The 114,532-nt window shown below is 42.8% G+C and overlaps 10 protein-coding genes across 12 annotated transcripts; 5 read left to right on the top strand and 5 right to left on the bottom strand.

Moving 5' to 3' along the window:
* Window positions 1-6,914: 6,914 nt before the first annotated feature.
* On the bottom strand, window positions 6,915-18,384 carry LOC310986635 (glycine receptor subunit beta-like; the record flags this gene model as incomplete). Its single annotated transcript, XM_083972635.1, has 10 exons — window positions 6,915-7,208; window positions 8,340-8,498; window positions 8,616-8,764; window positions 9,797-9,949; window positions 12,091-12,228; window positions 14,216-14,298; window positions 14,669-14,895; window positions 15,377-15,444; window positions 15,579-15,685; window positions 18,269-18,384. 10 exons carry the CDS (start codon window positions 18,382-18,384, stop codon window positions 6,915-6,917), a joined length of 1,494 nt encoding a protein of 497 aa, XP_083828761.1.
* Window positions 18,385-31,963: 13,579 nt separating this feature from the next.
* On the top strand, window positions 31,964-34,227 carry LOC310987653 (snaclec coagulation factor IX/factor X-binding protein subunit A-like). 3 transcript variants are annotated; one of them, XM_083974004.1, is made up of 8 exons: window positions 31,964-32,008; window positions 32,129-32,214; window positions 32,547-32,606; window positions 32,912-32,965; window positions 33,075-33,166; window positions 33,281-33,406; window positions 33,590-33,689; window positions 33,820-34,227. In XM_083974004.1, exons 2-8 carry the CDS (start codon window positions 32,151-32,153, stop codon window positions 33,894-33,896), a joined length of 573 nt encoding a protein of 190 aa, XP_083830130.1. In that variant the 5' UTR covers window positions 31,964-32,008; window positions 32,129-32,150; the 3' UTR covers window positions 33,897-34,227. The 3 variants fall into 3 exon arrangements, with proteins under 3 accessions (XP_083830130.1, XP_083830129.1, XP_083830128.1); XM_083974003.1 differs by having other exon boundaries at window positions 31,983-32,012; XM_083974002.1 differs by lacking the exon at window positions 31,964-32,008 and having other exon boundaries at window positions 32,052-32,214.
* A 281-nt stretch (window positions 34,228-34,508) lies between these two features.
* On the bottom strand, window positions 34,509-36,824 carry ddt (D-dopachrome tautomerase). The gene is made up of 3 exons (XM_083974035.1): window positions 36,624-36,824; window positions 35,586-35,761; window positions 34,509-34,964 (listed from the first exon to the last, which is right to left on the bottom strand). Exons 1-3 carry the CDS (start codon window positions 36,729-36,731, stop codon window positions 34,892-34,894), a joined length of 357 nt encoding a protein of 118 aa, XP_083830161.1. The 5' UTR covers window positions 36,732-36,824; the 3' UTR covers window positions 34,509-34,891.
* Window positions 36,825-38,081: 1,257 nt separating this feature from the next.
* Window positions 38,082-41,139, bottom strand: chchd10 (coiled-coil-helix-coiled-coil-helix domain containing 10). The gene is made up of 4 exons (XM_083991218.1): window positions 40,941-41,139; window positions 39,696-39,921; window positions 39,330-39,474; window positions 38,082-38,276 (listed from the first exon to the last, which is right to left on the bottom strand). Exons 1-4 carry the CDS (start codon window positions 40,976-40,978, stop codon window positions 38,257-38,259), a joined length of 429 nt encoding a protein of 142 aa, XP_083847344.1. The 5' UTR covers window positions 40,979-41,139; the 3' UTR covers window positions 38,082-38,256.
* Window positions 41,140-41,427: 288 nt separating this feature from the next.
* LOC310989524 (uncharacterized protein) lies at window positions 41,428-47,544 on the top strand. The gene is made up of 3 exons (XM_083976615.1): window positions 41,428-42,248; window positions 43,913-44,043; window positions 45,659-47,544. The coding sequence occupies exons 1-3, from the start codon at window positions 41,960-41,962 to the stop codon at window positions 46,640-46,642; spliced, it is 1,404 nt and encodes a 467-aa protein (XP_083832741.1). The 5' UTR covers window positions 41,428-41,959; the 3' UTR covers window positions 46,643-47,544.
* Window positions 47,545-54,022: 6,478 nt separating this feature from the next.
* LOC310989506 (uncharacterized protein) lies at window positions 54,023-57,255 on the top strand. Its single transcript, XM_083976594.1, has 4 exons — window positions 54,023-54,351; window positions 54,720-54,808; window positions 55,335-55,434; window positions 55,915-57,255. The coding sequence occupies exons 1-4, from the start codon at window positions 54,108-54,110 to the stop codon at window positions 57,123-57,125; spliced, it is 1,644 nt and encodes a 547-aa protein (XP_083832720.1). The 5' UTR covers window positions 54,023-54,107; the 3' UTR covers window positions 57,126-57,255.
* Window positions 57,256-57,506: 251 nt separating this feature from the next.
* LOC310989514 (uncharacterized protein) lies at window positions 57,507-66,576 on the top strand. Its single transcript, XM_083976603.1, has 4 exons — window positions 57,507-58,734; window positions 62,035-62,111; window positions 63,060-63,174; window positions 63,762-66,576. The coding sequence occupies exons 1-4, from the start codon at window positions 58,458-58,460 to the stop codon at window positions 64,808-64,810; spliced, it is 1,518 nt and encodes a 505-aa protein (XP_083832729.1). The 5' UTR covers window positions 57,507-58,457; the 3' UTR covers window positions 64,811-66,576.
* A 1,081-nt stretch (window positions 66,577-67,657) lies between these two features.
* On the top strand, window positions 67,658-84,018 carry LOC310989498 (uncharacterized protein). Its single transcript, XM_083976580.1, has 8 exons — window positions 67,658-68,183; window positions 71,385-71,488; window positions 71,913-72,030; window positions 74,474-74,610; window positions 77,993-78,071; window positions 78,648-78,763; window positions 81,893-82,319; window positions 82,781-84,018. The coding sequence occupies exons 1-8, from the start codon at window positions 67,889-67,891 to the stop codon at window positions 83,452-83,454; spliced, it is 1,950 nt and encodes a 649-aa protein (XP_083832706.1). The 5' UTR covers window positions 67,658-67,888; the 3' UTR covers window positions 83,455-84,018.
* A 2,951-nt stretch (window positions 84,019-86,969) lies between these two features.
* On the bottom strand, window positions 86,970-92,739 carry tmem132a (transmembrane protein 132A; the record flags this gene model as incomplete). Its single annotated transcript, XM_083976376.1, has 13 exons — window positions 86,970-87,896; window positions 88,199-88,390; window positions 88,479-88,698; window positions 88,935-89,137; window positions 89,306-89,449; window positions 89,600-89,795; window positions 89,962-90,114; window positions 90,211-90,468; window positions 90,562-90,669; window positions 90,931-91,136; window positions 91,228-91,440; window positions 91,537-91,763; window positions 92,709-92,739. 13 exons carry the CDS (start codon window positions 92,737-92,739, stop codon window positions 86,970-86,972), a joined length of 3,078 nt encoding a protein of 1,025 aa, XP_083832502.1.
* A 9,020-nt stretch (window positions 92,740-101,759) lies between these two features.
* cd5 (CD5 molecule) lies at window positions 101,760-104,846 on the bottom strand. Its single transcript, XM_083973409.1, has 5 exons — window positions 104,726-104,846; window positions 104,114-104,239; window positions 103,055-103,105; window positions 102,844-102,906; window positions 101,760-101,962 (listed from the first exon to the last, which is right to left on the bottom strand). The coding sequence occupies exons 1-5, from the start codon at window positions 104,805-104,807 to the stop codon at window positions 101,892-101,894; spliced, it is 393 nt and encodes a 130-aa protein (XP_083829535.1). The 5' UTR covers window positions 104,808-104,846; the 3' UTR covers window positions 101,760-101,891.
* Window positions 104,847-114,532: the final 9,686 nt, after the last annotated feature.

Raw genomic sequence — 114,532 nt, forward strand, 5'->3', positions numbered from 1 at the left:
AACTGCATGTCCTTCCATTTTTGCAGCTTACATATTCATTCATGTTTTAATTAATTGTCCAGTGTTATTATGATTTATTTTAGATGATTCTGTTCTTTTTTGGGCATGGGGACATGGATTATTATATATAATTTAAAGAAATAAAAAAACATAAAGAAGAAAAAAGCACAAATCACCTGTCTCTCCTGTGCACAGAGGCGGTTACACCCAACCTGAGGGAAAGACATTCAGTTAAACATCTGCTAAAATAGGAAACCCATTGGATCCCCACTCAGGAACCATATACTGGTAAAACACTGAGTAATAGGTTGATCCTTAATTTAATGTTCAGTTCACACTGAAAAAGAAGCAATAATATAATGTTAAGTAACATGAAAGAATGAAATATGGATCATGTGGAAAGACAACATCACTGGTTTTTTACCAAGTTTGAGGATTTACAAAACACTCCTACTGCTGTATGACATTTTGAAATCAGTCCTTATGGCTGGCACATGGAAGCATCTAAATTCACAAAGAAACTCTACACTCACAGTATTTAAGATCACTCATGAAAAACACGCAGAGCAGAGGAATATAAGCTTATGCTATAGAGATTTAAATAATCCACAATTTCTTTTAATTTTTGATTGATTATGCTGTTTTAGGAAAAATAAATAAATTGTATTATACAAATGCCAGGAAGATTTTTCAATCAGGCAGTAAAACCTTGAGGAAAGTAGCCTAAAAGATGAAAAAAGCAAACCACAAAAAACACATTTTGTGTTGTCAAGATGATGTGACATCAGCATCAGACCTGGTTCCACGTGTCAGTCCATGCAGCTGAAATCCTGTTCTCCTGGATTTTTTGGTTCTCTGGTTTTAATATTTTTATATTTTTATTACCTTTTTGTTCACATTTGTTTTCTACTTACAATTTAATTTATCTGTGTTTGAGTCCTGTTCATTCATGTGACACAGAGTAGGCTATGATGCTGATGATAACATCAAAATTAGCACAAGCAAATTAAATTGGTGAGGTAATGAATGTATTGTTCAGCATTGCAATTCAATTTTCTAGTGACAATAGGAAATTGCCATCCAATGAGTGGCCCCAGACTTTGAGCCTTCAATAGCCATGCATGGGACCATGGGCTAGCAAATCAAACAAAGCAATAAAAACAATAGCCAGAGCTCTATGGCACATCAGAGGTTCAGCATATCAAATGGTTTTCAGTATTACATTTATCCATTTCATATAGGGTAGCTAGTCCAATCACAATGAGACCAGCACAGTGAGTTTATTGTCATAATAGCCTACATTCAAGCCGAGCTCCACTACTTCCTGAACTTAAACAGGCTCCTACTACTGAGGTCAGAGTCAGACACACCTGGATTAATCAGTTTGTCCAATAATGTAAGAAAGGAAGTAAAGGAGCCTGTTTAAGTTCAGGAAGTAGTGGAGCTCTAGCCTGACAAACCAGACTATATCATTAAAATGTGTATGTATCATACATAGGCTACATACATACATACACATACATACATGTACATGTAGGCCTATGTATACCTACGGAGCAAATATAGCCTATTTGCTGCCGCTAGGGTGCGTCTAGATTTCTAGGCTAGTGGAGCTCGGCATAAAGCCTATTGCGAGACCTCCCCCTCTGCCAGATGTAAACAAACCCAGCCGAGTAGATTCATTTAGCTATGAAAAAGTAGCCTATTTGGTTGTTGCCACGTGTCTGTCAAACAAAGAAAATCCAACTTACAGTCTGTCAGTATTCAGTAGGCTACAGTATGTCCTCGAGGAGATGAACCATGCTGGTAAGGGAGTGGTTGACGTAGTTGTGGTTGTGTTTGATGCCGACTCACACTGTGGTCAACTTTCCAAGCTGCTGCCGCGCCAGCTGAGGAGCGGAGCCCAGCACACAACAGGTAGGCTGAAGCTAGTCCAACAATTCAATCGTTTGCAGCCTGCAACATTGCAAACGTTCACAGTGAGCCAGGTATAAGATTGCAGAGGCACTGAAAATCGGTTAAAAACAGTAAAAGGGACCGGAGAGCAGCCTGAAATGTCTCTGGTAGCTGTTAGCTTGCACTGATCCTGGTAAAACAGGTGATCATCGACCGCGAATACCCGGAAGATGCTCCGCCCACAATTTAGCAAAATAAGATAGGCCTACCTTGCTGTCACAAAATGTCAAAATTAGTGTCCACATCCACTTAAACTACACAGCTGCTGAAGCCTGCCAGGAGGTGTCACTGATTCGCTATCCTCAGAAGAAAAACATGATTGGTCAATTTAAGTAGAAGTAAGTGATATATTTGTGTTAATATAAGTCTTAAATAGTTATATCTTCCGACAGCAATCACTTACATAGAGTGTTTGGTCTGAAACACGGGTCTGTCAGTCACTCTGCTCTGCTCTGAGTCGAGGAGAAAACATTTATCGTATCCTACAGTTTTTATCCAATGAGGAGAGAGAACGGCATGCAGGGCTGTGTGTGCAGCCAAGGGACGCCGTGAATGTGGCGACGTAGGGACGAGGACTGTTATGGTGCGTTCAAGGAAACTCGTATTTTTCCGACCGTGAAGTGGTACCAGTTCGATCTGGTACGAGTTCACCGGTCGGAAGTTACGAGTGGCCGTTATAGTGACTTTCACCGGTAAAACAGGTCGGAAAAACACGAGTGGGTTGCCTGGAACGCTACAAAGTCGTAAGTTGTGACTTGAAGCTGTAATTTACGATTTCAAAAGCCTGCCTGGAACGCAGCATTAGCCAAAACGACCGGACCACTTACTTCTGCTTTAACCCTCACTTTTTCAGTATTTTTTCTTGGGGCTTTCACTGAATAGGCCTACTGTACCTTGAAGGCCGTGGGGGGTTGTTATAAATTTGGAGCAACATGCATGTAAATATTTTTCATGTAATGTAGGCTATCCACACATCAATAATGAACAATGAATCAATCAATGAACATAGCAGGCAAGATATAAAACATTTTTATATTTATTCCTGTCTGTATCCAATAGGTGGAGCCAGAGATCACTCATCTTATCAAACATAGAGCAATAAGACTGACCCATAAAATACATACATTTTCATCAGGTATGATGAACCTGTAAAGTTGAATGAGTAAAAGCACCTTTAGGCTCTCCTAACAGTTTCCATAGGGTCTTTGGGCCCTCAGGCTCAGTTCTGGTCTTTATGTGGTCACAAAGTAAAACATCACACATCTGTTCCAGAGGAAAAGAAACTTTTATTATACTTTCCTGAAAATAATTCATATCAAGTTTGACAACAGTTTTTCATAGCATAGTAGTATATTTCCAGCAAGGGAGTAGCATGGGCTGCCAAGCTTAGCTGCTGCTCAAAGCACTTTAATGTAACAGCTCTTCAGGAATAAATGCTGCAAATTTCTAATAAAGCCAAAGCATTGTATTTACTGGCTGAGCTGCCTAAGACCTTTAACACTTTATGGTAAGATGGTGAGAGGTGTGGATGAGCCTGGGAGAGATCACCTACAACAGCATTGGATAAGTTAGTCCAAAAACAGAGATAAATTATATCATAGTGATTTATGAACCTGGTGCAGATCAGTACGTCAAACTAACATCTCATCTACTTCAGTCTTTAGACTTTTCAGTGTGGCTCCAGACGCAGCTGTCCAGTGTCAGATCAGAACAAAAGCTCTGGGTTCCTGCTCAGACCTGGTATTGATCAGCGTCTTCAGTGATCCCAATCACAAGTGTTCAGCTCTAAGTAGGTCTGTTCATCACAAGTGTCTCTATTGATCACCACTGAATGTGCTCAAACCGATCTGATCTCAAATACCCACTTAATATTCCTCCGTAACATTCACACCTTTATTTAGAACTGAATACTTGTGATTGGATCACCCAAGACATACAGTATGCCGATATCTAAGCGCATCCAGGAGAACCAGGACTTCAAGAGCTTGTGTCCAGACAAACTGAGGGATCAGATTAGACGGACCTTGGTCAGGGAGCTTAAGAGGTTTTCTGCAGATATGGAGAGACTGCTGGAAGGAGAAGCATCTCAGCGTCTCTCCATCAATCAGATCTTTATGTTCAAGAGATGAGACAGAGATACTGAGCGTAAAAAACATATGCTGTTGGAGACAGAGAGCATTTTGAAATTCTGAGAAACCCTAACCCCTAATAGGAGGAGCCAATCCAGTTAGTTACCAGGTTTTGTGTGGCACCTTGAGACCTAAGTCCAGAAGCAAACAAGACAACATTGGATAGTCTTGAGGACCAGTCTCTGACTGTCAGATCCAGGTTCAGAGCAGTTGAATCATCAGTCTACACTAGGTACTCCATCATGACAAAGTGAAAAGTAACAAAATATACCCATCCCATGTGTGAACACACTCAAAACACCAAGTGTGAGTACAGAGGTCAGAGGTCATGTGGACAATGCAGTAGGTGGATATGGAGTCTCAGTAACAGACTGCACTGCAAATCAATCTGGTTGGCAGATTATCTGAGCCTCACACTCCAACAGAAGAACCTCCACAGCTACAACAACAGCATGGTGCTTTACCTGCCAATTGTCTTAACTAAGACTAATATAACTCATTGAACACGCAAGTTGGTTCAAATTCATCAGCAGTTCCTGACCCTGCTAAAAGACTGAAGACACGTTATAGCTAACATGTTTCTGACAACAGGCATTAAGTGGAAAAATGTCACTGTGACATCCTAAAAAAGTAAAAAGAAAATATTAAAATACAGTTTTATGCAGGAGTGTGTGGTATAACGGTGAAGCTGACTGATCATATTGCCGTGTCACTGAGTTGGCGTTTCTGGCTAAAACAGATTCTGTTGGAGGTGTTGCTGCATTGCTGCTAACTCAGCTCATTGTCCCTCGATTTAAAGATCTTTTGTTTCAAACAGACTGGGTGTAAACCTGGTACATGGCTGAACTGTATGTGAAAGCTGACCAGGCACTTAGGGCTCCAGCCTCTTGTTGGGCAGTAACAAGAGGCTGTTTGGGAACTGCAAGGAAAAGGAGGAGCACTTCCAATACATACAATACAATGAGCCTAGCCCCTAATTCATGTGTCGTTATTACTAAAGGAGGTAGAGGAATGACAAAACACAAGACACAACAAGAAGAGAGAGCAGGAAAGAGAGAAGTCATTGGCAACTGCTAAAGAAACTGGCAGATCTGAATAGTATGTAAACAACAGAGTCACCAGTAACAGGAAGTAAGACAATACGCTGACAGCAGCACAGCAATTAAATCCATGTTATAACTATACATTATAACTAATATAGCTGACATCACATCTCAGTCCTTGTCTTTAATTTGTGTTTGGTGATTTTTTTCAGATGACTCAGTTATAAAACCAGTTATAAAATCAGGAAGTGATCTGAGGTGGTGAAAATGTCATAATAATCTCAATAATAAGACCAAGTAATTTCAACATGATGACTATATTAGTACTACAGTATATTATATCTGGTTCATCTCATACATGAGAAATGTCTGAAGATTTAGAAGCTCTATCTGTGGTGGCTGGTCAATAGAGGGCGCTAGACTTCTGAATGGTGCTGATGCACACACACCTAGGGTTTTCCATCAGTTTCTGATACTCATAATAGCTGGGTTGTGCTGTTGTGAATTCAGCGGTGAATTCACACCTGGCTTGTTTGGAGGAATTGTTCCAAAACAGGGATAATTGTACCCCAAAGATAGGTTCATTTGGGCATATGTGAACACAGCAATCACACACGGCCGTGGGCTGAGATTGCTTCGAAGGGGTGATCTCGGCTCGCTTCCAATCGAACTCTGGAGCGGTTCGTTTGCAGTGAGAACGTAATCAACTCAGCAACACGTGAATCCGGGTTGAAAAGGGTCGGGTAGGGTCGGGTTTTAATTTTCAGGCCTGTGTTGAGAGCTCTATTCCATGGTTTCTGTTTTTCCTGGGTAAGGACCTCCTCCTTCCAGGTACAGTAAGATTTCTGACCAATGAGAGAAGTTGGTTTGCACATGGCATTTGTTTACAACTTTGGACCGCTTGGGACCTTATGAACACAAACCACCCAAAAGAAAAATGCACCAATTGTATATTTTAGCCGCTGAATCGGAACAAGGCAAACGAGCCACATGTCAATACACCCTAAAATATAAAAAAATCTCGTAAACTGCTGCTGACTCAGACAGGTAACTCCTCTTCTCTCTGGCAGCAGTATGTTCAGGCACAGGAGCAAGACACAGAGAGGAGAGGAGGAAGGATCTGATACTGAACCATGTTCTTCGTTTCTAAACTTCACTTGGTATTTTCACATCAGGGATATGATTTAATTTATTTTCTCCAGTGAGATAGTATTATTATTGAGTGAAACATGTGGAAATACACTCAGAATTAGCCATGCACTATATTGTGCGCTGCATCGTTAATTCTGGTCTAGCCTAATCTGTGAAAATTAAAAAAGGAAAGTTAACTGTCTCCTGCTTCATCCCTCTCACTCTATACAAATAAATGCATTCTATCATATTACAGAGGAGCATTACCATATTTAATTTAAATAATAATAAATAGAGAAAGACTAGAGCCTTAGACATGGTGCAACTCCACCTCGTTTTTTGGTGTAGCCCTCTTAGAGAAAAATGCACCAGCTGCCACTGAGCTCTACATCTATAACATAAAGTGTTATCAGCAATCTTACTCTCAATGAAAAGCATTTATTTCATATTTACAGCTGAGGGGTACCATTATTAAGGTTTAGTTAATGTCATGTATCAGACAGAAACACATGCAGTGTCTAATTAATGCATAGAAGGGCATCAGCTACAGTGACCATCCGCAGCTCTGCACACATGAAATGTTGATTGATTTTGTGGAAAGTTCAGCATGAATTCATATAATGTTGTCTGCTAGTTCGGTGTGGTTATATATCTCTCACAGATAAACAGACCAGTAAACCACATTGAAGAAGAGGAAGGAGAAAGGGAAGAGGGCTCTTGCATAGAGGTCAACGCGTTTGGCAGCAGCAGGTATGACAGGTTTGGGTGGTGGGGGTTTCTTGTTGGCTTTGTTTTGGGACTTGTGGGCCCCTGACACCTCCACTGGTTTACCATAGCAGTCAAAGTTGGACAGTTCAAAGTCTCGAGGTAAAGACCCCACGATGCTGAAGTCATTGGATCGAAGGTCTGACTTGGACGTGCAAACCTTCTTACACCGAGTTTCCACCACCTGCTGAAAGGGAGAAGTGAGCACTGTATAAGATAAAAGTCCAGGGGAGCATTAACTATTAAGTAATGATTAATAATGACTGAAACCCTGTTGATGACAACATACATAAAAAACACAAGCAATCAGACTGTAACAAGTCCTGTTGGAGACTGAACCAGACCCTGTTAGAGACTGGGCACATTGTGTTAAAGGCAGAGTAGTAGATCCTGGAAAAACAGAGCAGGCGACCTTTTTTTTTTACACAATTCAAAAGTCAAAGTGTCTTCCTTCAGACTTCTCTCCAAAGCCATGCCTTCAGAGCACAGGAACGCACAATGCTTGTTCTTTTCTACCATATGGTTGCTGAAACTGTCTCGTTGAATTTAGAAAACTAGCATAAGCTCTGGTTCGGGCGTCATCTTTTCCGTATCTTAAATCGTTGAAGACTCTGAGCACGTGTGTGATTAGTGCACCAAGAGGGGTATGCGCAGAGAGGAGAGGGAGGGGCCGATGGCAGTTTGATAGACGCATCACGATCCCATAGCGTTTAAAATGATTGGATGGCGTTTTTACAGGACTGTCCATTCCACAGGTGACTGACATTTTTCATTTTTGTGAAAAAGTATTTAATAAATTGGTTTCAATCAGGGTGTGAAGAGGATTTTAAGTAATACAGTAAAAAATGCTCCAGAAAAAGATCTCCGACCTCCCCTACCTTTAACTATTATTATTATTCTTATCACTTGTGCCATGATACATTTATTCACATCAGCATTCATGAGGTGCTTTGCAGTGACCATTTATGGCTGAAAGTGTTTATTGTGATTTATTAAGGGAGCATTGCCTGCATGTCAAGTACGAGTCTTACACGCTGTTTTATTAATGAGGCCACGTATAGATCCAAGAGGTCCTGTTTAAAACTAGTCCTGGTAGAGACTAGACCAGGTCCAGTTAGACTTTGGGCCTGTTGTCATTAGACCAGGTCCTGTTATTGTCTTATTCCTGTTAAATCAAAATCAAATAGAAACCCCCAGATTTATGTAAATAAGCTTAGTGTTTTACATAACCTGTGATTTACTGTGATATTAATAATCTTGGTTGAGGTTGATGCTGATCATAAATAATGAAAGTTGTGCAGTGGAGTGTAGCTACCTGCAGAGTGTTGACATGGATGGGTGTCCCCCCAGTCCCATTCACTGTGTTGTTAGTTTTATCTGCGGGTTTCTTTCCTTCCTTTTCTCTCAGAGCTTTCTCCTTGCTTGCCATTTTGGATTTCTCCTCCGCAATCAGTTTTGGGCTGTTTAGCATCACCTACACAGAGAGACAGAGATGTATATCACATTAAACAGTTAGATAGTCATAAATGCTCCACAAAATATATTTTAGAAAATCATATCCGTGTTCAGTTGTGTGTTTGGAAGAACTGACCTGCACCACAGCGTATTCCACTAGGGATGAAAATCCAAACAACAGACAGGCGATGAGCCAGATGTCGATTGCCTTCACGTAGGAAACCTTTGGTAGCTCTGAGGCCAGAAGCATACTCTCACTGGACAGAGAGAGCACTGACAAAATACCTAGAAACACACACATGTGAACATGTTCATGTGGCCAATGAGAATGTTTGTAAGTGCTTATACACAAAAGGTTTATTATTGACTTTGGGTTTTTTCTTTGAGATATGTTTTGTACTTCAATGGTGCCAGCAGGAGGCAGTGTGGTGCTTTGTTTGTCCATTCACCCTCTTTGCGTGCAGACCTTTATTGTTTCCTCATTCTGTACAGTGGAGCACCTGTTCTTCAGCTGGTTTTAGGGCCAAGTTCAGAGATACAAGTCCAGGGTTTTTGGCTCCGGGTTATTATTCTTTGAGGTAGAAAATTTCATCTTGGAGACTGGCCAGAATTCATTCTGTCTTTATCTATTATAACCTTTGCACCCATTGTCAATAAAAAGACGACTTGCTGGGTTGTCTGCTTCTATCGCCAGTGTCTCAGTCTACAACTAGAGGATCCTTATGGGATGTGGCTCAGGAGAGAGTCTTTTAGGAACATGCTCTGTTTCTGAACATTGTGAGTGCATTAATCATGGCTGACCGAGTGAGAAACAACTTCTCACTTGTCGCATACAAGCTACAGATAAATACTATTTACTACTCTTTATGAAGTAGAGAGTGCAGGACACAGGACGATTAAAGAGTTTGTAGTGTGTGAGTCTGTCACCTCTCAGTTGTACTATGCACTCTTTACGACTTGCTGACTTGCATTCTCCCTGAATGCAAGTCAGCAAGTTGTGCAGAGTTAAATGCACAGCAATCAGATGCTTTTAAAGTCATATTATCTGAATTTAACTTTACTGAAACAGGAAGTAACTCTTGATTGGCAATGATTTTATTTTCATGAGATTTTCACAATTTAGTGACAGCACATAGTGGATACAGATGCAACATGCAATGCATCTTTGTATTACTCCTAGCCTGATAATGATCCTGAGCATTTGGAGCCATACAGTGGCAGAGGGGATCTACATTATTTCTGTAATTATTTGAAAACTGTTGATTGAATATGAACTGATTCAAATACAGCATGTTGAATATGAATCTGTGCACTCACCCAGTGGCACCCTCGCAGCTGAAGCATCGGGGTTTATCCAGAACGATAACCAGGACAAAACCACAATCAGCAGAGTTGGAGCATAGACTCCCATCATATAGAAACCGACCTGACGACGCAGTGTGAAGATCACTTCAACACAGGTGTAGTATCCTGGAAACACACACAGGGAGAAATCAACACTCACGCCATGGATAAATTTAAGCCATATGAGGCTACAGATGATTCAGTTTAATGACAGCCCAGATATAACACAATCTGGAAGAGTAAACACACAGTTAAATAATTGGTACCAGTCAGGCCATTACAATTCAGTTATCAATGTACAAAACATTTAATTAGTGTGACTGTTACATTACATTTACATTTACTCATCTGTCAGATGCTTTTATTGAAAGTGACTTGCAGTGAGTGACTTCACCAAAGCGTCAGTGCAGTAGGAGACCTTGGTGTGCAGTAAGTGCTTCATCTATTTGATAAGTGAAGGAGATAGGGTGAAGGAGAACAGTGAAGGTTCATAGCAAGAGCCCTTTAGACGTGTTGACGTGTCCGAGGTGTAGGAGAGATGTTCCCTGAAAAGAAGAGTCCGCAGCCGATTCTCGAAGAAAGCGAAGGACATCCGATAGGCTTTGGTTGCTTGTTTAACCATCAGGGAACCACAAACTCAAATAGACTGTCTTGTGTGCAGGGATGGCATCAGCAGTGAACATTCCTTGGGGGAGGGATGATTTGCATTCAAGGCCATCGGTAGATAATGTAGGTCATTAGGCAGCGGTATGATGGCCAGAGTCCAGACCATCTGCAAGTGTTTCACTGCATGTGAAACACAGTGGGCTCTTCTGCCAGAGGCCTGGGAGCAGTATAGCTGCTCCTTATACTTCACTCTTCTGGACAGTGATCTCAGATGTTGTTCCTGAAACCAGCTGGATCCACATTTTCAGTTTGGGGATCCAGGCCTGTGTTTTTCAGTTGCCACACAGAGCACTATTGCCTTCACCCTCCTTCTTTCAGCCCTTGATATCTCTCAAGCAAGCTTCTTGTCCTTCCTCTTCCTGATATCGAGACTACAACTCCTCTTCTTCTGTTTGTCCAACACCATTATTTCCGGTTTGTTAGGTCATGTCATTGTAGACTTTCTGCAGCCCTGCAGTGAGTCTGAGGGCGGACTGAGGAAGGTTATATACTGTATCCTGACCAGAAGGGACAGAAAAGGGCACTATGTAGATGGGAGATACGCCTTGAGATCAGTTTGATCACTGCCATTGTCCTATTTTCTCTCAGCAGCTCTGAGATCTGTCAGCCACCCATGGATGAGGCAGGCTAGAGGAAGCCAGTTTGATGGATATGGGACACAGAGTGGACATGAGCTCTAGTGTAGAGCAAAGATACTCTGGTATTATTTAATTCTGATGAGTAAACAGTGCTCGTAGAAGGTAGAGCTGGGGTACTGTAAGTACTGAGGAGAAGTGGGAGGGAGATGAGGTGGTGGTGAAATGAAACCAGAGATAGTGGGATGGAGGACAGGTCAGGCAGGCAAACAGTGAAGGAAATGAAACAGTATTGGCACAGAGGTGTGAGTGTGGGAATGAGGTCAAGTAGCTACTTTACCAGCTTTATGAGTTTCAGGGCTGGCGACATGTTTCAAGTCAAATGAGTCATCTTCATATCACCTAGGATGAGTAGTGGACAGCTGTGGTCAGGTATAGGAGACAAACATGTGTCTAGCTTGTCCACAGGATCATCTAGTTGTCCTGGTGGATGGTTGATGACAACTGCGGAGACTTTCACCGCAGGGATCATCGATTGGTTTGGAGGCAACAGTTGAGTGAATGCTTATTTGTTGATACCAGTCCCACCCCCTCAGCCGAACAGGCTGGAGGATGGAGAGAACAGCTGAGGCAGCAGTATTTTCAGTTTTCACGGTGTTAACCTCGCCTCATCATTCTTGTAAAGCTAATAGAGTCTGTCCTGTGAATGAGCCAAATGCTACAGTAAGCTATCAGAGGATGGAGACTGACTTCATACTGTATCTGCCATCCTCTGACCCAGCACCAATCAAGACAGAGGGATTACAAAACACACTGATGAGCTGCATGTCTTTGAATTAATTAAACAAATGTCATTTTTAAAGCTGCACCATATTCACATTCATTAAGAGGTGACAGGTGCAGCTTTAATACTACATTTTAATATCAGTCACATAACGGATCACATACTGCTAAGTAAGTCGTAGCAGTTTAAAAATCAGTATTATTGATGCTTTGTTGTAATTGCATATTGAGTAGCCTACTAACCTGTTCCTTGGTAGTACTTTGTGCAGTTTCCATATTTAATGTCCTCCTGTTTGATGTCAAACTGAGGCAGAGCGATCTCGTCCATCTGAACTGGGTCAGACTGCCACATAAATACCAGATCACTGGTGGTGTAGCCAACTACAATATAAAGAAGACCATTCATGTTTACAGATTGTCAGCATTGTATACTCATGTGGTTTCTGTTGTGTGTTTGTGTATTTTTTTGGGGTTTGTTTGTTTGTTTGACTAAACAGCAACAGCAGGCCAGCTCTATAATCACAAATGTCACTGACTGACTGAGTGATGATGTTTCCGCCACTGGTCAGCAGTGTGCTGGGTAATTTCCCAGCTGCTCAGGAACTGCAGGGAAGAGGTGGAGCGATTCCATTCATTGACGGATTTGGGAGACATAGGCTCAAAAAAAAAATTAAAAAAAAATCCAAGTAATATTTCAATGTCATGTGAGGGCAGCACCATTTTTAGTTTCTGCACGTCTGACGGTCTCCTTTTTCTCTCTGAAGTGGTCGGGGAGATGGGGTGGGGGCGGGGGGTGTCCACAGGGTAATCTATATAATAGCTCACTTGTGTTTCTGTACAGTAGCCTCCTAATGCAATCAGTAAAATAGCCACATCATGAAAACCATGAAAGACAAACTATAATTTATTCATAGTGTGAATAGGGACGTATAATTTCACACATGAGTTCTGTGGGTGTGAAATGATTAACAATAGTCTGCACAGCACCACATGAAACTTGTTTATATAGCCATCTAGAGAGCAATTCTATTTTCTTTCTATTTTTATTACTTTATTTTTGTTTTTATACTATATAATTTTGTTCTAATTGATTATTTTGTATCAAGAAAATCAAGAATTATGGCCAACTCTACATGTCAGACAGCGAGTTTAAAGACATAAAGACTGGCCTCTGATAAAAAAAAAAAATGTTGTTATATTCTGGAGTAGAAGTAAATAAAGACTGAACTGTTGTGGTTCCCAGACAGAGGGTGTGACCTGTGTGAGAGAGTAAATAAGAAATATTTTCTGTTTCTGTGTGCCCTTTTCAGCGTGTGAAGCAAGTGCCTTTTGGGCTTAGTGGCCTGGGTTCAAGTCCGACCTGAGGCTCTTTGGCTGCGTGCTGCTCTGTGCCCTTTAAAGCAGATATCAGTGGAATGTTTTTGTTAATATAAGTCCTAAATAGTCCTATTTTCCGTCAGCAATCACTTACATGAAGTATTTCAGCCTAAACACGAGTCTCTCCGTCACTCTGCTCTGCTGTAACCCGAGGAGAAAATTTTCCTTGTGGGATACAAGTGTTATCCAATGAGGAGAGAGAACGGCATGAAGGGCTGTTTGTGCAGCCAAGGGATGCGCGTGAATGTGGTGACGTAGCACGAGGACCAATTGATGCCTGACAAGGGCGGGGGCTGCTAACTCATGGTGCGTTCAAAGAAACTCGTACTTTGTGTTTTTCCTTCCTGTGAAGTCATACCAGTTCGATCTGGTACGAGTTCACGGGTCGGAAGTTACGAGTGGCCGTTATAGGGAACTTTCACAGACAACAGGATGGTAAAAACACGAGCTACGGGTTACCTGGAACGCTACCAAGTCGTAGTTGTGACTTGAAGCTGTAACTTACGGTTTCAAAAGCCTGCCTTGAACGCAGCATTAGCCGAAACGGCCGTGAAGCTGATATCTGCTTTAAATTGCTCCCAAAGGACAAACAGATTTTATTGAATGGAATTGGATTATATTGAGGCTCTGCTACTCAAACACATATTCTATGACTTACAGTAAGAAGAATAGTCCTTACCAAGGTGAGGACTAATGGGGATCCATAATAAAACTAAAAACTAAGCCTCCAGGGGATTCTCAATCAAAACAATGACAAAAGAAAGACAGTGTTTAGTTACTGTCCATCATAAATTAACATGGAACAGGTAGTTGCTGTCCTCACTAACACCTGACTAGTTGGATTCCTTCAGTGTCAGTGGTTCCTTAGGTGGTGTGTGTGTGTGTGTGTGTGTGTGTGTGTGTGTGTGTGTGTGTGTGTGTGTGTGTGTGTGTGTGTGTGTGTGTGTGTGTGTGTGTGTGTGTGTGTGTGTGTGTGTGTGTGTGTACTCACAGCTCTCCAGTTGCATCTTACACAGCTGTGTGTCCATTGGGAAGAGTGTAAGATCCAATGGACAAGACAGTGTCACCGACAGCCTAAAAACATGTAAGCACCCACCCACCCACCCGCACGCAAAGGTCAGTCACTATGATTACAATCATCTCTCTCTGCACTAGAACTGTCAAGGGATACATCAAAATCAGATTTTGTGAAAAGCATTGTTGCTATTCTTAAAGCATTTGTTTTATTTTACATATACAGTATGTATTTGTATTCTATAAATCTGAGCTAATCTTACAAGCAGTGTTAGCTGATATTCTTACAATGCCAACAACAACTAATTGGGGCAGGTAAAATGTTGATCTTGTGGCTGAGGCCACCGGTAAGAAGTTTATAGCGGCAGATGAAACAGCAATGTCACAAACACAACAGTTTTACTATAGGAGCAGGTCATGGGTGGTGTACCTCATGCTGATCAAGACGTCTCCATTCCTGAAGATGAAGAGCAGGATGTTGTCCTGCGTGACATCGTGGAAGTTTGCATTTTTCTCATTTGCAAAGAAAAGGTCTGGTTTCCACAAACACTGGAACATATTGGGGTCAACAGTCAATGCGTCGCTCTTGAAGTCAGTAGGAAGTCGTAGACGAGGGTCGTTCCACCTCTGACGCAGAAATATATTCACTCTGTAGTCCTGTGTAGACAGACTTTCTGTTAATCATTCTCATATGGTTGCTGCTAATATTTCTAATTTTGGTGCTAATATCACCTATAAGCTAGTGCTAATATTATGTTAAAGACCAATATAGTATCCATGTATAGATGCCCATGTGTAGTGTGATTATAAGCAGGCCTAGGTAGTACATCAATACTGTGAAAGAATCAAGTCCTCAGTGAACAGATAAATGCAGACTGTCTGTATTCATGAACTGAGCCTTAAAAACTGGCCACCAGGACTTCTGTAACTTTGTGATGTCACCATCCTAAATCCCACCATCCAAATTGTGGGATAGGTTTTTTCCCGATTGATTCACCAACCTGTTGTTTCTACATTGACATGGTTTTTGGTTCTTACGACCAAACTACCAATATATTTTAGAGATCATCTCTTCAAATTGAATGTATTTCAATTTTAATTAACATTACCAAGCTATATTTTGTGGTGTGTCTCTCACCATTGTGGTCTCCTGGATGGACCCAAAGCTGTTAATGAAGATGTTCACCCTGGACTCAACAGGGATACCTGAAAAAGACACACACATTAACAATACCCTGTTCCGGGCCACAACCACTCTGTCACTCGGGTCCTGTTTGGCTGTCATGGCTTTCCAAAAAGAAAATGTTGTCACCACCTGTCTCCATGGTTTGTTGTATTACCTTGAAAGTTTGGCCTTATTCTTGGGTCATAGCTGACCATCAGACGGTTCAGGATGTTGGAGGTGGAGTTAGCTGGAACCTGAGCCAAATCCTCTGGAGACAACTGGCTGTTGAATTTGACATTAATGGACACAGATGAAAATAATGAACAGATTTTTTCTTCGTTTTTTCAGTGTAAAAAAATACAAATTTACATACAAACATTGTAACAGGTATCCAACCACCAGACCTATGCCACTGAATCAGTGCTGGTCATTTCAGAGGATCAAACATTAATGGGTCACATTCTCTGTCTCCACCTCTTTATGTAAAGCTGCTAAATTACAAAGAACTTAACAGCAGACCATTGAAGAGAGTTTGTTCTCTGTTCCAACACAATCTTTCTGATCAAATGGCAAAACGAAAGAGGAGCACCATCCATCCACCTGAAAAGGCTGAGCATCCTGGCCAACATACTGTAGTGCACAAGGACATCATGTTGCTAACCCTTGACTAATGCAGCTGGGGGACATTATTTTACAGATGATCTGAAGGTGTTGCATAAAAGCCTTTACACATCCTAATATGATCTGCTTTCACTTTGTCCCCAAAGTGTAGCCTGATAGAGGTGTGGAGGATGTGAAGCGCGGCATTCAAAGCGAGAGGCTGTGAGACATCAGTCTTTGTCCTGATTTGACATCTTCATTTTATCCTGACCTGTCACTTCTCTCTCTCTGTCTCTAAGGACAGAGGGCTTGTGTGCTGTACAGCACTGTGATGTAACAGAGACACTTTCTGGTGTGTGTTTCCATTAATCATAGGCGCAAGTGTATTTTGTGGGCTGACCATTGAGGATAGAGCGTCACATTAAAGAGGCCTGTTTGTGGTTCAGATATTAGCTAAATTTTGTGAAATGTTATTTTCTGGCAACACAACACAGCCAAAAACACAATAATGTGCTCATTGTTCTAGAAAATTCAGCTTTTTGAAACATTTAAAACATGTCATGACGTCAATGAGTTCATGAGCTCATTCTGGATATCACTGATTTTAGATTAAACAATCTTGTAATCAGATCTACAAGAGTTTTTTCCCTGAAATAATTTTGTGTTCTTTCATAACGGCTAGCATTTTCTCTGATCTGGTAAAGGTGGACCTGTGTTGTGACGTATTATAGACAGCGGCTCTCTCAGTGTCAGCTGCTGAGGCTAACTCACGCATGTTACACACATGTTCACATCTATGTGTATGTGCAGTGAACTGACTTGTGTGATGAGTATTGTATTGAACTTGCTGCACTCCTGAACTCCTGTGGTCAACATGTAATACATCCATCATGTTGGATGAAGGCAATCCAGACGTCCTTAATTATACTTTATTGGTTCGTTTTAATAGGATTGACAGCACAGCTCCTGAAGTCGAATGCAAAACATCACAGACTTAATAATTGATAAAAAACATGTGCAGCATAATAACTACATCCACATTCGCAGCTTCAGCCAGGCAGAGCAGCTGCAGCTGTGCTTCCAGCCAGTGGCTGTTTTTTGGTCAGAGCCTGGCCTTTTTTAGTCATGTGCCATAGATGTGTTATGGACAGGGTCACATCTCTCCTCTCTGCTGCATTTGCACAGCAGTGTTGAGAGAGGCGCCTCTATGTAGTAGGTTACAGACGATTAATTACCCTGTGAGAAATGTAATAAGTAATGTAACTGACAACCCGATGTGCTGACAACAAGTGGCAGCAGGTGCCTGCAGCAAGTTGTTTTCTTTCATGTCTACCAGATATGGAGCTCCCATCCAATACTGGAGAAGGTGTATTTTGGATGCAGAGTCGGGGTGAAGCTACAGGCTACAAGATGGAAATAGAAGTCACCAGACCCCCTACAGTTAAACTACAAGGAACATAGTGGAGTGGATGATGCCATCCTTTAATGCTCCACTGCGCCCCTTCTTACTTAACACCATCCATTCCCCCATTCTTCAAGACGTGCTCAAAGGGATGGAGGTGGATCCATGATTCTCATCCTGGATGGTGGATTACCTGACAAGACAACTTCAGTATGTCAGGCTGGGTAACTGTGTCTCAGGAACAGTTATGCTCCTGTTCACTATATGTGTATGTTGGACTTTAAACACATCCAGAAGTACTTGGATGTCACAGCTATTGAGACATGTAAAAGAGGAATACAAGGATCTAACAATAGCCTGCAGCGACTGTAGCAACAAGAACTACTGAAGATCAAGGAGGTGGTCATTGACTTTTGAACATTATTGAGGTGGTGCACACTTATTAATACCCAAATGTGAACCTGGACATGTGTGCTAATGAACACAGATGCCATGTCACACGAAGCAGCAGAAACCATTGAAGTAAATGAAGAAAATAAATGAAAAACAGAGCAAAAAGCATCAGTGGGTAAAGGTTCAATTTAACATGAGAAGAAACCTGGAAGCAGATAATGGAACAGAAGAAAGACATTTGTTGGGCATTTATAAATGATGTGGTAAATATGGGGAGTTATTTGCTGCTTTTTCTTTTTTTTTTCTTCCTGGGGTTGATGTCTGAAGCTGATGTAACTTCAGTGTCATTATTGTGCACAACGAACCAGGTAATTCCTGGATAATGTGGCAATGTGGTGTAACAGAGTAAGGACAAACAATGAGGCTTCTGCAGAAAGCAATGAGAGGAGGAGAGAGAGATGTTTACTCACGATGGACAGACAACTTTCTTCCCTTTCTTGGTGGATTTTCCCTCTTTGCTTGTGGTCGTTTGACAACAACACAGCAGCAACAGCAGCAAGATCACTGGCCTCAGTCCAGCAGCCATGATGTCTGGAACGGAGACAAACACTTAGCTCGACACAAAGGTCTATAATAACCTGAATAAAGTTAGAAACTTTGAAATCAACCAAGCATTAGCATCCTCCAGTGTTGGCTTTTTGTAGCAGGAGTGATTTTGACTGCCCTGGAGAGCTTACGTAACTACATAATTATGCCCATCTAGTCAGAGCCAACCAACTGATGAGTTTAATGACTGAACCTCTTCCAGTTGAACCAGTCTGTCTGTCTGATGATAGTCTGGTACACGAAAGTCGAATTAATGAATAATATATACGGGTTGTTCCTGATTTACAGTGACTTCTCTGTCCCTTCATTTTTACTTACTCATATTTTCTCCATAATGAGTCACATATTCATAACAAATGGCTTAAATTATATGTCTGGGTCTGTATCATTTAAACATAGATATTATTAGAGACATCATATAATGATCATTAAAAAATACTATTATGCATCTTACATTGATATATTATGAGGGGATAATTATGATGTCCTCAGTGCTAAGTAATAAACTGCCACAACGTTGTTTATATTCACAGAGGGTCAACAATGACTGTAAATAATAGTAATTATTTTAGGTCCACTGATGACGACACAGAAGCCTCGATCCACTTCATCAGGACAGTCCTGTTCTGCCCTACAGTCATACTGCCATCTACACATGCTACCGTATTATTATACACACCTATCCACACTCACACAATAGTCTTCACCTGTTACTTCATTATCTACACCTGTCCACCATCATCTACCTGACTCATTTGCCGACTGCATCCTTTCTTGTTGTTGCCAGCCAAAGGCATTCAGATACTGTTGCCAAATTTAGCTTAGCTATGATATTTCCTAGACCTAACAGCAGAACAGGCTATCATTGTCGTGATATTAGGGTAAAATATTTTTGCCATCCTTATTCAGACACAGATGGCCTGAACCATGTGACACACTGTAGAGCAGAGATATATCCCAAGGCTGGATTTTTTTTGTTGTTGTCATTACCTCTGTAACATTTCATGTCATCTAAACTTGGTATAAAGATTTCTACTTTCTAAAAGGAACCCAAAAGTTGTGGCTTCACTGCCACAATTTACACCGTTGATTTGATTTAGTGTGTGTGCAGCTCTACAGTCACAGAAGGAGGAGCACCTTTAGTACTCCAGCCTGCACCTGTCTCTGTCTCCTCCTGGCAGTGTCTTAACATTTGTATGACAGTAAATAAACAATATGACTACATGGTCCATATTGTATATTCTAAGCAATCCTGTGAATTACACAGTGCTACAGTAGGATTTACAGAACACCTGCCCACTCTGTCTCTGTGTAGCCTATTAGCACAGTTAGCCTCCAGGGGCTTAATTTTGCATATGCAGAATCATAGTGAGAGAAACTACAGGGGAAAAGGAGATGGAAAGTAGCAGAGGGGGGTAAAGTGTGTGGGGTGGGGGGGCGGGGGGGTACTGCGGCGTTGGACTACACTGTCGAGAATGAGATACAATGACACAGCTCGCTGAAGCTCACACACACACACGCACTCTCTCTCACACACACACACACACACACACACACTCGCACGCAGAAATCACTCTCCATCTGACAGCAGGACAACTGTAACAACTGCTGATATATTACACACACGCACACACACATACACATGCACACCGTACAAGCACACACACGTACAAAGCAGGTCTTTAATCACACACATGCAGGCAAGGACAGGACAGCAGCAGAACCTCAGGCTTATAACATTGTCCTCTAGTTTGCAATAACATGATCTCAGACTCTCTGTTCTCCTCTCTCTCCTTCATTTGCACACACACACACACACACACACACACACACACACACACATACACACACACACACACATGCTCTATGCAATGACTGCAACTGCTGAAAACAGTAGGAGGCAGAGACATTGCATATTTCATTCAGTCTTACCTACCTCTGGTGGGTTGGGATATCAGTTCAGCTGCATTACAGGGATTCAGTGGTTAGTCACTAAGATGCTGTTCTGGCTACAGCCGGACTGTATGTCCTCTCTCTCTCTCTCTCTCTCTCTCTCTCTCTCTCTCTCTCTCTCTCTCTCTCTCTCTCTCTCTCTCTCTCTCTCTCTCTCTCTCTGCTGTACGTTGCCGTGCCGTGCTGTCCTGTGTGTGTGTTCCTTTATCTGCACTCCTCTTGCGTCCTATTCTGAGCTCCTCTCTGCCTGGGGGGAAGTAGCACAGTAATGTCATTGACTCACTGCCTCCTAACACAAGTAATGAAATTTCTACTTTATTTTAACAGGTTAGTAAAAGGTGCAATAGCACAAAGGAATCGCCCTGCTTCCCAAAACCAAAGATGGAGAGCAATCTTAGAGAAATTAAAGGAGGAGTGATGCTAGAGAAATGCTGATATTTTAACTCAGCAACAGTGCTTCCTCAGAAACTCCATCTACATAATATAGCTATCATCAAACTGTTGTCATAAGAACAGTCACCCAAAACAAAGAGTGAAAACAGCAGAGATGGACTGTGCAAGCTAATTGTGTTTTCTCACATTATATAATGAAAAAGCAAGGCAAGTTTATTTGTAGAGTCCGTTTTCTTTACAAAGCATAGCATCTCAACAACATCCTCTGCCCATAGACCCTCGCATCATCTGAGGAAAAACTCTTAACCGGGGGTGAAAAAACAGGATAAACCGAGAAGGAATCCCTCACCCAGTAGAAATGTCAGTGTATGAAGTTTTGCCTACTTGTACTGTTCTACATGTGCTACTGCAAATGTATACTGACATTTTTTGTGAGCTCACTCTTCATTAGCCGATGCTGCTGAACTCTGTTAATGCTGAGCATGTGGATTGTCACGTTGATAAACGATGTCCAGTTGAGTTGTGACTCAACTCAAACGACCCTATTCTCACTTGATTTATTACCTCAATAAATGTTTTCTCAATAAGTTTGTGGTCTTAGTTCAAAGTCTTCTTCAAAACAAAACAATTTTTCAAATTTTGGGAAAGGGAATATCCACTGATTTGAACTGCACATCTTCATACATTGTGACAGTAACACAGACAGCATGAACAGCATTTAGCAGCATTGAAGTCAACATCGGTATATACTTGCAGTATAGCATAAGTAGGAGAATTAAACTAGCCAATACCCCGTAAACTGGCTTTTTTCATCACACAACGTGAAAAATTACAACTACACTTGGACCAGAGAGGTGGTCGATTGTTTAAAATTACAGCCACAGAATAGAGGGCTCTAGCTAAATTACGTAACAAGGAAGATGATGTCAGCGCATAGCTTTAAAAAGCAAATAATAGCAAAAAATGTGTGAATAAATCCTCAGTGTTTTTACAGAACTACTAAACAAAACACATGAGGTCATTGCTGCGACTTACGAGAGGGAAAAAACCACAGGCAGTGGTTTTACAAATGTCGATATGGCACTAATTATGACCTTGCCTGGGAACAATGACAGCACGGAGCATACTTTTTCAAAGCTGGGACTAGTTAAAAATAGACTGAGCTGCACTATGGGCCAAAACAGACTGAATCACCTGTCTCTGATGTCCATTCAAAGTGACATATGCACAGCATGGGTTTGATCATCTGTCCCATTAAGGACTTTTCTGTCCTCTGTAGAGGAGAAAATTGTGTATCTAATATTGTGCTACTGTTGCATTACTGTTGTTTGTATTCTCTGCTGTTGTTATGACTTTGGCTTTAATCAGGTGTTGCACAGTGCTTCAGTTCATGTCTCATTGTTGAAACAGAATGCAGGATATGAGGCCAAACCTAGGTAGTGCAGCACATTTAGTCAATGGCAGGTTATTTTTTGAGTAAGGGTGTTGCACTAAATCCCATAAAAGATTTCTTTAGTGAAGGAAAATGGTGAGATTTTACAGAATAAAATGTTTCTGTTTGATTGGCGACTACTGATTTGTTACCTCTAAAACTTGAATTGATATTTCATAGTTTTTGGGAAGCTGGTAACAATTGTGTGGTTTGGATGGGATCACACAATGTTGCACAGATGGTCGGAGCTTTTAAAACTGGTGTGTGACCTGACATGTCGCTGATCTTGTGGACATCTAACACCTAAAACCATAGAGCACATTTACTGACTGCAAGTCAAATTTGTAATGTAAATGTAAGTCATCATCATTAAGCATGTCTACTGGATTCCCCCACTCTGCTTGGGATTTGTTCATCCATCCATCCACTATGCTGCTCATCCTTGCAGGTTCATGGGGGGACTGGAACCAATCTCAGCTGTAGGGGAGATGGGATGGGGGAGGGATATAGCCTGGTCACCAGTGTATGGGCTGTGGCACTTCGTCTTCATTTATCCCCCAAAACTCACCACTTTGCAGTTCAGATATACTCAGAGGTACCTTTTTTGTGTCTCACTTTGGTCACTAAGAATATAGATTTGACGTTCCTCAGTTTTTATTGTTAAAACAAAAAAAAAGAGAACATGAGAACAGAATAAATGGTTTAATTTGTGTATCTGTAAATTCATCTTTACTTCTTGAAAATTGAAAAATTAAGAAAGGTAGTAAGGTGAAAGCAAAGGCAAAGGCAAAAAAAAAAGAAAAGAAAATGGCCCATAGGTTAGAATGACCACTCTGTGTACTCTGTAAAGTTTGCTTCTTTGCAAAAAATAATAAAAAATATTACAATTAATCAGAAGTTTGTGAGGCATGAATTAAAAGACGAATTAATTAATACATGTAAACAACACATTCTGAGGTCCTTTCCAGATAGTGTTATCTAAAGCGACCAGCAGAGGTCCTCACTGTTCCCACGTTGTTGTTCCCTTCATATTCTGCTATGTGATGAAGCTAAAGCAAAAGAAACCATCACACTCAGCTTTTATAGAGTGGCCGTTCTATCCTGTTTTCACAGTATTTCATTATTCACTGTTCCTTGTTTAAAACAAAATAAAAAAACAAAAAAGCAAAGCACTGGAACATGTAGCATGCAAAATATCCGCATTTTTAACATTTTAACTCACATTTCAACAGCAGAGGACTAAAACTAAATCAGCATCAGGTGACAAATGAGCCCTGCATTATAGACGTTCTTGTTCGATATCATTAAAGCCATTAAAGACACACACTGAACACCACAAACACCAGAGCATTGAAACCTTCGACGCTCAGTAAAAACTCTCTCCATTGTTTGATCTCTTGACATTTACCAATGCAACAATGCTGTGTGTCACTACAGTGCAGTAATATCTTCGTCCTCCTGTGGAGTGTTGACCAGTGCCACCTCCTCCGAGCCTCCTAGGTTGTCGACACTGCTCTCTCCCTCCACAGCACTGCGGGGCAGCCCGCTCATTTCCTTCCCTTCCTCATCCTCCTCTTCCTCTGGTTTGTTCAGCGCCCTCTCCCTCAGGTCCTCACCCTCCATACTGGAGTAGTCGTCTGATGTATCGCTGTCCCCCTCCTGATCCTCCTTTTCTTTGGTCCTCGTTGCACTGCCTCCACTACTGCCTCCATCTCCCCCATCATCACTCCCCTGTCCTTCTTCCTCGTCCTCTCTCATCTGTGCCTCTTCATCATCTTCCTCCCCACCTCGCTTCCCCCCTTGCCAGAGTCGGAGCCCCATGCGGTCCTCCAGGTTCCCGACAGCGGTGGTCAGTCTCACTCTCCCACTACGCAGGACCGTGAGGGCAGTGATGTCCTGCCCGGAGGACTTTTGCCATATGGCGTGGACGCATCCCATAAGGAGCATGACTATTATTAACACAAGTAGACCCATGAGAATATAGAACTTGCTTTCAGATTTATAGGGAGCCTTAGTGGATTGTGGTGAGGTCCGTGTTGATGAGGGAGGTTTGGTTGCTTGGGTGGTTGTTGTGGTAAGTGGCTTTGCTGTGGACGCTGGGGATGATGATGATGGTGGTGATGATGGTGGTGGTGATGGTGATGGTGGTGATGGTGGTGATGGTGATGATGTTGATGTTGATGGTGTTGATGTATTGTCGGTTGAGATCTGATCCGCAGATAAAGAGTTTGGATCTTCTATAGTTTTTGTATCGTTTTCTGGAGCAGTGGTAGTGACGTTTGGCCCCGTGGTTTGAGAAGCTGCAGAAATCAAGGGACTTAATAAAGTCAGAAGTAGGATGGCCTTGGTCATCATGGTGACTGTAAAAAGACAAAAAAACAAAAACACACTTAGTAAAATGGCTTTATGCTAAAGTGACATTTATTATTATGTTATTGCATGGACTTTCTGAGAGGTTAGAAACCAACAGTTAGTGAGTCACGCTCATTCTCACAAGTTGCAAAATAATTTAAAAAGTTTCCAGTGACAGTGGAGGTGGTTTCAGAGACCATACTATAGCTAGTTACTATGAGGTGTCTTAGTTTTGAATGAGTTTGTGATCCAAATCAATAAAGAAGTATCTAGATACCCTGCAGTTTAAACAAGCAGGATATACCCAACTTTACTGGTAGCTACTGTATGATGCTTGAAGAATAACAGTGTTGTAGCCTAATAAAAGCTCCTATTTTGAATGACTTATTTTAATGACTGCATGTCTGCAGCGCTGTCAGTGCCAAACTTGTTTTGTTCTCTCACATGCATTCTGCACAGAAAGGTGAAAACACACGCTAACAGCTTGTCGACAAATAAGATGTAAGGAAAATATGACATCATTTTGGTTACATAGCTGATAATGAGGGCAAGCCCACGAACACCACAAAGGTAAAAGTTGTTTTAATCCCACACGGGTGGGAAGCTTCTGCTGTGTTTAGGTAGCTATAGCAACAAAGATGTATCTTTCCAGAAGTAAGAGACAAGCATTAGTATTAGTATTAGCACTAGCCTAGGGCGTTAGTATTACCCTCACTAATAATAGTGGCCTGACGCACTTTTTGGAAAAACAGTCATTTTTATTTTTATTTCAGTTTACTGAATTATTTTTTCACTGCTAGTTTTAGTTCTAGTCTTAGTTACTATAATAATCTTGGCCCTGAGTGCATTTTTTGTTTTTGTATGGTACAATAATTCAGTGTTTATTGGCTTCTTTTCACATCCTCCACTGCCTTGTATGGGCAGTTGTCATCAATTACTACATTACATTTCAGCATGTTTTAGGCTTTTGCCATGATATCATTTCCTATGGGTTTGAAGATATTGTAATGATACCAAAATTATAACTTTGATAGTTATAATTATCGTGATAGACGTAAGTGACAACACTGGCCGCAGTAGTAGTGTGATAAATGCTGGGGCGGCACAGTGGTGCAGTGGTTAGCACTGCCTCACAGCAAGAAGGGTTCCCCCACTGGGATGATCCTCCCACTGGTCTCCTGAATACCGGGTCTGATTCCCGGGCTTGAGAGCCTTTCTGTGTGGAGAATATGAAAAGCCATAAATAGCTTGGCCTCTGTTTTTGGGGACCTCTCCCAATTTGAGCCTGGAGCACGGGAGAGAGACAGAGACTCATCTACATGACCAAGCTGATGCTTATACTCACAAAGTAGCTCATAGGTCCAGCACAGTGGTAGTGACAGGTAATTAGATGCAAAATTAGGAAATACCCTAGTGTGCAGGATGAGTCATCAAATATTTGAAATTCTTTTACAGGCAGAGAAAATACATTGTTTGGCTTTTAAGGCCAAGATGTAGGTGGCACCTCTTTTTAAATGAGTCATTGTGTCCGTTGAACAGTTCACTACTGTAGTTACAGCAGACAGGCACCTAACATGCACTATGTTCCTTTACTTTTGGGGCTTTTTGGGACAGAAGACTAGAGTCCATCAACACATTGGAGGTGGAGAACCTGTTATAGTTATTCATTTGTGCAGTTATGACAAATCTGAGATTAATCAAACTCTGTGGTCTGGAGCTCGGCTGGTAATCCACAGTTACAGTTGCTCAGTTTATGACTCTGTCCACATGATGCCTGCTATAAAACACTGTCACCAAGCAGGAGTCTGTAACCCAGTGTTATTCTCTGACTGGAGGAGTTTTCAGTAGGACCCCAATGCACGCATGGCGGGAACAAAAAGAGGGCACACAGTGCTCTGAGTCAGGATGTGGTTGTGTCTGTGCACCTCATATATGTCTGTGTAACATAACAGGAAATGAAGTTTTGCAGTTTCGTGCAGCTCTGCATTGAAAAGCAACTGTCAGTAAGCAGGTGGGTGTCTCACACGGGCATCGCTGCGTTGTAACCGTGATGTTCAAATTGACACCTCTTTCTTTCTCCTTGAATAAACCACAGGGGCAAAGGCCTTGTACCCATTGTACTGTGAACCACCATAATGTGTCCAAACCTCACGTAGAGTCACAGAGAACAAAAGTCAGTGCAAAAAATTCAGTGCAGATTCTTGCATATACCACAAGACTGCATTTTACGTAATGGTGTTAAACATAGCTATATGGTGCACCCATGGAAAAACAAGTGGGCGAGTGTGAACTTTTTAATAACTTGACTAAAGGACTATAGGACAGCCTCAATAACACAACAGCAGCCTTTCAGTCTGATCTCAGGGGAACTTTAAGAAAGGTTGTCTGCCTATAAGTCTTAGAATATGAACCATTTACATTAAATTGTGTCATAATTCCTATGTGAAGTCTTCAGGTATGGATAAAAAGTCTTGAACTTTGACCTTTCATTAATAAAATCTATTCAGGACCTGTGTCAAATGTGAAAGGATCCTATTAGAAGTTTCCAAGATATCACATTCAACACACTGCAATTTAAGAAAACACAAACAAATTTGTAAAATCTCATATAATCAATTTTGCAACATGTGCTAAACATACACACAGCACAGCATTGTTTCCAGTTCTCTTAAGTTGCAATGCGCTGAGCTTTCAGAGCCAATTTGCTGTTGAACTTTGATGACTAAAATGTAATCAGGTCATCCTTCAATCCAGGTGAATGTTGCACCAAATCTGAGGAAGAGTTGGTTCAGTGCTCTGCATTTGACAGAATGAGATGGACGGCCAGAGCTGAAGAGGGTTGGATATATTGAGTGTCTGTGGTGATACGTTAAGTCATAAATTACGATGTGAAAAACGATGTAAAAGAAATACTTTCCTCTGCTGATTTGGATGATTGATATGAAAATCAATCCAGCCTGGTTCAGTCTCATTAGCTCATGGTGCTGTTTTTGTATGCGCGCACAGTCCAATTTCAGCTGAATATTATTTCAATTGAGTATAGAATATATTTAAAAAGAAAAACCTACAGACAAGGTCTTTGTCTCTTTTTCATCTGATTTGATACAATAATACAAAAGTTCAATTTATATCAATTTCTATTGAACAGGGTTCAGTCAGTTACAAACTATAAGAGGCTGTTCAAAAAAAGGAAAAGTAGGTACTTGTGAATGAGGGGAGGGCTGACAGCACAGGGAGGGTTAAAAAAAACTGACCAACAGGATGTTTCACTAGTAATCAGTCTGTTGGAGAGAAAACACAAAGATGTGGATGGATTCAGCCGAAGGCGAAAGAAGGTAGTCAAAGTGGAAACGGTAACATCATCAGCAAAGAAGCAACCAGGCATACTTCCTTCTGTGTGAGACCATAAACCAATGTAAAGGCAAACCCAAAGTTTGTACCTACCTGCTGAGGTGGTCATCCAGAGGTGAGATGGACTCAATAAAAAATAAAGAGTGTGAGAGTGAAGGAGATGAAGCTGTGAATGAGGGTGTGAGGAGAAAGGGTTTGAAACGAGAGGAGGAGAGGACGTGGGCGGGAGCAGTCAGAATAAGATCGAGATTGAATGTGTGAAGGTTTCAGTGGCTTCACAGAACCAGGTCACACGATCATAGACCTCCATCCGACTGCCTGTGACTTCACAAAACAAATCCACTGCTACAATATTACCTGCAGCTTGTTTAGTTAATTTCTTTTACTTGGGTCATCTGGCCCATGTGCCTCTCCCACAGATTCAAATGTGTTTCCATTTCTGAGGCACAACTCATGCACAATGGCACAAGCAACTACAGCCTGGACTGCAACAGCGTGGTGCACTCCCACGGCATCGAAAAATAAGGTCTCCATAATGCCAGACGCCCTCGCAATCGCACAACGGGCCTTTGCGTGGTGGCATGATTCGCACGGAAACTGCACCTCTCACTGGCTCCCTGTAATGATGATGTGATGAGTGCAACAGGTTCACATGGACAGGGATATCCACCATCCGACTTGAATGCTTCAGGTGTGTCTTTGGACGTACAGAGCGCTGTTTCTAAGGACTCATCATAACAGGAGTCAAATGTGTCCAACAGCTGACACACTGATGGTCTCACACCACTTGTATCTGATCAGATTTTGTGTTAAAGTAACACTGAGCATGTGCACTTGGGGGTCTGATCCATACTTGTCAGCCAGATGTTCAGAGGGAGAGCCTGATGACTTCATGTGCAGCTCTGTGGACGACAGACTGTGGAGCGTGTGATGCTAAAACAGGAACACTTGAAGTTCCAGACCACGACCCCAGCTGTGGTCAAACGGAGGGTGGAGGGTACGAGTCAGATGGGCTACGAGAGTCTCGAGAGGCGGAAGTCTGGTTGCAAGTGACCATGGCAACAAAGTGCAGCTCTCAGACAGGAAAGCTGCAGTTTAGCAGACAGTGATAAGATTGTTGGCAGCGCTGTATAAAACGAAATCTCTGACTAAAAAAGTGTGACAGCACAGATACGTGCCGTTAACGTCCTGTGATGTTAAAACAAAACTGTCAGGCCTAAGTTTCCCCAGGAGGTGGGGCAGTCTGCCATGTGGGAGTGAATTCTGTTTGTCCTATATGTAGTCATCTATTTTGAATATGTATAGACAGGCTGAGCATGTTTATATTTTCACTTACGTCTTGCTAATGTGGCGAGAGCAGCACAGCACAGCTTAGGTTTCTCTGTTTCTTTTTGTATCAAACATAAAAGGACATAGTGAGAACGAAGAAAGACAGATCAATATTTGGTGACATTTCCATGCAGCTCGAGAACCTGCCACCATCTTTTTTAAAAGATAATAAGGTCTCCATAATGCCAGACGCCCTCTCAATCGCACAACGGGCCTTTGCGTGGTGGCATGATTCGCACGGAAACTGCACCTGGCACGGTGGCACAGTGGTTAGCACTGTTGCCTCACAGCAAGAAGGTCCTGGGTTCGAATCCCCCGGCCGCCCAGGTCCTTTCTGTGTGGAGTTTGCATGTTCTCCCCGTGTCTGCGTGGGTTTCCTCCGGGTGCTCTGGTTTCCCCCACCACTAAAAACATGTCAGCTAGGTTGATCCTCCAGTCAGCGCCCCTGACCAAGGCACTGGCTCATAATCTGGAGTTGGTCCCCGGGCGCTGCACCGCGGCTGCCCACTGCTCCTCAGGGATGGGTTAAATGCAGAGAAAGAAAGAATTTCACTGTACTAGCTGTATATGTGACAAATAAAGTACCTTTAATTAATCATTTTTCATGGATGCTCATCTGTTCTGGTTAAGCAGCTTACTTACGCTTAAGTGTTGATGAAAGGACTCGGTACGTCTCTGTTACTTATTCCTGATGGTGAGAACTTTAAACGATTTCTAGCAATGCAATAAACAACTTCCTATATTAGTGTTTCATCCAAATTCATGTGGATCATGTGAGAACAGAGACACATCCTCTTTCTCTCACCGCCACTTGACAGTCACTGTAAGTGCCCGTTTCAGGAGTTTAAATTGAGGGTGTATGTTAATCCCAGTCTTAGAAAGACCACCTGCCAAATTAATCATTACACTCTCCATCCAGTTACATAAAACTCCTACAAATTCAAAGTAATCTATTGTGCAATAAGTCCATTTTGAGGTAAAAGTACAGTAGCCTAATGTAAAAACTGATATTGATAATAAAAAAACTGATACTATTACTATTACTATTATTATCATTATAATTGATTATGTATAAGACTATGAGATGATTACACAGATGTACTGTATCCAAATCATAATTTATTTCCATTGTTCCTTCCATTGTTTCTGATCATACTCAGACGATCCCCCCTCAGATTATGAATTTATCATCATTATTTGATTTTCTTACTCTGCTCCAATATGTCTCCTATTATTCTATGTTCATAACTCCATCATTATCTTTGGTATTTCCCCGTTTTTGAAACATGCTTTTCACTTAACACAATTATGTGTCCATGTTCTTAAAATCAAGGCAGGGAAGAAGTGTTTAGAAAGCGGCATTACCAGGAAAATCAGTGCCCACAAGTACTTTCTCTTTGACTGGTTGTTGTACGTGAATTTTGTCCTCGTTTTCTATCCATGCATGACTTCACGGATACAGTAAATGGCAAACTGGGCATAATAACTGAGACTTTCCAGAAGGAAGTCTCAGTTATTATTTTTCCAAAGTTTACCTCACAACAGTTTCCTTGACTGAATCAGACTCATTAAAGTCAGAGTGTTTTATGGCCACTTATGTGGGATGGGTTAGATGGTATATACTGATATACGAGTGTTCCCCTGACCTGCATTGAAATGACCACTGTATTACTTGGAAGTGCAAATCATAATTTAATTAGTCATGTGACAAATGTCAATGTCATTCAACAAATATACAACTCCACCCGCCTGTTAGTTCACAGAAGAGAATTTATCTTCACGTTTGCAGTTATAATGAGCATTTCATTTGCCATGTGGAGGTTAGCCTTTACATTTTTATTACTCTGGGGCCTCATTTAGAAATAAGGAAGAAACAAGGTCACCATCACAAGAGAGAAAAACAGTCATAACAAATAAAACTACTACTACTACTAATAAAACCGGTAGCCTATCATTTGAAAGGGTTCTCATCACAACTGTGGTCTCCCACAAACAATCAGATCTTCACCCTCCACAGACAAATTTAAAACTAAAAACACACTCTTCTCTTTGGTTTTTAATTCAGTGTCATGCTTCTCTCTCTCTCTCTCTCTCTCTCTCTCTCTCTCTCTCTCTCTCTCTCTCTCTCTCTCTCTCTCTCTCTCTCTCCTTGTGTTTGTCTTGTTTTGTCTGAATTTGAATATTGTATGTAAAGCACTTTGGTCAACATCTGTTGTTTTTAAATGTGCTCTACAAATAAAGCTGACTTGACTTGACGTGGTCTCTGTCTAAATGCTCCTTCATATTAGTGTTTCAAGGTGCACTCATTCTGTCATCAATTTTGTTTTTATGGATCACATCACCTCTTTCACACCATATTTTGTTTACATAAGCTTCTTGTTGTCAGAGTGGGTGCCAGACCAAACTTTTCTTTTCTAAAGCTGCATCTCCTCTTGATCAGATGCTTTGTGTTGATTTGTGGCCTCCTTGACTAGTTTCGGTCAACTCCCATAAGTCCACATCGATTCCAGTTAAGGAGGCAGTTTGAACTTTTGTTTGCCCTCAATGAAAGATTTCCTGGGACATTCCACCACTGAGCAAATGTTTTATTGACATGAGTCAGTCATCATAGTGGGAAGTGAAGCAGGAAAAATCATCTGTCTTACTGCAACACAACACACCACTGACACGGGAGGCAAAGTCCACATGTTTTATTGTGTGCTTGAGCCGAGTGTGTGTATAAAAAGCGCAGAGCAACACTCATCCTGCACACACCTTGACCAGCTCCTCACACTTACTTGACTGCTGCTTCCCTGTGAGTAAGTGTTATTTGTGTGTTACTATTTGTCTGGATCTGTTACATTGCATTAATGATCTCTGTGTATTGTCACAACTTGTTAACACTTATGTTTTGTGAAACTCTTCCTCCCTCTAGTTGTTCATCACTGTTGTTCATCATGAAGACTTTACTGATGCTCTCCGTTTTTCTCTGTGCGGCTCTGTTTGTTCAGGCTGCATCAGGTAAGACAGAGCACTGATACATCATCTCTTTAATCCAAATTAATCTGCCGTGATCTTCAGGGCTGAGGATCAAACTTATATCTCTAGAATCCTAAAATGTCTTGTCATTAGATACCTTTAGAAGTGGACTCATTGATATCATTAGCGTGAGGGATCAATCGATTCATCAGACTATGGCTCTAATATTGCTGTCTTGTGTTCTTTTTGTCAAAACAGATTTGATCAAACTAGTTTAAAAAAAGTATCAACAGTAGAGTAACATGTTTTTGAATGATATCCACTGTAGAAATGTGGCTGATCTGCATGAATCCACTTTGCTGTTTTGTCTTCAGTTGTTCCAGCTGAAGCTGCTGCTGCTGTGCAACAGGAAAACAACGCTGCACCTGAACCAGGTAATGGGCACATTTTTATTGGAAATCTTTCTTTCCATCTGGACTCAGACCACAGATCACTGCAGAGTGTGTCATTTATGTGTCTCTTCTTTCATAAAACAAGTTCTTTGTATCACTGTTGAAGTGTCCCAGCACAGACAATAGTACAGTAACTACTGCTGCTTCATTAGGCCTAAGCCGTGAAAAATGTATAATGGGCTATTAAAAATGTGCTGTTGATCCGTCTATCAGCTATGTGCATCTACATTGAGTGATGTCTGACAGGACCCATTAACCTCACAGGCCTTGTGTTGCTTGTTTTACAGAGGTGGATCCTGACACTGCTGTTGCTGCTGGTGAAGCAGCTCCTCCTCGTCAAGGTGAAAACAACACACAACCGTCACAGTACCACACGAAGCCGCTGTGAAACATTGGCAGCCATTTTGTTATTTGTTGTCATGGTTTGTTCACCCTCATCATCATTTTCAGCTCGTTTCCAATTCTGCCTCACTGGTTGGGAGAGTTTTGCTGGCAGCTGCTACTACTTAGGAAACATTTATGAGAGCTGGACAAACGCTGAGGTAATAAAACATTTCATTCATAAAAGAGAAGAGCGGGAAGGGTTGCAGCTCTTTCTTAGCTTCATTTATGTGCAGTATGAAAAAGTAAATCCATCTCTCCTGTCCATCCTGCAGCAATACTGTGCTGCATACGGTGGTAATCTGGCCTCAGTCCACGACATATGGCAGTATAACTTTCTCCAGCGCCTGGTGAGGAATGGTGGCCATGCATTTGCCTGGATTGGAGGTTACCACTTTGAGGTGTGTACAAATATTTGAAATGCTTTGTAGCCTGTGAACTGATTTCAGTGGCTATAATTTGCTGTTAGGTATTACTCATTTTTATTTAGTTTATAGTTTTTAGGGTTTCTTGTGAAACTGGTGCAGGCTGTGTTTAGTCATGAATGTTGAAATGTCACACAACTCAAAGTGACTTTCCCCCAGGATGGGTGGAGATGGGTTGACGGCTCACGGTTTGACTACAACAACTGGGAGCTGACGAGCCCCACTGACATTTACAAGTGCCTGCAGCTCAACACTCAGGGTGAGAACAGAAAACACGTGCAGAAAGACAAACACACAACAAAGCACAGAGACCTGTTTCTACCATAACATTAAGCTGATGTTATTTTATCGATTCGACACTGATGATGATGATGATTTTGTCTTTACAGAATCCAAGGGTTGGTCCAACCATGGCTGCACCACGCCGTTTCCATTTGTGTGTCAGGTCAAACGGTCAAGCTGTTAAGTCGTCTGTGTCACTGCTGCTGCCCACTGAAGATAATCCTGAACCTACTGATTGTTCATTAAAGCACTGTACGTCACTTTTAAGTGTTATATATATGTTGTATATGCGGAATAAAAATGTCTGTTAATTTAATTAATGAGTTACTGTTCTTCTTTCTGGAGTTTAATGGGGTTTGAGATCAAAATCATAATTCATTCACGGGGATGTAAAGTATCAGTGACATTAGTGGAACTGGACCTGGCTCTCATTGGACTCTTTTAAGATGGGGGTCTACAGAGACTGACTCACTGTTGGAGCCAGATTCTAGGGGTCATTGGAGGAACTGCAGGTTTTTGGCTTCATATTTCAACCTCTGAGGGTCATGCTCGGTTTAGACATGTTCAGACCTGATATTAACATCAGTCTCTGGTGATCTGATCACATATGGTCTTCACTTTCTACAGATTTAAGCGGTGGGTCTTCCTCAAACTGAGTGAAAAAATATGTGGTCTTTCTTTCTCCTAATGACGGCAAAGTAAAAGTCACTGTGCATTTGTTAGAAACCTGTCACCCATGGCAGCTTCAGACTTGTTTTTGTACCTGGAGACTACATTAACCACACAGACACAGAGCCCAGTTCATCTCAACCATATGTTTACTGAAAACATATTAAAAAAAATAGCTCTTCACTATCACGTTAGGATTAGGTCACATGACATGTCAAAATCAACACTCTGTGGAAAAGACACAAGAAAATGAAACTGAAGAAATCATTTCAACTTATTTTCTGAAACTAGTTGGATGTTTTATTCCATGTGGTTTTGGTCTGATCTTCAACAGTCTGTGATGCAAGTGATTTCAGGAAAGATAACCGTAAGAGAGAGAGAGGTCTTTGAATCATCCGAGATAGAAGCTGTTAGTGTGATTAATACTGATTTAGTGCTACTACTGATCAGACAGAGGCTAAACAGGAGTGTTCCTCTGAGACTGAGCTGCATCTGAGACGACACCATCCTTCACAAGAAGCTCATCACAGTCCCCTTCTTCCCCACCTGGTGCGGCTGCAGCGCATGGAACTGAATCACAATCCTGTCGATCAGAAAACATTGTCAGTCTCTGCACTTAACAACCTCCCGCTGTAACCTGTTGTACAGACCCCCACCCAAACCCCAGCCCCCCTTTTCTACGTGTGTGATCATGTTTTTTGTTTTTGTTTTTTCAGTGTCTGGTGGGTTGATGTTTTTGGTGGTGTACATGGTGTGATATGTGACAGACTGTGAGAAACTATTTCCCTGTGCGACAATAAAGGTATCTATATCAATCACTCAAATATGACAAAGACGCACAACAGCACAGTTAAAGACTCGTCACTTCCTGTCTCGGACAGCAGGAAATATACATCTTCATCAATTTTTGACTACACATGCACTGCAAAAAATGACAACACAGCAGAGGAGGTTTCATGGGACACTAAAAACATTATGAACCTGGCTTCAGTGCTGATCACTAATTTTTGAATATCAAGCAGCAGGTTCACCACTTTCGCCACTGGTGGAAAAACTAACAAAAAATTGACCTACTTGCACACAGCAGTCTAGTTTTTCCTAAAGAACCGTGCTGTTTGTACTGATTTGGAAATGTTTGCTGAATGTGGAGTGAATGAAGAGCAGACGGTGGTTTCATTGTTTCAGTAGGATGTGTGCAGCTCACCTGTCTTCAGCCAGACCGAGTTCTTTGGTCAGGAACTCAAAGATCTTGGCGCTGTGCTCCTTGTTCTTCTCGGCAGTGTCGGTCACACCGATGGCAGACACCGACAGCATCACACATGGAGAGCAGGAGCCTCCAATCAGCATCGGCAGCCCCGGGGTCACCACCAAATTCATCCTCTGGGAGATAAAAAAAAGTCAGGTATAAGTGTGTATTTGGTTAATTTACAGGGCATTGTTACTGGTTGGTGAGAGCCCATTTAAGTTCCTGCAAATCCCACTTAAAACACATTGGACACCACTTTTCTACACAGTGCATGAGCCCTGTGGTCTGAAATCACATTAAAACCTGGAAATAAGATTCTTCACGTATAATTTTCTTAAGTTTTGATTGTTCATTTGGTTTATTTCAGTGTTTGATATTTTTTAATAAATTATTTAAACACAAAACAGTAAGCCACCCTATTGGAGTAAGACAGCAGAGGCCACGCCCACCCCACGAAACGCCCTAACCTCCCAGCCAATGACAAACGGGGCAGCCCCTGAGGGGGGCGTCCTGTCCAGTGAGGTGCTGCAGGATGAAGCTGGAGTTTATTACGGGCATTAATCAGTGCAGTCATTGTGAGCTGGTCAACAGGTCAAAAGCATATTAGTCTGACATAACAATGTCCCTCTCACACACAGTTATTAACATTGATAGCGATCTGCTGATCAGCAGAAACGGCAGCAGCCTCTATTCACATGACAGAAGTTGGTTTGTTTCAATTCAGTAAATGCAAAGTTATACTTTACTGCATCCTCCTGATTAATCAATAATAAATTATCACTTAGGTAGCACATGCTTCAAGCTACAGTTTTATTTATTAATCTATGCACTTCACTTTATTTTCCCATTCAGATTGTTCGTGTAATAGTAACAGTGTGGTCGGCTGTACACAGTTATTAAACAGGCAGAGGCTGTCTGTAATATTAGACAGTGTGTGAGCTGAGCAGCCACAGGCCCACGGTGACAGAGAGGGACAGAGGTGAAAAAGTAACTCACGTCCTCCGGTTTCCCGAGAGCGGCCGCGGTGCTGCTGCACAGCTTCTTCAGGAAGTCCTCCGAGAAGGAGCTGGACGGCAGGTTGGTCTGCAGGGCGATGAAAGGCATGTCAGCGGCTGCAGTCTGCTCGACGGACAGTGAGAAGAAGGACCAGAAGAGGGACCGAGGAGCACACACACAGACCCGACAGACTTCTTCCGGTTTACGCTTTCAAAGTAAGAGACAGAGACCACCAGAGACAGTTGACAACGGAGACGGTTCAATTATCTCCACACTCAGAACTCAGTCTGTGCTGCAAATCACGATATAAAAAAGAAAAAATAGATGAACAGCAAAGTAATTGTAATAACCTACTTAAAAAAAGATAATAGCCTAGCTGACAAGTTATTTTACTGTCTACGAGAGGAAGTAGCCAACTTTTCTACGATGCTGTACTGTAACTAGGCTTCATGAAACACAGTTTCTGTGATACAGTACAGAAGGAGTTACTGTGATTCTCCATACGTGAAGGTGGTTTCACTAGATTTTAATTACAGGAAGTGCTTTTATTTTGAAACACCACAGAAAACTTTACATACCGTAGACTAGGCTACCATTCTGAACCATGGATGTATTATCTTCTGAACCAACTCCACTGTTTTGGTTAAACCATGAACATTTTTAAGCTGTTTGGCTAAGGTTTTAGATCTCATATCCTCTTTTTGCTGAAATTTTAACACAATTTAACTCGCTGAAACACAGGCTGTAGAAGTTAAACACAGTTAGGTAGTGTGAGTCCATCCCATAGACACAGCAGTTCAAAACCGTTCAGACCAAATTGCATATGACCAAACAAAAGCAGTGCTCAGGATAGTTTGTAAGAAACAATAGAGGAGTGATCAAAAATACTTTGATTACTTAGCCTACATTGCTAAAACTGTCATTTCATTGAGTTGTGAACATTTTTTAGAAAATTTCTGGAGCAACGTGCTCTAGCACATTATTTTCCATTTTTTCTACTTAGTGTATAATGAATGAACTGTATTTGTCTGGTTTGTGTATGGTCTGAAGGCGATTTGATTTTGAGATCGACTGTTTTGAGATGTGTGTGTTTGCTTTTGCAAGAGGAGTCAGAGCTTTGGCATAAATAGCTTGACTATTGAGTCTTGAGAAAGCATATAAGGTTTCAACATATGGGTTTTTAGCAGCTGTGAAAAACTGTATGCAGCAAAAAGTTTTATTTCAGTTCTAATTTAAATGTGAGTCTCTCCAAACTCCTGGGCTTGGAGAGCGCAATCTACAACAGTGACACCAATAGAGAGGAGAAATGTTGTATCATGTCCCTCTGAAATGTGTCTTATGAATTAGTAATAAACAAGTAGTTTAATATAACCACCTTTAGCAACTTGTTTAAATTTAAGTAATTTACGTGTAAGAATGTGACTTGACAGAAAAAAACCCACACATACTGACAGAATGTGCAAATAGATAGCAGCTATTTATTAAATGTATGTCACAGTCGATTATCAAACACATCTTACACAGCAACCATCAGTCATACAGAACCAACACGCTTTGTTATGTAGTATCTACAACATGTCTACAGTCCGTTTCATGACTGACATCAATAGGCCAGGACAGCAGCATGCGTCCTTCACACCAGTGACGTCACACCTACAGAAACATAGAAAAAAAGAGGTTGACATGAGTAACATTAAAATCATGTGGTAAAAAAATTGAGTGTTTTATATGAAGAATTTCACAACTATTTTTTAAATGATTTAATCCTTTACATAAAACAAATAAATGTGGATGGACAGAAAACATTTGTTTCTCATTAGTCAAGCTCGCACTTAGTTTTTAATCTTTTAAAATAATTGAGTGAAATGACATTTTAATTTCGATGTTTTCTGCAGCTCAGTCTGCAGCTCTTCCAAGCTCAGTGTGAGCATGTGATACAGCCAACGGTGAAACATCCTGTGACCTTTAGAGCTGAGGGAATGATGCGGCTTCAGCAGCAGAGCCTTATAGATAGATTTAAAATCAAGACTCGGCCTTGGTGGGACACATGCACTGACCTTCAGGGACAGACACAACACTTAGGATGTGTTGTGTCTGTGTGTGGTGGCTGCCGACATGTTGATTTTCACTTTGGCACCAATGTTAATTAGGGCTGTGATTACTTACTGATTAAAATTGATTATCAAAATAGTTAGCAACTAATTTAATAATCAATTAGGTGGGTCTACGTTATCAAACAGAGAAATGCAGTGGCTGTGATGGGATTAAAGCAGCATAAAGCTTGAAGCCGACCGTTCTGTAATGGTCGCTGCTGTTTTATTTTGTGTCATTGCATGTATGTATGTATTCATGGCTTTGTTTTTTTAACCCTGTAAAGCCCTTTGTGAGTTTCTCTCCGTGAGAAGTGCTGTACAAATAAATGTTACTTACTTAGATACAGGGTTTTCCCTCAGGGCCGGCCAAATAGATTAATTAAAGCATTAAAGCATTTCCATGTATGAGTCTATTAAGCTGTTACGTTAGAAAGAGAAAGAAGGACGGTGAGCGTGGAGGAGCTGTGGTTAGTCCCATCACCACCTTTTAAGCTTCAAGTTTCTTTGGGGGTTTATTGAATAATTGCCTATACTCCAGTACTGGAGTCAATAAAAATGCTGGTTACATGTTGCCATCCGTATTGTGCCGTTTCATGATCCACCACAGACTCACCGTGGGAGTACTTGCACTGTTTGAGTGCCTCGTTGAAGCCCTCACATAGAGTCAGGTCAGACTGGTTGGTGGCACAGTCCAGGAACTGTTTGACCTCGAAGTGACAGGGGCCTGTCTGGGCGCCGGGCGCAGGCCGGGGGGGCTCCTGCAGACAGACGAGCAGGGGGAAGGAAACACATCACACGTCTGAGTCAGAATCTCACATTCACACAGCTGGGATTATTTCAGTGACTGAGGCCAGTGGCTTCTGATTGGCCACAACTTTAGCCACAACAGTGTTGGTGTTAACTTTAACCAACAAGCACGTTTGTGTTCATATCAGGGATGTTATCCTGATTCTCTGTTCAACCACACACCACTTCGTACCTGCTTTGCTGGCTCCGGACTGCTGCTGCTGCTGCTGCTGCTGCCGCCACCGAAGGCTCCTGTGAGGGCGCTGCCGACAACGTGGCCTACAGCCGAGCCGACCGCCACCCCCGCGGCTGTTGTAGCCATCTGCGCCATGAGGCCTGGCCCCTGGGACTGAACTGGAGCTGGGGCCAAGGAGGCCGGAGGTGGATGAGAAGGGACGGGCGCATGGGATGGGGCTGGGCTACAAATAGAACAAAAAGAATTAAATTACAGTGTATAAAAGAGGCTTAGAGAGACATTAAGTAATCTACCGTATCAGTCACAACAACCTTGAGAGTACTGCCACCTTCAGCCACGTAAGTCATTCAATATATCTCCATTAAACTCACTCAGTTCCTGAGGAAACACGTTTTGTTTTGCTCCTCTCACCACGAGGAGTTTGGTTCATTTGCAGCCATGAAGCCCAAACAACCCACTGCAATTTTTCAGAAAAAGCATACACACACACAAAACACAACAAAAGTATTTCCAGTGGACACTAGAAAGTGGTGAAGATGACGGGGATGTGTTGTTCAATGCCCACTTTTGACTTTGAGGATAAAAACATTGAATAACAAGTGAGTCCCTTTAGATTCATCCCCCCCTTTTTTTTTTAGATAGTAACCCAGGTCACTGCGATTAGGATTACACCTTCATGGAGGCCCTCTTCAAACCCAAGTCTGTGTCTGCTGGAAACCCTTGTTGTACTGTAAGGCTGACTTTGCGGCATGTTTGTGTGTTTGTGTATTTGCATTTCCATTTCAAGTTGAGCTCTCCGGGCCTCCATACAAAGTGGAGCCATGACTGTCGTCTGATGTAAGATGTACTTGACAGGGTTCAAGCCTCTGGCAGCCGTCACAGCTCCCTCTCTGACTGTGGATCTGCCTTGACTCATCAGCTTTCCTGACCTTGTGGAGCCCTCACATGACGTCACAGGGGCTCCACGACCTGTGACGCAGCAGGAGGTTTAGGGCAGCACGCGCCTAGAGCTAACAATCAAGTTATTTATCTTACTTATATAAAAACTGACAGTCAGTGACGTCTCCGTGAGGACTTAGGCTACTTCTCACTCAGTTTAAAAACAGTACACACGAGACTCCGTGATTGTCCCCACGAGACTCCCTGATTATCCCCACGAGACCCCCTGTATGTCCCACCACCAGTCCAGCCGGAGTCCTCTGACACCGGTCAGTTAGGGGGACACACACATGTGTTTATTACCTGGCAGGAGCTGAGCGACTGCGGCTTCCTCTCGCCATGTCTCACACCAAAGGGGTTTACGCTCGTGAAATCACCGGTCCAGGAGGCTCACGCGTTATTTCCACACCGTGCAGCTGAGCTGTCCTCACACACACCGCTCCTCTTCAGCAGCTCAGGCAACACGCAACTGACCTTGTGCAGACAGAGTCCGTCGGCAAAGTGCTCAAGTATCGCGAGACTTCTTCATCACGGCAGCCGACATCCAGGAGGAAGTTGCATTATGTTTTGGTGTCATTCAACAGGTCTACTTTTCATCTTCTTATTATTCCTGTCTGTCTAAATGACATTTTGACATTAGAATGTTTATAAGAAAAGTGACTCTTAATAAGGATGTGGATAATGTAATAAAATCGCTGTGGGTAAAGCCTAAAGCTAGATTTCTTCAATTTACTAGAAACTCTGTTTTATGTTGAACTCGTTTAATTTTTTATATAATTACATTGTACTTTTTTGTCTACTCCTTTAAATGTCATACTTTTTAGTACTACATCACAAAATATAGAGAGCTCTTTCATGTAGGAAAAAATCAAATATTTTGAGATTATTTAGGAAATTCCGGTTTTGAGTCCATTAAAAGGTGTGGAGGATCTTCTCCAGCTCTCTCTCACAGTTCAGGTGTGAATGTGGAGCCGGGTGGATGGATCATGGACCGTCTCCTCCTCGTACTGTCTCTGACTCCCACGTGTTGCAGCTCCAGGCCTCCTCCTCCTCCCGGACACAGGTGGCGCCATCATCTTCCACTCTCCGTCGTCTCCTTGTAGCAAAACACGATCACACTTCCGTTCAGTCCTCACGTCAACAAAGACCCCGCTGCTTTCATGTTCAAGTTTTCTCCGTGAATTTTTTTTTTTTTAACACCAGGCAGCACTGCCTCGCTGGTCTCCCTGTCGGTGAGGTGCTCCGGCGGACACTGCCCGATCCCCCCGCCCGGAGGCCGAGTACCGCTGCTGCAGCTGCTCCCCGCCCTCCCGCCTGTGACCATGTCGGCCGCCGTGGACTTTCACTCTCAGATCGCCTCCATCATGGAGGTGCTGGCCAACGCGGCCGTGGCGGAGATCTGCAAAGTTGTGGACGACGGATACACGGTGGTTCATCTGGAAATGTCGCGAAACCAGAAGGAGAACGAGTTCCTGCGGAGGAAGATCAAACTCCTGGAGCTGCAGGTCGCTCGCTACCGAGCCGAGCGGGTGAAGGGGGCCGAGGGCTCCTTCAGCAGCCGCTTCGCCGGGGTCCGGCTCCTCAACCGGCAGCACAGGGACTCGGTGGCCGGTACGTCACGACACCTGTAACGATATAGTAAAATATATATGTGTCCAGAAATAGTTTTACGGTGTGTTCATGTTCATGGGCATCAGAGCGAACTCCTGTTGGATTGTAGCGTTGTCAGGCAACATTGTAAATGGAACACTACCGTTGCCGGGTAACAGTGTGTGTTTACGTTCTGAATCTGTCAGTTTTGTGGATTGCCAGTTGACAATAAACTAGTAAGCAAGTTGTGCTTTAACCGTAGGACAGGATGAAACAGTTGGGTCTGTATCAAGTAGAGACACAACTTGAGCTTTAAAGCAGTTTGATAGTTGTTGGGTTTAATTAAATGCATATATACTATTATAAAGCTTATCTTAAAAGAGTTTATGAACAAAATTTAGGCTGCATAGAGTTATCTGTTTTAGTTTGCTGTCATACTAGGCTATTTTGAGTCTAATAAAAGAGCTGCGACATTTCTCTTTAAACATACTCAAATCACATGGTGGGGATTACTTGTCTCAGGAATATGTTTCATAATTCTCCAAATAACGGTAGCCTACTCAACCTTTGTGGGCAGTTTTCTCTGTAGAAATAATCCAAACCTGACTAATCTAAACCAAAAATGTAATTCTACACATCATTTTTGTTTTTAGTTTCACACAGTGTGACACCAAAGCACAGAGACTGTCAGTGAGCCAGTGGAGGGAAGTCATCAACTTCCATATTACATTTAGTGTATTGTGACTATCTGCAGCACATGTTTTTTGTGAATTTTCAGTAGGCTATATTTGTGTTTGTATGGACACATACAAACATAAATCTACACATCAAAGCCTGTATAACGTCATTAAAATTATTAGAATAGACGTAGACCAAGTTTGATGCATTAAGTTTACCCCCCAAATATGGAAAAACTCGAACCTGTTATAGACCAGACTCTGTGACTTTGTTATTATCTATTGTATTGTATTGTATTGTATTGTTTTTTATTCAAATGAGAGGTGAAAGTGACCCTTCTTCCCCACTTTACTCCTTGAGATTTGTCCAGATATCACATTTCGCCCCTTCTGAGTTTACGAAGTTCAGTGTCTTTGGCTCCACTCTGTCTTGCAGGTGGCTGTTACTTTACCCAACCTTGACTCCCCCTGCAGGCGGCTGCACACGCAAACACTGTAGTTTCTCATGCTAGCCGCTAGCGCACACACTCACCCCTCTCTTGTCACTCAGTTCAGTGCTTTTCCTTTCTTTTTTTTTGCCCAACAGCTTCCTTGCACTCTCAGGGCCACATTGTGTTATTAAACTTGTTTCTAAACATTTTAGACATCACAAACGTCACTGCATTTAGCTGAGTCTTTGATCTCTCACATGAAGGTCCAGGCGATGGGAGGTTTGATTGCCTCAATTCACATGTATCCAGACTCATATTTGCTATTATGAGAGCATGAAACTTAGAGTCCCCCAATTTAGACTAATTTACTAATCTACTGTCTGCTTTTCCAGAGATCTGCTGTCCCATGGTGTTTTGTTCTTCCACTCACTGCCATCAACCATGAACACCTCCTTAGACACACAGAGCGCAAATGTGTCACGTCTCATGTAGGATCATTGTGTCACTGTTCACCTGTCAATATAAGTGTGCAGCCGCCGGCCTCACTTGTCTAATTGTTCTCCTTATGATCTTCCAGGCCCCTCGCTGCAGGGCAGGACCAGGTTTCTGAACCGAGGTCCAGCTTCTCAGCACCTTGTCCAGAAGAGCCAGCCGATCGTCCTGGACCAGGATCCTGATCAGGAGGTTGTCACCACCACCAAAACTGAGGTAGGTATTCAACAGTGGGCAAACACAAGAGAACCATGTTCTTCATATAGGCCTGTGAGTCACCTCAAACATCCAGAGAGGGGGTACATTCAGCACACAGTCCTGTGTGAAGAGGGTTCAATCATAGGACACACCAGAAAACATTTTTTGGCCTTTTTATCTGGGATCGATTCACAGTGGAGTCCAAGCAAAGGAGTCCACAGTATCATATTTCAGCTCTTCCTTACTGATCCTGGGGCTCGTAAGACAAAGCAGGGTTTGAATCTATCAAGCTAACAACAGGTTTACCTCTCATTACTGAAGAAATCACCATGGCAACTGATGCTGGACTCCGACCCTGCTCTGGTACAGGTTAATAATTCAGAGGAGCAGATCAAAGCCTGTGTCCACAGCTCAAATATTTAATCTGAGCATTTCAGAGCAAAGCAGGAAAGAGCCAGAACAAAGAGGTACACAGACACCAGATGTGATGTGTTAATGGAGACTTTAAACAGCAGTAGCTGAAGTGATGGCTGTATACATGCTAATGTGTTGGGATATTGGAAATCAAAGTCTGACTGGGTAATTTATAGTTCAGGCAATCAAGGTTGCTCTGAGCATTGCTACAGTATGTTTCTAGAGATATTTGCTTTGAAGACAATTTATTTCAGAGGAGGAGTTTGTCTGAAGCCGCCTGTACCTTCAGCACCATGGACAGCATCACGGTTTCATTGATAGACAGCGCAGTGATTGTCAGTCATACACTTTAGCTGAGCGTGTCAAGTTTCAAGTTCAAGTTTGCTTTATTTGTCACATATAATTACAAATAATTACAGTGAAATTCTTATGTACCTTCTGGTCATTGCATAAAAATAAAAGTACAAGAATATAGAAGAGGTAGGAGTAGATTTAAAATATAATACAATAAACTAAGTGCAAATAAATAAAGGGGAAAATCAGTATTAATGGCAGCCAGTGTAATAAATAAATTATTATCGCTGCAGTGACAGCTAATAAAAAATGTAACTGTGTATATGTATACAGATGTATGTATTGAGTATAGATGATTGTTAAAAACTAAAGTGCAGTAGTGCATAGAGGTGTATGTGTGTGTTGTTATGAGTGCAACAGTCTGATGGCCTGAGGGAAGAAGCTCCCCTTAGGCCAGTGTTTTTCAACCTTGGGGTCGCCTGAACTGTCTAGTAATTGATTAAAAAAATTACTGATAATTTTTTTTTTAAACGTATTATTATTATTATTCTTTTAAAAATTATTACTGAGAACACCACACACACACACAATCTTAAACAACTGTATTCTATACTTTCACTGTATCGAATATAAATCAAGTTCAAATAAAATGAAGCATATAAAAAATATCTGAGCCTGCACATCTTGATTGACGGGTCGCCAGAAATTTGTGATGTCATAATGGGGTCAAGAGCCAAAAAAGGTTGGGAACCACCACGGCCTTAGGCCATCGTCTCCTTGTTTGTTCACAGATTCTGCCTGAAATTGTCTAAAACAACTACTCACTTATCAGAACTGTTGCTGATTGATTTTTTTCCCTTTCAGCTATAATTATTTACTGTTAAGGAATATTTACCCCTTGTTTTGAATCACGTTTTCCTCTCAGTCAGCAGAGCCTGAGGAGGAGGGGGAGCTGCTGATCGTCAAGGTGGAGGGAGCAGTGGGGACTGACCACGAGGCGATGCTAGACGCCTGCGTCAGCAACGGGGGAGACGTCAGCGCCGCCGCTTCGCTCCTCGCCGCCCCGAGGGACGACAGCGACGGCCAACCGGCCAGACACGCCAGCGAAACGGAGGTCAGTGGATCTGACGTCGTCACCTTTGTTGTCGGCAGGACAGCTGAAACCCACGGCTCCAGGCAGAAAGGAGCAGGGGACGGTCAGCCTCTGAACTCAGGCGCCGACGCACTGACACGCAAGGACGCCGTGCGGACTTCCCGCGATGATATAACGGATGTCAGGAGTGGGACAGCTCCACGTGCCTCCAAGTCCTCCCCGGAGGTGATAGTCATCGACGGCGGGGGGTCGTCAGACAAGGAGGTAGAGGAGTGTGATTGGTCGCATGCAGATCAGAGCCACAGAGAAGCAGGCAGAGGCAGACACGAACAAACCACATTACCCATGAGTCAGTGCAGCCTGGAAGTAGCAGGATACGGGTCGGCACAGGCAGCATCTGCTCCTCCGGGAACATCTGGCTGCGGAGCGACCCCCGGCGTCAACTCCTCCAGTGATTCCTCCGCCGTCGTGGCCCTGCAGCGTCCCGCGCCCCCCTCCAACCACAACCACCACAGACCCGCCTCCAGGAGCCTCCACCGTGCCTTCTACCACGCCGTCACCATGGAGCGTCCGTACGGCTGCACCAGCTGCACCAAGCGCTTCTTCCTGGAGTCGGACCTGCAGAAACACATGGCCAGGCACACCAGGGAGAAGCCCTACACCTGCCAGCTGTGCGGCAAGAGCTTCGTGTGCCAGAGCCAGCTGGACATCCACCACAACGTCCACACTGGAGAGAGGCCCTTCAGCTGCTCCGTCTGCAACCGACGCTTCTCCCACCCCAGCAACCTCAAGAGACACCAGAAGATCCAGCACTGAGACCCCAGATCGAAACACTGCCGCACCGAAGTAGAGGCCTCGGGGCTCCAGACTGGCTCTCACTGCAACCAACTTTCCCATTCGATCACACCAGCACTTGATTTGGTCACCCCCTTTTTAAAATACAACCCCGACTAAATGTATGAATGCTGCGCATCTGCTACTTGGTTTATTGGGAGATTTAAAAAATACTAGTGTGATATGATATTGAAGGAGAAGGCCCAGTTTCACCCCTGGCGGCAGGTTTTGTGCTTAAACTGTAGGAGTTAAAGCTTAAATTGCATCAACATGTGTAGAGTTGTCTGCCATGAACAGGCCAAACTGGGAACACAGTCTACACACACAACATAACACTGCCTCTGTATCCAAAAACATTGGGAGTGAGTGACCTCAGTGTCTCTGTCTGCACCTGATCAAAGTTCAGGGATCAGACCAACTGAGCCAGTGAAGGAAAAACACAGTCCACGCCAAACGCAGTATACACGCCAAGCACAAAACAGCCTCACGAATAATGATTGAGCACTGTGTAACGTTAACTTAAAGCAGAAGTAAGCGGAATGTTTGTGTTAATATAAGTCTTAAATAGTTATATCTTCTGACAGAAATCACTTACATAGAGCGTTTGGTCTGAAACACGGGTCTGTCAGTCACTCTGCTCTGCTGTAAGCTGAGGAGAAAACTTTCCTTGTATCCTACAACCTTTATCCAATGAGGAGAGAGAACGGCATAAAGGGGCGGTCCTCTCTGTGTGTGCAGCCAAGGGGGCAGTTGCATAGACTGAGGACGATGCACGTGCATGTGGTGACGTAGGGGCGAGGGCGGGGGCTGCTCCAACTCCATCTCCAACCGCTGACAGGAAGTTAGCCAAAACGACCGGATCGCTTACTTCTGCTTTAAACAAAAATAGTGGTCTGCTCTGTGAGACTCCTCAGAGGAAAACACAGGAATCAAAGTCAAGAATGTAAACAGCGCCTCTGGAGTCGGACTGGTCTGCTGCTCAGGTCTGCATCATAATCATCATCATCATCCACACACGGCTGAGTCCAGTGTGGGAATATCAGGCTCCTCCAGTAACAATGAAAACCATTATACTGAGCATTACAGACTGTAAATGTATGCAGAGAACGGCTGATGCTGTAGGAATGGTTTTAAACTTTTGAGTGTTGATATTCTCAACAGTTTGTGCTGTGGAGCTTTAACAAGCTGCATCAGGGCGATTGAGATACGATCTGTATGAAGAAAAGAAAAGACCATGAAATACTGTGAACAAGCTTATTGAGTTTTCCCAGTACAACACTTTACACACTGAATGTCAGGAATCAACCAGCCGTCCCAGCTGCACTGCCTCTGCACTGTTGGACATGATAACCTCAGAGACTGAACTGACACTGTGTGTCGTCATTTACTGCAGGTATGATGTCCATCAGTGCTGCAGTGTCCATGTAAATTCAGGTCCTTTTCTTTGTTTTAAAGCAGGAACATTTCTCTGTTTTTACTGTCGGAGTTAAAAACACGAGCGTGAGATCACAGGAAATGGTAAAATGACACAGTTTATCATTTTTTGTTGTTAAAATGGGGATGAAGAAAGGTAGTCGGGTACTGCAGAAGGTAAATATTTCACAATAAAAGCCCAAAGGATAGGATGGTCGTTCTCTACAGTGGATTATTATGCAAGCACAGATAGAAAGATAAAGATCTGTTTGTTTCTTTTAATTAAAACATGAAAAAATTTGAATTTATTAAAAATTAATGGTCCTAAGTGACCAGCAGAGGTCCTCACTGTCCCAACATTGTTGCTCGCTTTATATTCTGCCATATGACCAGGCTGATGTTCACTGTTCATCGGTGCTGTTGGTTGTTGATCATAGCTGACATTATGACCTTTAATCTGAATTTCACTGGTTCTCAGTCAGACATCACACAGTGGAAAAAACAATCTGCCACAGCACGGATCATTGATTAAGCTATTGGTTAATTTAAAAAAGTAAAACAATCAGAATTAGACTGTTTGACAAATGAGGCAAGTTTCAACAGACACCAGACCTGAGAGAAAAACACCCACCAGAAACTGTGACCAGTTCTTCTCATGTCAGAGAAATAAACATGTAATAAAAGATCTGTCTGCCTGTGCTTATATAGAGTTGAAATTCAAACCTCTGGGATTTTATTTTGAAATATTATGCTTTACTTCCATGTTATCAGACTCCCTCTCCTTTGGCTTTAATACAACAAGGAGGAAAAAATGAGTATTAGTTTACTAGCACTAGACTTGATCGGATCTTTAGTTCTGACAATAAAACCTATTGTTTATGATTTTACCCTTTGTATGCCATTTTTCTTTTGAGAGATTTTATGTGTTTTTGAAATAAAACAAACTGCCTACACGTCAGCTCAACTGAGCTTCCTCTGAGGTCACTGTGACGCCTCTGTCTGAGTGAAGCTGTGTCTGTGTTTCAGACACCTGAGTAACAAGAAGCCATCACCTTAACAAAAAACTGAGGTCAGCAGTGGTTTGTGATCCTTGTTTTGCTTCTTTTTTCTTTTTTTTCATCTCATACCACATTTACATGCACACTGACGTTTCACTGTTTTTCCTAAAATGACAATATTCTGATTTGACACAGGTCATGTAAACATGGAAGAGGATTGGGGCCGCATGTGGAAATCCTCATCCTTATGTAAAGAACACTGTCTTTGTATTCTTAATTTTTACATCTTGTCATGAAGACATGTATTATTGTTAGAGTTTTGACAGCAGTTTGCCTCCGGCCTGATCAGGGTCACTCTGAGCAGATTATACAAAGCAGGTGGACAGTGAACAACAGTTTGGGCTGAGGCAGGGTCAGCTTATCCGTCCGTCATGTGCACATGGACACGATATCTCAGGAACATCTCGGGGGAACTGATGAGAATTTTGCTGCTCAAAGGTCAAAGGTTATTGTGACAATTAAACACAAGTTGGATAAAATGATGAAGAGACATTTAACATCCAAAAGCCAACTTCACTGTGACATCATTTTCTTCAAAAATCAAAAGTAATTATAATTCCTTCAACTTGGCTGATTGTATTTAGAGTTACACTTTGTGTAAAGAGGAATATTAGTGTAGTTGTTTATTGTCATGAGCTGTGTAAGCAGCTCAGTGGAAATTTTGTTTTACTGAGCGATAAGAGCAAAACCCAAAATGTTCGCTGCATGTGAACTTTGAACAAGTCATAAAATTACTACAATAAAAAAAAATAAAAAAATTATTACAGTCCTCAGATAAAATCCAACAGGAGAACATGAGTATAAGTGAATCCCAGCTCAGACCAGTGCAGTGTGCTGGTTTGGTTCAAAGCGATTATTTCACTGGGAAAACATCTAGTTAATACAAATTTGAAAGGGTCTTAATGCTCATATCTGCATGTTTTCACTTCTCCTCAGAGTTCCCCTTTCTCCTCTGCTCATGTGAAGCACAGGACCAAGTACAGTGTTTCAGTGTTGTGCAGTAGCCTGCTTTAAAGACCTGGCTGAAGTTTCCCTCTTGTTAGAGCATCACATGACCTCAGACCTCCTCCTGTCCCTCGTCCCCTCAGAGACGTCACCTTATCTTAAAGACTTACTGCATGTCCAACCATGTCACCAGAGCTACGAGCTCTCCAAAGAACAGAGATCAACTCATACCTTTGTACTCGGACACTTGGAACAGTGGAGTGTGAATATGCCAATAAATCATATTTTTCAAGAGTTGGTTTGTTTTTATTCATTGACTCTGAAATGTTAGTTATAATGTGTCAGTGTCTCTCAGGTTCTTTGTGTCAGCTAAACACCTCCCTCCTTTTTCCAGGGCCAGGGATGTCCGAAAAACACAAGCCCGAGCAAGGAGGAAAAGATGGATGAAGTGCAAGGTATCCATCTGTTTTTATGTCACACCCTCCTGGAATTGTCCCAGACTTCACTAACCATTATGCACTGGCTCTTCAGAAAGTGCATTTGACACAGTGAGACTCACTCACTGTGCTGGCAATAAAGCTGGAGCCATCATTATCATCATCTGATCAGTTTCCATGTGCTTTGACGATAGCTTTGGTGTTTAAAGAAAAAACCACAAAACAGTTTTCAGCCTCTAAAATAGTTTAATGGTCTTTGTCAAAGCAGCTGAACCTTTGATCTGAAGACTGAGGAAAAGGGCCGTTCACGTTCAGTCATTAATTTTCTGAGAAAAGTGAACTTTTTTTTTAAGTATATTTTTGGGGCTTTTATGCCTTTAATGGATAGGACAGTTCAGAGAGTGACAGGAAATGGGAGGCAGAGAGAGGGGGAATGACACGCAGGATAGGGCCGCTCGACTCGATCCGGGGCCGCCTGCAGTGAGGACTGTAGCCTCTACACATGGGGCGGGTGCTCTACCAACTGAGCTAAACACCGCCCCTAAAAGTAAACTCTTTTAATGTAGAAATGACTATGATGGTTTTATTTTACAGGTCTTTTATTGAGTCTGTTTTAACTTTTTGCCTAATCTCTTTTTATTTTGGGCTTCCTGCACAAAATAAGAACCGCATGTTAAAAATTGTAAACGAAGCCAGCAAAATAACTGGCGTCCGGCAGCCCACACTCACAAAAATTTATGAGTGAGTTCATCAGAAGGCTAGGGTAGTCTTCTCTGGTCCTGATCATCCTCTACATCAGGACGGAGATACAGGGTTCCCAGGGCCAGAACAAACAGGCACAAATGCTCCTTCATCCCAAATGCAACCTGTGCAATCAATTCACACTGCCCTTAAATCCACACATAAATACGCGAACCCAAGTTTGTAGCTTCTATGGTTTTACGGTTGTTGTTTTTTTGTGTTATCTCCCTAAGGATTGGTGTTACATGTATTGTTCTTGTGGTTTTTGCTACCTCTGCAAAACAAGTTTCCGTCTGTGGGATAATTGAATTGAACTGAACTGAACTGAACTGAACTGAACTGAACTGAACCGAACCCCTTCAGGAGAAAAGGGTTTTGATTCTGTTCGGGACAACATATATTTTAAGGTCACTATGGCTATTTATCTAATTGTGTCTCTTTGCTGTTGTGATGCCTCATTAGGTGATGCCCCAGAGAAATGTCGACCCTCCCAGACCCTGCTGCACTGGCAGGAGAGCAGTGAGTCTGAGGACATGGAGCAGCCATCTTGTTCCACATACACACCAGACTCTGTCGCATCAACAACAACAACGACAACGAGGACAAACCCTGCCTCTGGCTTGCCCCCAGTTCCCAGAATGCCTCAGTGTGACATGGACCAGGCGAGCTGTGTGTCTGAACATGACATTGTTGTGATAAACTCTCTAACGTGTGCAGCGGAGGACGGCTGTGGGGCCTCCTCCTCCGGAGCAGATGGAGGTGACAGAGCTCTGAGCGGCGCCAGGAGGTCCCAGTATCAGCCGTTACTGTGTATTCAAATCAGCAAGCCCCCCAGTGAAGGGATGCATGGGGGAAACCACGTCTCTGCCTTTAACAGCCCCCCTGTTTCCATGGGAACAGTGGACATCCAGCATCAGCAAACCCAACACCTGTGGTCTGGAGTCGGGCAAATGGACTTCCACGAGTCTGGTCCAGGACAGGCCCAGCAGAAGCAACCCTGCCTCCCCTACGCCTGCACCTTCTGCTCGCGCCGCTACGCCCATCAGTGCCAGTTGCGCATCCACGAGCGCGTCCACACTGGGGAGAAGCCGTACCAGTGTACGCAGTGCGGGAAGAGCTTCGGCCAGTTCTGTAGCCTCAAGCGCCACCAGATGGTCCACACGGGGGAAAGGCCGTTCCCCTGCCCCCACTGCGGTAAGCAGTTCTCCACCTCCACCAACCTGAAGGTGCACCAGAGCGTCCACACCGGAGAGAAGAGGTTCCACTGCTCCAAATGTGGCAAGAACTTCTCCTTCCTCAGCAACTTGATCCGACACCAGGCTCTGCACTCTGCCAGCTGATGCCTTAACATTATTGGTAATAATTGTGATGACACCTTCACGTCTGACTAATGACAGCCCTCCTCTGCTGTTCGTCCAACACCAATATGTATGGTTGGTTAGCCATCACTAGTTTGTCATTACTGAATGTGAAAGTCCTCCAGGATCTTAGCTCACTCATTCTCAGCCACCTTTGGAGGTGTATCCCATGTTACCTGTGGGCCTTCAGCCCAAACCTGGCACAGATGTTTCTGTATCTGCTGTGCTGGAGGTACATGCCGTACAGAGGTTTGTCATCCCATGATGGTTATTCCTCTTTGATACCATCCAACCACGCTTATCAAGACTGAATGCCATTTCAATATTGTTGCTATAGAAGCTGCTGGTGTGGATCTGTGATGCAACATATTGCTTGCTCCTGGCATACAGCATGACATCGCCCATTTGGTTCATTTGGTTGATCTGGCTGAGGGGATTCAGGCCTGTGCAGAACAGTGGTGGGGGGACAGAGCATCACCTTGGTATATGATATATTTATGATGGTGACTTGCTCAACTGGCTTGAAATTGGCCTCAAGAACCACTTTCCACTGTTTTTTCTTAGTGTCCTGTTGATGTTGTACATTTCTAAGCGTTCAGTTGTTGGAGGGAAATGCTCTCTTCTGAGGATTCCTCAGGTTCAGGACCGTCCAGCCTTTGGTTAATCATTCAGGCTGCATCACATAGGCTACCTCTTTTTGGGGACAACATACCATGAACAACCTTGCGACAGGATGTAACCAAGACAACACTACAAGGACCCACGTCTGCTTCTGACATGTTTACAGCATTGTGTTCACCCCCTGTGGAGTTGTTCTCTTTATTTCAAAGTGGACATCATGTTTAGAAACATCCCAACATCCAGTGCTGTCACTGGATTTCTCCTTTGGATGTACTTTATAAAACAAGCAGATGAGGAGACAAGAAGAAGCTTAAAAATATCATATCAAGTCTTCTACTCATAAAATAAAGTGAAACTACACTAAAAAGAAACTAGATGTGATAAATGAATGTTCCTCTGGTTATTTAATATTAAATGTTTATATTTGACTCTTCTCCTGTGTTTGAAGCTTGATCCATTAGAAAATCATCTCAGAGTGTTACATCTCCCCTTTTGATCGGCTAACAAGAATTTATAAAAGTGATGAATAATAATGAGTTTTAAACGTTTTTATAAATGTAGGCGATAGATAGATAGATAGATAGATAGATAGATAGATAGATAGATAGATAGATAGATAGATAGATAGATAGATAGATAGATAGAGACTAGAGAATGTTCGGCTGTGTACTCGGGTATTTACGGTACATGAAGGAACAAGCGCAGAGGTCCCGGATGTAAACAGAAACACTTTTCACGGCCAGTGATAGTCACCGTCACCGTGTCCTCTTAAACTCGAGACCGTGTCCGTCCAGCAGGCTGCCGGAGGACAGACAGCAGACGGCGGGTTTGTGGTGGAGCCGGGGCCGTGGAGGTGAAACAGCCGAGCGGGCTCATGGACAGCTGTGTGGACCTACACACGCAGCTGGCCTCCATCATGGAGGTGCTGGCTAACGCAGCGGTGGCCGAGATCTGTCAGCTGGTGGACGACGGCTTCGCCTCCCTGCGGCTGGAGGTCTCCCGGAGCCAGAGGGAGAACCTGGCCCTGAAGAGCCGCCTGCGGCTGATGGAGGTCCGGGCGGGGGAGCCGAGCCGCAGGGGGGCCGTGCCGTCGCTGGTGGTCACCTGCCCCAGGAGAGGTTAGACCAGGTCCAGTCAACAGATGTTTTAACAGCTTAGTGCTGCAGACTTTGCTGCTCAGAGAGCACTGTGTTGATGCTGCAGGGATTAGTCATTTAATTGTTCAATTAGTTGATCCACAAACAAGTTAAAACAATCTTATATCCCATCAAAGCTTTCATCAGCAGCAGCTCTACCTGTGATGGAGACAGAGAAGGAGCTATCACTTATTCTTGCAGTAATCAATGAAATGTAGGCCGACAGTAATTTATGTTATAAAGTTATTTAAGCTACACTGTCTGTCTGCCAGTGAGTTAAGTCTGGAGCTCACACAGTTTGTGATGTGTGAACATGTTATGATAAACAGTTGTAATTTCCTCTTGAACAGAATTGCATTTTGAAGAAGATGCAGCTGTTGGTACAAACAGGAAAGTCAAGTCCACCACCCTGGAGAATCATGACTCTCCGCAGCCACAGGTCAGTGCTACATGCTGTCTGTCAGCTGGTCTCCCTTCATCTCTCCTTCTGTCCATCCCCATGACGCCTCAGTGTACAAGGACCTGGATTTAAGGGCCTTATGGGCACTCTAGAGATACAAACAGTCTACACAGATGCCCGATGGGTCTACAACACGCAGATACTGACTACAAATAGATTGAAAATGAATACAAAGAGCCAGTTAGGCTACTATTGCTGCACATCTGTCCCATATTTGTGGACCCATCTCAGTATTGCTTAAAAACTACACTTAAAATAGTAACAACAATGAGATGTAAGATTACTACACAGAGATGCAGAATGACTACAAAGAGACATAAAACCACCTCTAAGAGATAAAGTTGACAGAAGAGATCCTAAACTATAGAGGTGAGAGATTAGTATGTTAAAGGTTTGTGAAAATTGCATTTACAAGGCATAGATGTTGTCTACACAACTGAATAAATAAATACAATTGTGGTGCAGCAGCAGTGAAGACTTTACCTTTATGATTTCTGTCTGTCAGACGGTGGAAGCGATGCAGCAGCCGGTGGATCCAGAGGTGTCTGAGATAAAGAGGGAAGAGCTGGAAGAGCAGGACCCTCAGTCGACTGCCAGCAGCAACAGTATGTGTAAAAGTCTTACAACAGAAATGTGCCGGTAATGCCACAGTCAGTGTGGCTGTATTAGTAATAGTTGGTGCATTATCTGCAGTAGATTATGTACATGATACACTGCGCTAGTAGTGTGTGCTAATATAATAATTATGTAGGAATACAGTAGTTGAAAGGTTGAAAAAATGTCATGTCAAAGGAAAATTTTCCTTTTACATGAAGATAAACTGCTGAAAATATTGCACATGAAGAACACAGTGGTTGTTTCAGTGGCTGTTTTGCAGAAAACATTACATGTTTGTTTGTTTTTTTCATTTTGGCTGTGCTAGTCCCACAGCAAAAAAACTAAATCATACCTTTAAGTCCAGGTTGTGGTCTGGAGGTGGCAGTATGAATAGTAGCTGACCGTTTTGATGCAGGGACATAATTATTCTTAATGGGAGGAGGAATAAAATATTTGTATACATTTTATTCTCTCTTTTCATTCTTTAGTTGGACCTCAGTCTCCTCCCCACTCTCCTGCTGCTCAGAGCATCGACCTTCTGAGTGTTGGAGCAGAAATCTCTGGAGACAGTGTGTCGTGTCGCTTTGGCAGACTCGAACCTCCACAGCAGGAAGAGAAAGAGGGAGCGAGGGAGACCAGGGCGTCATGTCAGCATCCTCCAGCAGAGCAGAGCCACAGAGCTGCACCGCGCGGCCCCAGCAGGGGTTTGACTGGAGGAGACGAGCATGTTGTTGATCTCAGAGACTCTGTGTCTGCTGAGTCGAGCAGAAGCACAGTTACAGTCACTGTGGAAGAGGCTCCACTTGTGAAGTCTCTGGACACTGGAGTGAGGGGTTTGTGTAGCGCTGCAGCAGATTGGAGGGGAGAGGCGGTCAAACTGGAGACTGAATCTTCCTGGTGTGAAGCTTTTAGGACACGCAACGCTGTCACTAGAACTGAGTGTGTGAGTGACAGCAGAGGAATTAATAGTAACACAAACACAAAGAACGAGGTAGCGGAGCTGGACACCAACAGCTTGGACTCGTCCTACTTCGACGACCTGTTTTCGTCTCCAGAGGTGGCCCGGTCTCTGACGGCTCCTCAGAAACACTCCACGGACGCCGCAGGAGCAACAGGCATGGATGAGTCACTGTCATCCTCCTCCTCCTCCTCTTTTCCTTTCCTGAGCAGCAGAAGCAGCTTTGGGAACTCTTCCACATCAGGCTGTTTTAGCGGCTCCTCCGTCAGCAGTGCTACCTCTGATTCCAGGTGCAGGATCATCACCGGCAGCACTGAACAAGTGTTCAGCTGCCAGCAGTGTGGTGGCCTCTTCCACGCCGCCAGAGACCTGGTGGTGCACCAGCGCTCCCACACCGGGGAGATGATCTACCACTGCCACCTCTGTAAGAAAGCCTTCGTCCACCCACACCAGCTCAGAACCCACCAGCGGGTGCACACGGGGGAGAAGCCGTTCAGCTGCGCTCAGTGCGGGAAACGCTTCTCCCAGTCCAGCCACATCAAGAGACACATGAGCGTCCACACGGGGGAGAAGCGCTACAGTTGCAGCCTATGTGGCAAACGATTCTCTCAGGCCTGCAGCCTCAAGGTGCACCAGGCCGTCCACACCGGAGAGAGACCCTACAGCTGCACCAAGTGCGGCAAGAGCTTCTCTGTGCTGGGAAACCTGGTCCGCCACCAGAGCGTTCACATGGGCAAGTGAAGGCACTCACAGCCAGATGGGACTGAAGCAGCTGGCCACACACCGCGCTGTGTTTAAAGTTTAGACATGTGCCTATGAATCCATTAGGGCTCATTATAAAGTCTGTCAGACTGTTTTTAACATACTGAATGTTGTCCTGTGTTGGTGTTATTTATACATGATTACAATAAAACATCAAAGCACAGGACCCAGAGGCATGTTTGTCATTTTTACTTTTGTCACAGTGACTGAATCCACATCCACTGCATCATTATAAAAGAATGAGGAACACATATTTTGATATTAGCACATAATATTTCAAACAGAATAAAACATGTATGTGTATGTGTATGTGTATGTAGTCTATATGTATTAGAGGTAGACAGATTAATTGGTTTGGCTGATTGATTGGCACAGGCAGGACATTTTATAAACTATCAGCAGGAGAATCAGCCCCTCCACCAGTCACACAGTCAGGCTATATCATCTTATTGCACCATACCACACTTAAATTAAGGGTAACACTATACAATAGGATAATAATATAATTTATACTTAAACAGGGGTTGACATGAAAACTTTGCTGTATTGTGTAAGTGGAGTTCTTTTTTTACAGCTGTGTTGTGTTGATTTCAATGGGAGATGACAGGGGAGAAAAATAGGTTACTGTTAATGTAAAATGTGTTCATCACTCTTGTGCAGACTGATCGGGGCAATGAACACCCACTGTACTTTTTTTTTTTTTGCATGGTATTGGCCGAATAATCCTCTGTTGGCTTTTTCCTTAGGTCATCACATCATCCACTGTTGGACTACCTCTAATATGTGTACACACCTGCCTTTGTGGGTTCTCTGACTTCCTCCCACATGTCAGTGGTCTATTTTCAAAATAAAATAAAATGTATTCCATAGAGTAATGTAGGCTATTGGAGACAAAAGTACAATACACCTGTCTTTAAGTAGAGTAAGAGAGTACAGACAGGTTAGGCTACTGAAAGACTGTGACTAAGTAGAGTACTCAAGTAAAGGTATCCCGTTACTGTTCCCCTCTGCTGAATGATGGCATTTCAGGGGAAAGCAAAGGTTTTGACTCAGCTGACTGAAGTGATGCTGAACAACAAACTGACGTCATCAAGGGGCGACTGTGGCACCTCATAGATCCACAACATTGTTGAGCAGCAGCAGCAGCACAGAGGAGAAGGCAGTCCAGTCCAGGGGACGGACAGAGGGAGGCGGACCCCGGGCTTGGTGCATGTCTCCAGTCACAGACAGCTGCGTGGATCTGCTGACACCCGAGCACCGCCGCGCAGCAGCAGCAGCAGCAGCAGCAGCAGCAGCCAGGCAGCCCGGGCGATGATGGCGGACTGTGTCGGCTTCCAGGCGCAGATCGCCTCGATCATAGAGATCCTGGCCAATTCCGCCGTGGCGGAGATCTGCAAGCTGGTGGACGATGGCTACGCGGCGCTGCGCTCCCAGATGGAGCAGGAGCGGGAGAAGAGCGAGAAGGAGAACGACGTCCTGCGGCAGAAGCTGCGAGACATGGACGTGAAGATGAGGAGCTACGAGAGGAAGATGAGGAGACGCAGTCAGCGGGAGGAGATCACCGCCGCGCACTTCAGGCCACCCGAAGGTAAAGAGGGGGAAGCTGCAGCTGCAGGCAGCTGGCCTGCTGCTGACAACCAGCCCTCCGAACAGCAGACATGAGCCCGAGGGAGGCGGGACACACACACACACACACACACACACACACACACACACACACACACACACACACACACACACACACACACACACACACACACACACACACACACACACACACACACACACACACACACACACACACGAGTCATACAACCCATTCTGACGGATAGTTAATTACGCAGGTGTAAGAAGCTGGAGCATGAGTTGCCACAACCCAGCAACCCGGAGGTTGTAATGGCCCAGTAGCCTAATGTATTAGTGTAGTGTGATGTATTACCCATTAATGAAAATGAATAGGCCTAATCTTTTATAAGTTATTATAACTGTAACATCTCAACCAGAAAAGGATATTTTCTCAGTGACATGTGGTCAGCTACAGCAGGGTGACATGGAGTAGCAGCTATAATCTACTGATTTAATTTTATTATCCTCTGAGTTATAAACTTGAAATGCCATCAGATAAGAACACACATTACAATAAAACACACTGCCATAAAGACAACAAACACTACAAAAACACAACACAGTAAGAACATGATACAGTATGAAAAACACAATACACTGGAGAGAGTGTTTTATTGTGCAGAATCTACAGTACACGCCTATATTTCCAGGCTATATCATGATAAAATACAGTATATTGCAATATTTTTGGAAATATTTAATATGAGTCATTTTTGAAATATCTTCCATATAAAATCATAAATGACAAAACGCGTGACTATTTCATCCTTTGATGCCTAAGGAGGGACAGTAATTCTTTGTGTGAGAGATTTTTCTTTGGTGATGAATGGCTCCCAGCAAAACTAGACAAGAACACATTTGTTGATAGTCCTACTGATATGATCGCAGCCACATTATATGTAGCCGACACTTTTACTGGCCTATATAAGTTTATTTTTTTTATATTAATAAAGCACAGACCTATAAGAATATATAACTTATATTTTATCAATTGCATAGAGACAAACTTTGGAGACCTCGTGTTTGATTATAATTAAATGATGTTGATAATTTAATAGGTAAAAGGCAGTAGTGTGTGTATGTATGTGTGTGTGTCTTGCTCTGAGTGAGGGTAAACATTGAGACAAACTGTATGTAGACAGAGCTGCAGTGACACAGCTGCCATGCACACACAAGGCAGACAGTGTGTGTGAGGGGGCAGTCACGAGAGAGAGCGAACAAGAGGGTCCAAATGCTAAAGGGAATTTCATTCTGAAAGTGAAATCTTACAACATTAATTTGACAAATTATACCTAATGTTGGTGATATTGTCATTAACTGACCGCTCCTAGTTGTGGTGTTGTTTGTTCAGGTTTGAAGGTGAATACATGACCCCATGGTGCTGGTTTCTTATACTGTTATAACAATGGATGTCTGGTAGGTGAAGCCAATGTGGAAGTGCTTTAAAGGTTCAATACCAACGAGGGCCACAAGGGGCTGGCTCTAAGAAAACATCAGGTTCCAGTACACATTCATTTAAAAAAAAGCCAACTTTTCCAGTTTTTTATATATAACTAAATACAATGTTATTTGCTTAATTTTTGCCTCTTGTTCTGTTGATCCCTGTGAAAATTGTTCTCCAATTAATTAGCTTGCCAAAAGGTGCTGTCACTGAACTGGGGAACAGCTGCAGTGTTTGCTATGCTAGCTGTACCTGCTGGTCCCACTTGACTGGTAACCACAGATGTGGTTATGCTAATAAAGAGATCGATTTCACCAAAATTAGTGATGATACGTTCCAATTTCTAAATGACTCCACTTTGTCCCACAAATGCTAAAGACTCTTTAAGCATCAGATTTGAAACCTTTATCTATGCAAAAAAAAAAGGAAAAAAAAGGCATTTGACAAATTTCTACAGTACTCGACCATCTATCTCAGATGTATTTGAAAAAGTTTGAAATATTGAAAAATAGACCGGTACAAGGTGTATGCTAGGGGCTAGAAAGGCAAAGGATGCACAGCAGCGTCAAAGCAACTAGATGGTTTCTTTGCTGAGGCCACTGTTCCCAGAATTGGGACCACTCTCAGATATTGGAGAGATAATCTCCTCTGTTTTCCAGCACTGGCACAAAAGGCACACAAACAACAGCGCTGAGAGTGAGCGTCTGTTCAGCTCTTGGATGAGAAGAGAAACAGACTGAGATGCCACAAGGCAGAGGAGAATAACTTTGTAAAGAAAAACATGAATCCTCCTAAGAAGTAGGCTTAATTATTCTTTTATCATTTATCCGTAATTGTGTTTGGAAGAAAATGCACACTGTATTTAAAGGTTTTTCCTAAGACGCTAATATTGTTTTCTGTAGAGGCCAGTGTTTAGACCAATGTTCCAGCCTCCTGTTAGTTTGTGCTTAATGGTAAATTCTGTTTACATACATTTAATTGCATTTTCATATTTACAAAAACTGTCTTTTGGGCAATGTATAGCAAAAAAAATCTACTTATTGAGTAAGTAGTTGTATATGAGGATAAAAAGGTCCCTAAAAGTGTTCCTGAATTTGTATGATTGAATTTGCGATTACTCTGGTACTGTGATAGTATTCAGGGCTCAAAGACATTTCATTGTCGTTTGGACTCAGATGCTGCAGATCACTTTCTCCCTGACACAAAGAAAAGACAGAAACTCTACTAAACATACTCTATAAACACTAAGGCATGTGTCATGTGTTGCACTTATTTCACTTCCACAGCAACAGGGAACACTGATGATGTTGCATAACGCTGCGGCCTCAAGTAACATTATGTAAAAGCTTTATTGATGTGGGTATGAATTAATTTTTAAATCTGTTTAACCTACATTTGGATCCTCTGTAGTGTTTCCTTGAGGTCTGTCTGGAGAATATAGGATGAATCAACTGGTACTGAAAGAGACTTTACACCTTGTTTAAACCAGTCTTCTTCTTCTCAGTGTTTCCTATAATACCGTTATATATATAGTAAATAATAACAGTTTGTACTGAACTGTCACAGCACTTCTTGATGCATTCACTTTCACACATATTTAAATATCTCTATATATCTAGCTCTCCAAAGAATGTATATCCCTCAGACCCCTGATTACTCACAACGATGCTCTGATTGGCCTCTCAGTGATTCTGTCATTCCCTGTTACTTTGTAGTCTGATCATGTTTTCTTACTGAGTAGATTAGTAATGTATCTCAGGAGATAGGTTGTGCACGCTGAATGATAACAATTCATACTCAGGATCTTGTGTTGTTTTCCAGGACCTGATGACCATCAGCCTGCGGTGCCACTTCTTCCTGCCACATCTGAAGACAAGACTCTCCAGTACATTTCAAAGGTAAAGATGAATCAGCAGAGTGTTTTCAAGTGTAGCTTGTTTAGTCCCAACAGCTCTTACTCGCCCAGCAGGGACTCAGCTGCAGACGCTGATGGCTGATGGTGAGTGCAGATAGTTCAACCTTGGCACACATGGATTGCTGAACGGTATTAAACAACCTGCCTCAGATTATGTTTTACATTAGTTTTTATTTCATATTGGCTTTTTCGTTTTCAGTTTAGTTTTATTCCATTTTTAAATTAGGTTTTTGTTTTTTTCAACACTGAAAATATGTATTTTCATATTCAAGACTTTCATATTTCACATGACTGGATAAGGGTGTAAGACAGACATGCAGGAAGAGGGGATTCTAGCCCTCATGTTATGTTCCGGTCGAATTTGACCGTTTTAAACATTTTATCTCTGAAAAATGTAGTTAATGTGATCAGACTGACCCAAGATTCCATGACTTTGTCTACAAAGAGGATTTCAACAGACAAAATGAATTATATTTATTTGCATACAACTTTCTGCTTTTTATTCAACTTTTGTACACTCTTCAGAAATGACCAGCCATTAGAAATGAATGGGGGAACTACAATGTAGTGTAAAAAACTGCAAGTAGGCCTACATCCTCATTTGTCAGATGCCATTAGCTCAGATGAATGAGGCATACAGGCCATAAATAACAGATAGAAATTAAAAACCTGTAATGTTCACAAGAACTGAAGTTGATTAAGAAAACGAATGACACAAATGATGATAATATATGTATTGTTACAGTTTTATGATGAGTCTTAATAGAACGGTCATTCTTGACCAGGAACACAAAATTGTTTAACATGAAATGAATACAACATGAGGGCTAGCTTCATTTAAGCTCCTTTTTATTTCAATGAATGAAGATGTTAATGTGTAAATGATGAATGCAGATATGTCATGTTCCAGCTGCTTCTCACTGTTTCACAGCAGGACGAGACCAAGGTGTTGCCTATGGTGAAGCAGGAGAAAGTGGAGAGAGATGACTGCAACTTGGACCTCAAGGTGGAAGTGAACATCAGAGCGGAGTGCGGCCTGTCCACTGGTGAGTGTGGCTCTGTGTGCAATTCAGGCAGAGTAAAAAAACTGAAGCTGTTTCTGCTTAAAAACATAAACGACTGCACAGGTGAGCCGCACCGGAAATAGGCTCGAGTAATGAGGTCAAAGTCGTCTTAAATTCACTGAATATTAAGCTCACTAAACTTCAGATATTAATCTGCTCACTGTTAATACCCAATATGATACAGGCCACACCCTTTTACAGCTAAACCTTGCTAATCAACTGAGTGAATTTATTTTTGTTGTTTTTGTTTGACTTTTTTCAGTCACTGATTTAAAACTTCATGAATTTTTATTTCTAAACCTTCAAACACAGACATCAATCCTTGGTCTCTGGGGAGGTTTCTTCTTCCTCATTTTTATTTAATGCAGCATCGTTAAGACACTCACATGACTGACAGGGGAGCAGTTGGCCACGATTGTTTTTCTCCTGTGGTGAACACAGTGTGTGCTCTGTCACATAAAAAAAAATCAATTGATTTAAAGTTGCTTCAGTGTAAATTTACAACAGTCAAGATTTGCTTTACTTCTTTTCCATAACTTCATTCACTCTGTCCGTCTGCTCCTCCTCAGCCCTGGAGCCCAGTGAAGAGACGCCTCCTGCTGATGTTCTTGACACCAGTATTTCCTCCTCCACCGTCCTTCCCTCCTCTCCGACCGACACTACGATGGACCTGACCTGCAGGCCTCGAGCAAAACGCAAATCCACCAAGCCTCTGAGCAACAGTTTGACGGTCAGTGGAGGGGGGGGCCTGGCCCCAGAGGCCCCTCGCAGGGAGCTCGGAGGAAGCCTGACCGACGGGGCTTTGAAGCCGGAGGTCCAGACAGATGATACCACAGAAGAAGAGCTCCATCCCGCTCACCTGCCCACCCCTGTGGCGTCAGACGAGCCGAGCCCCGACCGCCTCAACAGCCTGGGCCTGGACCTGGCCTGGATGCAGGAGCGCGTCAGCCATCTTGGAGCAGCGTATGCAGTAGCACAGATGGGTCTGGGGAACACAGACACTGGACACCCCTCTGCCGCCTTTCCCTCGCAGGGAGGGGGAGACAGTTTAGACGGCCCCCCGACCATGCTCTTCACTGGTGGAGCTCATGAAATGGCGGCGTTTGCTGCCTCCTTCGACATGGCCGCTGCAGCCGCCGCCGCTGCCGCAGTCGTTGCTGCACCACCTCCTCCTCCACCACCTCCTCCCCCTCCCCCCTCAGTGCCCTCTGCCACCACCACCAGCCAAAGGCGGCCTTTTAAGAGCGCTGCTGCTGCTGCTGCTGCTGCAGCTAAAGACCCTGTGGTGTGTGCCGTGTGTGGCCGTGTCTTCCCCAGTGCAGCTGCCCTGGAGCTGCACCAGCGGGTGCACACGGGGGAGAGACCCTATACCTGCCCCCACTGTGGAAAGGGCTTCGCCCAGCCCAACAACCTGCGGGTCCACCTCCTCATCCACACCGGGGAGAGGCGCTACCGATGCACACTGTGTGGGAAGAGTTTCATCTCATCCAGCCACTTGAAGAGGCACCGCACCGTCCACACACAGGAGAAACCGTACAGCTGCTCGCGCTGTGGACAGTCCTTCAGCCAGATGTGCAGCGTCCGCAGACACCGGCAGCAGTCCCAGTGCGGCCTGTAGCCTGACCACTGGATCTGGAACTGATCTCCACACAGTCGTTAAAATCCCTTTGTATGGGAGTTCATGTATCTTATATGAGCACGTGCAAACCAGAGAAGGCTGTATCCTGTGATGACATGTAGTTGATATTTGTCCTAGGTCATAGCAGTAATATGTGAATTCTGTTTGAAGGTGGATTTCGTTGTGAGGCCCCTCTACCTTTTCTTCGTCTTTGTTTCAAACCGAAAGGATCAGAGTGAACTGTGACAGAGTGCCTCAGACGGTGTTGATAACACTCAAATCCATTTGTCATGACATGGTGTTGTTTGTGACAGACTCTCTAATTTACATACATTGTTGAGCGGAGGGTCTTAGCTTAGACCAGGTTGGCTGGTGGTACTGTGTACTGTCACTGAGCTGGATGAACACAGCCTTATATCGAGCACACGAGTGCTCCGTGGTTTTTAAGTAGCGAACCTTGTCGAATTTACACTTCAAGTTTTCAAATTGTCTGACCTGAAGCAGCTGAGATCTAATTTTGCCTCAAACTCTGTGGTTTCACACGTCCAGACACTTCCACGCTCTGTCGGCTCGGTTAGCAGTTAGCTCAGCTAGTTGGTTGACTGAAAGAGAAACAGACTCATTCTAACAACTCCAAAGCAACATGAATGCAAAAATATTATACTACTAAATATAGTAAGCAGGTAAAAATGTTTTTTTTCTTTTCTTACACAAGCAAACCCACTAATACTTACCTGCGGCAGCCAAATCCAATAACCTACTGCTACTGGTCCCTTGCCCTCGTCTGTGAAAAAGCTCTGTTGGAAATGTCCAAACACTAAAAGTGCTGTTACGTATTTATTTATGGTTTATGTTAGAAAACTATCATTAAAGTTGTACTTTTTGAACATCATCAACACATTTTAACAACACTGTGATAAGACTGGTAACCAAAACCACTTTAATCCTGATATTAAATTGTGATGCTCTTTCATGTCTAGTATACGTCTGTATGAAAAGTATCCTGAGATTATTTGCTTTGGAGTTGCTGGGATCTCATTTCTGATGAAGCTGACTAACAAGCTAAGTGCTTATACATGTGTCTAGTCCTTTTTTGCCAATGTAGGCTAACCAGATGTTGGACCTATCTCTGTACTGTATGCTCAGAAATTATGTAGTCTATAGATGTTATGAGATGAAACCACAAGAGGGTTTGCTCTCCAAAACATCAGACTCCTCTTTTGAAGCACTTTAAAAGTCCCCACAACTCTTCCTGAAAGCCAGGGGTGAAATCTGGAGGGAGTGCTGACACACTGTTTGTCACAATGTGTTCATCACATACAGTCCCCTCTGTTGGTCACATGCAGTGTCTTCAGTGAGTGGCCTTCTGTTGTTGAATGGTAAATGTTGGCACTTTGTTTAAATAAATCTTAATGTAGGCCTGCACCTTCTTAAATATGACAGTGTCAAATTAATAGCCCAGTCAGGCCAGTCTCGGGCTCTGGCACAGAATTGAATCTCTCGTCGATAAGACTGATGTTGAGGTTTGTTTTCACTAATTGGCAGTAATGTCTGAATAATCAATTCCCCCTCTCTCAGCTGTTCACAGGCTGAGGCCTGGGGTGTGTAACTGTCTCTTCATCATAATCACTGTTCATTCTCAGAACAAAAGACTGTAAAAAGATGTAAAGTAAAAACATATATAAATGAGAGTCGTGTTCGTATGTGTTGATGTTGGTTATAATTGGCTAAGCTGTGAGCTCCACAGCTATAACAAAAAATGTTGTCTTTTAGTATTCTTTCATGACCTGTTCCAGTGTTTAAAAATATATGGATATCATTAAACATGTAAATGGTTTGCAATGAACCTCACTGCTCTGTGGGTGTAATTTCTGTGCTGTGATCTCATGCATATTAAGTTCTTTATGATCTAGGAGACACTTCTTTTAGAGTAGTAAGGAAGAGAGGTTAATCTGTTTTAGAAATGAAAAATAACTGAGGCACAGATTGAAGCCTTGGTATTTGCTCTCTGCTACTTGATCTGTTGTGAAGCAGCTCCTAAATGATTTCATACATAAGATTCAGGAGTCACATGCATTTTCTTCAGGAAATGCATTTTCTAGTCGTAATAAACTCTTGACTTTTAGCCCAGTGCACTTTAAATGCAAATATTGTACCTGTGACTCCATCTAAATATGAAATAGTCTAGGAAGGCCTCTCCTACTTACAGAGTTTTTTAGTCAGTTTAGTGAACTTTCTTCACCAGTCAAGTTTTATCTTGTCAGTTCCTTTAATACATCCATGTATAGCCTAGCTATGCCTGAGGCTGAACAACACAACAACAGACACACAACACATACAATACAAGAGAATAAAGCTAAATATATATATATTAAAATAATAATAATAATAATAATAATAATAATAATAATAATAATTATATATATATATATATATATATATATATATATTTTTTTTTTTTAATAATGAAAGATATAAACGACATATTTGATATCAAAAATTTAAATTACTATGAAGTTAAAAAGAGACAACCACTGTCTCCAGACTGATACCTGATGGAGCTACTGTTGATGTTGGTCAAACTATTATTTTCTGAGCCATCAAGCCGACACATGAATCTATACATACGGTTTCTAAGTACAAGGGTGTATTTGATATCATGACATTATTAATTAATTTCTCTTTCATTTATAAAAGGTAGGCTAACTTATGGTATCACTCTGCACTTGTAAACTCGTGTGGTTCCTCCCATGGATGTATTACATTACGCGCACGCGGCGCTCCGTCTCGGCAGCGTAGCGTAGCGTCAGCCGGATGTGGCGTCACGTGTTTGCGGGTCGAAGCTTGTGAACGGAGGAGGAGGAGGAGGAGGAGAAGAATCAATTTTAGCTTTAGCTTTCTCCTCTTTACCTGCTCAGCTCCGCAGTAAATGTGCTGAATCTTTTTTTTCCACGGTCGTTGTAATGCTCTGACCAGGACTCCGGTGTTTTCCTAACCACACCAGTGGACTAACACCGTGTTGTGTCTTTGCGTAGCGACGGGGCAGCAGCCAGCGAGCGACGGACCTTAGCAACAACAATGTCCAGCCGCCTGGCCTTCCAGACGCAGCTGGCCTCCATCATGGAGGTGCTGGCCAACGCTGCGGTGGCCGAGATCTGCAAGCTGGTGGACGACGAGTACGCCGTGGTCAGTCTGCAGATGTCCCAGTGCCAGAGAGAGAACAAGGCCCTGAAGAGGAAGCTGCATCTGCTGGAGCTGAAGATGGCCCGTGGAAACGCCGAGAGGAGGCTGCGGGAGAGCGCCATGAACAGCGGCCGGCCGAGGCTGCTGTTCAGCCCCGCGGACAGGCTCCGGGAGTCCGCACCGGCCGCCGGTAAGAGAGAGAGAGAGAGAGAGAGAAACCACATGATGGTTTTCACTTTGTAAACATCAAGAGAGCTAGTCATGCAAATGGCTGAGTGGCAAACAAAGCAGAGTCAGTCCATTACTGTTTGTTTTATAGACCTATAAAAGTTGTTTTAATGCTGAAATGTCCATGGTATTTTTCAAAAGCCAAGGGGAAACACTGAATATTATTAATATGTGTGTGTGTTGTGTTGAGGGCCCAATTTTTCTTTTTCTTTTAAGCTCTACAGTCGAGCACAATTTCTGAAGTCAACACAACTGTGTGTTTAATGTGTCTCACCCCACACACACACACCCCTTAGGCTATGTGTTGTGATGTGTGATGTCTTTATCTGTTTACCATTGGTTTAGGTTGTGGAGAAGAAATAGGAAATTAAATACAGTTAAAACTATGACCAAATTCGCTATTTTAAAGTGTGTACTTATTTTCATCTTTCCCCAGTCCAACTGAATTTTCTCTGTATTTTGCGCTTTTTATATTCAGTTGTGACCTTCTTCAACCAATAGTGGGGAACGGCTTCCTCTTATATATGGTGCAAACATCCTGTGATAGTTCATCTATCACAAAGTACCCAAGTATGTGGCAGATAATGAGTAGAGTTACTGACTTTGCTACTTGCTGAAATGGATCTTGTAATTTCTGCTTACATCCTGCAGTGAGGCGTGTGGTTAATAATAGCATTTAATTCTCCAGGCTGCAGACACATCCAAAACATTAGATGCACCGGGGCCTTCTAACTGCAAAAAGAGAAACACAAGAGATTGCCTGATAAAGCACTGCAGATTTTTTTTTTTTTTGGGGGGGTTAACCAAAAAAATAGCATGTACTCGACCAGCTTGAGCAGCCGTCTCTGGGCGACTCAGCAGAAACAGGGAGGGTGTCTCTTCTCGCTGACAGACATCACAAAGCCTGGAGGGAAAGTGGTGGACAAAACTCTGCTCCTTCAACCTGGTGTGAGCTCCTCATGTGGTTGCCCCCGCCAGTATCAGATCAGTGTTTTTTGGTGGCCACAGTTGCACATATTCACACATTTGGAAAATATTATGACAAATTCTCATTTCATTTTAGGCTGTTTATCACTGTTATTTCTTTTTTGCACAAAGCGAGGCTTTGCTAGTCCGTCTCAAGTCAGCTTTGATCAGATAAGTCTGGATGCAATGAGCGGAAAGACTTGAAGTTTCGGTGGGAGATAAAGCCAGTTTCAGCCTGGCTGAAGATGAAGATGTGTGATCCTATCCTAGTATCACATGGTTTCAACGTCTTTCCATACCATACAAGTCTAAACCTATGTGTGTGGTGACTATTGGTCAGCCTGGTTCCTGCGTCATAAGCTCTCTGTGTAATCAAGATGAAGCAGAGAAGCGGAAATGCTTGGAGAAAAATAAAATGCACTTTATTTTACTATCAATATACACAGATGAACAAATGTGAGTATAGTGTGGCAGTAATATAATTGCAGCAAAGTCAAGTAGCTAGTCTCACCCGGTGGAGCCAGTAGGTCTGCTGTGATGACTAACAGAGGACTCCTACGTGCTGTACGTTGCTTAGGATAAAATGGTCTGACACATGAGTACATGAAAAAATAAATGATGTAACATAATGAATCTCAGCTGTAATGTTTGTAGAAATAGGAAATTAAGATAAAACATATATCATTAGGCAAGTTGTTTATAACCTCTCAGTTTGCTCCCGATATAAAATTACATGGAGCATGATGGAGATGGTTTTGGTCGTGTTGCTGATTCCTGAGCTACTAGAAGTGAGGAATGTGTGGACTCACCAGGTTCTTTAAAACCCTCCCCGTACAATTACACTCAGATGGACTAAAGGTTAAACTCTGGGACTTGAATTTACACCGTATCTGTTCATCTTTATCTGACCTGTTTGTTTTTAATTTTACATTAATAGTCTACACTTCAATGTAAAGACAACACATTTCTGTTTTCATGGGAAGATGAAAGGCTGGAATTATCCCACATCCCACCCTTGGATTGTTTTATTAGTTGTTTTTTTATAAAGTCTAAAGCATCAGCAGCTCTGCTAATTTGCCCGTGCTTCCAGTCGACTTCTAATTGGTGATCTTCAAAGTGGGAATGCGCTGAAAATGCAGAAAATGTGCCAATTATCTACACAACCTACTTTACACAAACCCACATCAAAAAACCTTGGGGATTTTGCTATCTTTTTTTAATAGTGATTTTATGACACATATTCAGTCTGTGACCTCAAAAGGTGGAGAAGCAGCCTCTCCAGTGTTTTCATGATGGTTTTGTTTTGTAATGTTAGAACCACTTCTGTATTTATTTCAGCTGTTTGCTCTATGAACTGGAGCAAGACATGGTGTTTCCTCACAGCACTGGGACTCTCCCTGTTTGTAGACTTGATGTTCCTCTGTAGAAACTCAGCCAGTTGGATTGCACAGTCCTTCAGCCAGGCCGGACGTAGCCTCTTGACCTCCGCCTGCACTTCCCCTGTTATAAAGGACGGAGGTTTTGATCCAGATGTTAGACGGAGTCACAGCTGCAGTGCCAAGTTGCGAAGGAGATAACCTGTGTTAAACTTGCTGTAGAAAAGGTTGAACTCTCTGACCTCGCCCACCCCTCTTTGCGCATCACCTACTTTAATCATCATCTGCCACTCTGCTCAAACAAAACGTGCAGTGTAGTGTGTTCCCAGCCAGACATCGGAGAGATGGGATCTCTTCTCTGAGGTCCGGCCAACCCTTGAGCTGCAGGATGTTGAATCAGCTGGAGTCTTTTCACTGAGTTATTGGAACATCCTGATAATTATGAATCAAAGTTATCCCGTCTGGAAGTAGTAAATCCACAGAGTATTTATATTTTTTCTCTTTTGCTTCTAATTAACATACATAGTTTGAATTTCAACCCAGAAATCATCACAAACTCTCAAAAACGCACATCATCAGCCACTTTTTATTCAGCTGTTGTGCTGAACCTGTTAGCAAATGTCTTCTTATTTAGAGACGTTTTTTTAAACCATCTGTGCTGCCATGAGATGTTTCCCAGAGTCATTTGATTGATTGATGTGATTTTGATTGACCCTTCAGCAACAACTTGTTTGTATTTTCTCATCTCTACTTCACCTGCAGTGACACTGTTGATGCTGATGCACCGTTTCTCCACACACGTTGGTCTTGTGTCTGTCTAGGTGGTGTGTTCGAGCGACAGATGGCTGTGGCGCTGTGGTCAGGCAGAGCCGCTGCAGGGGAAGCAGCCAGTCAGACGGTCCACTCTGACAACATCCAGAGCAAGGTGAGCGCACCACGAGGGAGTCCAAGGGCCAGATGTGTAAGCTATGCAGACTGAACCGTGTGACACTTGTCTTTAACACATCTCTACTCCCAATAAATGAAGTTCAGAGTGAAACAGAACTAAATATTTCTGGTGATTTTACTAAACTAAAGTAAACTGATGTAAGTTTGTACTTCAGTTTCACAGTCAGCGAAATTGTTCTTCTTTATGTCTGAGAGATTGTGGCACAGACTGTTTCATACAAATTGGTTAATTTCGATTGAGTGAGATTTAGTGTAAATATTTATTGTTGGCCCCGGGTGACTATGAAGGAGGAACTCACAAACTGGAATGGGGCATGTTGGCTGCTGTGGTTTTACTGCAGCCTCAGGAAAATTATAAAACGGGTCTTAACTGAGTGTGTCCAACCTGTCTCATTGTTCAGTCTCCAGATGTGGAGCTGGTGGAGCCAGAGGACCTGGACCTGAAGGAGGAGAAGGTGGAAGCAAACATGCGTCAAATTGAAGAAACAGAGGAAGACGTGCCCCTAATAGGAGATGATGGTGAGTTTGTTGTTGGATGTGATTTTAGTGCCAACTACTCAACTAGTTTGTTAGTTATATATCCATACTTAAAGCAGAAGTAAGCAATGTTGTGGAAATTTGTTAGGCAAGATCTGAAACAAAGATGTTGAGATCGACTGTCTTTTAAGGGTTTTATTCTTTGCAAAGAAGGTTCTCAGTCAAACAGAGTGCAACGCAGTCTGCAAGGAATGGAACAAAAAATACGTTGAACAGAGGAGTTTTGTTGAATCTGTCACACCCCCCCACAAGTGAACTTTATCTTGCTGAAACAGATTACAATGTACACCAAGGTCAGGCGTCAAATACAAGAATCAGGCGATGTTAGGTGAGAACATGCACAACATGTATCAGACAGAGAGCACAAAACAATAGAAATGAATAAACAAGTACACACTAAAAATTTCCATTACAGCGATCCAGTCGTTTTGGCTAACTTCTTGTCAGCCAATGGTAACTCCATTGGCCCTCGTCATGGATCTATTGGTCCTCGTCCCTACGTCACCACATTCACGCGCATCCCTTGGCTGCACAACAGCCCTTCATGCCGTTCTCTCTCCTCATTGGATAAAGCTTGTAGGATACAAGGAAGTATACAAGACGTTTTCTCCTCGGCTTACAGCAGAGCAGAGTGACTGACAGACCCGTGTTTCGGACCAAAAACTCTATGTAAGTGATTGCTGTCGGAAGATATAACTATTTAAGACTTATATTAACACAAAAATATCGCTTACTTCTGCTTTAAGCCACACAATCTGGAACTGCTTATAGATGATTATACCCTCCCTATATTAAAATATACAAAGCTGGACAGTGCTTTCACTTTAATGAAATCTAATGACATTTTTTATTTAAATGAAAATACATCTGATAAAGGATATAACTCCTCTACATCAGACTCAAAATAATGACAACATACAAAAAATAAACAGAAATATACCATTAGAAACTTCAATAACCCATACATAATATAACTTAAATACGTACTGTGCAAAAGTTTTAGGCAGGTGTGAAAAAATGTTAAGTCAGAATGCTTATCCATCATGCAATACCATCAGTGAGGCATCTGATTGGACCCAAATTTATTCACAACAACCCCAAACATTCAGCCAGTGTCGTTTAGAACTATCATCAGCATAAAGAAGAACAACAAGTCCTGGAAGTCCTGAAGTGATGGTGTGGCCGCCCCCCCACGGAGCCCTGAGCTCAACATCATCCAGTCTGTCTGAGATTACATGTAGAGACAGAAGGATCTGAGGAGCTCCAAGATATTTGGAAAAAAAAACACCGGCCCTAAAAACTGTGTGCAGGTGTTCCTACCTAGAAGAATTGATGCTGTTTTGAAGGCAAAGGGTGGTCACACCAAATATTGTTTTCATTTAGGATTCACGTCTCTTTATTCACTGCATTTTGTTAATTGATGAAAAAAAAAAATTAACACTTCCATCTTCCTGCACAGTACTGTATGACAGAATAATCCAAAAATAATCTCTTGCATTACCTCAAAGAAAAACAACAACAACAACGACAAAACAAACAAACAGATAAAAAACCAAGGCTACAAATTCATAACCTTGCTTTATAATTATATAAAAAAATCCTTATTAAATAAGGATTTTTAATCTTTTTTGATCAAGTCTATTTTTAAAAGAGTTCACTGAAGGAGCCTGCATTACATCCTTTTAAGGAGTTCCCTCTTAGTTCATACCGATTATTCCAAAAACTAACAACCAGCTCCACTGAGGAATCATATATTTTATGGACAAGTTTATACACCTCAATCATGCCACCCCTATACCTCCTATAGACAAGAGTTCGCAGTTTTAAGTGCCTTAATCTTTCTTGGCTTGTCATCACATTCAGACCTGGGATTAATTTGGTTCCTCTTCTCTGAGCTGCTTTAACCTTTTCAATATATTTTGCTTTATAAGGAAACCAGACAGGGCTTGCAAATTCTAGATGAGACCTCACCAAAGCTTTATATAATGGTAATGGTAGTGTTGTTGCACTATATTCTGTTGTATGGTACTTGTTATATCTATAAGAATTATTTTAGAAAGGTGTAACTTTTACCCCACTACTACACTGATGGACAAATATTGTATTTCTGACTCCACTGCATCATCATGAAGCGCTCTTACTTTGAAGCAGCCTGTAATTAGTGGAAGGAATCATGTTTTATTTAGAAAATTTGACTGGCCCTACATGGTGTTCATCACAACAGAAAAAACAGGATCAACTCCTCCACTGTCTGTCATGTTTGAACCTGTCAGTGTTCTTACAAAGTAGAGATGATAGTTAAAAATTGACAGATTAATCGGGGAACCGTTTGAGAGTGTGTAAGCAAATGAGTCTTTATCAAGAGACATATTATTAAACTGTTGTGTGTTTTCTCCCTCCTCTGCCACACATGGTCTCTCTGAAGGAGTGCTGGAGTGTGTCCCTCGTGGAGCTGCAGGACAGAGACGCAGCCTTGAGCAGCAGGGTGTTTCTCAGACGCAGACCCAGATCAGCAGGACGAGGCGCCCCGGCAGCAGCAGCAACAACAACAGAGGAGCGGAGGTCAGTGACTCCTCTCCTCTCCTTAACTGCGACCTCAGTGCCTCTGTTAAGCGCAGAGACTCGCTGCAGGAAACTGTAAACCAACCCCAGTATATCGATGATGGCAGCAGCGACTCACAGTTTGACATGTTGTGTGACAATAAAAGTGCTAACTCGTTGGTTGAAAAGTTTTTTGACGAGTCCTCGGGGGCTGAAGTCGAAAGACAGACGGCATCTTGTTCGTACTCGATGGCAGCGGCCGATTTCCCTTCGACCTCGTCCGGCGTTAACGGCTGGGCTTGTTACAGCGCCGGTTTCCCGCTCCCCCAGACCTTCGGTGACAACGGCCATGCGCCCCATCGGACCGGCCCCAAGGAAAAACTGTTTGTCTGTAGCTACTGCGGCAAAGCTTTTAACCGGCCAAAGAAGGTGGAGATCCACCAACGCGTCCACACGGGAGAGAAACCGTTCAGCTGCTCCACGTGTGGCAAGACGTTCGCCGAGGCCGGAAACCTGAGGAAACATCAGAGAGTCCACACCGGAGAGAGACCCTACAGCTGTGGGCTGTGCGGCCGAGGATTTGCCTGGATAAGAAACTTGAAAACACACCAGAAAAGGAGCCACCCCGAAATGCTAATCGAAGAGGAGATCCTGGAACAGACTGAGGCTGCGGTCTGAGGGGTCGGCAGGAGAGACGGACTTTCTGCTCAACAAAATGAACATGATCTGTGCACAGAGCAGATTTCCAAATGTTACACATAGTGGTTAACAAGAAGCTTGTCTTATATGTCTTTGTTTACAGAAAATAATAATACATTGACATAGGGGGATGGAGTTTTTGGACAATGTGAACTCGGTCACAGTTACTTTTTGACGCGTCTCTGTTTACGGTGTTGTGGTCAAACCGAGGTTTCAGACTGAAAAGTAGAGACACATTTTTACCAGCATACAGACCTGAAATGTGTTGTTTGATTTAACTTTTGGCTATACACATGCATGGATGATGCAAGTAATTTCATTTAAAAAACAAACACTTCATGAGCATTATAAGCTACTTATTCCAGTACTTTACAGAAGACGCTAAGGACTCATTTAATCGCTGGATTTGTCCCTTTTTTTTGTTATGTAGTGAGTGGCAGCAGGACGATGTGTATGTGGGACTGAGTCTTAATAAACTACAGTGTGTGTGGTGATGAAGGAACATGTGACAGAGTGACAGACTCACCAATGTGTAGTAATACTTTGGGGAAACAGCTCAGGCACTCGGAGCGATTCACGCACCTGTTGTAGGAGGCAGTGCAAGCTTAGAGGTGCGTTCTGAAATTATCCTCTGACAGAGCTTTTTTTGGAAACAGATTCTTGTTAATCATATAGTAGTTGTCATAAATAGTCACTCAGTATAATGACCACACACTAGAAGTTTCTGACCCAGAAGCTGAGGACATTATGGTTATAGTAAAATGTAAAGTACGAGTGTGAAGCACTGGGCCACCATGAACTCTCACAGTTGAGAAGCATGAACTTATCGCACCAAGGTTACACAGCCCAGTCCCGTCATGTATGTAGCAGCTTAGGAAGCACTGACGGATGGGTCTGAACGTGTTCGTACAATTGGTGCCACTCGCAGTGTCTTGTACATTGGTTGCATGGTTTGTAAGTTAGTCTCGGCCAGTACTGAGTGACTTGGTGTAAACATGGTATCCATGTACAGTATGTAAATGTCTAAGAGCATTGTTATGGTATGGACAGTCATTCTAAATGTAGCACATTTCATGTTTTATAGCGAATATACTACACATTTTATATGCAGTGTTTGATTTACAGAATAAAACATGCACCACTGAAGCCCCCTGATTTATTTCCTCAACTTGGAAAAGAATCTCAGCTGAATGACTTCAGATATCAAGATATTATTCCACATTATATACTGTATATTCCAGATATATTTTGAAACACAAAGTGTTCAACACTGTCCTGACTGTCCTGGTCAGGAAGTATTTGCACTTCCTGACCAGGACATCCTTGTTAAATCTCAATGGATCCTTCCTGGATAAATAAAGGTTAAATAAAAAAAAACACTGAGAATTGACTAAACTGGGACTTGTTGACTACATAAACACTAAATAATCTTTACTATGCCTCTACACTGGGCGATTCTCACAGATCTGACAACTCAGTAATTACTTGATGGAAATTCTTGAAATCTGGCACAAACCTTCACTTACGGTACTCTCTACTTTACTCCCTATATATACATTAGTCCACTACTTAGGGTGTTTTCCATTATGTAATGCTGTCTGAATGTATAGTGAGAATTATTATCTCATGTATAGTGCACTCATTGAATCCCACAGTGCCTTGTAGTGTGCAGCTGGAGGTCACCTGAGGGAATGCCTTTGGTAAAAACACTCGAGGACAAGCTTCTTAGATTTTGGTGGCTAACGGCTACATTTTGGCCTGAGGAGCATAATATCTCAACACCACAGAGGTAAATCATATGAATTTACTTTGGTGCTGCAAAGATATTGTATAATGCACCTGGCCTGGGAAACACGGTTTTGGACCATGGTATTTGTAAAGCCCTGGGTAAAGCCTTTATCTCCAGAACTCTTCAAAGGAATCCCTCCAAATCTTACTCTAGTATTCGCTTGGACTCGAGAACCCATTAGATGTTGGAGGTCACAGAGATCTGACAAAACACGATTTCAGCCTTGAGAACTCAATATCTCCATATTACCTTGAGTTGAATTTAGTAAAAAAAAAAAAATTCACCGGGACAGGAGGAAAAGCTGTTAAGATTTTGGCATTGGGATCATCATATCTCCAGCATGGCCACCATCGAAGTCACAGAAGTACAGAGCTTTGTATTTTTTACGAGGTTTATTTGATAAAGGTCGTGAAATAAAATGTCCCAAAAAGTACTCCAGAGGGATTTATAATACCAGCTCAGCTTTTGGACCCTGGCATTTCCCTCCAAATTTTCACGTAATTGCCCACTTGGACTCAAGGATGAACTGGTTGGATTTTGGTGGTCAAAAGCTAAAGGTCAAGTTCATGGTGACCTCAGAAAACACTTTGGCCATTACTGAGGACTTCACACAGCAATGACAAAGTCACACTAACGTTATGACCAGTTAAACAGGGATGTAACCTGTAACAGTCTGAGTGGTGGAGGGAGACCACCACAAAGACGAAGGTAATTCTGGTCACAATTTGTACTGGGTTATTAAAGCTGCATCAATCAATATTTTCTAAATGGCATGTCACACAAAATATTTCACAAACAAACAGCTATAAAGTGGAGTGGATCCATCTGATGGACACTGACACCACTCAAATTGAACAATCATGACGCTCACTAATGTCACGTGTCCCGTCTCTCTTGTGTGTGTGTGTGCAAAAGGAGGCGAAGCCCGAGGTGGTGCTGGTGAAGGTGGAGGACGTGGAGCTGGTCAACCATGCCGGCCTCAGCATACAGGAAGGTGAGTGAAGTACTGAGCTGTCTCTCCACCAGCACGGTCGGCCACTTTTATTTGAAAAAGACTAATAGTTGTAGATGTGGACACGAAAACACAGTTTAAAGGGATAGTTCACCCAAAATTGAAATTTACAGGGGGTCTCGGCGTGGCAGTGCATGTCCATATAACAGTTGCAAATGGATACCAACTGTCTTCGTAACAAAAAGACACACCAAAAAACATCCAAATACCTCCATGCTGCTCGTATGTAATGTCCGTCTTGTATTGAAGCCCCGAAATGCGAAATTGTCCCGAAAAAAATTAAATAAGTCTATATTTCAAGCTTGTTTTGTAGTGGAAGCTTCTCGAAGCTCCTCTTCCCGGTTCGTCAAATTTGGACGAACTGGGAAGAGGACAGACCCTGGTTCGTCCAAATTTGACGAACCGGGAAGAGGAGCTTCCGCTACAAACAAGCTTGAAAAAATTTCAATTTTGGGTGAACTATCCCTTTAATCGTCTATTTCTTTTATTCAACTCATATTTCTAAAGAACTATGCCAGTAGCTACAGTGTTTGACTCTGCACCTCTCCGTGTCTCCAGGGCTGGTGGAGTCCAGTACAGACGACTACAGGGGAGTGCTGCCCTTTGAGGAGACGCCACAAGCTTCCACCAATCAGCTGCCTGACCTGCAGGAGTCTGGGGGGGGATTCTCAGAGGTCAGCTATGGCCGTTCCTCACTGTGGACTAATGGGGGGGATAGTTATTGTCATGACAACAGCCTCCCAGGGCCTTCCTCACATTGCGCCCCCCTCCCATACCTGCCCAGCACGCTCATTGAAGCAGAGCCCGGCAGCTCTGGGAGGGGATTGGCTGTTGAAAGCTCCCGAGGCTTTCACACCACCTCTGTGTCCTTTAAGCAGCAGCAGCAGCAGCCGCCTGTTATCGATTTATCCGAGGAGCTGAACCTCGGTCAGGTTTTAGGAACTGCGCAGGGGGGGCAGCCGAAAATGCCCAGGAAGAAGGTTTGCAGCTGTAGGTTCTGTGGGAAAGGGTTCAGCTCACAGGCAAACTTAGAGTCCCACCTGAGGACTCACACTGGAGAGAGACCGTACGGCTGCAGCATCTGCGGCAAAAACTTCTCCCAGTTCTGGAACCTGAAGATCCACAGGAACATTCACACGGGGGAGCGGCCGTACCAGTGCTCGCTCTGCGCCGAGAGGTTCTCTGACCCCAGCAACCTGAAAAAACACCAGAAGAGACACCACACACAGACGTAGAAATACACTCAGGGATGTGTTCGCTGCATAGCCGAGCATGCTGAAGTACTGTTGGGGTTAACAGACAGGACAACTTTTATCATAAATATCTCTCGTTCCCCAAATGACTTCTTAGGCTAGAAGCTAACAAAGGTTTGTCCTTAGTGAACATTAAAGGTCTGTACTGTTATAGCTCACATGATAAACTCAGTAAACCTCCTGTAGAGCTGTCTTCAAAGCTGTAAAGTCACTGTCAAAGTGATCACCACCTCCACATATTTCACATTTCTGGGACATGTCAGTGTCTTAAATGTGGAAAAATCTTTTTTTTTAAATTTTTTTTATTAAGTATATTTTTGGGGCTTTTGCCTGTAATTGGTAGGATAGTTGAGAGAGACAGGAAATGGGGAGGCAGAGAGAGGCCACCAGATTCGGGATTCGAACCGGGGCCGGCTGCAGCAAGGACTGTAGTCTCTGCATATGGGGCACCTGCTCAACCCACTGAGCTATATGGCGTCCCAATGTGGAATAATCTGTGCAGGAAATTTGAATTTGCAAAGAGATACAAAGAAGCTTTGCGCCGCTGTTAATGTGAAACTGAACTTGCAGAACAGGATCAGTTCCACTGGCACGTGAAAGTGTCTGGAAATCACTGTAGAGGAAAAGAGTAAAAAAACAGAGGCCGTGGCTCAGAGCAGAGCTGGTTGTCCACTAATCAGTTGGACTGACTGTTGGTACGTTCCCCGGCTCTTCCATTTAACATGTATTTATGTCTGTGGGACAGGTACTGAACCTAAAGTTGCCCCACACTGTGAATGAGTGTGTGTGAATGTGTGTGTGCATGTGACTAATACTGTAAAGCACTTTGAGTGGCTGTTAAGAGCAGACAAATATTCACAATGTGACACTGAGTTTGAAATCCTGTTCTTCCGGTGAAAATGCGTTGCCTTTGCTCTTAAAGTGTGTCATTCTGAAGTGTGGCAGTTGTAGCATAAACATATACAGCAAATGTAATACTAGCCTTTTCTATTGTGTCACAATTTTGTAAACTCCTGCTCAGTGTCCTCAGCTTGCAATGTAAATCATTAAAACCATAAAAAAAAACATGAACATGAAGTTGTGTTTTCATTTTAAAATCACATTACAAAATTGTGACACAATATTAACAACAAATCAGAAAATGGTTGGAAAACAAAACTTTCTGCAGCACATTATGTTTTTTTGTTTTTTTTCCCTCACAGTGACATTTTGAGCTTCTCTCTGCGTGAACCTTCAGCCACTGAGGTGAAGTGTCCTCAGTCGTGCTGTCAGCCGCAGTTCAAACAGGCAGCTTTCAAAGATGTACTTTAGTTGCATTCAGTCCAAAGTGGCCTCCGTCGACCTCATACCTAGAGGAGACACATAAAATAACACCTTGGACAAATTAAACTGTTCCTTTGTATGAACAATGTGTTTGGGTGATTGAAAGCAGGAAGCTGGAAAAGAGGCTGAAGTCTAGAAATAGTTACACAACTCCAGCTCAGTAACTGCACAGCACTTGACTCTACTTTGAGCCAAGGATGCATAGCTCCTCTGTGTTTGCCCTTAAATGGCACATATTATGGAAATATCACTTTTTTAAGGCTCTTTGACATATGTTTGGGTCTTTGTCTTGCCTTCCGGCCCCCAAAATGTAAGAATTGACAAAAACAATCTGTAGTTTGCAGGCTCCCTAGGTTGAAATCCATGTGGTTTTATGAGCAGTTCTCTCAGTTGTCTGACGATGATGTAATTAGTTTACAAATTTGCATAATACCACCCCTACCTGGGACCGGTAGAAGTAGTGGGGTGGGGCAAGCAGTGGTTCATTTGCATTTAAAGGGACAGGCGCTGAAACAAGCCGTTGTGAACCAGGCTGTTTTGAGAGGATGAAAAGAGCTGTGATGTTTGATCCTTGGGGTATTTTGACCAAAGCATGTCACAGACATGTCTTTAAGACACCTGGGAACTATTTTAATTTGTGGAAAAGGGGCATAATGGCATAATATGTCTCCTTTAAAGGTCAACAGCTATACAACGGCATGACAGAGATCAGTCTTCACCTGGACCCATGGGCGTCACCAGACCCCTTTTACTGGGGTATAAATGTACATATAGGGCAGCGGTACACTTTGATGCTTAAAGAATAAGCAAAGTCAGTTTAGATCATAGGAGCCGATACTCCGTCAATCAAAATCTGTAAATAAACTGCAAGCGAGTCTCATTGTTGTGTGGGCATAATGCGCCTGTCAGTGTTTGTATGGCCTGTTCAGGGGTCGAGTGTGTGGTCGAGTGTCTTGTGTGCATATGGGTGAAAACTTAAACGGTATGAGTTGTGCCCCAGTAGAGCTTAATAGCTAGCAACGCTTCTGCCTGGACCCCACTCTAGAGATACTGCTGTGTGAATGTGTCTGTTCACAGATCTCATTTTGTATGAACTTGTGAAAACTTAACTCCAACCTAGTCATCAACACCTGGTCTCATTGAACCCTCTCTCTCTCTCTCTCTCTCTCTCTATCTCTCTCTCTCTCTCTCTATCTCTCTCTCTCTCTCTCTCTCCCCCCTCTCCAGTCTGCAGCCCCTCAACTGACCCCCTTGATGTCAGAAGACTCCAGCAAAGCAGCGGCTGTCCAGCTCAGGGTACCAGACACCAACACACCAGCCAGCCCCAACACACAACAGCAGCAGCAGCAGCAGCAGCAGCAGCAGCAGCAGCAGCAGCAGCAGCAGCAGCAGCAGCAGCAGAGGTCCAGTAATGGCAGCAGTTTCCCCTCTGACTACTCTCTGTTTGAACTGGAGACGTTCTTCACCCGCTGGGCCCCTGATAACGACTCTGCGTCACCCACCGCCGGCCCTTCGTGTCCCTTCCCTGCTGATAACCCAGCGGAGAACGACCAGGATGGAGTTATTATCGTAGAGAGCAAACCATCAGTGTCCTCAGCAGTGGGTTTGTCAGCCGGCGGCTCCTCAGTTCACAACCAGCCGCCTGTGCCACAAGGTAACACGACACCTGCTGTTTCTGCTTTCATCATTGTTGCCTGTGTTTGGCTCCTGATTGGAGGATTGCAAATGGATTTATGCTCTGTGGTTATCTGCTCATTGTGATGTCACAGCAAACTGTGGCCACACAGACAGCAGGTGATGGTTACAGAGATTATGTTTCAGTTACTATGGAGAAAGGTTTGAAAGAAACATCAAAACTGGAGTCACCTTCTCATTGTTGTCTGCTTCTGTTCATATTTTCTATTACTTTGTTTACCAGAGCGTTTATCCAGAACCATTTGTTGGTGTGTGTCAAAGAATAATGGACCTTGTCTCTGCTGAGGGTCAGAGTCGGAGAAAAACAGTTGTAGCCTATCTTTATTTAAATTGCAAATGCTGATGTATTTCATGTTTCAGTCAGGGAGAGTGATGTAATGGAAGAATACTAACTCCATATTTTCTATGCTCTGTCCGCAGGGACTTCTGCGTCCACACATTTGAAGACGCTGACTCGGTCTTCTCAGCGTCCATGGAGCAGAACTGCTGCTGCAATCAGACTTGGACAGGTTCCCTCTGCACAGAGCACAATGTCCTCCAACGTGGCTTCTGTCACTCTGACTAAGAGCCAGGACAAACGAAGTGTCTCTAGGACTATGAGCTCCACTGCTGCTCCACAGGCGGCCTTATCAGTCAGGGGCTCCGCCGCAGTGTTAGCAGGCATTGAGGCGGCCATCGCTGCACAGCAACGAGCCAGTTTTCTGGCTCGCCGTAATAAATACCTGACTGCCAGCACTGTGCCTGTCGATCGCCGCAGGAAAAGCTACGTCTGCCGAGCCTGTGGCAAGGCCTTCTCCGGCCTGTCCAACCTGGAGGCCCACGAGCGCGTCCACACAGGGGAGAAGCCTTTCCGCTGCGGCACCTGCGGGAAGCACTTCTCCGAGGCCGGGAACCTGAAGAAGCATCAGAGGGTTCACACCGGAGAGAAACCCTTCAGCTGTGACCAGTGTGGGAAGAGGTTCGCCTGGATCTGCAACCTGAGGACACACCAGCAGTCGGCCACGGGCTGCGGAGCGCAGGGCAGAGCCGGGCTGGGGTTGGGACCGAGCTGTGGGGGACAGGATGCTGATGCTGGTTGTATTTCACACACGTAGGCTCATGGCCTTTGGTGTTAAATGGTGGAACAGTAGCAATACTTACTTAATACTGTGTCTTTCATACCCCTCTGATGTTTTGTGTTTAATATATGATGAAACACTGTATCACTGTTAGTACTCAGTTTGAGGACCAAACCAGGGTTTTGAATGCTTTAGTGTGTTGACTGCAAAACTTGAGTGTGTGCTTAACCTTACTACTGACCACTGACCATCTGGACTAGTGCGAGTAGATTATGTCATTTTAAGCTTTGAAAGCAGTATCCCAGGCAATCACTGATTTGTTTTTTTAATAGAGCTTGAGTTATAAAGTTGCAGAAACTTGAAACTTGTAAGTAAAAAAAACAAAACACAAACACTCACACATACACACACTCAAGACTGCCAGAATGTTTATTATTTAACTAAATTATAAACACTAACATTTTAAAACCAACAATGTTAGGAAGTTGTTTTTTAGGAATTGTGGGACATGTGGTCTTATTTTGAGATAATAATCATTCTACAGGTGTGACAGTTTTGATCACACTGTACACAACCTCTCCACGAGCCTTTGTTGTTGCCCTGGTGTGGGAACCACTGGATGAAATATTTTTCTTATTGTGAACACATCAACTATGTGTCTGGTAATTTACAGAATAAACATTTAATGATGCACAATTAAAACTGTTGTCCTCATTCCTCACAATATATTTAGAAATCTAGGTGGCAGAGTTTCTATTGGGTTGCAGTTACACTATCTCTTGCTGATAGAGCTCTCAAAGTCATAATTGGCACAATAATGGCAATATAACAACATAATTATCTATACAGCGGACTGGATTGAGTAATAATATAGTTTTTGACGATATAGGTTACATTTTTACACATAGGCCTACATAATATTTACCTCAGTAACAAATTAATTTCCACATTATAATAGACTTAAACCTTAAAGATACTTTTTGTGGAGTTGAACCACAAACAGATATTCATTTTGTGACTTACTGTGTCTTTTGAGGAGACGCTGAACAATGTATTCACAACAATTAGAAAGCTATTAAAGATATTAGGTTTCATAAACAATCTTTTAATAATCATGGGCAAAGTTCACATATAAAAAGCTCTCAATTACTACTCAATCACTCTCCAAATTACACTTTTTAAATTGAATTCCCTTAAAAACTAAAGGAAAAAAAAAACGAAACACACTGAACATAGATTTTGATGTAGGCCTATTCTCTTTGTACCGCCTGATATCCAATGATTAATTGTTCTATTTGATCTACACATTTTTAATCATTTAATCTCACTATATTGCATGTTTTTTGGCGTTTTTTTCTTTTTGCGTATTTGATTTGATTATCTGTTTGTGTAGGCTATGTGCATCCGTACAATTTGTTCAATAGAAAACATATCGTATCGCGTAGTTTCTTTTCTGGGCAAATTGAATCTTAGGCAACCGGACTTGTATTTGTCTGGGAAGACGCTTCGCCTCTTATCCAAGGGGCTTCATCAGTTCGTACGCAACAAGTCTCACTAGTCCGCACCATAGACTGTAAAAAACCAGGTCCGCACTAGTTGGACGCGTAGTTTCACATCATCTGATACTTATAGAGTTCATTTAACTAAATCAGGAGTGCATAACAGGGTTACTTCATGAAGCAATACTCGACAGTCCAGTTCCTGGTCATGAGCAGAAAAAGGAGCAAAACACTTAGCAGAGGATGGTTTCGATCCATCGACCTCTGGGTTATGGGCCCAGCACGCTTCCGCTGCGCCACTCTGCTACGCCTCCACACTGCTCGCACTCCTCATTATATAGTCGGCCTCGCCTCTCCATCCGGCTACATGTAGCCTAAGTGTCACTGAATGGGTGCAAGCTAACAATAGTGCAAAACTGTTATATTTCAACGGACGAACAAGGTACAGACGAGATTAACGAGAATAACATCGCGACACGGAGCACAAGACGTTTCTCCTACTGACCTGGTGCAGTGTGTGGCCTGTTCCTACCGCTTGTGGCGTGAATCAACTCCCAGTCGTGAGAGTTTGTGGCAGTTCTCGATCCTCTCCATCTCTGACTCAACTCTTTCACTGTGGCTGTTGTAATAAAGGCAAAAAAAAACGGCCTGAAAATAAGTTTTAACAATTGCTAAAATACGTTTCTTGAAACCTTCTGTGCAATTCTCTAAACTGAAACGCAATAGCATACAAATTTACCACATTTAGTGGAGAAAAACACATACATAAATAAATATTTTGATTAAAAAATCATGTGGGCAAAAAGTGCATTTAAAGTGCTTACACTCATTTCTTGTCGTGTGCCGAAAGACTCATCCCTGTGTTACATGTAATTTCACCCTTTGCCACTAGAGGACACTGCAAGCCAGTGCTATATTTACTAAGTTAGTGTTGATATACAGAACAAACACATTGTAACTCAATTGTCTTTATTTTAATTTTAAAAATATCTTATAATTACATCTTCACACCTCACAATAAAACACAGTTTATTTCAAACACCAAGATGTGAAACCAGATAAAGTTAAATGACAGGGAGGGAAAAGCATAGACCCAGGTTAAGAGTTAAACATGATCTTTCTAATACAAAGCCATTATTTACAGTGTGTGGTGGACTGTCTGCTCTCTCAGGGACAAAAGTGATTTATTCACTTTATCCTAAAAGTTTAGGATCAGGATTATCTGCTGATTTCTAACGAATCAACAAGTCCGTAACAGACCTGTTGTCAATAAAGAGTCAATTAAGACCTGGTGGAATAAAAAATGAACCACAACAGCATGACCAACCCTTTAATTACTAATGTCTCTGACTGACTGATGACAATTGAGCTGCAATGTATTGGTGTAGGGAAGAGGATGAGCACTTCTAATACACTGCACCTTGCTCCATTGCAGCAAATGCAGCCCACTACTTTCATTAGGCTACATGTATGAGAGAGACAGAGAAGTCATCGGAAAGAAGACTTCACACTAACCACTATGACCAACTCCACTTGTCAAACAGAGGGAGTTACACATAAAAATCTGCCTCTGAATGAAGTGTTACATGTTGGAGTTCAGAATGAGTTGAAGCTAAACTACTGTGGATCTCAGACAGAGATATGGGTCGTGTGGGAAACTAGATAAGAAAGAGTGTGAGTCCCGGTGACTCATCTGGTAGAGCACATGCTTTTAATTTCGTCTTTGTTCCAGTGGCGGCCATGTGTGTTCAAACATGTTTGAATCCAGCCCGCACTTTCTCACTGTGGCTGAAATTAAGCCAAAAGCCTGAAGAGGTAACTTCTTTACATCTGGGGTCTCCTTCAGTAAATACAACTGAATCTACAGTTCAGCCTTTGTCTTTCACTTATATGTTTGGTGATTTTGCTGGATGACATATATTTGACCATAGTCTGTCAGACATATATCGAGGTCTTGCCCTAGTCTTTGTTTTAGCAGGTTTGTTTCAACTCTCTCCGATGCAGCGTCATGCTTCTTGTGGTTGTTGTGTCCGATTGAAGCTTGTGAGTTTTTCAGCAAATGATCTCTACTTCTTTAACATCCTCGTTCTGCTCCTGTTGCTGCTGCTGTATCTCGTCGTCCGCATTGCCAGTCTTCTCCTCTACTTCTCCTTCCGTTGTGCCGAACTCAAGTTCTCCTTCCCCCTGCTGCCTCTGCCCCCGGCCCCTCCTCCTGTCCTGCAGGGCGCAGGGCAGGCAGTTTGCCAGGAAGAGGACAGCGGAGAGACAGACCAGAGAGAGGACAGCGCCCACGCCGACCTCCAGCTCTCGAGCTCTCTGCCCCTCGTCATCACCCTCTTCCTCCCTCTCCACTTCTTTTTCCTGGCTCGGGGAGAAGTACACCGAGCTCTCCTCCTGGCTTGGCATCAGCACGGCTCTTTCCAGGTTGTTCCAGCTGACCATGCCTCCATACCCCACCTCGCTCCACTTTCTGTTGGTCATCCTCCTGCTCACTCTGTCGTAGTAGTCGCTGCTCACGTTGCCGCTGTTGTCCTCGTCAAAGTTCGATGTATAGACGTTGCTGTCTGACTCAATCAGTGTGTCTGAAATGTCAAAATCAAACTCCTCGCCCTCCTCGCTCTTGTCCCCTATTGGCTGCAGGAAGCCCAGGTCTAGGTTCACTCTGATCCAACCAGAACCTCTCGCCAGCCTCCTGGTCCCGCCTCTTCCTCCTCCGGCGTCCGTCCAATCGTTGTTGCCTTCACTGATGGAGTTGGAGTCGACTGCCTGATCAGCGCAGGTGGAAACCAGAAGTTCTGCTTGCAGTAAAGGTCCGCCGCCATCGCCCTGCGCAAAGATGCGCTGGTTGGGGCCTGGCGTCACCATGACCACAGTTTCAGCCAACGAGGAGAGACGCAAGAAAGAGGGAAGTTCACTGAAGGAGGAGAGGAGGGAGGCGGTGTCGTCACTGAACTGAAGCCAAACACTGATGGATGCCTCCTGCAGGGACACAACAGAAATGAATCTAAGTCTCTGATGTTCCTTTACAGCTTTGTCTTCAACCAATTCCCAACTTTGAGTCTAAAAATTTTCACATTTGCATTTTTATTTCAACACTGCCCAAATCTTGACCTGTTTCTTTCATATCTCACCTTTAACCTCTTTTTCTTTCTTCCTTTTTGAATAATTCATCAGTGTGACAACAGTCCTGTTGAATTTTGCACCCTGATCTCTAAAAATTAACCGTGGATAAACTGTATGAAGAATATTTCTTCAAACGTCACCAATGGCCACTCTCTCACCTGGTGGTGGTGGTACAGGATGTTGTAAGCTGTCACTGTGGTGGTGACGATAGAGGGGTGAGCAGGGCTGCCTGAAACCGACATGCCGAGGCCGCTGACCACCTGTACGGACAGGTCCGCAGGGGTAACGGGGTCGGAGGTCACAGTGATATCACATCTGCCCAACACACCGTCCCACTGTTCAGAGACGACCTGAGAGAGAGAGAGAGAGAGAGAGAGACTGTGATGATGCTCAGTAACAGACGACCTTCAGCTGAATTGATAAACGTGTTGCACCTACATGGAGTGATGTCTTCCCGGGCCGTAAACCAATGAGGGTGTTCTGGGCGCCGAGGAAGGCCACTTGAGGGTCCTCGACTCTCAGCCAGTCACGGACCAGCTCCGTCACATCCACGAACCAATCAGATGAGCCCAAGAGATGTGTGGTTCTCCCGCGGGGGTCCTGAGCTGTGAACTGAGTCAGGACCTGGATCGAGGAGCGCTGATACACCGGCATGCACCTGAAGAGTCAGGACGCACATCAATAGACAGCGATAACAAAGTGGCACAGTGACCTTGGATCACAGAGTACAGATAAGGTGGTGAGCCTCAACAGGGCTTTAGATAGATAGATAGATAGATAGATAGATAGATAGATAGATAGATAGATAGATAGATAGATAGATAGATAGATAGATAGATAGATAGATAGATAGATAGATAGATAGATAGATCAACCCAAAAACAATGCTCGTACCCGTTCTCTGTGAAGTGGTTCCAGCCACTGATGGCGTTGAGAACGGGGTCTGCCAAGGACACTCGCAAGGGCACTGATGGAGCCCACACCTCCAGACAGACAGAGCCGCTGAGCGCTCCCAGATGAAACTCCACCACTGCACAGGTGTTGCCCAACCCCGACTCACTTCCATCCACAAAGACAGTGGAGCAATCACTGGACACCTGTGATTATGGTGGAGACGGACGAAGAGAAACAGCTGTAGGAAGCATAGTAAGCAACACACATCTCTGTGATTATTTGTCGGCAGGTTAACCATATGATTGGTCCTGCCTTAAGGATAAAGTCTAGTAGTAAGTTTTCCAGGTTTTTGTAACCCTTGTGTGTTGCACCTTGATCGCGTTCTCATTGGTCGAGTGACACGTGACAGCGGAGGTGACATCTGACACCTTCCCATCACGGCTTATCGCCAGCACAATGACAGGAAGTGACACCGGCTGGTTGGTCAGTATGGCTGTGTTGATGATCATGTTACTCTGAGGACAGAAAACAGAAAACAAAACACACACATCCAAAGAAGAATTAAGTCAGATTAAATTAATTTGAAAGGCTATTAAGAGTTCAACCTTTGGTTTGGGAATTAATTGATACATTAAAATAAAGGAATGAATGAATGAATGAAGTACCTCTGTGATGGGAGCAATGCCCAGGATGTGTCGATCAGTGAATGAGAAGATGCTCACTGCTGCCCCTTGTGGTGATGGGGGATTACTGCGTCCAGAGTACTCCACCCACCAGTTAGCCGACACGGTCATGGCCACACCAAAGCTTCGCCTCAGTCCATCAACCGACAGGCACACCACCTGCTGAGGGACAGTGGGACTACAGAACGACAACAAAACAAAGATGATACTCAGATACAAAGACCTAAACAATGATATCTACAGATCAACAGCAAGGTGCAGACATAAGCAAATGACAATATTTACGTCACCACCACTGTGGACCTTCATGTACTTTATGGTGCTTCTTCAACACCTCGACTCACCTGTGTGTGTGTTTGAGTGTGCTGTGTTTGTGGCAGAGGATGGAGACCACATCGTGTTTGGAGCCTTGGCTTCTCTCCAGAGTCACTGCCCACAGGTCAGAGGTGAGAGTTCGCTGGGCCACCATCGCCACCAAACCTTTCTTCACCTTCAGCCTGAACACACACACACACACACACAGACGTTCAATGTAAAACTACAGTTTGCAGGCAAACAGCTGGCTTCGGCCTGTAATCCCGTGTGCTGCTTACCTTATCACAACAAACTCAGAGCTGAAGTTGGCCCTGAGACTCACAGACACCTTCACCGGCTGTCCAATCAGGACTGGGCCCCGGTGGTAGCGAATCACAACATGGGAGTCCAAGCTGAGCTCCTCCGCCTCCTGCTCATTCAAGCAGGCTTCCTCCTCCTTGGTCCTGCCCACCTCCTTCTCCTTCTCCTCTCTCAGTGTCACAGCTTTGATGTGGAAGAGCTGCCTCTGGGACTGAGCCGCTCTGTCCTCCACACATCTGGATGGATGTTGAGGAGATCAACAGATGTTCAGAGAAGTCAGCGAGAAAACGTCTTCACATGTTATTATTATCACACTCTCTGTGACGTACCCAGTTGCTGTGTCAAAGGAGGAGTAGAAAAGCTGTATTTGGTTTCTCATGGGACCCCGCAGAGATCTGAGGGCCCCCGGAGCATCCCCATCATCCACTGGATGGTATCTGAAGGAAGAATAAAAGTTCATGTGTTACCCACAGTCACCCACTGCCATGCTACTCCTCCACCCTGAAGTCAAAGGCTACACAGCAAAACTCACCTTTTTAAATTAGCTTTGTGTGTTTTATACTGTTTTATTGCTGTTTTTAATTGTATTTCACTCTGACTTTGCTCTATTAAGTGTAAAGTGTCTTTGAGCATTTGTAAAAGCGCTTACAAATGTGTAATGTATTATTATTATTATTATTATTATCATGGCTCCTCACCTCTGTGAAGGAGGTGTCACACGCTGGCGGGTCACAAAGTTGCTGTGATAATGTCCACCCCGCTGCCGTCCACGCTTCTGCACGCGGTTTTGATTGTGGCTGTTGATCTGCTGCTTGGCCAGATCCTGTTGTGATTGGTTGGCATTTTGGTCCTTGAACCAGTCACTGGGAAGAGCCAGAGTCACCACACACAGCCCCAGAGGAGGCTGGGAAAAGGGGACAGATTAAAGCAGGTGGAGGGGACGGGGGTGAAATGAAAGGCTGCGAGAGGAAAGCTGAGAGACTGCTGTGCCTCACCTGCGTCAGACAGGAAGCTTTGTGCTCCTCTGTCTCCTTGAAGGCGTGTAGTGTGATGCAGGAGCTCCTGCTGCTGGTGTCGCCCTGCTTGTGGAATAAGGTGCTCACCCTGAACCTCTCCTGCCCTCCCTCATCCCTCTCTCTCTCTACATGCTCCGAGAGGAGGGAGGCGGACAGAGGGGGGGAGAGAGGGAGCACAGTCTCTGATAGGAGCTGTGGAAAGATGCAGAGAGGTGGCTCGTTAGCTTTTAGAGGGCTTAGTGTCAAACCAGCCAACCACCAACTATTCCACTGTCGTTTTCCTCTTACCTGTCTAACTGAGTAAGGGCCAAATGAGGCCTGTAGACCCGCTCTGGGGCCCCATTTGGGCGGTGGCACCATGAAGAGGCTCTGAGAGAAGGAGAAGGGGCTGGAGTTGGAGAAAAGAGGGCCAAGCTCTCCCTGAGACAGAGGGAGGAACTGCCAGGGGGAAGGGACCACTGACATCTGCACCGGCAGGGAGAGAGGGAGCGGAGGCTGCAGGAGGGATGGAGGGACTGAGGGAGGACACAAGGAAAGAGGAACAAGTGTGAGTCAGAGTGTTAGAGACTAAAGCAGGTTACTAAGCCACCTTATCTCTCATCTTTAACACCTGTGGGTGCGGATAAGTTGCCATTGAATCGGCTGGTTCGAGTTTTGGAGTTTCCCCATTGGCTGTTGCTCTGTCAAAGTGAATTTACTGTAAATAAAGATGGATTTAACATGTGTGTGACATCAACCAGAGGTTTCTGAAGAGCAGTTTTGAATCTCCACCTCTAATACCCTGGTAGTCCAAAAAACAGGACTTCTGCGTGCAGAGTTGAGACTCCCAACTATTCCCCAAAGCACCTGCATCATCAGTGACACAAAACTTTAAACCTCAATAAAATGTAAATAGTTAAGTTACATAAAATGAGACCAAATCTATTTTGTACCATGCTATGAATCTGGTTATTTCTGTTGTAAAGTTGGACGTTTTAACATCTGAGTCACTTTTGGAGGCTGACATACATTTGTATGGGTGTTGTTCACAACCTGCAGAGCTGCCAACTTACTGTAGTGCGTTTGTCACTGAGTTCTCAAAAAGATACTGCTCATTCATTGAGTGATTGCAGACATGCAGTTAGTCAGAGCATAATGCATTATTGTCATTTGGCTCAAGGGAGATGTATAGCTCTGTATAATCAGCATAGCCATGAAAGTTAATGTTGCGCACCCCGATGATGTTATCAAGTGGAAGCCTAATGAAAAGGAGGGGACCTAGACAGCTTCCTTGTACAACACCAAAAGGCATGCCATATTTCATATTATACATACACATAAGACTGCCATAGCATTGTCTCTTTTTAATGTATATTTGGAACCAGTGAAGAGTATACTACACCCCTAATGCCCCTCCCTCTGATGAGATGTTGCCTTCAACCTGTTGAGTCACACACACAAACATCCAAGTGAAGACTCACCTGCCATGAAAATCCAGAGCAGCAACAGCATGCCATGTCCTCTCCTGCCCCACCACACCCCAGACCAGCCGTCATCCGCCATTTCCTGTGACCTGAAGCAACGCAGTGTCATGTGACACAGTGAGTACAACATTATTCTGCATTAGACATCCTGCAGAACAGGACCAGCCAATCATACTCACGGGTTTCTGTAACCACAACCTCTGAAGATAACAAGGTGTTTTTTGTTGTTCTCATATCATAACTAAACTAAAACTAATACTCTTATAATAAATGAAGGTATAGCCCTTCACTCGGTGATAATAACTCTAGGCCTTCTTCCTTCCGGGTCTTCATCAGCATTTTTGACAGACAATGAAATAGTCTAATATCAGTAGGTTTTTACAAATCCTGGCTTTAAAGTTGTAGTGTGTGTGTGTGTGTGTGTGTGTGTGTGTGTGTGTGTGTGTGTGTGTGTGTGTGTGTGTGTGTGTGTGTGTGTTGCATGTCTGTTAAATGTAACACATTAACATTAAATGAAATAACACAACATTGATTAAATTAGATCCACAAATCTTTCAAGATATTTTTCAGTAGCCTATTTGTTGTTTTCATGACCGAGCCTTTAAGTGCCTTCTGCTGTGGTGAGGATGCGCTGTATGTGCCCTTTTTTTTCTTTTTGCCCCTGCTGTCTGTGACTCTGTGCATGCCACTGGGTGGAGCTAATAATTGTGTCAGCGATTATCCCTCACTTGCCGGTGCCTGCATTTGACTTGGGAATCAGTGTTTTTGTAATTTGCTACATAGAAGCTTTAACACCTACAGTTCAAACTGAGCACATTTCAGCTGCTAAAGACCATGTAACATAAACAAAAGAACAAGCTTTAGTGACGTGGAGTGTTTTGTCAACCAGTGTTTCAAAGGTGGCGTGTATTTTTATTTGTATTTTAATGTTTATTTAACAGGGACAATACATACAACATTGCCACAGAAAATGGAAAATGCGATGCATATAAGACGTCTAGCTTCAGCTTATTTGCAGTCTTTGTCCCTGGTCAGGCTTTGGAATAGGATCAAATATACTGAATACAATAAATGTAATAATACAAATACAGTGGATAATACAGTTCAAACCAGTTCAAGCCCTCAAACTCTGAACTAATGCAAAGATGCAGCTGTTTCACATGGATCGTATATGTCCATGTGGGAGCAAGTCTCCATTATAAAAAGTTATAAGGATCAGCTCCAGCTTCCAAGGTTAAATCTGGTTGAGTCAGAGGTCAAAACCAATCAGAACGTACTAATGTGCAACATCAACGGAGAGCCTGTAGCAGCCAAGGTGGCCTTGTTGCTGTGCAGCAGTGAGCAATACACAAAGACTAGACAGCTCAGTAACATGCACTTTAAGAGACAACATAAGCACCATCCTCACTCACAGCCACATAGTGGACACAGTGTAAAACACCAACTCATTGCAAACAGCCAAAGATGTATTCTGCAACGCACCAAAAAAAAAAAAAAAAAAAAAAAAAAAGATTAGGAAAAAAAAAAAGGAATGCTAGAAAATATAATGATGAGTAAAATAAACATCTTCCCCCCAAAGAATAGCTTTTTAACTGGACAGCACTAGGAAAGGCAAGAGGTGTTATGAGCCTGGACTGTTGTGATCTCATCCTACTCCTCATCACATAATAGATTCATTAATGTTGGTCAAGCCATCTGACTTGAGTCAAGTTGTGACTCCCACAGCTCAGATCTTAATGTATAGATGCTCAAAGGGTGACAAAAAGCAGCTTAAGCACTTTAAGACAGGGAGTCAGATATTCTGAAATATTTACAGATTGTCACTGTGACTCAGTGAAGAGGGGTGGTCCTGAACCCACCTGTGAATTCACCTGCTGTGTTAGTTTATGAAAAGCACATGAGCGTATTATAAAGCATGCAATGCAACTGCACTCCAGCTGGGTTCATCACTGGAAACACCCCAGACTGTTGTTGTCTGCAGTGTGTCGGTGTATCCGATTGTGTTTTGTGAGTATTTGCAGCTCAAATCAAATTGATGAAGATGTTTTCTTCATTTATCTGTGTGTCGTCTGTTTGCCTGTTTTCATGTGTTGCTAATATGTGTTGAGCTCCATGCAGTCTTGACATGGTGTCTAACTGTTTAGTTACCAGCTGCCAAAACATGTGTCTGATACAATATTAGCTCAGTGATGACAAGAAGATCAATAAGGTGGTGGATACATGTGACTACAGTTAGGTGTCCTGGTGCAGAGGCCTTGCATTTGGACCCGAATCTCTGTCTCTGTCTGTCTGTCGGTCCAAAGAGCAGATCCAAGGTCGTTTTAAACCAATTAGAGCCCCATCATGCAGCGTCATCGACAGACACTCAAAATCAGCCAACAACATTACACACACACACACACACACACACACACACACACACACACACACACACACACACACACACACACACACACACACACACACACACACACACACACACACACACACACGCACACAAACAGTCAGACAGCTCAAGTGGGAGGAAAGAGGTGAATTTGAGACCCAAACAGCAGAACATGGAGCCTCAACAGAACAGCTGTGTGTTTCCACATGGGATCAGTCCCCCTGAACGGGACACATTACACTATACCATGAAGTCCGCACACTCACACACACACACAGACAGACACACGCACGCCTGTCCTCCTACCCACCTGGATCTGTCCTTTTTAGTTACATCTTTTCGTTGAGGTGGGCTAGAAGCAGGTGTCTCCCTCTGTCCGCGCTCGAAGCCACAATCACAGCCTCCAACAGGATCTAACAAAAAACACTTAACTGTATTTTTCCTCAGTCTTCTCTCCCGCTGCTGCTGTAAACCTCCACTCTGTCTTCGTTCCCTCTCTGTGCCAGATTCACACAATACGGATTTATGTGTTTAAAACGGTAAATAATCCCCCCACCCTCCACCCTCCCCCTCTACTTATGTCCCTCCTCCCTCCCCCTCGTTATTTATTATTTTTTCTTATAGATTTCTGCTTCTTCCTTAACGCTTTGTTCGCTGATCTCTCTTCTTTTCTTCCTCAAGTCATTTTTACCAAAGCCTGGGGCACTTTTTTGTATCATGTTGTTTATGTGTGTGTGTGTGTGTGTGTGTGTGTGTGTGTGTGTGTGTGTGTGTGTGTGTGTGTGTGTGTGTGTGTGTGTGTGTGTGTGTGTGTGTGTGTGTGTTTCATAATGTGTGGTTGGTGTTTACCATAATGTGTCCATCACACAGTAGCTACAGTTGTGTTGTATAATTAGAAACTGTCTGTGGTTCAGTGGTTATGCGGTGGTTGTGCATTAAGATGATAAAGTGTCATTTTGAGCTCGGCATTGTAAATCCCACTGTGCGCTGAACTGGACATGTGTCACGTTTGTGCTTTATTTAGTGGTTTATCCCATGAAACATGGGTGACATGTGATGGCAGCGCTGACCGGAGGGTCACCATCTATTTTTATGGCTAATACATGGGTAATTGTCTTGGTAAAGTGATATGATAATTATATATTTAATGTTTATTCTATGTACGTTTTCCTAATTGTGGGGGACAGGACTGTTACATGACTTGTATAGATGATGGGAGAAATTGGGTTTTGAGTCCTCTTCTTGTGTCTTTGCATAGTTTGAACCCAAAGCAGCTGGTTTTATTGACATACCTGTAGAAAATTCAAAGCAGCATATTTTCCTCTTCTCTTATGTTTTATGTGAAGTGCTGATCCAAGAGAAGCTATTCAGTATTGAATCAGGATTCAGGGTCGTGTCCTCTTCTCCTCTCTCAGGTGGAGCATGATGACAACAGGTCAACAGGTCAGAGAGAGAGAGTATAGATCTGAGGTCAGCGCTACTTCTACCTTTTACCTATTACCACACACACACACGCATTACATATTTGTGTGTGTGTGTGTGTGTGTGTAGAGTGGTAATAGAGCAGCAGAAGGGGCTTAGGAGGACAATGGATCTGACACCGAGAGGAGCTTAACATAGCAGAGACAAAAAATGAAATGCAGCCTCAGTATTCGACTACACAGACCTCCACCCACTCCACTACATCCACACTGTTCATATTCCTGCAGCACAGCTCCATCCTCCATTGCATTACTCACAGTGTCCTCGTATAGTGTTACAGTAGTAAAGGAGTAATATCAACATGGTGCACAGTCTGGCTCTGGGGTCCCAGTTCTCCAGGGGCCTTGAAGGCATCTTGTCCAGTTGTCAGTTTGTCTGTGATTTCGGACATGATGGTGTTTGTGTCCAGCTCAGGTAGGTGGTAGGTTATGAGGTAATGAGGTACAGGTTACGAGGTTACTGGTATAGTAAACAACAGCACTATAGTTAATGCTTACAAGATCTGCATACTAAGTTGTGTTGATCGAAGATGCAGGTGTTAGATGAGCAACTGAGAAAATATACACAGGATATAGACACAGGATAACACTTTAACAGGAAACCTCTGTAGGCAACACCAGGTGTAAAAATAGATTATGAATTAGGATTATTAGGTTGATTCAGCAACAAAGACACGAACCACCAAATTAGGAAAATGTGGCTAATTTGGAAAATGCTAAGAAAAGTCCCTCAAGGTAAGATGGAAAAATTCCTTTGTAGAGAAACAAGGGGGACACCCTGAGGAAAAAGCCCCACAGGGCCTCATCCAGATTTCATTATTGATCATCAGAAACAGCCTAATTAGACAAAACATTTCAACTGCAGTGTTAAAACAGGATTCACTTAAGATCACAGGTGCTGTAAACAGGTCATCATGTTGTATTGGTTGATTTTTTGGATAAGGAGACATCAATCCAACCCCTGCAATAAACACACAGGAAGAAGGAAACGGTGATTGTGTCAAGAAACTAATAGAAACTTGTCAACAACCTGACTTCTGCCTCCACAGATGCTGATATTTAGTGGAGTCTATTCATCTCGTGCTTTTTCTGTGTTCTGCAGCATCAGCTTCATTTTCCTGCGGTGTCTCCTGACCCACTTTAGAGCATTTCATTTGCTCACTGTCCGTCTGCTGCATAAAAACACTGATGAATGTTTGACTGATAATCCCCAATTACACTGCCTTTATCATTTTGAGGTGCTGGCTGCTCCGTTAAAGCCGAGGAGGCAGAGACGGCAGAAAGCAGCCGGGACGCCGGTGGTGTCCCTCATTGGACTGTCTGGTTGGCTTTACTGAGGCTAAAAGCTAATCATGAATCTCACTCTGACTGTTGTGGTTTCTATCTCTGGCCCACTGCTGCCAGTCCAACATGTTGATATACAGTTAATTCAGAAAGTCTTTGGACTCATTCACTGTATTCACATTGTTGTGTTGCAGCTGAAACCATTCAAACAAATGTTCTTTTATATTTATATTTATTTTATATAAATATTAGACTTTAAAGTTCAGTTTCTTCCATTTCTGTGGATCAGATGTTTCTACAATTTGATTGGACATAATGTGGAACGCTATAAGGTCTCACAGCAAATCTTTTTGCCATTACTCAAGACTTCCCTCACAATTATGACAAAACCTCTCACAAGCGGGTTAATATTTTCTATTTTTCTACACATCCTTGTCTCTCTCTCCCTCCCCTGTGTCAATCCCTCACAGGATAATCTGCAGCTGTAATCTGCAGTCATCTGTCATTGTTTCTCTGATGGGACATTTGCAACGAGGCCAGATTATCATCTCATACCGTGACCTGACCAGGGAGGATGAGGCAAAATACACCCACTCACTCACTCACTCACACACACACACACACACACACACACACACACACACACACACACACACACACACACACACACACACACACACACACACACACACACACACACACACACACACACGTAATGTGTTGACCATATCTGTATTTCATCCTGTCCCCTCTGTACCTTTGTGTGTGTTTGTGTGTAGATGGCCATTAGACATACAAACAGCCTACGGACAGTAAAAAAAAAACAAAGAAAGACGAATCCACCTTTTCAATACAAGGGTCAACGCCCTAAAAAGCAAAACCAAAAAATTTAATTATGCAATAGACAACTGCGCACACGTCAGACTTATATCTTCAGAGGAGACATATTGTCAATCAATAATCTGTTTCACTTGTACTACTGGATGTTTTAAGACAAACTGTATTTTATACATGGTGATAGCTGATAAATCATATACACACGTCAACCCAACCTGTAAAAGTTTATAGGACTGTTCACCTTCGCCAAGGCAGCAGGTGTCAGTTTTGTAGTTAATGTTAGACTAGTTTAAATTATCCACAACAAACAATTACATTGTCATTTGGTAACAAAAAAATAAATAAATCATACCAACACCCAGTATGATCAAAGACATCAACTCAGGTCCTGTCATTTTATATCTTTAAATCATTAATGTAGCGCATGTTACTCATCACCGACTCTTTTGGGGGAGAGAAATCAGGCCACAGAAAAACTCAGGCCCGTACTTTGAAAAGTGGAAATGGCGTTGTCAGCAGGCGCGTTTCCAGAAAGTTAATGAAATATAGAAAACATCTGCACAGCTGCAAAAAGTGATAACAGGCCTGGTGCACGGACACAGTCACAAAGACACCAGAGACCGGCACCCTTGAATAAAAGGTAGAAGTCGTATTTATTATTGCCCATAATAGACTTATAGGCCTACCTTTAACTTGAGAGTGCTGGTCTCTTGTATCTTTGAGTTTCCAGAAAGTAGCTGAGTGTTGATTTTTGTCCAGACTTTTTGTCACAAGACTATAGGTGAAATGCAAAAATAATCTAGAAATGTAGAACAGAAATCCACAAAGCTTCTTCTACTTCCAAATATAAAACTTCACAAATGTCTGTTTGTCAGTTGTAAATACTTTCCATTTATTTGTAAATGAAATAATTCAAAGTCTTCCTGCATTCAGAAAGTTGAACATGTCTGGCACCAGTTGGTCTCAGGTCGGTGGCTGTTTTACCAACAAGACTGAAGAGACTGCAAGACTGAAACTGTTGCGTGATGATGAGCAGATATTCACCCACGACCGTGACATCACACCCAGACAGAGACAACAAGAGAAAGTGGGAGGAGGAAAAGAGGAGAGGAGACAAATGAAAAGAACAAGGAGGCGAAGGATAGTCCAGTAATTTTAGGCCATAAAAGGGGTCAACGTTAAACAAATTGCAACAGAAGCAAACTCAACTGATTTTGTATCCTCAACATGTCCTGAGTGAGGGAAAAAAAGCCCCGAAGAATCCCATTAGGGGAAAGTTTCGAAAAACACCCAAACATATCCCATTTATATGCATATAAAAAATTATTTTCACGTGAATAGGGTAAAATTTTTAACCTTTAAATATCTCCATGAAAATTACTGAGTTGATTACTTACATTAAGACAAACAAAAAATGTATTACAAGTTTTTTAAAATTCTTTGTTAACATGAGCAAATTTGCATAAATCTGCATAAATTTGCATAAAACGCACCGTTTTGACGGCACATGTATATATGAAGTTGCTGTGGTGGTACCGGCATGAAAATTGGAATGAGTTGACTCCATCGGTCAACCGACAAGTTGACCACTTTAAATTTCAAGATGACTGCAATTTTTCAAGAGAGCCACATCCTTAGTAGAGCAGGTATGACACGCTCCGTCTCTATTAATGCTCATGGGCCTAAATTGGTTCCATTCCTTAAGTTTTTTAACTGTAATATGTTAACAAGATTGAACAAGACATTTTCACCTGCTCTACTCAATGTTTAGATCAAGTGCTGTATGTATGCAAATTAGCCATATGTAATTGGATTATGCACTATTGGCTCATGTCATACCTGCTCTACTAAGGATGTGGCTGTCTTGAAAAACCAACCAAAACCCGGCCATAGCAGCGTATTTCAGTTTGTGCGAATCAGGGGATTTTACAGTCATCTTGAAATTTAAAGTGGTCAACTTGTCGGTTGACCGATGGAGTCAACTCACTCCAATTTCCATGCAGGTACCACCACAGCAACTTCATGTATACATGTGCCATCAAAACGGTGCAATTTATGCAGATTTATGCAAATGTATGCACATTTGCTCATGTTAACAAAGAATTTCAAAAAACTTGTAATACATTTTTTGTTTGTCTTAATGTAAGTAATCAACTCAGTAATTTTCATGGAGATATCTAAAGGTTAAAAATGTTACCCTATTCATGTGAAAAAAATGTTTTATATGCGTATAAATGGGATATGTTTGGGTGTTTTTCTAAACTTTCCCCTAATGGAATTCTTCGGGGCTTTTTTTCCCTCACTCAGGACATGCTGAGGATACAAAATCAGTTGAGTTTGCTTCTGTTGCAATTTGTTTAACCTTTTCTCATAAAATGACTGGACTAGGAGGAAGTGAGTAAAAGAAGAAGAAGAACGGGAAAGAGGAGACATAAATAACACAAACAGGAAGTTGGTGTCAACGGCAAAGGAAGCCACATCACTGCACGTTGTAACCACCTTCGTCTCTCACTGTCTCCTCCTCCTCCTCCTCGCTCTTGTCTTTATTCGCCAAAACTTTCCATGTAGTACCTACTTCCATTTACCTACTTGAAAGGCAACAAATCAGGTCAAACACAATGCAAAAGTTCACACATTTAATCACAAATAAACAACAGCAACAGAGAAACAAACCAATGTTGACCAGGCGATGGGTCCGTTTTTTGATTAAAGGAACATATCCAGCACAGAGAGACGTCCTGAGATTAGCCTAGCTTAGCACGAGGACGGGGGGGGGGGGGGGGGGGGGGGGGGGGGGGGACTGCTAAAAACATCTCCAGCTGTCGGCTCTACACGCTGTAGCTTAGCTGGGCAGGAACTTAAAAGCAGTTTGGGATGCTAAAAACCCAAAATATATGAACACAAAGTACAACAAGTGTGTTTTCACAGTAAAGTAATAGTGCCAGACCAGTAGCATATCACATCGTAATATACAACTTCAGTCAGGGTGAAACACCGTGAACACTGTGAACACTGTGAATACCGTCAGTACAGTTAACACATGCTAACACAACGGCTTCTACTGCGAATGGTCACTTTTACATAATCTTAAATAATGTCTCAGTAGGTCAGGAGTGACGACGACAATGACAATGATGATGACAGTGACGATGATGATGACGATGATGATGGTGATGATGATGATGAGGCACCTCAGTAGTTGCAGCCACTGTTCCTGGCAGACGAAGGCTCTCTGCTGTCACTGACTGCCAGTCGCTCCAGAGCTGATTTGACAAGGCACAGGGAAAGCAGCCATATTTAATTTAACTGACTGTGTGTGTGTCTGTGTGTGTGTGTGTTCTTGTACATGCTACGTTGTGAGGACCGAGTTTTTAACCCACAGAGTGAGGACATTTTTGGGAAGTGAGGACATTTTGGCCGGTCCTCACTTTTTCCAAGGGCTGTTTGAGGGTTAAGACTTGGGTTAAGACGTTAGGTTATAATTAGGTTTAAATTAGGTTTAGAGTAATGGTTAAAGCAGAAGTAAGTGGTCTGGTCGTTTTCGCTAATGCTGCGTTCCAGGCAGGCTTTTGAAATCGTAAATTACAGCTTCAAGTCACAACTTACGACTTTGTAGCGTTCCAGGCAACCCACTCGTGTTTTTCCGACCTGTTTTACCGGTGAAAGTCACTATAACGGCCACTCGTAACTTCCGACCGGTGAAGTTGTACCAGATCGAACTGGTACCACTTCACGGTCGGAAAAATACGAGTTTCCTTGAACGCACCATAACAGTCCTCGTCCCTACGTCGCCACATTCACGGCGTCCCTTGGCTGCACACACAGCCCTGCATGCCGTTCTCTCTCCTCATTGGATAAAAACTGTAGGATACGATAAATGTTTTCTCCTCGGCTCAGAGCAGAGCAGAGTGACTGACAGACCCGTGATTCAGACCAAACACTCTGTGTAAGTGATTGCTGTCGGAAGATATAACTATTTAAGACTTATATTAACACAAATATATCACTTACTTCTGCTTTAAGTTTAGGCATTTGTTTTGGATGGTTAAGGTTAGGGTAAGGGGCTAGGGAATACATTATGTCAATGACATGTCCTCACAAAGATAGATTTACAAGGATGTGTGTGTGTATGTGTGTGCATTACCAGGGTAGGACAGTCTCTTCTCTCCCTCATCGTTCTTAACAGTTTTCCCTCGATGGTACGACACTGACACAAACAGAAAGGGACAAATGTTAAGATCACACATCTTACTCTCATGTTTTGTCAACAAATCTCATGCACAGACTCAAACAGAGGCTGTGTTAGTCAGTACAGTACAGTGTAGGCTATGTGTTGAGTGGGTGGGGGGTCTCACCACTGTGGCTCTGTGTGGGTCCAACCCAACGGCTCTGCCTCCTGTCTGAAACTGAAAAAATGTAAACACTGCAGTTGTAATTGATAAGTGGCAACTCCAGGAATGAAACCACAGACTGTGTGTGAAGTAGACATAGACATTTATAATTAGAGCTAATGTGAATTATTGCACTTTTTATTATTGTTATGATAATTATATTTGACTTGTAACACAATAAATCACGTATTGAAGAACACTGTCTTGTGCTGGGTTGACATCTACAGACAAGTAATACTGTTTTACTGAGTAGTGAAGTATAACCCTTACTACCCATTTAGAAAATATAAAATCCAAAAAACAAAAACAAACAAAAACCATTAATGGAGCTCCATGTTCTGAGCTCATTTTATTCTGTGTAGTGTGTGATGAATGCTCAGTAGTGTCTTTTATTCTATTTTTGATTGGCTTATGTATGATATGAAAAGAGACAAATAACCAAGTCCAGTTGCTTTTGACTTAAATTTCTTTGGGGATAACGATGACCTGGACAAATGAGAATATTCACAGGCCTATGAAAAGAGAGTTTGATTTTTAGCAGAGATAAAACTGTTTTGAGGTGTGTGCGTGCGTGCGTGCTTGCGTGCGTGCGTGTGTGTCAGATGTTTGGTGAAAGTAGTTTGACTACTGAGGTTTATTTTCACAGTTTTAAGAAATCAAAGAAGATTTCCAGAAATGTGCTCAATTGTGAAAACTGTGAAATATCCCATCCATATTCTATTCTATTCTATTCTATTCTATTCTATTCTATTCTATTCTATTCTATTCCATTCTATTCTATTCTATTCTATTCTATTCTCTGATGTCAGGGTGACAGACGTCTTCGAAAACAAGTCTTTCTTGGACATAATCTTTAATCTGAGAAATCTTAATCTGAAAATGTGAGTAATGATTGTGAACTTGTGTGCGTACACTTGTGTGTGTCTATTGTGTATGCGTGTGTGTGTGTGTGTGTGTTCGTGTGTGTGTGTGTGTGTGTGTGTGCGTGTGTGTGTGCGTGGGTGGGGGGTGGGGTCTACTCACATCTCCTCTGCAGTGCTTCGACAGTGGGCCTGGTGAAGCGGATCAGTAAAATAACCAGCAGCACACAGCAGAGCAAAGCAGTCACCACTTTGTAGGCGTGCAGCTGTCCCTCAACATCTGGCTTAACTGGACACACACACACACACAGATGGAGAGAGAGAGAGATTCATACAGTAAATGTAGCTGCTGCACGTGCTTCAGTAGAAGTTGACAAAACCTCATTGAAAATATATTTTAGTTGTTGACTTGACTGTTTTTTTTGTATTTTTACTGTGGTAAAAGTTTAATAAGAAACATGGATTAGAGAAGTCAAGTGTCTGAAGATGAAAGTACGTTATTTGTGTTAGTGCTGAAACATCCAGACAGCACGCAGAGTTTATTTTACAGTGTTGCACTCAGTAGGCGGAGAAACAAACGTGCTACACCACAGCATGATCAGTGTGTTTAGATCACACACATCCTTGTATACTGCATCATGTTAAAACACTGCTGAGTGTAAAATGTCAAACCACAAGAGCACTTGAAATAAGATCATTTACACAGACTGTCACACACAGAGACACACAGACACACACACACACAGCTACACACACACACACACAGTAGACGTACCTGTGCAATTAACCCTCAGTGTATCACATAGGGTCACGGTCAAGTGTGCTCCATTCTTAGAGATGTTATAAGCCTTCTTCATCAGGCCGCTATGCCATTTTGGTATACCTTTACAATCTTTCTTCTCACACGCATCTTTCAGAAAATCCATGGCCTCTTTGGTTGAGCAGACAAGTTGTGTTAAGGAGGGGGAGGAGGGCTGATAGAGAATCACGTCTCCGACACATCGACTCTTCCACTTGACTGTGAGGAAGCCCTGGACAGGTAACGGCTCAGGTGTGGTGGAGATGGCAGTTGTTGGTGCTTGTGTAGGGCAGAAACAGGTGGTGGTGGCCATCGGGGTGGTGCTGTTGGTCTCAGTGCGTTCGGGAGCCCCCGAGGGAGCTGGTTCAGTTTGTGCTGTGAGACATACATCAGTTACTGTGGTGACCAAGACAGACACAAACACACTGGACTGGAAGACACAACAGGTCTGAGAGGTCACATCAGTGTCATAAAACCAGGACGACATTATTAAAACTCACAGTGTGTTTCCATTTCCTGGTAATTCTAGTAAACAGGACACGGATAAAGATATATAGAAAAAAATTACATGCACTTTGTTTGCAACTCCATTCGACACAGAGAAGATCAGCAGCAACAACAATGCATAAAGAAAAAAAATAATACAGAAATATTAAATAGAAAATAATACAAAAATCATGAGTAAAAAATATCAAACAATGATCCACAGGTGGTTAGAGAAAACAAAAGACGTGGATCACAGACAGTCTGGTGGTAATGTGAGCCTGAAAATTTTATATTAATGATTGCAGTGATATATATGGCATTGAGATTGTATCTCCTTGTATGTTGCTGTTTATGTCACCTATAAGATGATTTTTTACTTTCACATGTATACTCTCGCTACATGATGATACTTTCACATTTATACAAATACACATCATACAGTTTGTACATAATGAATACTGTAAATATCTATATGGTCTGTACTGCCGGCACCGAGAGCCGCTAAACCGTGTTTTGTTGTTTCTAAAACAATGACAATAAAGTTCTATTCTATTCTGTTTTGTTTTGTTCTGTTCTAGTCTTTTCTTTTCTTTAGTTTCTTCTATTTATTTGTAGAATAAACAAAACATTTAATGTACATATTGATATTGCTGAATTAATTTTACATATAATTATTATTATTATTTTTTTTTTATTATTTTACTTTTACTGCAATATTTTAGCCTGTTTATTCTCCTGGTACATTTTTGATTAGATTTCATTGCTCATTGACATCTCTGCCTGTTTTATCTCTGACTTCTTGGTACACAGGACGACAACGCACTTAAAACATTCTACGTCAAGCAAACATACCACAACAGATATTGGATTGTTTCATTAGGGTTCTTTAAAAGCTTTAAAGCGCCTCATTGTGTTTTTGGTGCTGACCCCGTGCACAACAGCAGATGATTTTTCTAGTTCATCGTGTTCCCCGCCGCCTCTTTTAACTGGCCGCACTGATGTAAATCTAGTGTGAAGTAACACACACACTGATTATTATATATGACTATACTTCACAGAACCTCACATCAAGTAACCCCAACTATTACTTAAACAGGTTGGAAATTAACACTTTTCACACAAACTTCTTCAAACACTGAACATCCACAGAAAAAATATTAAAACAAAATACAAACAATGTATTTCTTACTACAAAACTAGACAGTATGTGACACTGAAGGCGACATTTCTTATAACATAAATTGTTGCAGGGTCTTAGTCAGTACTTGAGATCTCTTCATCCTGCTCCTACACATCCATCTCACTAATTATTTGGTGTGTGTAAATGTGTTTAAATCACAACACGTATCCATAAAAGGAAGGATGTTTTACCTAAAGCACCTCTCAGTCACAGTTTCAAATGTCACTGTCTCTATTCAGCGCCGCTGTTGGTGGTTGGATGAGTTTCAGCGGCATGGATTTCAAAGGCAGTGCAGTCAAAAGTGAAACCCTCTGCAGGGCGACCTGCCACTTACTGCTGAATCTGAAAAAGTGCTGCTTTAGTAACCACTGAAGATTTGTTGTTTTGAGAATTGGCTCAGTGGAGTCAGCGAGCGGTCTTTTTTGTTCCTGTAACCTTAAATAGTTTTTGTTATAAACAGCAGTGTGCCCCAGACGAGGTTATCACTCAGTCGACGACCTGTTCAGTGCAGAGCTCATGAACGCAAAAGTGTCCAAAAGTTGTCAATATTAACATACTCGATAAATGCTCTACAAACCAGACGTGTTTGCTGTGATATAAATTGCAAAATGCATAATGACTTTATATTTCACGGTGAAATATTATCTGAGCTCAAGGAGTAAAATATTATATCATTTTGGTAACACTCGTAGAACAGAAGATGCTGCAGGTGTTTTAATGCCAGTGTTGCCGTTTTTATCTTATGTAGGAATATACTATGAAAATGATCAATCTCAAACTTTAAAAATTAATAAAATTTTGCAGACTGGGATTTAACCAGGGAGGAAGAGCACCTGATATCATCACCTCCAGCAAGCATGAAGTAATTGTAAGAATGATAAAATTTGTAAAACTTTTAAAGGTTGTAAACATTGTAAAAGTTGAAAAAATTGCAAAAGTTAAAAAAAAGAATGAATGAAAGAAAGAAAGAAAAAAGTATAATATTGTAAAAAAAAATTGTAATTGTGATAGTTCTGAAAGTGACCTAATATTATTTGCAACACCACCAAATATAATAAAGTAGTCTTTGTGCCGCAGAGTGACCCCTGTCAGAATTCAATTACACTATAATTATTCCTATCTATATAATGTACTTATTCATTATAATAAAAATTGCATTTTCACTAAACATATTTTGACACGCTAATTTACAAAATTCAACAACTCAGTATTTCTCAAGCAAATAACAAATAAATAACTGAGTTATTCATTAAATTGCTTTAGTGTTTTTTTTTAATATTAAAATACTGAATCACTGGTGTTTGGCTCAGTTGGTGGAGCACCCGCCCCATGTGTTGAGGCTATGGTTCTCACTGCGGGGCGGGCGGCCCCGGTTCGAGTCCCGTGTCGAGCGGCCCTGTCCTGCGTGTCATTCCCCCCCTCTCTGTCTCCCATTTCCTGTCTCTCTTTGAACTCTCCTGTCCATTAAAGGCGAAAAAGCCCCTAAAAATATATTTAAAAAAATACCAAATCACGGAGTCCTGTTGTTGACCTAAAGTAAATCTAAATGTCCTCCTCTCTCCCTCTCCCTGTCGTTTTTTCTACAGTAAAGCAATAAAATAATGTTGTCCGGGACTGTTGTATAGTTCTCAGTTGACGCATTCAACTAAAAAGAATAAATAAAGTTGCTTCTGTGAACCCGGTGGACGGCTCCATTACCAGAGCTACCTGAGTCAGACACTACAGGTGCACGGTCGACGCTGCAGCACACACAGTCTTCATACCGTTCTTCTCAGTTCTTGTGGGATGTGACGTTTTTTAAACCATTACTTGTAGACACTTGTTTGTTTGCTTTTTTTAATCTGTTGCGGCTGAGAACAACATCATCCACTGCAGTGTATCATTCATTCTTCACGGCTTGTCTTATTATTACAGTCTAATAATAAACCAGTGAGGGATTCAGTCTCTACACTGTGAACAAACACAATGTGCACGTAGTCTCTTTGATACAGGAACAACAGTTTACTGATGTGCACCTCAGAAAAACAAAGCTCAGCCTGAACCTGATCAGCTCCCTGTAGTTATCAATCAGTATCATCAATAAAAGACTGGAGCTGACCTCCGATTACATACGGGCTCAGAGCTGCTGCAGGAGGTAAAATCACCACTAACAGTGAGTCTTTGTTGGGTATGATCTTATTGATTTCCTCCTGACAATATCCTGCACACTGGGCTGGTGCCTTCACCGCCCTGCAGCTCTGATTATTGGTGACAATCGTCCACAGTGTCATTTAAATCACCAATAAACCCCAGATACAAGAATACGCATAAATGTAAAAGGTGTTATGTGATTTTGTATTAGTCAGTGTCTGCGCACAGATGTGTAAAGTCTGTCCGTGATGTCACAGTGGGTTCTCATGCTGCTCTCTCTCTTTCTCTTGAGACATAACGCCGACCTTTGCCTCATGTTTCCCGCCACCGTTTATTTAAAAAAAAAAACAGAACAGAGATGACAGAGTTGGCCTAATGCCCTAAATGTAATTTTTTAATGGTTGTGCTCTGTTCAGTGTCCCAGTAGGGTGAGAATCGACCAGCGTAAATAAGGCCTTCATCTGCAGAGTTGCTGTTTTTTGCAGTGACATCTCAGTAGGAAACCGATGTCTTTCACTGCCTATTTACAAGAAGAAGCCTCAACACTGGCAGCAATGTTGCTGTAGCTTGAAGCCACTTAGGGGCTGATACACTGGCTCACTGTAGTGTCTCTCGTTCTGTGAGTGGAATATTTTAATGCTCACAGTTATTCATCTTAACATTAAAGAGTTCAGTGCGTCCATAAGTCCTTAAAACAGGGATGTCAAACATACGGCCCTTGGACCAGAAACCGGCCCGCCAGAGGGTCCGATCTGGCCCGCCGGATGAATTTTCCAAGTGTGAAAATTACATAGAAGACAGAAGAGGCATGATGTTGTTGAAATATCACATATTTTTCTCAAGAAATTTCAGGTTGTTCATATGTTTTGTAAAAGGACAGTTCATTGAATATAAATATTTTAATAACGCACTTGTACGTCTTTGCACTAAAACAAAGAGAAAGATTTTGAGTTCTCATATTTATAGGTTATAATGTTATTATTTTACTGGCCCAGCCCACTTGAGCTCAATTTGTGCTGAATGTGGCCCCTGAACTAAAATGAGTTTGACATTTGACAAACTACCGTATATTATACACTAACAACATGGCGTGCAGTCAACGAACTGTATGCACTCCTCCCTGAAGCAAGACTTGTTTCCTTCGTGCATTTTCCTTCGTACAACACAACAGTGCGTACTATAAAAAAAATTGGTGCATTTCTCACACCCACTGCTGATGCAGCTGCCAATTTTTTTTTTTACTAAAGCTGAAATGTTACTGTGCTTCAGTGACACATCGCACAGCAGCATGAAGTTAAGTGCAGAGTTATAGTAATGTGGCCCATGGGGCGTCATATACAGTAGCTCAGTGGGCTGAGCAGCCGCCCCATATACAGAGGCTACAGTACTCATGGCCCTGGTTCAATTCCACCCAGCGGCCCTTTGCTGCATGTCCTTCCCCATCTCTCTCTGTCTCCCCGTGTCTTTCTTCAACTGTCCTATCAATTAAAGGCCTAAAAGCCTAAAAAAAATACTTAAGAGTGGGGAGGCCCAGTGACCTCCCCACTCTTTCTCAGAGACGTCTGTTGAAGCTCTAATTACCGTGGAAACGTAGCTTTTGTCTTGAGATAGGGTGTTTAGGCATATGTTGTTATTTACGTTATTACAAAATGAGGGATGCAGGCCTCACGCTGCAGATTAAAGCATCTTGGTGAAACCAGCTTCAGTCGATCGGGCCCCTCCACTGTACCAGAGTGGTCTCACTGAAATCAGTTAAAACTATGAGTGATCGAAGGGCCGGTGTTATTATGGGCTGCATAGATGCAAATGTCTATGTGATGAGGTTGACTGAGTTTCCTTTGGCCGCCCTGAGAGCTCAACACACTGCAACTTGAGAAGACAGAAACACAACACAAACAGATGCAGAAAGCATCTTCACCAAATGTGCTGCAAATACTCCCAACACAGTCAAATACACAAGCTGCAGATACTCTTGGGTACATGTATAACAGTACGTCCATGTGCACTTACAGTTCGATGCTCAAAAATGAAACAAAAGGTGTGGATTGGGAGTTAAGGCTGCAGTCAGGTACAGGCAAGATGGCGGCGGCGGAGCAGCTCATTCTGAACTTTCACTGAGGCAAACACAGTCTATGGTCGTAGTAACTGACCATGTTCATCATTACTATATTATTACTATACATACATGGTGTAGCTCGCTGCTGGCCGACCAAGAGGAATCAGCAGGGTCCAACCTATGGTGGCCCTGAGAGCTCAAAACACTTCAACTTCAGAAAACATCCAAGATGGATAACTTCCTCCTCAATGGCACCCAGGTCAACAAGTTTGACAATTAATTTCCAGGCCTGTCTTAGTAAACCTGAACACCATGAAACCACGGTAACAATCAATGACATCCGCATGTGCTGACGGGAAAATATGGCTCATAACTTGTTTGTTATGGAGAGAGCAGTGAGAAGGGAAAGAGTTTTCAGAATCACTCTTCATACGCTCTTGTGATTGTTGAATTCATCTTAAAGACATTTCCTGCTCAGGGTCGTGGAAAAAGTCTTAATCTACGTAGAATTCACTGGTTTAGGATGGTGAAGATTAAACCGCTGTGTGTGTGTGATCGATGTATTTAGACGAGACTCTACCTGAAGCATGATTGTGTGTTAAATCTAACCCACAGTCAAAGTGTGTATGTGTTTGTGTGTGTGAAACCAGCTGCTGAGCTACAGACTGAAGGTGCTGCGAGGACACGTTCTTAATTCCTGGTCCAAACAGAAACTTCTTCACGTGTTTTACACCCAAAACTGTTTCTCTTCGTGTGTCAAATCATTTTGTGTTCTCAAACATTTTGTGTCCATTTGTGAAGCCTAACAGTGACGGTTGTCCCCCTTTAATGTTGTCACGCTTTAACATTGTGTGGCTTTTCAGTTGCGGCCTGATATCCTGGCATCTCAGCGGGTTTGGATCAGAGTCCTCAGGGTTTAGTGTGAACCAAAAGTAACATGCACTTACCAGCAGTCATGAGAAGAAGAGCTGAGACGGTCACAACAGTCCTGAGGTCCATCACAGAGCTGATGAACGACAAGTGGAGGAAGACGACAGACAGTCTGACAGACAGAGACAGAGCGAAGGAGAATCAAAGACTCCAGCAACAGAAAAACTGATGTGAGAGGAAAGAGTGCAGAGGTGTAAAACTCCTCTCTCTCTCTCTCTCTCTCTCTCTCTGTGCCTCTCTCTCGCTCTATGTGTGTGTGTGTGTGTGTGTGTGTGTGTGTGAATCACTTCATTCTTCTTCCCTGACCTGCTGTTGCTGCTGCAAAAGTGCAGATTTCCTCCCTTCAAAGCGAGAGCTGGGTGAAGACAGGCAGAAAAGGGGTGGGAAAAATGACAAGTGGTGATAAGAAGAAGGGAGGAAGGAGGAAGAGGTAGGAGGAAGACGTGAAGGGAAGAGTAAATTCACTTTATTTTTCAGCATGCGTGTGAGTCATGAGCCACTTGAACACAGCGTGGAAAAAAAAATGCTAATTCACAATTCAGCCCATAAATAATGAATAATGTGATAATATTACGTATACACACCTAACACACACCCACGATACACACACACGTGTGTGTGTGCGCGTACACGATTGAGTTTAAGGTTCTTCTATTAGTTTTTTGTCTCGGGCCGTCTTATCAATCTGACTTGATTTTAAATTATGAACCCTCCTGGACGCTGAGGTCCTGTTGTTTGGACACAGGGCTGCAGAGAAAAGCAGGCTCATGAGTCACCTTTTTAATTTGGCTTTTAATTTATTTCTTTTTAATCGTTTTTATAAATCCCTTTTAACTAGTTATTTGTGTTGCTTTAATGTAGATCTTACAGTCTGAGGTTGTTTTAGGAACCTTAAGGAAACATTTTTAGGAATAATATCTTAAGCCTTAAAAAACTTAACTACTTTAAGTGTTGATTTTTCCTGCTTTCTTTTAGCTTCTTGCTCCAGTGTTTTCCTCATGGGGGGCTCCGCCACACCAGGAGTTGAGACAGGGGTATTGCCCTGGGGGTCGTCCTGGCACTGCCACGGGCACTGCCGTGGCTTTACGGCTGCGGTGTGGACTCTGTCCCCTTGTGGTCGTGGCCCGTGAGACTTCCCGGTGTGGACGGCTCAATGCTTTCCTCACCTGGATCCTCAGTGCCCAGCCAAATGTCAAAGAGCGTGTGTTCGCGGCTGTGTGCATGTGTATGGGAGGGTCGGGTTTTTTTTTTTTTTTCTTTTTACATGTCAACCACTTTGTGCTGCATTTCATATGTATGAAAAGTGCTTAAGTTGGAAAAACACTTGTTTTTTCCAACTTAGACCATGATACCAGTTATTTGTATTTTGTTCCTATTTCTGAGAAAAAAGAGAGGGAAAGAGAGAAAAGGCAGAGAAAGAGGGTGAGGATGATTTGGAGCAAAGCACCATGGTTTGAACTTGTTGTGGTTAGGATTACTTCTTCAAGTTTAAACCTTTCATTTGTATTGTGTTATTTTTATTATAACTTTTTAAGTTTTATTTTATGCATTTTAAGTATTTTTGTTGAAGTACGTTCAGGTCTCTTCTAAATACTCAGACTTTATCTCTAAAATAAAATAGAATAAAATAAAATAAGATAGAATAACATGTCAATGTCCTATGTCCATGATGTAGGTGTTTAAGAGCATTTAACACACATTTCTAAGATAGCAAAGTGTTGTGCTTACAATTTATTTTACTTTATTTGAATTCATTCATCTTTATTGAATACTGTACTGTTTAGCTAAATAAATGAAGTTTGTGACCATTCACATTTAGGTAAAACAATGAGGCACAGTCAAGGAACTTGTCTTCATTTGTCATTAAAAGAACATATGAAAAGAGAGAAAAAATGTTTTAACAACACACACACACATGGACATAGAAAAAAGAAGAAAAAAAAGAAAATAAGATAAATAAATAAATAATAAGACAGAAGGAAAATCTAGGCGGTGTAATCCTAACACCACAGGTTCAAATCCAATCTGTGGCTCCTATCATCATTTCTACCTCTTTCTATCAAACCCATTGAACCTGTGTGCACCTGTGAAACAACACCACACACAGACTGAGAGCTGGACCCGGACCCGAGGAGACCAGGTCCAGTCTCAGACTGTTGGAGACCCCGGGTGTCATGTTGACTGAGCAGGACCTCGTGTTTCCAGCCTGCTCTCTAGAGTGGGACCTTGTTTATGTAGGAAGAGTGACACATCGTCGCGGGGTGAAATATTTTCACCCCCTGACTCATCTCAGTTTTGGCTTCTTCTCCGTCAGCTCCGTCACTCTCATTCTCTCTCATCCTCCGCCTCTGTTTTTCAGCGGGCCGTAGACGGCAAAAGCCCCACACACTTTCACCTCCTCCCCCTCCTCCTTTCTACTCTGCACCTTCTTTCTCATCAGAGGCGTTGCACGTCAGCCAGGCTGCTCCCTCTGCTCGAGGAGTCAGAGGAGCATGTAAGCTTGACCTTAAGCCTATAGTCTACAACAAGCCCACTGGGTCAGATATCACCTGACAGTGAAGCATCAGTCAGGACGAACGACCACCTTGTCGTCCACAACCTCAGGTTCCCAGCTTCACCGTCTCTTTCTCGTCTTTATCCTTTTTCACAGGCCTGACAGGCTGGCTTTCAACCAGTCTTGTGAACACTGTTGATTTTCAAAGGTCTTTTTTGAAACTATGAGCTCTTGCCTTCCGGTAGAAGGTACAGATTCCCTAAATGCAGACTGAATCGTTTTAAATTCTCTTTTGTACCCACCTCTATCAAACTTTTAAACAGCTCTGTAGGCGGTGTACACTGAGGCCCGGGAGGTGTGCAATAATCCTTGTTTTATTTTTATTTTTTCCTGGGAAGTGTGCAATAACTGATGTTCTGTTTGTCTGTTTGTTTGTTTTTCCTTTTTTTTTAATCTTTTACTGGGTGTGCCATGAGTGTGCGTGTTAACATGTGCGTCTCAAACTGT

This window comes from Trachurus trachurus (assembly GCF_905171665.1).
Source record: "Trachurus trachurus genome assembly, chromosome: 1".
NCBI lineage: Eukaryota > Metazoa > Chordata > Actinopteri > Carangiformes > Carangidae > Trachurus > Trachurus trachurus.

Bases quoted from the DNA above. Each gene is read 5' to 3' on its own strand.
- LOC310989506 (XM_083976594.1), top strand. From the start codon at position 54,108: ATGGACAGCTGTGTGGACCTACACACGCAGCTGGCCTCCATCATGGAG. The intron at 54,352-54,719 runs GTTAGACCAGGT...CCTCTTGAACAG, and splicing joins GGTCACCTGCCCCAGGAGAG to AATTGCATTTTGAAGAAGAT. The intron at 55,435-55,914 runs GTATGTGTAAAA...TTCATTCTTTAG, and splicing joins GTCGACTGCCAGCAGCAACA to TTGGACCTCAGTCTCCTCCC.
- LOC310987653 (XM_083974002.1), top strand. From the start codon at position 32,064: ATGATCTCTGTGTATTGTCACAACTTGTTAACACTTATGTTTTGTGAA. The intron at 32,607-32,911 runs GTAATGGGCACA...CTTGTTTTACAG, and splicing joins CAACGCTGCACCTGAACCAG to AGGTGGATCCTGACACTGCT. The intron at 33,167-33,280 runs GTAATAAAACAT...TCCATCCTGCAG, and splicing joins AGAGCTGGACAAACGCTGAG to CAATACTGTGCTGCATACGG.
- LOC310989498 (XM_083976580.1), top strand. From the start codon at position 67,889: ATGTCCAGCCGCCTGGCCTTCCAGACGCAGCTGGCCTCCATCATGGAG. The intron at 74,611-77,992 runs GTCAGTGACTCC...TGTGTGCAAAAG, and splicing joins ACAACAACAGAGGAGCGGAG to GAGGCGAAGCCCGAGGTGGT. The intron at 78,764-81,892 runs GTCAGCTATGGC...CCCCCTCTCCAG, and splicing joins CTGGGGGGGGATTCTCAGAG to TCTGCAGCCCCTCAACTGAC.
- chchd10 (XM_083991218.1), bottom strand. From the start codon at position 40,978: ATGGCGAGAGGAAGCCGCAGTCGCTCAGCTCCTGCCAG. The intron at 39,922-40,940 runs GTAATAAACACA...TTCTATTTGTAG, and splicing joins AGTCGCTCAGCTCCTGCCAG to CCCAGCCCCATCCCATGCGC. The intron at 39,475-39,695 runs GTACGAAGTGGT...GTCTGTCTGCAG, and splicing joins GTCCGGAGCCAGCAAAGCAG to GAGCCCCCCCGGCCTGCGCC.
- cd5 (XM_083973409.1), bottom strand. From the start codon at position 104,807: ATGAAGAAGGCTTATAACATCTCTAAGAATGGAGCACACTTGACCGTG. The intron at 102,907-103,054 runs GTGAGACCCCCC...TGTTTGTGTCAG, and splicing joins ACCCACACAGAGCCACAGTG to TGTCGTACCATCGAGGGAAA. The intron at 101,963-102,843 runs GTAATGCACACA...TTGTCAAATCAG, and splicing joins GAAGAGACTGTCCTACCCTG to CTCTGGAGCGACTGGCAGTC.
- ddt (XM_083974035.1), bottom strand. From the start codon at position 36,731: ATGCCTTTCATCGCCCTGCAGACCAACCTGCCGTCCAGCTCCTTCTCG. The intron at 35,762-36,623 runs GTGAGTTACTTT...TTTATCTCCCAG, and splicing joins CTCTCGGGAAACCGGAGGAC to AGGATGAATTTGGTGGTGAC. The intron at 34,965-35,585 runs GTGAGCTGCACA...TCTGATCGACAG, and splicing joins CTCGGTCTGGCTGAAGACAG to GATTGTGATTCAGTTCCATG.
- LOC310989514 (XM_083976603.1), top strand. From the start codon at position 58,458: ATGATGGCGGACTGTGTCGGCTTCCAGGCGCAGATCGCCTCGATCATA. The intron at 62,112-63,059 runs GTAAAGATGAAT...ACTGTTTCACAG, and splicing joins CTCTCCAGTACATTTCAAAG to CAGGACGAGACCAAGGTGTT. The intron at 63,175-63,761 runs GTGAGTGTGGCT...GCTCCTCCTCAG, and splicing joins GGAGTGCGGCCTGTCCACTG to CCCTGGAGCCCAGTGAAGAG.
- LOC310989524 (XM_083976615.1), top strand. From the start codon at position 41,960: ATGTCGGCCGCCGTGGACTTTCACTCTCAGATCGCCTCCATCATGGAG. The intron at 42,249-43,912 runs GTACGTCACGAC...ATGATCTTCCAG, and splicing joins GCACAGGGACTCGGTGGCCG to GCCCCTCGCTGCAGGGCAGG. The intron at 44,044-45,658 runs GTAGGTATTCAA...TTTTCCTCTCAG, and splicing joins TCACCACCACCAAAACTGAG to TCAGCAGAGCCTGAGGAGGA.